This window comes from Trichoplusia ni, chromosome 12 (assembly GCF_003590095.1).
Source record: "Trichoplusia ni isolate ovarian cell line Hi5 chromosome 12, tn1, whole genome shotgun sequence".
Classification (NCBI taxonomy): Eukaryota; Metazoa; Arthropoda; class Insecta; order Lepidoptera; family Noctuidae; genus Trichoplusia; species Trichoplusia ni.
In genome coordinates this window covers 13,650,891-13,793,292 of record NC_039489.1, presented here as the reverse complement: position 1 = coordinate 13,793,292, position 142,402 = coordinate 13,650,891, and the positions used below count along the sequence as shown (strand labels likewise).

The 142,402-nt window shown below is 37.6% G+C and overlaps 5 protein-coding genes across 11 annotated transcripts; 4 read left to right on the top strand and 1 right to left on the bottom strand.

Moving 5' to 3' along the window:
* The first annotated feature begins 7,935 nt into the window (after window positions 1-7,935).
* LOC113499723 (adenosine 3'-phospho 5'-phosphosulfate transporter 1) lies at window positions 7,936-12,313 on the top strand. Of its 2 annotated transcripts, none has more exons than XM_026880306.1 (8): window positions 7,936-8,073; window positions 9,652-9,755; window positions 10,812-11,002; window positions 11,084-11,308; window positions 11,384-11,534; window positions 11,603-11,805; window positions 11,905-12,030; window positions 12,166-12,313. In XM_026880306.1, exons 1-8 carry the CDS (start codon window positions 7,964-7,966, stop codon window positions 12,310-12,312), a joined length of 1,257 nt encoding a protein of 418 aa, XP_026736107.1. In that variant the 5' UTR covers window positions 7,936-7,963; the 3' UTR covers window position 12,313. The 2 variants fall into 2 exon arrangements, with proteins under 2 accessions (XP_026736107.1, XP_026736108.1); XM_026880307.1 differs by lacking the exon at window positions 7,936-8,073 and adding an exon at window positions 8,631-8,876.
* Window positions 12,314-14,817: 2,504 nt separating this feature from the next.
* On the top strand, window positions 14,818-18,392 carry LOC113499722. Of its 3 annotated transcripts, XM_026880304.1 has the most exons (7): window positions 14,818-14,961; window positions 15,319-15,470; window positions 15,851-15,996; window positions 16,721-16,957; window positions 17,237-17,263; window positions 17,569-17,814; window positions 18,036-18,392. In XM_026880304.1, the coding sequence occupies exons 4-7, from the start codon at window positions 16,904-16,906 to the stop codon at window positions 18,180-18,182; spliced, it is 474 nt and encodes a 157-aa protein (XP_026736105.1). In that variant the 5' UTR covers window positions 14,818-14,961; window positions 15,319-15,470; window positions 15,851-15,996; window positions 16,721-16,903; the 3' UTR covers window positions 18,183-18,392. The 3 variants fall into 3 exon arrangements, with proteins under 3 accessions (XP_026736105.1, XP_026736106.1, XP_026736103.1); XM_026880305.1 differs by lacking the exons at window positions 14,818-14,961; window positions 15,319-15,470 and adding an exon at window positions 15,486-15,767 and having other exon boundaries at window positions 16,724-16,957; XM_026880302.1 differs by lacking the exons at window positions 14,818-14,961; window positions 15,319-15,470 and adding an exon at window positions 15,486-15,767.
* Window positions 18,393-19,538: 1,146 nt separating this feature from the next.
* Window positions 19,539-46,195, top strand: LOC113499719. Of its 4 annotated transcripts, none has more exons than XM_026880298.1 (3): window positions 19,539-20,629; window positions 42,669-42,744; window positions 43,251-46,195. In XM_026880298.1, exons 1-3 carry the CDS (start codon window positions 20,590-20,592, stop codon window positions 45,277-45,279), a joined length of 2,145 nt encoding a protein of 714 aa, XP_026736099.1. In that variant the 5' UTR covers window positions 19,539-20,589; the 3' UTR covers window positions 45,280-46,195. The 4 variants fall into 4 exon arrangements, with proteins under 4 accessions (XP_026736099.1, XP_026736098.1, XP_026736101.1 ...); XM_026880297.1 differs by having other exon boundaries at window positions 42,666-42,744; XM_026880300.1 differs by lacking the exon at window positions 19,539-20,629 and adding an exon at window positions 30,398-32,445.
* On the bottom strand, window positions 46,082-58,185 carry LOC113499721 (transketolase-like protein 2). Its single transcript, XM_026880301.1, has 13 exons — window positions 57,986-58,185; window positions 55,384-55,501; window positions 54,662-54,879; window positions 53,876-54,026; window positions 52,935-53,162; window positions 52,177-52,364; window positions 49,948-50,019; window positions 49,459-49,582; window positions 48,871-49,019; window positions 48,497-48,614; window positions 48,083-48,194; window positions 47,697-47,816; window positions 46,082-46,985 (listed from the first exon to the last, which is right to left on the bottom strand). The coding sequence occupies exons 1-13, from the start codon at window positions 58,081-58,083 to the stop codon at window positions 46,813-46,815; spliced, it is 1,869 nt and encodes a 622-aa protein (XP_026736102.1). The 5' UTR covers window positions 58,084-58,185; the 3' UTR covers window positions 46,082-46,812.
* A 19,746-nt stretch (window positions 58,186-77,931) lies between these two features.
* LOC113499375 (homeobox protein Nkx-6.2) lies at window positions 77,932-122,397 on the top strand. The gene is made up of 3 exons (XM_026879842.1): window positions 77,932-80,096; window positions 93,413-93,618; window positions 121,456-122,397. Exons 1-3 carry the CDS (start codon window positions 79,793-79,795, stop codon window positions 121,654-121,656), a joined length of 711 nt encoding a protein of 236 aa, XP_026735643.1. The 5' UTR covers window positions 77,932-79,792; the 3' UTR covers window positions 121,657-122,397.
* The last annotated feature ends 20,005 nt before the right edge of the window (window positions 122,398-142,402 follow it).

Here is a 142,402-nt window from a genome sequence, read left to right as displayed (position 1 = left end):
CTCCACTTTCCCATCCCCCTGTCGTAGAGCCGAAGCCTAAGGAGCGCAGCCGCGCGGGCGGGGCAGGCGGGCGGGCGGGCTGAAGCGGTGATCATCACGCGCGACGCGCTGCAGAAGGCGGTGTTCGGCGCGGGCTACCCGGCCATCCCCGCGCTCACCGTCGAGGAGTTCTACGACCAACGCGTGCGGGAGGGACTGTGCGATATTACTACTCATTGATACCATAACACTGTAGTTCGATTGCTATTGAGGGGGACCAAGTGGGAACGCTTATGTAGATGCTCTGTACTCGCATTTGATCATATTACTTTTGCAGTACAAAATGCTTAATATTTCATGACGGACATGAATAAAAATATAGTCGTCCCTCGGTAGCTAGTACTTTTTGTCTGCTTTGTTGACTGTTGTTTGCTTAGGTCAATTCGAGACTGCGTCTATAGAAACTAAATACACACTAAATTTCCTGATCGTAGTGGCCGTAGTAATCTCAAAGATAAGAAGTAAACCCCTACATGTCGACGCATCTTGGATGATAATAATTACAAATAATAATTAATATCTGGTTTACAGTTTCCCAGGCGCGTGCACGAGTATACCTCACACCACCATACAGAACACAGAGGAAGACGCCGATGAGGCTGACAGGATACGAAAGGTAACATTTAATGATACATCAACAATTTTGATGGCAATCAAATATGAACTGTATTGCTAGCATGCAAGAATACATTTTGCGATAAAAAAAATGTGATGGTAAAAAATCATAGCGCAAGAATCACCTTCAAGCGTCTTGCTGTCTTTGCCTCTGTTAAGTGGAATTTATAGACATTTAAGAAAGTCTTTATTTTTTTTTTTCGTTTTGTCATACGGCTGTCTGGCCTCAAAAAGATAATATGTATGTATGTATTACAAAGAGATTTTTACCATAATAATAATTTTATTCTAGGAACGATTGGTGGAAGACGATGACCCAGAAGAGTTGGCTCGTCAGCGCAACATGGACGAGTACAAAGATGACCACCGCCGCGGCTGGGGCAACCGGTACAACAGAAGCTAGTGTGTGACGGTAATACCTACAAGTAACACCTGCGAGTTTTAGCGATTTTAAACCTTATTATAATGCGCGTAAGACAAGAAGATAAACACCGCCGCGGCTGAAGCAGTCGGTACAATGGAAATTGATATGGTATGCCATGACCTGAAGAATAACTCTAAAGAATGAGCGAATTTGAACCTTAATATCACGGGCAGGAAAGATCAAATTAAACACCGCAACTGCTACGACAGGACATTACCCATTTTCTAATACCAGCGAGTTTAAGCGATTTTGTACCTTTAGTTGTGACCATAGGACATCAAGTTGAATACCTCAGCTGTTTCAGAAGGAGCTGGGTGTCTGACGGCATGTATACCAACAGCAGCTTCACAGAATAACTCTGAGTTTGAGCGATTTTGGTCCTTAATTTAACGTGAATAAGACATTAAGCTGAACATCACCAAGACTCGAATATCGATTTAATGTGTGTTCTAACTAACTTTTTTTCTTAAGCTTCGTTAAAGGTACGGAATATAAAAAGCTAGTCATATTCAGGAAATTTAAATATGGACGGCAATTGAAATCATGACTTTAGACAAACTGGTCCCACGTATGCAACAAATATATTATGATGTGTGCATACTTCATTTGGTGTTTTAGACGATTTGTAAGTCTGCAGTACTAGCCTTACTCCTGTTAGAACTGAGTTCTGTTTTTGTTATTTGGAAATCCGCCACTAGCGCCAATTTGTGCAGTGTCACCAGGCGGAACTACGCTCGACTGACAGCTTTCGATGCCGATAACACTAGATCGCTACTCAATCTCGGTTTATGATCGACAATTGAACCAAAATAAAAATAAACTGGACTAACTGAGTTTCAAGGGTATGGAAATTTGTCTTCAATTTTACAAACAACAACTTACCGTCAGATATAAAAATAACTTTGACGAATGTGATCTCTTGTGTGTAACTTACGCTTCCACGTAATTAAATGGTTGCTTTAATTTTATAACATGTTGCAGAGTTGTAAATGTATACGTAGCTTGGTTTACGAATGAAATGATGTTTTTATGCTCTTTTAGGAAGTGATCCTTTGTTGATACAAAATAATGATGTACTAACATAAGTCCAGGAAAGTAATGTTATTGTGTTAAACAATAAAATGAAATTTACATATTGTAGTGGTGTGTTTCACTGTATGTACCTACACTACCTACTGAATCTTTGGTGATTTTAATTCGTGTTTTTTGTATATGATCGAGATATGAAAACCCAAATTATACATTCTGAAAATGGCAATTCGAAATCGTGTGGCTTGGCAAATTGTTCCGTAAAAACAACTTTAAGACCTGCACATACAGACGAGTTTGCAAAAACGAAATATTTTCCTATATAAAAGCAGACTCGAAGAGAAATGGCCTGCCTCAACATTTCTGAACGCATTAGATCGCGAAGACCAACATTTTACGTCCATCTGTCGTTGTAATTACTCTCAGCTAGTCAACTTCCAATCTAGCGAGACAATAGAACTTGTCACTATTCAAACATTTAATATGTTACTTTCGATTTCGTTTGGTGAAAGTAACAGGTGCTGTTGACCTTTGGCAAGCCCATCTGTGGCCCATTGATGACCGATCGTTGCGACATTACGCCACACTACAGATAACCGCCGAAGGTTAGTTCAGATAAGATATAGAAAGCGAAAGGTTTGTGTGCTGTGAAAACACTTATGTTTGATGACGCGTCTTTGATTGCAAGTATACATGAGATAAAGAACCGTAATTCTTTATAAATAGGAGCCAAATATAATGTATATCGTAAGTTAAGTCGTTTATGAGATATCTAATGCTCTCGCACTCTAGCATAATAAAGTTCGCGGTACAATACTGCCGTGGTATAACTAAAATGACCTTATCCAACATCTGGTAAATTTACAACTTTTGATGCTACATCAATGAGAAAACAAAAATCTATCGATCTGTGTTTGCGAATTTTCAATAAGGAAAATTGATGTAGCATCAAAAGTTGTCGTAGATGTTGGATAACATTTTAGTTATACCACGACAGAATATAGAATTATCTGAAACAATAAGTAAATTACAAGGAACTCAAGCGTTGACATAAAAACAGTAAGTAGGCCCTCATTAAAGAGTAGAAAAGGGAAGGGGCTTGCATACCAAATATCAAAGTTTCCCTTTTTCTGCTTTGCAGCATAAGCTACCGCATATATCATGAGGTCTAAAACCGTAGAGATTTAAAAAAATGACCCTTTTGCTTCATCTTTTGTTGTGGTTCGGGCTGCAGTATTGCAACACTACATTATCGGAGCCTTATAGTGGGTCGGTGCGATTGAATAATAATTATAGGGTTGCTTTCAAACCTTCAATTTGGTTGTCGTGTAATATCATTACTCGCCCCATATTGGGAGCAGTAAATTACGTAGGCAGGTAAAGGTCCCAACGAAGTATTGTTATTATCTTTAACCTGATCGCAACTCACCTGTGGATCAACAAATTGAGGTTTAAATGTCCATCTGTCATGAACAAATGTCTTCAAAGTTCAGTAAGCTGCATTTAGGAAATAGATAATACAATAAAAAAGAAGTTGGGAATTCACAGGTTTGTCGCTCAGTATAGCGTATTCAAAACCGTTCTTAAATTAAACGAAGTAATATAATTTTAAGTAAATATTTCGATCTAAAACTAAGTAACAAGTTGCCCATTTCACAAGCAGAAACCAAACACAAAATAGCTACAACACTCCGAGCCAATTACGAAAACAAAATTAATAATTCGCTCCCCTTTACGGCTAAAACAACCGTTGGTGCAGTCAATACGAGTGAGTGTATAAGGACCGGGGTCCTTTCTACTGCCTCGGTACGTACCCGTAGGAATGGTATGGAGAGCGCGGCGCGAACCCATCCATCAGTGGAACGACTTCCGCGCCTCCTTTTTATGGGAAGTGGCGCGTGCGCCGACGCGGAAGCGACCGCGAACGTTCATGTGACTGGCTTTAGATGTGGTAGCTTTGTATGAAGTTTTAAACGGTGCTTTTTAAAAGTGGGCTTTGAGTATCAGAACTGGCCTATGTTCGAAAAGAGTTAGGTATTGTATTATGAACTTGTTATTGAATTTTTTAATGAATGATTGCATATTTTTGGTAGGCTTTACCGAAAAGTCGATATAGAAATACTACTTCATAAGGATCTTATCACCTTTTCTAGTGGTAAATTGAGGTTTTCCTACTGAAAAGTTTTTATTAACTCAATAGTCAAGACCATTACGGTTTTCCTCTGTTCCCTTTGTGAAATATTCCTAACTAAAATTCTAACATAGTATACCTATATCCATTCTTCTTAGTGCGTGGCTTACAACAAGGTCGTTGAAGCCGGTTCGACGGCAGTTCAGTGTAGGGATACTAATCGTGAAGGCATTAGCGTTGTAACATCACTGGGTAGTAGGCATTTAGTCGACACTGCGAGACGTGCTGCCTTTCCTGCTTCCTCATCGACGCAATGGCGGCAGGCGTTATCAATAGATACACGTCAACCGTCATTAAGCTAATGTACAGCAATACCGATTAAACAGATGTAAACGATTATATATGAAAGAGTTTCTATCTGGCTATATTGAAGTGGCTTATTTGGCAGCTTGAATCTTGTTTTCCCTTTGACAGTGATTAAGATTAAATTTACTTCATAGTACGCTTTTGTTATAGACAATCTATTCGAGAGCTTTAAGAGTAAGTAGCTACATTAACAAATACATCTGCACCTAGAATGCTGCAGTAGACATAATTAATTAAGAAACTTCTTCTGACTTCGGCAGGTGGCAGGTCCCCGGATCCGCGGCCCTAGTCTCGCTCGTGACAGCTGTTTGTGACACAAATGCACCGGGCATTCATAGCACGTGTCTTTTCAATATGCACGAATTGCAATTAGCGTCGATATAAGGACTCGTTAAGAAATATTGCAAATATTGTGAGTTGCAACGACCGCCGGGAGTTGTATATTATTATAGAGTCGATTATTTAATTTATTACGTAAAATACACGATTGATTGTTATTCATCTACCGTACCTATCGAATAAATACGTAAGTACGTAAAGATTAGATGCGGACGACAACGTCGTAGGTACTGTTTCTAAAATCCGAAACCTGGTGATCATCCGATAGCGATCTGCTGAAGACGTTCTTTATTAATTTCATCTCACCTTTTAACCCATCTAATGAGGCGTTCCTGTAAATTTCTGCAGTTAATTTACAGTTACCTCACAATCGTCGGGTCTATTAAACAGCTTATCTTTGAACTCGCTTACAGTCGAAGCGTCTTAGAAATAACATGAAAGGGTAATTCCTATTCCTTGAATATGGTAATCACAGCGTTTGTAAGTTAAGCGTCAATATTTCGAAACTGGTCCTTTGGTAATTGCGTGTGTGCCGTTACAGTGGTGTTGGCATGCAGGCGGCGCGCGCCTTCTCTGGGATTTGCATTTCAAGTGGCCGCGAAGTGTGTCGCGCGGCCAGCCGGGCAGCCATTGTAATTAATAGGACTTCTTTTGATATGCTGTTATGTGCAATTGGTTCGAAAGACTAGCACTTCTTAAAGTAGCATTGCGGCTGTGGAAGCGTGACAGCGCTCTACCCAGCGTATAGCCGTGTCTCTCTTTTACAACTGCTTTAATATTACTTCAGGCGGTAGTAGCAGGCCCTTAGCTTTTAATAGTGTCGCCGTTGTCGTTTGTTTACTATCAAACCAAGCACTTTAAAGGATTGAGAATATATAGTTGTGCTGCTTTACGATAACAACCGATGGTAATCTCTTTTACAGAGAGCGGATTTTACAGTTGTTTTAGCATAAACTTAGTATTAGTTGCATGTGTGCGTTGTATGTATATACTTACTAACTTTGACCGTTAATTTATAAATTAATAGTAAGAAAATAAGGAATTTATTAAATACAGTATGATGATGGACAGGAAGACAGCGGATCCTTAACAATCCCCTATTACTGACCATGTGCAAAATGCTTTGGGTAAGCAAAGCTAAAAACTGCAGATTTTTCCTACGAGTTCATTGTACCTGTTGTGTTACAAATAAATAAATATAAAAAAAACGCATTGATTTGAATCGGTGGCTTTAAATCCCTCGTTTATAAAACATTTTTAACTCCAGCTTCACTTCAATCTCCGCGAACGTCAATCAACAGCTGTCAGCATAAGAAACGCATCTGAAGCAAGATAATTTCTCACAGGTACCTAATTACAACCAGTCTGTACCGGTACCCGGTGGCTCTCACTTACCGGTTGTCCGTTTGGAAATGGTAACATAACCGATACCTGCTGCAAACGGAACTCGCCTGATAGCAGGAAGTGTCGCCGCGTTGATGTGTTCAATGGGAAAAACAATTAGTCGCAGCATTAGCAACGAGGAACTGACGCCTATCGCAATCTTCAAGTGATGTTGCGGTTGGGGAAGTGTGACAGCAATACACGGCGTAGAGTGGCGTCTCTTTTGGAATTGCAGATCTAACTGTAATAGGTTAGGAGTTGGTATTGTTCGTATGGAAGGGAACGTAACTTGAATATCAAAAGATTTCAGAGTCGGCGAGTTTGCCGCCATGTAAAACTCATAGATGTTCATAGTGACACGATTTAAGGACTTCTTGGTGAATTCTGGAACTGAAAACATTTTTTAAACATTAATATTCACAAAAGGTTAATAAGAAGACGGTGCATCCTCAATAACATTTGGTTAATAAAGCCTAACTTTCCGTTGTTGTGATTCACTGCACTTACTGATGACTAATTTTACTCTGAACTTCCTCTTAACTTTAATCTTTTCCGATCATCAATAGTAAGCAACATCCACGAAGATACAGTTAAATTACTCACAAGAGAACGTAAAAACCCAAGCTGAATGTTAAGATTACATATCTATTTATCTTATACATATTATCTCTCTTAAGTCATGACATTGAGAGGTTGCCTGTACTATGAGCTTGTGAGAAAGTTCTGTCGCTTTTATGGGAGGGGGATGCCGCTATGCGTAGTATAATGCGCCGTCTCGCTTCCATACTCGTAACTATTATGCATAATGGTTTCATAGTGGGGGAATTGAACATTTTTCAGCGTCTGATATCTTTATCTGATAGAAATTCATCTGTTCTTTCATGTTTTAGTGTGCGACTGTTTGTTTGGTGAAACAGATATTTTTTGACGAAAATACAAGAAGTGTTTTGTGAAAAATGTTGAATTGTGAACTTGATTCTTTAAAGGTAAACTGTTGATTGTTTCTGAATGCTTCATGTCTTGTGTATGGTTGTGTCTTCCTGTTTTTTTGTGGGACTCGATTGTTTTGGAGTTTTTTACGTACGTTTGTACGGCGAGATTCAGGGCGTTTTGAGAGTTAAGCGTTGTTAGCGGCCTGTCATGAAGTATATTCATTTATCTAGATAACAGTAGTTACAAGCAGTAATCACTTAGGTATATACGTTAACATGATGATTGTAAATTAAAAATACATGTAATAGACCCCTGTTCCTTAACTTCCTTATCGCCGCACGACATTTTCCACTTCAGAAATGTATTCCATGATATATTTGTCTAAGTAGGTACTAACTACTCGTACGAATTAGGCTTAGCTTAATTGTATTGCTGTAAATGGCAAGTATGAATACATTTAAGGTGACCAACACAATCTATTGATCATGACGAGCTACACGGACGTTTATTGCAGTCATTAGGATGGGCCATGTTTGGCATTGCCTTTTACTTCTTAATATAATGTCAGACTTCTAAATTATCGGTATTATATTATTGTTATTCGAGACAGCCTCACAGATGACAAAACTTACTGAACCTACTTTACAACAAAATATAATTGCTGTTAGTTGTAGTTGTTATATGTAGTTGGTTATATTTGCAGGATGGTGGTGCTGATGTGCTTTGTGGTGATGTTGCTGATCTCGCACATGTACCACTTGCTCATTGATGCCTACGAGCAGTCCGCCACACTCAGTGATATTGAATATTCATGGTGAGTGGTGTTTATTACCTTTATGTTATATTCATGCTATGTTTCAGCTTCTGATATAATATGTGTTACACTTTTATCTTTGTATTTTATGTTCAGAATATTTATTAGACAGAATGTCAGGAAATATTTTACCACATTAATATTAAATTTCAATAGATGTGTATTCAACAAGTTATATTGGTATCACAAATCAGTGATGCCTAAATAAAACACTCCAATAACGAAAGTAGTTGCATCCTGCTCCAACACACGCGGAGGAGCCCACTCTATAGAGCAGTGTTAGTCAGTTCACTGTTATGATTTATGTTATGTTATAAATAGAACACAGGAACTCATGTATTTAGTTTCCATTGCTGATTTACATAGCCGATTTGCTAGCTCATATTTTATCTTATTGGGACAACAAACAGTAGCATATTAAGGTTTACATTTCAAGTACTAATTTGCTAAAATAATAAACATACTACCCACAAAACTGGTAATATTAACGGGTATGCAAAAATATGGTTAAATTTCATTAATTTACCCACGTTTTTATAAACTCACTTTTCTTGTTTGAATACATACTTGTCAAGTTTGATTTGTTAATTATTATATTGTGAAAAGTTAAGTAAATTGCAGATAGTCTTAAATTTGAATTAAAAGTAGTTACAGGCACTTGGCATGGGTTAAATTACCGATGTAAAAATAATTTCCGTAAGCGAACGCGTCGTTGTTGTCTGTGGACATAAGCTGATTAGAGCTGTATTAATGCGAGTACTCCCATAAAGATATGTTTTAGTTTCCATGAAAACTGTAGCTAGGTATGCACACGTTACGGAAACTCCTTTATTTTTTTTTATTTTAAATAATACATGTGGGCAGTCTGCTAGTTAACCTATGAGTATGAACGTACCAAAACCCCATCGAAATATTTGTAGAAAAGGCGCCGATAATTCTGTTTACACTTAGAACGACTATTACACGTGTGTGTTGTTGTTTAACTCGTCGATTGAATTACAGTAGGCATGTATTTAGTGCGCGCATATTGAGTAACAGATTTAATCGTTGTGATAAGTATTAGTAATGATTCCTGTTATCGACGATACCGGGATCCGGAACAACAAAATTCGCAATTCACGAGTCTTGTCGATATTATGAGAACAGCTTCATATTACGCTGAAATGCCATATCTTATCTGTTGGCCAATGCGGGTCAGTTGGAGAAAAGATCTATATCGTTTACGGTATTGGGCTACTTAGCTCGTCACAGGATGGATACAATAAAGATCAATGATTAAATGTTAATTATGTTCATAATTGTGTATACTTTTTTAAACGTGCCTACAATTGAAGTAAAATTGGGCAGAAGAGATTTAAACTCAATTCATTGATTGAGGCTATTGCTTTTTAATCGTGCCAAAAATATTGAAATTTACGTTGTCAAATATTGTTAAAGTGGTCGAAATAAATTTGTACTATGTTACAGCAGGAGCTTACAATAATATTGGCTGCGTCTTTATTTCAAACCACTCAGGAATACTTTTCAAACTTGGCATAGTTTTCGCTCTGCGAGTGATATCATCACGTGTGGTTGCAGGTTCTTCCGGCTGCTGCTGAACCTGGTGGGCTACTCCACGGTGCTGCTGCCCATGTTCCTCCTCTACAAGTACCTCGAGAAAATCAACTACTTCGACAAGTTATGTGAGTTCATAATATGTATGTTCAGTAGTGTGTATGTTATCACGTTTTATACTTTTGTTAATTAGGTAATTAGTGTTGTTTATCTGGTTGTTTTTGTGTTCTACTCATTATATTGATTAATTTATTATAAAACTATTTTGACACTGCGTGCTTATAACAACTATGATTTCACTAAACTTCACATCGGTGTGATCTACAGAATTTGAAATATTTGAAAGATCAGACAGCTCCCGCTGTTATTTTATACAATATGTATAAAAAACTTTCTTCCCCAGTAATCATTGTTGTTAAAACAAACACATACATATACGAACGAAAGAAATGAGTGGGATGAAAATTTAATGTTTTCCGCTTCTTAAACCTACCCAATATGCACCCAAAATTTCGTGTCAATCGGTCAAGCAGTTTCTGCAGACGAGTTTAACTACAAACAGTACGACACGAGAATTATATCTATTACATATTTACTATTATTTACCATTATGTGGTCTGCTTTTTAATAGGAATAGGTAAATAGTAACAGAGACACAGGAAGCAGCAGTAATTCGAGACAAGCCGTGTGCCGCGCTCCAGCAAAATATCTAGTTACAAAAAAATACATCGAAATCAGTGCATGACGTCATGTTACCAACATGACACTGTGTTACTTGAAATATGTGAACACAAATAAATAAATAATATTTGAAATTATGAGAGGCTTAAAAAAAATTAAAGCGATCGATAAAATCAGTTTGTATATTACATATCACAAAATATGGATTGGAAAATTTTAGTTAAGAACAAATATTTAAGATCTGTGACTAACTGACTTTGCAACACTCCATGATACGATATTCTCTAAATTTAGTCAAATAGAAATAATCTAGAAGAAATATATATATAACCACAGAAGTAATTACTACTACTAATGTGCTATAACAGAGGGCTTGTAAACCCCAGCTAACTTTGTAAGCCCATATAAATATTATTGTTGGTCTTTCTGAATACTTTATTGTATATTTTAAGTCGTAATCGTATCGGAACGATATCCTCAAGGTGTGTTTTGTGACTATCCAGCTAACACGAGTTACACCGGTCGCGTGCTGTTCGCGTGTTTCGGCGACCCGGGCGAGCGCCTGCCGGAGGCGAGCAAGGCGCGCAAGGAGGAGGGCTCCGCGCGGGAGGGCGCAGAGCTGGCCTTCTGCTTCACCGGGCTCATGGCCGCCTACCTGGTGTGGGGGCTGCTGCAGGAGAAGATCATGACGCAGGTCTCATTCAACATCGTACTTTGTTATGACTTCTAGTCATATGTCGAAGTGTTGTGTAATGTTATTGCGTGTGTGTGGCAGAACTACGTGATGTCGGACGGCAGCACGCAGCGCTTCAGCGACTCGCAGTTCCTGGTGTTCGTGAACCGGCTGACGGCGCTGTGCGTGGCGGGCGCGCGCCTGCTGTGCTCGCGCGCTCCGCTGGCGCCGGCGCCGCTCTACAAGTTCTCCTACTGCGCGCTCACCAACGTGCTCAGCGCCTGGTGCCAGTACGAGGCGCTCAAGTACGTCAGCTTCCCCACGCAGGTACCCTACCCCAGCCTCGCACCTCCACCTCCCCTTGCCGACTCACGTGACGAGAGGTAACCCGCTGCCTTGCAGGTGCTGTCGAAGTCGTGCAAGGTGATCCCGGTGATGCTGATGGGCAAGCTCATATCGCGCAACAAGTACGAGCTGTACGAGTACGTGACCGCCGTGCTCATCTCCGTGGGCATGGTGCTGTTCATGTTCGGCAGCCACGACGACCAGGCGGGTGAGTGGCGAGCCGCGTTGTGCAGCCCCGCTAGCAGTGCGAGTGTGAGCGCCGCGTTGTGTCCGCAGTGTCGAGCGCCGTGACGCTGTCGGGCGCGGCGCTGCTGTCGCTGTACATGGTGTGCGACAGCTTCACGTCGTCGTGGCAGGGCGCGGTGTTCGCGCGCTACCAGTGCGGCGCGCTGCACATGCTGTGCGCGGTCAACGCCTTCTCGTGCGCGCTCACGGCCGCCGCGCACGCGCACCACGCGCCGCCGCTCAGCCTGCTGCACGTCAGTACCTCTTTCACCTAAATTGTGCACTATGCACATTCTGTGCAAACTGCAGTACCGGTCTCCTTGTTTGATATCGACCGCCCCCTCTGTCCTCAGCACCCGGTGTTCGCGGCAGATTGCATCGTGTTGTCGGTGAGCTCTGCTGTGGGACAGCTGCTCATCTACCGCACCATCGCGCGGTTCGGAGCGGTCGTCTTCACTATCATAATGACGCTCAGACAGGTATACTAAACTTTGTCATCGCAGCAGAGACGTCAATCTGTTCTGTTTAGATAGAAAGGTTTTATAAAACGTCGTGTCCTGAAATGAATGGCAATGGTATCAGTTGTGTACATAAAGCTACTGAGTATGTTGCAGGCGGTGTCGATCCTGCTGTCGTGCGCCGTGTACGGGCACGCGGTGTCGGCGGGCGGCGCGCTGGGCGTGCTGCTGGTGTTCGCGGCCGTGTCGCTGCGCATCTACTGCCGCCAGCGCCTGCGCCGCCGCCGCCCCGCCCCCGCCTAGCGCGCGCGCCCCGCCCCCGCCCGCCCACAGCCCGGCCCCGCCCCCGCCCAGCCGCGGCCCGTCTGACAACAGCTCGAGTCATTCTCTACTCTGCTCTATTTAACTACAGCCCTGTTTGTTCCTTTGTTTTCTCACAGTTGACACATGCGCGTCGACTGTGTGTGTTTCTAAAATGCTAAACACATCGCACTGCACATATTGTACATACACTACTCCAGACGTACACTTGCTGCCATTGGTATTTTGTCTCGATTCCTTAAAGTTTATGCGAACTCCTTCACTAAGACATTGCATCCTCTGCGTTCAGCTGGCTTGTGTACGATCCTATACCTAGTAATGGAAGACTCAACACATGATCCACTCGAGACCGTCAAATACTCTTCTCAAAGTTTCTCATTCCTTCAAATACGTGAACGTATTGCCCGATCGTCCGTTAGACGTAAGTAGTACTTAAGTAACTAGATAATGTAATACCTGAATGAACGCACAATTCAGCTAACAATCATAATCATATCATTGTATTCGCTGAGTTCTGAAAACTACTACTAGTGTTTGAGACTGTCTCGAAACCCTTTTGTTTTGTTAATCAGTTGACGTTGTATAGACACATAATTAATATGTAGTTCCTGATGAACTCAATGATATTGTAGAGGCTTGATTACATATCCCGACCGATATATACAGTTATATGTAAGATTTATTATGTATTTATGTATCTGCTCAACCTCTGAAGCGGTATATAATTTTGTGTTAGTGCTTTTCGATTCTCAGTGAAATATTATTTCTTTTATGACCTCAATAATGTAAGATTTATTTCCAGTATTGATATTTTTCCAATTTAACCTTATTTAAAAATAGTCATACAATGCTTTCAAGGAAATCTTTTGAACCCTTCATTTTACAACATAAATATGTAGCCAACTACATCAAATTAATTATTTTCTGATTTTTTGAGTCCAAAGTTTGAAGTCTGTCAAACTAAGACATAAAAGCAAGCAGGCTGATGTTAAACAGACCGGTGAGTTATCTTCGAATGCTGACGCGACATCGATAGTAATGTTAGCGATATCGGTGTGGCGCCATCTGTTGTGATCTTTGTATGGTGATCGATGCTTTTACATCAAGCACGCCGGGGAAAATATGAGAATATCGATAGTGTTGTGATAAACTGAATTTATACCATTATGTAAGCAGATAATCAACAAAAATAAATGGTCGAGATTCTTCTCCACAAAAATTTACATTGAAATCTCCAGCAAGAATTAATGGTGTGTCATACTATAATTTTTAAAATAAAAAGAAAATCCTTTTCTTTTAAACTATCTTTTGACAAAACCGCATTGTACAGAAACGTAACGCAATACTGCTGTAACGGACATTCGTTGCATTGTCGTCAAGTCCCTCCTAATCACGCTTAAAGAAGTTTTACTTCAGAAATATCTGGTATAGGAGCGCAGTTAGTCCTGGTATCAGCTTGATATTAAAGCATCTCATACAAGTGTATGACAGGCTATTGATTGTAAATAGTGATATGTAGAGTAAGTAGGTAGACAGTGAACATGTCCAGACAAGGATAATAAACCTAGACGATATAAATGATGTGAACTATTCAAACTGTATAGTTGTGATAAAGGCACCCAACCCCAGTCCCGACTGTGTAAGGCCTATGTATTATGTTCCTGTCAAATATGTGCTAATTTAAATATGTTATTATATTTGTAGCATATCACCAGGGCAAGATGGCTGCCATTGTAAGAAATGTTATATTTATTTATCATTATATATAAAATATATTAGATAGCGCACTGGAAATGACCCCAAACACATGTTGTGTGATAATGAAGTAAATAATAATAAAGTTAATGATGAGCCAACCTCTTGTTTTATTCTACTTGTGTGAGCTGAACGTCAAGAGTTATATATTTCTAGCTACGAATGCTACGAATTTAAAGTGTTGCGAACTTCAGGTTGTTACGAATATCAGGCACGTTACGAATCTCCAGAAAAGTGGAATTTGAAGTTTACTGCGATGGTCACGTCAACGATATACTTCGAATTCGGAGCCAACATCGGCCCTTTTCCCAACTATGTTGGGATAGACTAGAAGTCAACCCCGATAACGTTGACGTGGCTTTCGCATTCCACGAATTCGGAGTGTGCTGCGAATATCAAGTATCCTACAAGCGTTGCTGCCTTTCGGGACTTGCAACAAATGTCAAGAGTTATTTAATTTTCCTCTATACTAGGAAAATTGTGTTGCTATTTTCATGAGAGCTACAAGATTTTAAGTTACCAATTTAAAGATCGCTACGAATTTCATGAATGCTACGAACTATAGGTGTGCCTTTATCTCAAAATACTATTTAAATCTGTTTAATGCCTTAGCCTCCACGGACTTAAAGTTTTGTCTTTACTTCCTAACACTGGCGGCCAAAAATAAAGAGACAACCGAAAACATAAGACGATTCGGTTGTCAAACAGATAAAATTGTTGTGACCGGTGTAGCTGTGTGTGAAGTGCGAGCAACTCCGTGGAGGGCCGCATTCCCGAGCGAAGCATGTTTTGGCTGGCCAACCCCATCAGTATCAACAACTACTATGAGTTCAAGCAGTTCGAAAGCACGTTGTTCGAAAAATAAGTGTTAATAGAGTAAGTTCGGAAGGCTCATTCCTCCTCACTCGTCAACAGTCTGTTGGCATCTACCAGTTTAGTTTTGACTACACTTAGAGAAACTGCAAACACCTTTGATGATTGCTGGTTTCCTAAAGTGGTTCTATCAATAATTATTCAAACCTCCACCTTGTGCATTTGTAGGAGGTAGACCTACAAAGCATTAGAAGAAACAAAACATCCAGCCGTAAGTTTCCTGACTACTACTGCTGGTTTATTGACAAGGACTGATTTCGTATGTTACTTGCCAAGTACTCAGTGCTCAGTTTAGGGACTCTGTAACTGATGATATCAGAGGCAGTCCTGTACATGTATTGATGCGTTGTGGTGTGGCAGTGTGGGTCGGCGATGTTGATGCAGCTAGTGGTGACGGTGGTGCTGGCGGCGGGGCTGGCGCCGTGCGTGCTGCAGCGCGCCTGCCCCGCGCGCCGCCCGCGCCCGCCCTCCACCGTCTGCATGCATCGCATCCCCTCCGCAAGAAACGACAGGTAACAGACAACAACCTACTCCCACATCCAAAGCTGATCGACAAATTACCTCTGGACAGTTATCCAATCGTTGCGGCGAAAGGGGATTCAGAAAATATTTGTACCATATACATAGTAACATAATAATGGCCCAGAATTGAAACTAATGTTGCAATATGTAGATGTAGACATACCTACTGAAATGCTTGCCCCATGTGAAGATCCGTTCGGTAGCCCGTCTCGCAGAAGAAGCCGGTTTCATTGACCTCTGAAACATTGGACACTAATAGGAACTCTTGTGCAGTCATATCTAAATTAGTAAGTATTCACACAGTACTTATGACCTTAATAGAAGCTTACCAGTTTGGCTAAAAATGTATGTTGAACTTATTTATTTTTAGAAACAATCGCAGCTCAACGAGTTACGTAAAAAGAAAGAGAATTGCTATATAAATTTCTTCCACCTCCCTGAATCCTATGAACAGTTACGCAGAACAATACTGAATCAGCAGAATTTAAATACTCCTGAAGAGTCTTCTTCCTCACGGTATTTATTTATTTAAATATTGTACCTAAGTAGTTAGATTTTCCTCCTTCCAATGTTAAGCTTTAGTAAATTATTCGCGGTCTCATTTAAATCATTAAATGTTATATTTTGAAACGTAGAAGAAGGTTATCTCGTCAAAAATGTAATATCGATAAAACTTCATCAAATTTAGGTGTATTAGAATAGATAAAAATACTAGAATATAACAGAAAAAATCCAATGTGCGGCTCTCACAACAGACGTTGCGATAGTGATGGTGGTTGATTGTTATAAAATGATGATCAGATATTTGCGAAATAAATATGCGTGGAAACAATGGCTGGAATATTTGGCGAGTGATCGGCCGTGTTGTGAGACTGCGTCCGTCCTCTGTTTACCAAACAAACTGCCGTATTGTCTCATTTCATAATAATTCGACCCTGTACTGCGAGATCATACCGACCGCTGAACTATATTTCTGCAAAAAACGACGGCTTTCTATTTTTTGATCTACTCGGGTCATTATTTTCAAACTAAGATAAAAATGCCTGTGTCACACTTAGTTATAAGGTGCCTTAAATTCTAATGCAACTAAAAGATGGATCCTAAAATTTACGACTAAAATAAAAAATAATTTCTGAAAAAAAAAGTATAACAAAGCCAAGGCACATAGCTGTAAGTACCTACTTAGCTTTTACCATGTAAAAATAAATCTTAAAGCGTTTGATAATTTTCTTGTGTTAAGAAGAAATCAGGAACGACCGTGATATCTGGTAGGAGTGCGGTGGTAGCGGGCGCGTGGGATGCCGGTGCACACATATAGCGAGGGCGGGTCGAGCACGCGCGAGTACGTCTGCAAGCGCTGCATCGGCTGCCGCTGGTTGATGTGCTGCTGTATGTGCCGCTGCGCCTGCCACCGGACCATCTCATGACTTGCTGCCGCGCGCTGGCGCTGCTGGCGCTTGTGGCGCTCACACAACAGGTACGCACTTACCTCCAAGTCTAACGAATACGGTAACCTAGAACCTACTAGACACCTTGGACCTGATGTGGCTGTAATCGAAGAAAGTATTTTAGAAAAACATGAGTTTCGTATTCTCCGGCAGTGCAAACGAAGACTTTTCGTAATTTGAAGATCTTAAAGAGTGTTTAATTTTTAAATTCAGATTGATTAAAAAAAAATGTTGATTTAAATAAAATGATTTTGACAGTACTCACTTACCACATTTAGCTAACGGTTCTTTCATTTTTATTGTTTCAGGCGACGACAGGATGCAAGAACTGTATCGTAAGTTTTCTATTTATCAAGTTTTATAAAATCAAGCTGAGTTTCCTATATTTTAAAATCAGTGTTTGCAATGTGTTTTAATCAGCTAACACCAAACGTTTAGACCATTTTCTTTTATGGCGGGGGAATCCTCATGGACACTCACTCCCTCGGGTTAGGAAATGGGTAGTGTCAGACTCTTACTGACTGAACCGCCGTGCACGTCATCCGCGTTTTTGTGTCTGTGTATGGCAATGCGTTGCAATCCTTCATACAACCAAACGTCTAGACCATGCCTGCATAAATGTTTCTGCGTGGACTTGCAGATCCTGGGTAAGGAGGAGAAGGCGATGTTCCGCATGCACTCTGACGCGTGCCTGTCGGCGTCGCACGTGGACCCGCGCCTCGTTGACGCCATGCTGGCGGGCGAGCTGCTGGACGAGCCCGCGCTACGCAAGCACGTCTACTGCGTGCTGCTCAAGTGCAAGCTCGTCAGCAAGGACGGCAAGCTGCAGAAGACGGCCGTGCTCGGCAAGATGGCCGCAAGACCCGATGCCAAGAACGCTACCAAGGTTGGGTGACGTTCTTCTATCTATCATATCCTGGTCGTGGATATTGGGGCGTGTATTTTCCTTTTGTTTATAAATTTATTTTATCGCAGCAGATATTTATTATATAGGCTGTTGATGAACAAGTCCAAGCAACCGGTGTTCAGCGGGGATGATACACAGTTTCGTCCTCAATCAAACGTGGTTCAATAATAATTACTATACCAAATGCTGCGTTGCTCCAGGTCCTGGAAAGCTGCGCGGAACAGACAGGCGACACGCCGGAGGACCTGGCGTGGAACCTGTTCCGCTGCGGCTATGACAAGAAGGCTCTACTCTTCGACTACATGCCGACGAGCGCGGCCACAGAACACAATGACAACAACTCCTAATTCGTTCGTCATGTCCTCCACAGATGGCGCTGTTGACAAATTCTTTTTAGTCCCATGTGTAGTTAACAGATGTCGCTTTACTAACCATTCATTTAACATCAAATTCTAGCTTATCCTAACATGTTACCTTTTCCAGATCATAATTACTCTTATATAAATGCATTTGTAATGTTTCATATCGAATATATTTATATACTTACATAAACAATAATTTTATTGCAATGTCGACCCTCAATCGCCCTTTTAAGCGTCAATAACTAAAAACAATTATCGGTTAACTGTGTAAAACAGAAGCAAATTAACACTATATAAGAAGCATTATTATATTACGACTTATTAGTCATTACTACTCCGATACCATAGTTACGAATCACATTAGCTTTACGGATCTTAAACTAAGTTCGAGGAAATTGATGGAATTCCTCATAACGATCACATGCCGCATTGCCTTAATATTCTCGGAAGGTCAACAGGATCGCATCATTGTAGAGTTCACAAAAAATAAAAATACCTAGTAACAGAACGATTTTTTTCCATACGAACAATGAGCATACCCACCTACTTAGTTTGACAGTTCCATCAAGGAGTTGAGTTGTACATGTCAGGCCTCAGAGATCTCCTCTTAGAGATAATTTAAGGTGTTATAACTGGATATGCCTTCTGACTATCATCTATACTCTATACTAATATATTAAGCTGAAGAGTTTGTTTGTTTGTTTGAACGCGCTAATCTCAGGAACTACTGGTCCAAATTGAAAAATTATTTTTGTGTTGAATAGACCATTCATCGAGGAAGGCTTTAGGCTAAACCATCACGCTGCGACTAATAGGAGCGAAGATACAATGGAAAAAGGCAGGCATAAATCATAAGTTATATCATCTACCCACGGGGACGAAGTCGCGGGCAACAGCTAGTAACTACATATTTGTAACGAGGCTGAGAGTTATTGAACTTCGAATCATCTTATTAGGTACCTACCTAGTGATTCGTCAGTGAGTGATGGTCATTGCGCACGCGCAGGTGAAGTCATCGCAAATCGACAATACCATTGAATAGTTTACTCAAGAGCTGACATTGGTCGATAATGTTTTGACAAGGCGCGTCTTTTGCGCGTTTCTCCGAGAATATGTTTTTCAATGCCGCTAATTCTTGTTTATTTCTCATTCGTCAAAATTCTTGAGGTAAATCACCTACTTATTTATACTAACTAACATCGATATCGGCGTTTAATTAGTTTCATAAAATGTATGAAACATACATATAACTATTATTAGCGCTAATTTTGTATGGGTATAACCTAACATAACATAAACAGTTAAAACAAAAATAGTTATAATATACGTTAGTTAAGCCGAAATTGTCTTCTCGCGTATTCGCAAACCGGGTCAAAAGTCAAGATTGTTAAACATAACATTCAGTTACATACAAGCTATGAAACAAGTGAATTGTCCAATTATAATATGAGTTGTGCGCGCGGCGTAATGAGCGCCGACCGTCATGACGGAGTGCGGGCATAATGAGGTGACATCCAAGGCTGTGGCTGTCATTAAATTAGCAAATTAAACAATTCAACTAAAACAGCTAGCTATTTTACATACCTTCTGAATTTATAGATGAAATAACTAAAGTTACCAACTGTACTTCATTTTTGCAAAACGAAACCCGCAAAACTAATTTAAAAATCGATCAAAAACTTTCTTAAAAAATACATGGTCTGTGCCGCAGAGCTTGTTCCGTACGAGAATCGAACTCACATCTCATCGCTCCAGCTATTTGTTATTGTGACCACTCGACGCGTGTACTATACTTAGTTGAGAGTTTGTTAGTATCTAATTTAAGGCCATAGTATATTATTATTTCTCTTTTCTTAATTACCGAAATTAAATCTGCCTGTATTAGGTACGAGTCGGATACCAAAAATGTTCTACAAGCTAAGACGTCCATCATTATGTAAAGTTCATGCTTATATTTCTTCATTAGCCAATTGAAACCTACTTACTGAGTTAAAAGTGTTTGCGTATTGGTATAATTATGTAAATACTTCGCGAGGGAGGCAAGACGTGTTACTTGCACCGAGTTAAGTGTAAATGATATTCGAAACAGCTTTATGATCTCATTGCGGTTGTGGGCGGTGACCCACAAGCGACACAGCCTCTGCAGGCAGTATGAGTGCGTGCCTTTGCCTGCCCTGTGCTTTTCTCGTTGTCTCTGACAGTATTACATTGGCGCGCTTTATTTAAATGTGTTTTAATTTCGTGACATTTTATTTTGTTTGTTTTTAATAAAAAACATATAGTTATAAAGTTTATATGACATGTATGTTCCGTGGTGAATAGTTTGTTGAGCATTGTTTAAGTGTTAGTGTGAATATTTATTCATGGAAATTGGATTTAGTGTTGGAATCTAATGTGCGGACTAAGGAGTGTTGAGGAAAACTTCATCAAACGTGAGTAGTCGGCAATAAGATAACGAAGCTTAAATTAATTTGTAACCATTTATAGCGTAAGTATATAGGACTTTATTAAGTTTATTTGATTAAACTCAGTAATATTGACATACCTACGAATGACCGAATTGCTCGTGCTAATTTATAAACGACTGGCTGTCCCGGCTAACTTTGTACCGAATAACAGTAGATGATTACAATGCTGACAATGATACAAAAAATGCTTATCAAGCTTTATCCCAATACCAACCCCATGTAGGTACTACTCTTACCTGCTCTCCTGGATACAAATCGAAAACTTTATTCTTTCAAAATTCGGAATGCACCGAATACTAAAACTTACACTGTCACAGATTTAAATTTTCCTCGCAATTTTTCCAAATGGTCTCACCATTCAAAGCTTACCTTGACTTTACGATATTTCAAGACTATATCCCAAAACGAAAGCTCAATCGTTTCAGCCGTTTCCATTTTCCATGTATAAGATTATAATAACACCGTCCAAGTATGTCAGATGGTTGTTTTTTATATAAAGGGTAAAACGTGAGCATGAATTAATTAAGCAACAATAATTAGATAATTAAGTAATAGTTGGAGATAAAATTTATGTGACATTCGTAGCTTATTAATTATCATTAATTAACCTTTTCTGAAGTTGATAAATTAGAATGCGGGACCAACTATTGAGATATGCTTAGTTGATTATGATCATCTAGGACGCAGACACACCTACGGGCGTACGCTTAGATATATGAAATACAATAAGTATGGATGAGTTGAAATGTTAACTGAATACGTTATGGGCTGCTCAATACTTATGTACAGTTGGCAACTGGTCCCGGGTTTGATGTCTAAGCCTATGAAAATAAGAACTTGAAATAGGTTAAAAAAAGTTTGAAGTTTGAAAACTGTTTAGAATTTTTAGCTTTTAAAAAGTTGTAACTTTACAATTCCTAAGAAATGAAAGGAACACACATGGCACATTACAATTTGACACGGACAGTTCAGCGGTTGTAGTCGTATAGTCACTGCGTCAACCCTCATCCCGGGTTCATTCATCGCGTGGCATTTGAATTCGCAGGCCTTGACGCCATTATAATTTTCGGTACCTTACCACTAATTATAAGTTTGTAATTGTAAGCGATATCATTTCGCTACTTCCAGTAGCTTAGACTGAACTTATCCCAAGTATTTTAGCAAGTCGTTGCTTAATCTCGCAGAACATGAATATACGGTAAATATTAGTGTTGTTGCATATTTGATGTCCATTCGCGCCTCCCACTGCATACTTAGCTAGTTAATACCAGGCTTAGCTAGCCTACGTGCGACTCAACAAGGCAATAACACGGCTATCCTTGAGGTGCAATCATCGTAAACGCAGATGTATTTGCATAACTTGACGCAGGTTCAGTCGTGAGAGCTGGACGCCCGCCACCACCTCTCGAAGTGCTGCCGCTGTGGAAGCGAGATGCCGCTCTACATTTTATAATTTATCGTCTCTGTCACAACTGTAACAGTCTTACTTTAAACGGTGCTTTTGCTAGATATTATTACTTAGAATTTCACTCCATTTAATCATTGCAAAAAGGTGCAATATTTCCGTAATAATTTATGTTCAATATCATTGCTCTTCTTCCTTTTTTTGTATTAATTCGAAAACGAGTCTTATTTTAAGAAATCGAATTAATGTTAAATAATTACTCGGTAATTTTCACTTAATAATTACGAGTGCCTTCAAAAGTCAAAATTTTTACTTGATATTTTTCATTCAAATTTAACTTCTCAAAATTTTCGGTATAATCCTTTGATGTTAAATTTAATTTTCATTTTTTTGAGAATATTTAATTGTTAAATTAAAAAGGAGATTTGTAAGTTTCTTTGCTATCTATTTACTTAAGTACCTATTTCTCAAATTAATTGAAGTTAATCCTACAATATCGGCACGCGTTACGTACACAAAGCATCTTCATTTTCCTTTCCCGGCCATATTAGGCGGCGCTTTGTTCCGCCGTCTAATAGTATGTAAATATTGACAGGTTGTCGCTTTTCACCGGCTTTGGTATAAATGTGATAAAAACTTGCCTTTTATTATATTTTGCACGCGGCTCGTCTCGCGTGGGTCTGCCGCGGGGTATCGCAAAGCGGTCGTCTAAACGTTAATTTATATTAGTTCCTAAAAGATTGATAGCTGGGGAAATAATATTTATAGTTACATTTAAATAAGGTTTCGTTTTCAGACATTCTCAAATTTTACCCATGATTATCAATTTTAAGTGTTTTTATTATAAAGCGTAAATGAGTTTGTGTTATTATCAATTTGCTCTTCAATATGAGTATATTTATAATACTTATTTTATAAATAGTTCAATAGTCACCTAGTCAGTTTGATATTTTGGCGCCAAGACGTCTAAAATGTTTCTTAATGAATGTATAAGATTTCCAAGGTTCTATTGAAATCGTTAGGTTATTATGGAATTGACATTTAATATAAGATATAAGAGATAAATATTTAGTGATTCCAAACTAACTAAAAGAGGGATATAAACTTATATATTCCTCTTTTAGTGGAGGTTTTCGTAAAAACGGTATCACGCATCGGTTCCCGTTTGTCTTACAAAGCCGGCGTTGTGCCCGGCTAACAGGGCTGCAACAAAAATCAGGTTTCCATAAATTTATCAAAGATGGCAGCGTCGAGCTTTGCATAAAATATTCATAGGAAAACATGGTGCCATGATGAACTGGACGAGTTTCTTTACTGATTGCGAGAAGCAGGAACAACGGTTACTATGTATATAGGAATTACGATGGCTGTTGGACCTACATGGGTTTGACACAAACAAGTACACCATGGTAATAAAATAATATAAAGACGGGCCACTTGATAAATTTCGCCTAAAAGACAACAAACGTTGGTAATCTATTAGATCAAGTTTAAGTGTGTTTGTAATATTAAAAAAATAGTTTTTTACTATATCTATAAGCATAAATATGCAGTAAATACCAGCACCAAAATCTGTCTGTTTGTTCCGGCTAATCTCTGAATGGCTGGTCAGATTCGAAGTCGCGGGTACAGCTACGAATATTATGAACCATTTGCCGCTACGTTTTATATGTATTAAAATCGTTACCTTTACAATTTATTAAGGTAGAGTCTGCGTTTCAGCGACGTATACATACATTGACATATTTTTTTCATGCAGGTACCTAGAATTTAATATGTATGTATGTTCAGTAGTCAGAGTTTTGCACGGATCACACTGACACAGGATTTAGAAAATACAAAGAATGTTAAATATTATTATTGTAGTGGGCGACTTACTCACAGGTACCCCGCCATGAACATAACTGAGAATATTTTATACTAAACCATGTAATTATACATGCATAAATAAGCTAATTACTTACGGTACTAATTTCAAAGGAATTTGCGCTGGAGTTACCTTTTAATTGTATAAATTAACTTCTAATATACTCCATACAAACCTTTTTTATGTCGTTCCTAGAGTTGGCTAATTTTTAGTGTAAAAATATATTGGTAATTGTGTGTTGGTGTGTGTCGCCTACTCGCCGCCACCTCTGTCCGTGTTGCGTTATCTGTGGCTGTCAGCCGTGACAGACTGACAGTTAATACAGTGCGGACGCGAGCTCATTACGAAGAATTAACACATTTTGGTGCACAACATTATCAACTAATCAATCTGTCGGTTTTTGCTCAATATTATTTATTCGCGTCCATATCTGCGCTACATTGTGATTCATAGCGCTGTGGGTGCTTCCCACGTGCGCTCGCTATAATTATTACGATAAACACAATAAAAACACGCGTATTCGTTCATAATGTTAGTGAGACAACGCATTATGGCTGAATATAGCGCGCTATTTGATGCCCGCCTCTAACCACGGACAAATTGATTTTTTTATTTAAATGAGCTTGTAATGATAGGTTATGGTAATGATTGATGGGACGATACTTAATTTATGTTGCTTGAGATCGTCTGGAGGTACGTCGTTATTATGGCTGTTTAAGTTTAAGCAATATGCATTTGAGGTATTTTGCGGCAAGAGATGGTCACAATAACACCGATTAAGGTAGAGCGTTTAGTCAGAGTAATTTATAATCTTTCGGATCGCGATAAAGCTTTTATTTAAATAAATTCCTTAAATATCTCCTCTCGGTTAACTTATCCTACCCGATTGGACTCTGAATCTCATAAACTATCACTACAATGAAACAAATGACAAACACAACATTTCCTTCATGTTTCACCAGTTTACCTTAACCCCTTGTTTTATTAATAATATAATTTGCATGGAAATTGTTTCTCAGTTCTACCACCATACGGGTATTGCTAGCATATTCAGTAGTTCTCATAATCCTAGCATATCAATGCATAATAGCAGTCGTTATAGGTTGTGACAGGCCTGCCCACGCCGGTATCAGCCGCATTACGCGGACAACTCGCAATCTTATCGCAGTGCCGACCTGCTCGGAAAAGTAGTTGAGTATGCAAAGGGCTCGGTGTATCCGGGCCTTATAAGGTAAAACATTTGTGTCATGTGCTTAATATAAATACGTATCCTTATTCTTCGTTCATAAATAGTCCTTATTAGTGAATGTTGTATGATCGGTTTATGAACAGTTTGCGCAAACTTACTAGAAATGAAACTTAGGAGAAGGCTTACTTGTTTTTTTTTGCAATTTCGGCGGTTTACTATTGCGAGAATCTAACTTTGTTCTAATCTAAAAATTAATAGGAAGAAGAAACATAATGAGAAATCACAGATTCCCATCCGCAAATATCTTCAATATCCAGCAGGATTGCAGTTAGACATGTTTTGAAGACGGAGCGCTGTTTTCAGATAATAATAGACTGAATTGAGTCACTATATCTTGCTGTATTGCGAGAGACTGTTTCGCGTTTATTTGTAACATAACGGCGCAGAATGTGAAGCGTGGACTCTCGTTAATTGCTACATCATTTTCTTAAAGCGCCTTTGTCAGTACTAAGACACGATACAATGATGGTGAAGTTTTAAATAAACTTAAATGTATTTTATTAGTTATATTCAAGTAATGTAAATCCTGGTACGAAACCGGTAACGGAAAGGTAGACCACCCAAAAAGAGTAAGAAAGAAATAATTGAAAGCAACTTAAAGTAATGCATACTTAAATACCAAAATTATTTATACTGAACTTAGTGAACATCATAACAGACAGCTAAGACCATGTAGAGTGTACGTGAAGGTTCGGGGTGGGCTCTAATGAGGCGCGCCTCAAAATGGTTTAAACCATAACCGATGCTGCAAGGCCGGGGAAGTGCATCGACAGCTGCAGGGCTGTCTGATGGAAAACATCGACAGGCTATGAGTAAAGTATTTAGGGCAACAAGCAAGATAAAGAGAATAGCCCCGTATGGGTATCCAGCATTTGTAATGAGTGCTTACCCTATAATGTAAACACACAAATAACTATTTTAACAAGCTATCAGGATAATATCTAAATTCACAATCAAACCTCCAATTATCCTCGTCCCGAGACTTGGACAGATATTGTTGCATAAAGCAGCCATATTTGAACACAATCGCGCGCCGCTCATTCTGAAGATCGAAAGCATAAAGATACGATATTCAAAAAAGCTTGCAGCCCTATTTCGTGGAGAGTATAAGGAAATAACGACGAGGCCGCTGGGCCTTTTCGGGCAACAACTAAAATGTATTTATATTTATTGGTTCCTGGTTTTGGCCAGAGCTGCGTACGCGCAGGCCGGACCGCGCCGATATGGTGTTTTCATCGATCTCCGATGGCGATGGCGAGTTATTTAAATAAATTATAGCGTATTTAAGACAAAGTCAGAATGTCTTTATGAAATCGTTGGAAAATTGTTTAAGTTTATCTCGTTGCACTCCGACAGATAGTGATGTTATTTCATTTTTATTCTCTTCTCCGTATTTGTGCTTATTTTGAACTGTTTCCTCTGTCATTGTGACGAGGTTTCTGATAAAATGTTCTTTGTTGTCAGTTGTTTTTATTAAATGTACCAAACAGTTCGGTTGTTCATTGCAAGTAGTTTAACATGCACACTTTCATTTTTATATCAGTACTTAAAAGTTCTATCGTGTATTGTTGGGATATTCATACCTATCACACAGTGAAATGAGTTTAACGCCCCTCTAAATATAGTAACCCATATATTTCTCGCTAAACTTACAACTGGCACAAGAATAGAATATATCGAGCATTTTTTCTAGATATTTTGTGCTCTTTTTAAAATTCTTGAATAACGTCGGTCGTTGTGTGAGACTTGGTGCAGCGCCAACCAGTAGCGACAAATCGAAAGCCTTGAGTTTTAAGGAAATGCTTCAAAACCCTTGACGACTGTAAGGTTAATATTTCCTTTTAAATATTATCTTTGTTGGTCATTAAGCATATGGAAGGTATAAAATAAATTGAATATTTTATTGCGTTTGTCAACTTCTATCTATTTATGGTGTGAATTTTGTTACCTGTAAATTATAACCTGACCCCTCGTTTTTATATTTGTGGAAAATGCGCCAAGGCGCCTATCCAGGCGAGACCATTTCACAATTAGGTTTCATTTGAACGATCAACACATGTTTAATGATATTTGTAACTGCTCGCTAATACCCAAAACATACAAACAGTATACCCTAGCCGGCAGAGCCCACATATCGTTATAATAATACAGATATGGAGTTAAGTTTTTGCGGTAGCGCCTCCGAGCCGCCGCGGTCGTGGAGCTGGGCGCGTGGGCCACCGGCCCTCGCTAATGATGGACAGCCTCTGTACATCACGTAGGCTGGCGACGTAACGCTAGACCATCATCACGTAATATCATATTAACCGTTTTTGTGTAAATATAATGTTTAATGTGAGCCTATTATGTCCCTATAGGCAACTATTTGTGTTCTGTAAGTAAGGAGATTGCTTAACCGGTATATTATGTTTCACTCATTTCAACTGATTCGTATTATCGGGATTTAGTCCAATTATATTTTGTATATTTTTTCCCTTAGCTTGTGTATAATTTATTGTCAGCTTTGCCTTGCCATGTCAAGCTGTCTGGTTCAGTGAGAGGCCACCCACATTCCCCACATGCTCCACACAGCTCCTGGTTCCCGAAGCATTGCCATCGAAATACAACATCTTCGTATTATTAGTAACAATCAGTGTCACAAAATATTCAGCAAGGTCTCATCGCAAACAAACAGACGTCAGTGTTGGTCCAAGATACCGCAAATACTCTAATATAAAGATTCTTAAAATAAAGACTTGTGAGTGAAATGTAGTTATGATAAGTCCTAACTTCGTATGAGGAATGATAATTATGAATTATGACTATAAATATTATGTTATACCACTGAACGATAATTTGTTACTTGTTTACCATAATGCGTTGTCGCTGGAAGCAGAACTGAAAAAAAATGCCGTCTTAAAGTAGGTTCACTACTTTTACGTGCTTTTTTGACATTATTATTCATTTACATTATTAGGTACTATTTGATAGGTAGATAATAATACATTTCGCGTAATAAACAATCATTACCACAACACAGCTTCCCGTGGGTGGTGAAAACAATAGCGCAGTTTTCTAGCGTGGGTTATTCCCCTCTAGTTTTATTGCTTAAATATTCGCTAAATTCATAGGAATATTAAGAAATATTTAAGTGCCAAGAAAAAATACAAGAAAACAATGATAAAATTGTAAAATTGTTTTTAAAGACTTTCTTCAACAAAATTCTATTTGTGATTGGTTACAAATACATTTTATGAAATCAAGAGAGAATAGAGATTAGGTGTCCAATCTGTGTTTAGAGACTGAAGGAAAACAAAGCATCATTGTTTATAGTAACGAGATGGTGGTTCAATGTGAGCTGATTTTTATACATATGGCATAACAGCCAATTACCTGTAAGAGAGCAATCAGTGGCGGTGCGCACGCGCATCATGTTGTCCATTAAGCCCGATGGCTGTTGAGCAGCGCTGTGGATGCGACACCCGCCATTACCGCAGACCAGTGTTCATTAACCTCTTACACTTAGAGTTGCCGGTAAAGTTGAGATGCACAATTTATCGGACTGTTTTACCTTTTTTTATGATAATTTAAAGAGATCGGTTACCTTACAAGACCTTAAATACACTTAAGAATAAGGTCGTCCTTATTCTTAAGTGTATTTAAGGTCTTGTATGGCTACGAAGCCATACAAGAGTTAATAGCTAAGTGCTACAGAAACGTCAAAGTAAGAAAGAGTTCCTTAATAATAGGCTAAAGAAAAAAACCGGCATTGACAAATCAGTTTGACGGTCGGTACATACAAATATATTTTTCCTGGTGTCAGCAGCCTCAGTAATAAGAAACCATTGCTAGGGAATCACAACGCTTATAGAAATTTCAAAACATTCCTGACTTTTCACGAGATGACTCGTGACGTATGGTAAGCCGCTTTCAGAGATGAGATTCATTTCCGCGCTCGCATAATTCATGAAGTTTCTTATTAAGCAGCTATTAGTCGTCATGAACAAATTGCTATCAGACCAATTAATATAATCATCATGTATCGTGTAAGCGCGCACACACTTCATTTGTCACGTCGGGTTCGCAGACCGATGGGCTAATGTCCCCGCGGAGTGTGGACCGGCCGCGCGCTGGTGTGGGCGACTGACACCAGCCATCAATAACATATCGCTATAATTGGTCTGCACTGCAATGAACTATTGTTCGGCTGTCGTTATACACAGCACTAAGTAATGTGGGACGAAATCAATTCACGGGTTTTTTGTCAATCAGTACGTTTCACAATTAAGTATAATTTATGTTTTTTTTTCTCTAGGTGATTATATTACAAAAATATTGTAAAGACGTCGATACTAATTTCTTAATTTTGTTTATATCATTAAAAACAAATATTAAAACAAAGACTATCTTTTTTATCGTGTACTTGCTTAAATTGCCGTAGATACTCTTTCCTAACATAATATATATCAGTAAAATCTGTAAGGAACGTCGTTACATCATTAAGATTAGAATTCTTAGTAGTGACATAATTCGTTATTTATAATGTGTTGCCTCATGAAGTCATAACCATTACGGAGTCAAATGTTGGCGCATCGAATGGCGGAGAGCGTGGAGCGGGATCCTGGCAGAGACTGTGTCTTTGATTAGACATAATGATCATCACAGAAGGTATCGGTGCAAGTAAAGTGGGACTCCTAGTGAAATCACCGCCAGGGGTGTGGGTCGTGCGTCGACACGCCTTGCGCACGCGCACCTCGCAGTGAAAGGCCTGCTCTACACAGTACACACTGTTACGTATCTATTTACAATTTTTACAGCGCAATCATGACGCCGTAATCAGATTTACTTCAAATATTTTCTCGAGGAATATCTATAGTAGTTTGTGTTTTGTTTTTTTTCTGTACAGTTTATATAGTTTTTATGGCTTTATCCACGGCAGTAACGATTACCGATGTAATCAAAACGTGCGCTACATTACATTTATTTGCGTTTTCAGTGTTATAGCTCTCTTTATGTGTGCAAACATTACATTACTATAATGTGTACTCGTTTTTATTATTCTACAACTACAATTTTGTGCTCTCAGCTTCCATGGTAGTCGGCGTATTTCCTTTACACAATATTTAGATTATAGATTATTCATGGCAGCTGGCAGCTCATTAATATGTATATGTTTAATTCTTGCCTAAACGTGAGTGTTGTGAGCCACCTCCTCCTACCTGGTGACGGCGCGCGGCGGTGAATTGGGTCAGCTGAGCGCGGTGGGCGGCGACCTGCGCCCGCGCCGCCCGACTCTACTGCACTCGTCATTACAAGCTTTATGACTAAAATTACCGAATTATGAACCAACGACTGTTCAATAATCGCTAGCAACAGTACAAGAGACTGGATGTCGATCCAGAATAACTTGCGAAAGCTTTAGCAGCACTCGAGGTTTCAGCTCGCACTTTTGAAACTGCTCTGAAAAATAAAACATAGCGCACGTTTATCTACGAAAAAATAATACTGCTTATTAAATTTTTCAGTCAAAATATTTATTTTTTAATACAGAAAATCTCCATTTATCATTTCATATTCTCCGGCTCACCGTAGAATATTTACCCACATAAATATATACATTAGACAGGGAAATATACGAGTCAAAGCTCAAAACAGTCTTTTCCCACGATTAAAAGAATATTTATGTTGTATTCTATCGAAATCCGTAGATTGTACAGCGAATAGTTTGGCTTTTGAAATGTTGCCAATAACAGCACTCCATAACATCTTCTGATAAAAAAAAACAGCGTATTCCTTAACTCATGCCGTTCAATATTTACTTAATTATAAAATTCTCGTGAAAATTTCTCTATTTCGTAGCATTAAGTAATTTATGGACGTATAACCAAGCAGCGCTGCCGCTGGACGGCCGTGAAGCAATTAAATAATGTTATTCAAATAAACCGCTTAATTGATATAATTCCAGGATTTACGAGCGCGAGTCGAAATAAAACTGTGCTCCGTGCGGCGACTGGACGCAAGCTATAAGTGACAGCGACAAAATACTTCGCCGCGACAAACATTTCAGCTCTGAATTGTAGAGCTGACGCATTTTGACGTAATCATGAAAAAAGTAAGAAAATGAGACTGTTTTGTGTAGAGACAGACATAATTAACGTTTTCCTTGTGCGTGATTTCTTGAAATAGTACGTGCTGCGGCGGTCGTGCGGTATTCTGGGTGATAATTAAATGCGTTCCGGACATTTCCTCATATTGCCAAAATTCCTTTTCTTTCTGTGTTCATGTCTTTGATAGATGAAGATGAAGTTATCAACACTTAGGGCTATTTTAAATTATCCGTTATTGTGACGTTCGAATAGTTTCATCAAGTCGAGTAAACTGTCAATTCGATTGATGACTATAAATTAGAAAATAATTCGAGAGAGGTGAGCTGCACGAGGGCGCGTTGGATCTGAAAGTCGTTAATTTTAAACGTTTTTAACGTTCGTTCGTTAAAGTGAAAATATTTGACGTGTGCTAATTACCTCATTTAACTTTTAAAATTTAGCCTAAGAATTCAAGATTACTTTTCCTTAAACAGAATCTAGAATACATTAAACGTGGGTATTTGTAAATATTTTTTCAGGCTAGAATTGATACTTTTTAGCAACGGTTTCGGTGATTCCTGTATGAGAATACCATATAAGGCAGGCTAGTGACGACAGGCGGCAGGTAATGCATCCCCGATTAGTGAGCGATTATAACGCAACGGAAGCGGCTGAAATTAGCTGCGCGCGCATCGGGCGGACGGGGCCGGTGCCAGGCGGGCCGCGCCGAAACTAAATACCCAAAAGCGTTTGTGATCGCGCGAGCGGCTGCCAAATATGGCACGAATCTCGGGTTTCGCGAAGCGCGCGCGCCGCGGCGCTGGCACAACACCAGCCACTGCAAAAACGTTCTCTGTTCCCGTCTAAAAACACGTAAAAAACGTTTTTATTTCTGTAGCGAGCGGCCTCTAAATTTAGGCCGTATGGAAACCGAAAGTAATACGAGCGATTTTGGTTGGGGCCGCGTTGTCTGTATTTAGATTAGAGCGGCGCGGGCGCAGTGGCGGCGCAGTGCGCGCCTCGCGAGTCGGGAGTAGCGCCGCGCGACCTCCGCACCGCGCCACCACGCGCACCACGCGCCCCACGCGCACCACATGCAGCGCCGCGCGATAACAGTTTATCAATGAAAAGTTTCGTGATATAAGTGTTACTATACCAGGATTTGGATGTCACAAATGTTGCCCGAGGGCGGAGGTGAATACCTTATATTTTGTTGATTCTGTTGTACACGAGAGGATTGTGCCGGTGATTGTCAAAACTTTAATTAACATCTACTAATTACTGTGAACAATATGTGTTTTTAATGAAATGCGGGATATTTAATCATTTAAACAAATACATAATAAAGGATTGTGTAAACACGGATCGTTTGAGATAGTTGAGACATTGATAAGAGCGGCACAAACCCTCACTGTTATCTTATGTAGTTACAACCGGCGCGACCCGCTGCGGTAGTGCCGCGCTCCGAGCCCTGCTCCTGCTATCAAACGCTGATATCAGGCTTTGGTCGCCGCCCTATTGATTCGTCACTACTATCCTTATCAACCGCTACTGCCTGTAAATAGTTCTGTTGCATGTTTAAAAGCTAATAAACTAGTTACATCACTTCGTATATTGAACTCTCCTGTCCTCCAGTTTGCTGTGATTATAATTTGTTTACTTTAATAATTACATAAATGCAAAATGGTACCGCAATGTGCTAAGATACGACAACCTAGTGAGTAGCGTAGAATTTTGAGACACTTAACTCGCGGTAGCGCCTTCTATGATAAATTGTAAACATAAAGCCGAAGCACCTTCAACAACCTTTTGTATGTTCGAAGGAATGAAGGTTCGATTAAAGGATCGCAAAATACAATCCTTAAATTAAGAGTTACGATAGAGACACGTGGTATTGTTTGAATGAGTGAAAGAGAAATGCATCGTGACGTGACTGCAGCCGCTGTATGTAACTCTATGCGGTGCGCAAGTCAAGCCCGCACACGCACCGAATATATTGTAGAGTTCGCTCTACATTTCGTGAATATTCTGGACCACTTGTCATTGATGAGTCCTTCGACTTTTCCCTTCAAACAAAGGACTGTCGCATCAATCTGTCGTCACCCTCGTAACTGTGTCATGTGTGCACATCCAATCAGAATGTTTGTGTTTGTTGTTAACGCAGAAAGCTTCCCGCGGCCAATCCGCCTTATACGGCGAGTGTCAAATACTCTCGGCTACCAGTTACCAGTTACTGAGTACTGTGTTGTGGCGAAAACACAGCGGCGTGTCATTTAGTTAGGCCACCGTTACTTAAACAATAGATTGAGGTACTTTCTGTTATCACTTGCCCCTTACAGCAACGTCGAGGTGACTCGCTGTTTCACACTGTTGCAATTATTGCACCGCTTATATGGTCATTGGTTACGGGGATTTTAACATATCCAAATTGATGACTAATTTAAGTGGTTCTTTTTACCTACAAGTCAATTTACGAAAACAAATAGAGATCAAGAGAGATACAGAGAGTAAACAGTCGGCTACCAGATAGTTTTCGAGTAACATCATTAAACTATCACGTAACAAACAGTAGTGACCTACCTTAAACTAGAACATGTATACATACATTTATTTGAAATAGGAGTCAACAGATTTATTACGTCTCTAATAAATTACTAATAATTTGGGCACTTTGGGCATAAAGGCTTAATCTCCTAATACAGAGAGTTTAGCAAAATGTAACGCTCTCCATATCAGCGAGGGACGCATAGTTATGTAAAACAATAAGACCATAGCCGTCGTTTGTTTTGGTCAGCGTTCGGTTACCAAAACGGTAATAAATAAGTTCGCGTTGGTCTCCTACGCTCTTCGATATGATTCATGCCTCGCCGCGCGCCCCGCTGCTCCCAACATGGTAGCTATTAGCATTCCCTTTATGCCGATCTCAAATTAATAGCTAGTTGTTAACTTCGGTTCCACTCGAATTTTGGAAAGTAAAATCATAAAAACTCCACATTGGTGTAATTTTATTCAGCACTGTTCAAAGTGAAGTGAGTCGTTGTTATCAATGATGATGTAATTGACGATTCTTTGTAAAGACTGCGGTTACTGTGTTCATACAAGATCAAAGGGCTTTTAGAGTTGTCAGAATTTTATGATTCAATCCGCATCGAATTGGAACACGGTTGTAAAGTTCTACAAGGTTTATAATTATGGCCCTGTATAAATAAGCCCACATCTACAGGCACTCAAGGTCTGCTGACATCCGTTCTGTAATGTTCCAGTAAACTATCTAATACCATTTTAAACAACTCAGTTTTGTAATCTTCAGTTATTTCATGAACTAGGTCAAATAAAGCACCGATACAGATACTCATATAAAATAAAAAGCAACTGCTACCATATCAAACCACATCACCAAATATTTCAAGGAACAGTCTCGCGTGTCGTGCTTGTGAGTACGCGTTAATTAAATAATGTTAATAGCCGCTAATCATTGTACAACGAACTCTTAACACACAAAAATGTGATCCTTCCACATGGTGTGGGGGTGACAGGCGTGACGTGTGCGCATGCGCTGGCCCGCTGCCAGCCGCCGCAGCCCGCGTAACTGACGTAACAACGCTGCGCCGGAGTCGGTAAACACTGCGAGCGCGACTAGAGGGATGCAATCGGAACAGGATGAATCAGGACTGGGATTGAGAAACTGGGAATATAAGTTACTCGTAAACATGCAGCTGCTTATCTTCAGAGGTGGTGGGTTTTTGAATAGGAAAGTGTTTAACAAAAATAGAGTCTGCGCAATCGAAAAGCGAATCGATTTGGGAAGTACGTAATTCAAATTAATCCTGGGGTTTACCGTTCCAGATTCTGTTTGTTTTCCTGTCACCTTTTCAATGAAGTTCATAGTTTGTTTGTAGATCCTTGATTTCCTTATTTAAAATAACTTTGGGTTTTATTCCCGATGGGAGTCGCATTGTGGTTTCGACAATAGTCATAGCAATACGCTTTAACAGGTACCTAATATTATATTATACGAAGAAGAAGTTGGTCCATAAGTTGTCTCGCTACGGATACGACGCGGACGTGACTAGATACCATGCTTTTGGGTACGTAGTGCACGTTTTTTTTTATTTACGTCGATCTAAATAAAATAGTCATTAATTATAATGTTAGTAAACAGTGTCTGTAATGGAAGCACATTCAGGTGTAGATATCCATGTGACATGTGTTGTTTACAAAGCAAATGAGACGTGTCTGCCAAATTAAATTTATTATAATCTGCTATCGAGTAAGTAACAGTGAGCAGTGATAAAAATATAGACTTGTAGCGGACATGGGAGTACAGTAGTACCAAAATTAATTAATGAACATAATTGAAGGTAGAGTCACTTTGGAAAATAAATAGGTCGACTTGCCCAGAGCATCCTATGTCCAATATCAAAGAACCTATTAAGTGCCTGGTAACTTTAATGGCAATATAAACTAGTTTTAATGTTTGGCATGAGTAGAAATATAAACTTTAATTTTTTTCTCAACAGAAAAATAAAAGTGAAAAGTGAACTCTAATCACTGAATGGATATAGACTGAAGTCTAGTCTAGTCTCTAGAATAATAACGTAAATTGGATAATTAGTCTCTCAGAATAATCGATTCACACAAAAAAAAAACTGTCTGATTTGAGAAATAGGGGGAGACCCCTATCTGACGTCAGCGAATAAGAATGTGCTTACTTAAATAACCCATCAAAAATTTGTGATTGCCGGATGGGATTTTGGTACCGCACCTTTAGACCATCAATGGAGTCATGAAGTATTGGTTATTGCCATATTATGCGGAAATACTGAATGACATAAGTCTAAGTGGTTAAGTACGCGGCTAGCTAAAGACGCCTTTCAAAGTATGAGGAAATATCCTTCTGAAAACAGAATGACTAAGTGTTGTTGTCACTCGTCTGTGGAGTCTGCCCAAGCCGCAGCTGTATTTGTGCCTATGATCTATAAGCCCCGCCTTGTTACCGGCCTGTTTAGGACAAACTAATGATGACATTCTTGACCTCACGTTACTGAAACTATGGTTTTATACAAAATACCGCTCTATAAATTATTTGTGTATGATTTGGGTAGCAAACGAACATTATCTTTAAATAAAACACCGTGTACCTATTTGCCATAGACTGTTATAAATCTGTATACCGGCATTAAATAATGAGACCGAAAAACAGTCAAAGAATGCGTTCTGGCAGATTGTTCATTTCAATTCAAATAACAAAAATAAATTCTAACTACTCTATCGAAGTCCGACCAAGAGCTTTTTGTTCTACTATGATATTTGTATTAAAACTCCAAATATTATCCGCTAAGTAGCATTTTTTTTTCTACTTTGACATAAAGGTGTAACTCATCAACCGGTCAGTTAGGCACTTACTTGAATACTATGTGTCTTGAGATCTTTATCCAAAACAATTACGTGTACAAATTAAGCAGCAATATGTAAGACGTTTCACGAGAGGTAAACCTAAAGAAGAAACAATTATTCACGTTAGACGTCTACATTAACATGTAGGACTATGACGGCTCGCGACCAAACACAAACACATTAGTCTTAAGACGAATACGTTTTGTGTTCGTTGACTTGAAACCGTCACATAACAATAATATATTGTCATAATCTTAATAATCTAGCTAAATATAGCGATCGATACCTTAAACGTTAAGGGTTCCTCTGTTTTCGGCGACTTTATCGACTCCGTTTTGTTCTGCTGTGACTCATTTAACATTGTTTTGATCTTGTTCCTTGTAAATATTCGATATTTCAAGACTATACAAGTATTTATGTTACAACAGTTCATTTACACGATTCCTTCCTTATGATGTGCCTGGCGGTGTGCCACCGTGAGATCGTGATTCACTGTCGTAAGGTGCTCATACCGATCTGTTTGACAGATAACTATAGTCATTACAGTTACAACTACATTTTACATGTTGATACATATAATTGACAGGTTAATACATAGATTCTCTACTGTTCGGCTGATAGATTGGCGCGCTTATTGACTCTACAGCGAAGCCTAAGTTGTCATCATCTTCATCTTAATTAATAATGATAATTTAATTGGCTGTATACGATCTTTAAATATTTCGCTGGCAATCTCTCATGCGATCATTAGTACATTCAGCGTGTGTCGTAGTGTTGGCTATCGCTGCCGTCTGAATAGCGAAAGTGTTGAGTAAACACGTATGACGTCACGACCGCGAGCTGTCACCAACTATAAATGATTGTGAGAACCGCCGTCGACGCAGATGCAGACGCGGTCATATCAGTGGGACTGTGGGACCACACCATATGAATGTAAGGTTAATTCATTCTCAATTAATTTGGGTATAAATCAAATTTTAATTATGGTTTCCTAATTCTTAAAAAAATGACTCGCGATTGAACTGAATCGTTGTGACAGTTCCTAGACATTTAAGTCTCACGCCCAATTCGTGAGCTTGTCCTAAGTAGGAATCGAACACGGGAATCGATTACAATGGTGCTGAGCACTACAACTCGGTTATCCGTTTATGTCTCAACAATCAATCACGTCGTCTCATATCATAAATCTTATTAATTATAAAATTGTTTGCAAGACTATGTCTAGTATTGTTAGAGAAAGTCTCTTCCACTCTCTTTTCTCCGATGAAATCTATCCAACGAATAGTTTGATTCGATTAGGCTCCGCTTAACGGCCAATAATGTTCTAATACAGTTCGAATTGAAACAGTATTGCACTTTTTGGTTGAACCGTATCGTATTGGTTTCATATTACACAGAAACAGAGGATTGGAACGAATGCATCAATTTGCTAATTCGTAGAACTGTTTCTAAATCTGCTACAAGTGATGTGTTTGTGTTGTGGTCGCGTCGTAGCCGAATATGCTCAGCTGATTAATTAACACTGTTTACCGTTTTCCGAGAAACACTATTATCTCACTAGTTCCTCGCCCACGACTATAATAGGTTAAAAGTAGTCATTTGAAATGTTCACACATAACAGCCCATTAGCATACTTCCCCAATTTGTTCGATTCTTGTTAAATTTGTTATTATTTGTGTGAATCCGATGTAGTCTGAATCCTTTATAAAGTTTCCTTAATACGTATATCGGGCGTGCTAATGTCATCATGTGTCGGTTTGGTGAGCACATCCCATTACGCATTGTGATTCATGCCGCGGAAGCTGCTCTTATTAATATTTCAAATGGTTAGGTACCTACAGCTACGTACATTAGTATGTATTTATAGGTATTTTAGTACATAAGTTGTTTATATTATATACCTATAGTAATGTTTTTATAACTGACTTCATATTTTTATTTCATAAACAAATTCCTTCGATCTTCAATAGTAGGCAGAAGTAACAACTGCAATAGATATAAAAAAAAAATTAGGTATCGTATTATTTCTTTGAAAGTATTAAATGGATATTCAGGAGCGGTGTTCGTAATAATTTCAAATGGTTTGTAAGCATTACCGGTGCGGCGTCAGTAAGGAGTTGCGAAACGGCCGCGGTGTTATAGCTGCGCGCGCGCAGGCCATTCGCGGCGCGAGTATTTCGGGCGGCACTCGACGCGCCTCGGGTTTCACGCCGCCCGCAGATCCCACTGACACACAAACACTGTATTTTCGGCTCTGATAACGCTCCCGATGGTTTAGATGCCCTAATTCCATTGCCCCACTGTACACACGGTGCTGGCGAAATTGCTTTAATGCGATAATGTTTTATCTGACAGATGTTTGTTAACCATCGTTAGAATGAACTGGTTTACTTTCGTAAGTAATAACATGACTTAATCGCAGCGTAATAATGTAGCACGCTAGCCATGACTCTTTTCATTTCATTATAGGTGTCCTGTTGATTAGTAGGGTAAACTTTCCTAAATCGTACTTTTTCCTAAAACGTACCCCATCGAGTTCTCGTTTCGTGAAACTGCAGTGGCGACGCAAGTGCTAGAAAATGAAACTACTAGTTGGCATTGTTCCGTGATCCGAGCAACGACTCCATGCTGCCGCTCCTTTTAAAATTATTCAAAAAGTAAGTAATTCTGCTGTTTTCAAGTAATATTTTTGGTTCATTCATAAGGTTTTCAATTTTCTTCACGCTGGGTTATGTAACTTCGAAGCATCTTTTTTGATTCTATACATAATTGCGTTTTAAATTACTGTACATTTATGTTTAAGCCTGACAGCCATTTTGTTACGCGCCAAATTTGAAATCCTTAGTTAACTTGTGCCTAATTCGTACTCATCACTTTGTTCTATTTCGTACCGGTACAAATTAGGAATAATTGTTTCTTTTTTTTGTTTAAGATCGACATGGCTAAGCGACGATACAAAACTTGGTCAAGTGACGATATGGAAAAAGCCCTCAGTGCTTATAAAGATGGAAGTTTAAAATTTAATGAAACTTGTCGTGTATTTAATATTCCAAAACCGACATTTCGGCGTCATTTAAAAGGATTGAATATGCACGAAGGAATTGGACGTCCGAAATATTTAACAAAAGCAATGGAAGACGAACTAGTTAACCATATATTGGAATTAGAATCCAGATTTTTTGGCGTTACCATACGTGATTTACGCCACTTAGCATACCAATTAGCGGAAAAATATGGTTTGCCTCACAAATTTAATCCGGAAACTAAACTAGCTGGGAGGAAATGGTACTATAAATTTTTAAAAACCCATCCTCAAATATCTTTAAGGACTCCAGAACCGACATGCATGGCTCGCTGCAAAGGCTTTAACAAAAAAACCGTTATGGAGTTTTTTGATAAATACGAAGCTCTTCTTGATGAAGGAAAATTTACGGCCCAGCAAATTTACAACGTGGACGAGACTGGCTTGAGTACAGTGCATAAGCCTCAAAAAGTTCTAGCTCTTAAGGGTAAACATCAAGTTGGTGCCGTTACTAGTGGTGATCGGGGCTTGAACACAACATGTATCTGCTGTATGAACGCTGCCGGAGAATTCATTCCACCTATGCTAATATTCAAACGTAAAAGAATGACGGACGATCTTAAAAGAGGAGGACCACCAAATACAGTATACACTTGTTCTGAGAGTGGCTGGATAACTTCTGAGTTATTCGTCGATTGGTTAAAGCATTTCATAAAGTCTGTAAAGCTGCAGATATCCAAAGAAAAACAGGTTCTTCTCATTTTAGATGGGCATTCCACGCATACTAAAAACTTGGATGCCATTAACCTTGCACGAGACTATGGTATTGTAATGCTGTCCTTGCCACCGCACACCACACATAAACTTCAACCATTAGACCGGTCATTTTTTAAGCCACTGAAGCAAAATTTCAATGCTGCTTGTTCATCATGGATGAGAAATCACCCAGACTCCGTAATTAAGCAGGCAAACATTTTAAAAAATTTAGGGATTTCTTATCCTCGAGCTGTCTGTATGGAGACAGCCATACACGGATTTGAATCTTGTGGGTTATGGCCTTGCAATCGATTGAAGATCAGAGATGACGAATATGTTATACTGGAAGATAATTATGAAGAGCTACTAGATGTAGGGCCATCAGTTAGCTCCCATTCGACTGTGGCAGCGGAATCTGTAATTGAAGTACAGAATCAGCCAGCGGCATTGCCATCTGATATTACACCAACGAAGACCCCTGCAGCATTTACCTCAGATAGAGAGGAGATTTCAAAGTTAGGTTCTCCGTCAGCGTCATCTATTAGAAGTTTAACTAATACTCTGCAAAATCACGAACTTGAAGAAAATATTATCGTAGACATGCAACCCAACAACAGCGAGAGTCCGAAATCAAACGCAATTCGAGCAACCATACAAAGCCTTTCTCCATTGATTAGTCTACATAAGCCAAAAAGGGTAGTAAAAAATAAAACAACATCTCAAGTACTTACAGAAAGTCCTTATAAAAAAGAATTAGAAAATAAGTTAATAGATTCAAAAAATAAAAAACCTAACGAGTCAAAAAAGAAGGCTGTATGTAAAAATTTAAGAGGACAAGAAGTCGTCAAGAGGAAGAAATCCGAAGAAAGAAAGGTTACGAAGAAAGCAAAAAAAGAAAAGGAGAACGAAGAACAAAGCTGGTATTGTTTCTTCTGTAAAGAGAATAAAAAAGAAGACATGATACAGTGCACAGAGTGTGAAACCTGGATTCACGAACTTTGTGCCGGAGTTGACAAAAATGCACGTAATTTTATTTGTGATGATTGCAAAGAATTAGAAACAACAATAAGATATGCTATGCATACTTAAAATGTTAAATTTATATTAGAAATTATACCACAGATCTCGACAAACTAATCAGATTAGTTAAGCAATATAGTTACTATTACTTATGTATGTCAATTACTGTGATTATGAGACTGATATTAATCATAGGATCTTAAGTTTGTTATAGAGATATACGGGTACGATTAAGGAATATACAAGTACGTTTTAGGAAGATTTAAGCCTAAATCGTACCTTTTCCACTTTTTTTTTATTTAATTTTTTCTAAGAAGTTATCTAAGTTTGAGTTCCATTTGTTATTTTTGTTGATTACTTAATAAATAAAGATTCTTGAAACACCAATTGAATGTTCATTTCTTATTTATATTTCCAAATAAGTAGCATATTCTCTTAGGGGGTACGAATAAGGCAAGTTTCCCACTAATTTTATATAAAAAGATCATCATCGGTGAAGCTTTTCGAGACCGACGATAGGGAGTAATGATTGTTGTCCTTATCATAATTTAATTAAGTTTTAGCCTAATAACTATTTTGATTAAAATCGATCAACGTAAGTTGGAAGTTAGTTATCAATAAGTATGCAGTTCGGTAGGGAGTTCAATAAACTATTTATCATATGACGTCACTGTTTGGTATCGTGTATCGTGATGTGGATGACGCGCCGCACCGTGCAGTCAGTCCGCCTCTAGTAAACACACATGATTTACGACACCGCTGACGCGCGTTTCACCTGACGTTCGATTTACAATCAAAACACACTTGTTTATACTATTTGATAATTTCATTAGGTCTATATTATATATAAATAACAATGCCTGAACGTTGACCTATTCGCAATCAGTCGACTTTCCTCATTTCTTTTTCTTTAGTTTTTGAGTTAGTAATATCCAATTACATATTTTAATATCATTCTCAACAAACCTTATACTCTCGATTTCTAGTGAAAGTAACTGCAAACCATAATCAAGTTAGTTTAGCACCGCCTGCTTAACAAATAACGTATTGATACCGTGCGTTATTATCAGTCAGTGCAACAGTAACGTGTTTGTCGTACTCACGCGGCCGCTGTCGGCCGACGTGGGCAGTAGCATTCATACAATCTTCCACTTAGGAGAACATATTGCAGGTTTGTTTGCTGGTGTATGTATAGTAACGCGAGTGTGTATTGTTCCAGAAGTGATGCGGCGCGTGGCGTGCGGCGACGTGTGTCCCGCGCCGCCCGCGCAGCCTCCCGCGCCGCTCGCGGTGCAAAGGTAACACAACACACTACTAGCCCTAGAGGTCAACCCCCACTGACAGAGCAGCGGCCGGTAGCGTCTGAGCTTTACGAATCATTTCCGATCTTATTTTCGTCATTTAAAAAAATATCGGCAACTGCTATGAATGATTGTTTCAATTCAATTCAAAAGATATAAAGGCACTGCCGGCTCCTGCTCTTTCCAACAATGTTTCATCAATAATTCAAAACAGTAGTTACTATTACCTAATAACAGAACATTCGCCAGTACGCCACTAGTCCCAATAAGATATCATGTCTAATTTCTGCAATAATTGTTGCAACATGAGTATTGCTGTTGTCCGAACTCTTGCCAAAATTCATAAATGTTTGAATTATGAACATCCTTGCATTCCTGCTCTAGTCTGAATCGGTCTGTTATAAATTGGAACGAACTACTGAATTTAGGTATAGCAATATGAGACCTACTTTAATCACACATTATGTTGAAATAAAATGTTTGAAGATCCCGTATATTTCCAGGATATCAGAAAACAAAGAGTTGCTGCGTCAGCAGTTATTGTCTGCGAGTAAGGAGCGCCTTGAAAAACAAGAATCGCCAAAACCAAAGCACGCTCGAAACCGGCAGAAGAACAGATGGAAGCTCAAGTTCCACCACCAGGCGCTGCCGCAGGAATACCTCGACCACTACGAGCAGAGCCTGCAGAAGGCCAACGCCGCTAAGCAAGCGCAGCAAAAACAGAAGCCCCCGGAGAAACCCAAACAAGAACCAAATTTTGACATCAATAACTTCACAAACGAAACTTTCAAAATCTGGGCGCAAAGACTCGCGGGCATTCAGAATGAGACGGGAACGTTGACTGTTCCTCAAGTCTCCTCCATGCTCAATATGGCAGCTAAGCCTGCCAATAAGGAAGAAAAGAAGAAGAAGAACCCCGCTATAGCTCCCAGCAAGATTGTTACGTATGATGACTTGCCTTATATGGGGGAAATGACCCTAAATAACTCAAAGCCCAGAAGAGGACGCAAGCCGAAAAAGGCCGACATCTGCCACCTCATATACGAGAACTACGGTACGGTGGTGCCCGGGCAGCCGCCGCCCTCACAGGACAGATTGAATCAGCTCAACATGGGCTCAAATTTCCGGGGTGGCGACCACCCTCCGATGAGTAGTCCTAAAACAGATTTGCAAAATAAAATTATATCAAGCTTATTAGAACGGAAATTGTCGCAAGAGAATAAAAAACGACTGGAATCTCTAACCCCTCCAAAGTTTTCGAGTCCGGACGAACCGATGCCCGAGGCGCCGGTCACCATCGCTGGGCCCCTGCACAGCGACGATGAACCTCTTAACCTCTGCATCAGAGACCTCCACGACTTGAAGATACAGATACAGAAGAAATTTGGAAACATTTATTCTTCCTTACCCGAAGTAAAGACTGAAGTAGAAACTGATACCTCAGAGCAGGAAGCGGCCAAAGCCGAGCAGCCTCCCAACGCCATCTCAGTGATCCAGCGGAACACGAACCTGTCCCCGGCCACCGCCAGCAGCTCGCCCGAGCCGGCCCGCGCGCGGCCGCCCTCCCCCGCGCTGTCGGAGCCCGCTACCCCTGCTGCCGACAAGCTGCCCGGCTACGTGTACTGGCCCAACGCCGGCATCTACATGCACCCGCTCGCCCTGCAGACGCAGCTGCTCTACTACCAGAGGCTGGCCGCCGCGGGGCAGCTGCCCTTCTCGCCGGACGGAGAGAACCGGGGACCCTCAACACCAAATAGTGTCAGTGAAGTGTCAGAAAACTCTTCCACTGTAGACGATAATAAAAATAAATTAGTGCTTAAGCAAATTTCAGAACTATTAGACCCTAAAGTAATTAAACAAGTAGAAGAAGCGAAGCGGAGCCCGGATCAAACTAAAATGAAGCGCGCGTCTCCCAACCCCGTGCAGGGTCCGGTCAAAAGGAAACGCTCGGCCATATTTATCCCGCCGATGCCTACCAAGACTAACTCCACTACACCCACTACTGAAGTCAGCATTTGTAAATTTAAGTTCACGGGTGGTTCCAAACCGTCACTACAAGAGAAGAAGATGCTTTCAGTTGATTCAGGAGGCAACTTTAGGTACTACAGCGGTACGGGAAATAAAGGTAATAAAGGATACGAATACTTGCAGAGGGACTCAAATCAAGGTAGAAACATAGAAGCAGCAGGAGAATCGTCAGCGGCTCAGCCAAAACTAGAAAGCCAAAGCCCGGCGCAAAGCAAAGAGGATTTGAGTAAAAAGAAAAGGAAATCTCGGAAAAGTCTCCAGCGGGAGAAGCTAGAACAAACTTTTAAAGAAAAGGGGTTTCTAATTCAAACGCAGCAGCTACAGTCCGCAGAGGGCGCCACTTACTGCAAGTTTAGGCAGCTCCGGAAGTTTACTAGGTATCTGTTCAGGAGCTGGAAAGATTACCTTCCTGGGGAGCTGGAGGAGAACCAGAACGCGGAAGCGAGTGAGAAGCAACCCTCACCCGCGAGCACCGACACCGCGGCGGCGGGGGAGTGGGGCTGACCGCTACGGAACACATTTGGCCAAAGATATAATTCGTAAGTTGCCCTCCGGCCCGTGTCGACAGCCGCGGATGGTGTTCAACACGTAATAAGGCTGACGTTCAGTCACAAAGATCACGTGGAATCCTGGGATTGTAAATAGTGTAATGGAGTGATACGAAGTGTTGGAGATAATTAACAAACATGGCCGCGCCGCGGTCTATAATGCATTTAATAATTGTGTTTAGTGAGATTTTAAAAACTATTAATTTGTGTTGTTTTGTTCTCAATCGCCACTCCGTCCATATTAAAAGGTTATTGTATTAACTGTACTCTTGCTTCCACCTAAATTATTGTTGTTAACTTTTTTGGAAATGTTTATTCAACGAAATTCTAATTCTTTATGGAAAGGTTTTTCTGGCTTTAAATGTCACGATGTATGGTATTGTTATATTGTGCTAGTGTGAGTGTAAAAACTGTGCTGTTTAATGAAGCTATGCTTTTGTAATAAAGCCCTCAAAGTGAATTAATTATACAACATTTCAGTCAGATTTTAGAAATCGCCGTTGTGACAGGTTGTGTTGCGATAAATGTTGTTATTTAAATCTATAATTATACGATTACTAACATAACTAGTCACGTGACACCTCTAACGTAGTTATAATTTTTAAGGACAAATCGGCAATCTGTAAATATATGCGATCAAGAGGCATTCTAGTCATTAATGTTAAGTTTTATACATCGTTGTTATTAACTGCTGCTGTAAACAAGTTTAATATAATTTTATTTAAAATGTTTTTGTAATTTTATAAAAAAAATACAAATTATGTATACAATAAACTTTATTGCAAAGAAAAACACTTGATTCCATGACAAAAATATAAAAGGAAATGGAAACAGGAATGTAATACACCAATTAAAACATTTAACAAAATCTATATCGTGTATGATTTCAACAACCAGGAAGCCCCGCATATGTGTAAAGTCACAACTGCAGCTGCGCGGAGAGGACAGCGGCACAAGTAGGCTGTTTGTGCGACATTTCTCCAAATCAACTGTGCTTGTTGGAGCACAAACTTAACAATTTTACTTACAGTAAAATAAACACAATTTGATTTATTTGATTCAGTTTGACCGATTTGGTGACAATCAACAAAGTAATATTTGATAACTTTCAACGTGCTCATAAAAAAATAACTATATAATATCCTTACATCTCTAAACCTTCAAAAACTCCATCTAAAACGCATCACCCGTCTCTCTTTGTGCGAGAGCACTTTACAAAAGGCACTAGTAGACAATACAACATTTTAAACTTGTATCATATAAAAAGTATAGAAAAGATCTCTAAAATAAATTGTAATTCCGTTGTTACGTGTTTCTTTTGACGTAAGACAGAGCTGTGCTTAGGAACTAGTTAAACAATGACGGGAGCTGTATGAATATTGGACCATGTAGACCATAGAATTTGGCCGGAATGTTTGGCTGTTATAGGAATGTTAATTTAGATGATGTAGGGCCGTCGTTCTGTGTGGGCACCGCTGTGGTGCGGCGGCTAGGCCTCGAGCAGCGCGTGCGCGGCGCGCGTCACGTGCGCGGCGGAGATGCCGAACGTGTCGAGCAGCGCCTGCGGCGGCCCCGAGCGCGGCAGCGCGCGCACGCACACGTGCCGCACCAGCGAGGCGCGCTGCAGGGCCAGGGCGGACAGCACCGCCTCGCCCAGGCCGCCTGCGGGAGGGAGGACACACATTCAAGGCATATGCACAGCCTATGGATGATGATGATTAACAGATCATATCGCTTTTAGCAATAAGACCACCATTATACCCTAACAATATATGTATTAAGAATCACTACTGCAATCCCATGGTGTACAATAAAGAATATTCTAATCTAATCTAAAAACCCCGTCATAAAAGTTACAACTAAATAATGGAGAGACGAGCATAAAGGGGACACGGAGCACAATGGGCCCACAGACACTTACAAGAAACTATATGCACTAAAATTGTTTTGTTTTCACTAATAAATGGCTATTTTATATCTCTCTTTAATCTAACAGTGACCAAAGACTAAATCGCGCCGCATATGATATTTAAAACAAATTACGATTTTTTACTTAATTTTAAGTGACCACAATCACCGATTTTATAAGGTAAGTATTTATGTGGCAAACATCATGTACAAGTATTTCTTTTATTTCTGCTAAAAATTGATGAAATAGAAAAAATCCAAATCTGCTTATACTTTGACGCAAAATAAAAACGTACTTCTACCCTGAGGCACGATGAAGTTTTCATTATAGTTCAAAAAATTACTATAACGTCATATTATTATTTACATCACCAAATTCTATGTAAAGATAACACTGAAATTCCCAAACACAAATAAACCGATTGTTTTTGAATACAAATATCAGAATATAAGTTATATACTGACCGGCCTGGTAGTGGTCCTCGACGACGACGACCCTGCCGCCGACGGCCTTCGCGTGCTGCTGCACGGCCGCCTCGTCCAGAGGCTTGATCGTGAATGGGTCCATCACGCGGGCCTCAATACCTAAATGACAAACATTATTATTGTTTTGTCGACACTGGGAATACACGACATGTTCAATATCTTAAGACTTAATTAAAATTCAGTTTAAATGTAGTTCAAAAAGAGAGTTTTCTCAAAGTAGATACATTATGCAGTATTTAAAGATCAATTTTAAGTAGAATACTAAAAATTACTGAATAGATACTAGAGTTAGCCTTTTATGATAACACTCAGGTCATTAGATATTAATTAGTAGACAAATATAATTGTATAGTATGTGTGTGTACCTTCAGCCTTGAGCTTGTCGGCGGCCAGCAGCGCCTCGTGTAGCGTGACGCCGGCGCCTATCAGCAGCACCTTGTCCTTGGGAGACTGTCTCACGATCTTGGCAGAGCCCACCTGCGAACACCATAGTTGATAACTATATTGTTGATGAAGGATGGTTTGGGTCAAGATGATAGTCATTTTATATTATTTCAGCAAACTAAGTAAATAAGTAAAAGCTCAAGGTACAGTTCACTTAGTTTTAATTTTTGTTTCTGCAGAAGCCAATAAAATGTAATTACCAACTTAGCCTGAGTAGCTAGTTTATTTTAGTAGATTATCGCAATTTCTGTTAAGTAAGATACGATCAAATTATAATTCATGACATGTATTGATTCAGTGTATAGTGTAGTGTCGGTGCCTGTGTGTGGACTGACCTTGAAGACCTCGTCGTTGGCGTAGAGGATGTTGGTGTTGGGCCGCGACGTGCGGATGTAGCAGATGCCGCGCGTGTTGGCGGCCAGCTCCACCGCGCGCTCTGTCGACACAGCGTCACTGGCGGGACATAACGTACGTTATATTATTTTACAATAACAATAATGATACATTTATGTCAAGTATATCGAGTCTTCATCTGAACATAGGCATTAGAATGTAAGTCTCATTTTTTAATGTGGAGAGGCTATATGCAAGGCTTAGGGGCGCGGACAGCGATTCGCCATAGCTTGTCGATTTTTGACAACACTATTATCTACGATAAAATGAAAGGCTCTCGATTTGCAATTGTTAAAAGGTATCCACCAATACTAACGAGGGGTAGAAGACAGTGGCGGAGGGCACGGCGCGGAACAGCGCGAGGTCCTCGAGCCCCATCTGCGAGGGCCCGTCCTCACCGATACTCACGCCGCAGTGAGAGCCCACCAGGTTGATGTTGGACTGGCTGATGGCGCCCATGCGGATCTATACACATATACACGTTTCATTAGGACAATTATCATCATCATAGAAAGGAAAGTGGAAATGCCTAATTAGGATTAAATTAGATTAGAAGAGTTAACGAGTCAGATCAATTTAAATTTTTAGGGTAGTCGTGGATAAAATTTCTACAATATTGTATGAATGCTACTGCCCACATCGGCCGACAGCGGCCGCGTGAGTACGACAAACAAGTTACTGTTGCACTACATCCAAACAAATGCTTACAAAAAACATTATTTTTATAATTCAGTTAGTGCGTAAATAAAACGTTACAGCTATATAAAATAACAAAGTATTTAAGTTACAGCAAACACAGACCTACGTCGTTAATGGTCAGTTTTAAAATGCATGCTTGACAAGTAGATGTTACATACAATATTTAATCACTTTATATATTCATTGAATGTAAGTAATTAAGTACCTGGTCGAAGGTCCTGGTGAAGAAGGCGGCGAAGGTGGAGGCGAACACGATAGCGCGGTCACGACAAGCGGCGCCCGTGGCCACACCCACCAGGTTCTGTTCGGCAATGAAGCACTCGATGTATCTGAAACAGAATACTTGTTATTACCTACTGGAACTTACCCACTGAAATCATAGCAGCTGGTAGACACGCCTTTAATAATTGGTGTGACACGCAGAATAATGATTACTATTGTACTATCGTCACCTTATAGTAGTCCACAGATGTACATAGGCTTCTCGAAGGTACAGCAGATTAAGCATAAGTCTACAGCTTCTCTAGAACCAGATTGCTATAAGTCCCATGCCTCAAATAAATCTAAGGAGGAAAAGAAGCTAATAATTTACAACATTTCTTTCCATGGCCCAAGCCCATCTAAAACCCATCTAAGTATCCAGAAAAAAATAGAATTAATTAATTAAGTTTGGTTTATTTATATTATATCTTACCTTTCAGGATAGGCATTGCGAAGCTTGTCACTGAACGTCGAGTTCTTGGTGTCGCCATCCAAAGCGATAACTCTGTGAATAACATAATATTTCATACTAACATATTGTACAGGATGAAGGCATTTCTTACACAAATATCTTTAAGAAGAGAAAGTCATGTTTGAGTGCTACTGGCCACCTCGGCCGACATCAGTCGGGTGAGTACGACACGCAGTTGCTGTTAGCACCGCTTAAAAAAGTGACGCATCATCGAAATGCGCACTTTGTGAATGGCTAGTGCTAAGTTTAAATACTCAGTTCAACATATCTAAAGATATAGTACTGCATTGTATAAAAACATAGTTTAGTACATATTCTGTTGTCTGACTATTAAAGGAATAAATGGCTTCAATTTTGAAATGGCTTCAAATGGATAGTATCAAATGTCTTGAAGGTTCAGATACATTACATAGATGTAGATAAGAGTTAACATAAAATCTCAAGGCTTTCTTGTTTGAGCATAATGTATAAATAATAACAGCTTAAAACCCCAGTAGGTCAGGTTAAGTTTCTCCTATTATTATTACTAATAGTAATTTGTTTGTGATTTACCGGCGCTACTCGCGATTGTTGTTTTAACCTTGTTCTATTTAACGGTTACACTAGATGCAATTTATCAAACTTACTTAACCATGAAATTTAAAGGCTATTTACTATATAGATATACTAGATGTTGCCCGCGACTTTGTCCGCGTGGTTATGATATAACATAGTTATAAAGTAGATTTTCTTTAATCAATTATTTGGAATCGTTTCTTCGCAACAATAATAATTATTTTGATGCGAAGTTCCTCCTAAGATATTCCCTGTTATTTAATTATGTAAAAAGCAACTTTGTTCGGAATCAAATATGTATGTATGCTACTTGTAACGCTTAAAAGTTTAAAAATATTTTTTTTACGTAACATTTCATTACAGCTATGCTCCTATCAATAATAGCGTGATATTATATATCCAATAGCCTTCCTCATTAAATTTTCTATTTATCACTGAAAGAATTGTTCAAATCGGACTCATAGTTCCTGATATTATCGCGCTTAAACAAACACACCAACAAAATCTTCAGCTTTTTGAACCAATTTAGAATTTACGAAACAGGACCAATCCACATGAACGACCATACAACCGACAATACAATTTTACCACGACGGTACCGAAGCGCTCGGCCGATACCCAACCAAATGCGTGTAACGAAACCATAGCGCGATCTATTTCGATCCCAACGCCATCTATCGACCATAGTGACAACTCGGATTATTTATCTATACTCCGTTCGGGCATTTTCTTTGTACTAAAAGTAGTATTATATTTTTTATATGTTATTTTATTATTTTTTTCATACCTTTTTACTATTTATTTACTTTTTTCCGATGAATTAAAACAACATGAACCGAACTCGTGTAACGATCGACACCATTGCGCGTAGTACTAATAGAATTATCTATACTCCGTTAGAGCATTTTCTTTGTAGTAAAACTTTTATTATATTAATATTATTTTTTTTACACCTTTTTACTGTTTATTTACATTTTTCTGATGGATTTTCCGATGAATTAAAACAATAACATGAACCGAACACGTGTAATGACACCATTGCGCGATTAACGCCATCTATCTACGGAGCATAGGAACATTTGACCAATAGATGGCACTATTATATAGTATGTCCGTAATAAATTTTATTTTTTATTTTTATTTTTTGTAATAAAAACTATCCTATGTCCTTTCTCAAGTTTCAAACTATGTCTGTACCAAATTTCACACAAATCGGTTCAGTAGTTTAGGCGTGAAGAAAAGACAGACAGACAGACAGAAAGACAGACAGACAGACAGAGTTACTTTCGCATTTATAATATTAGTTTGGATTTATATAATGAAGATCTGATAATAATAGTTTCAAACTGTTACTATATTAAATTAAAATTGATAATAATAGCGTTGTTGATATTATTAAATTATGTTTAATAATTGAAATTGATAAGAATGAAAAAAAAAAATGGTAATTATATAAAATCAATTGAATTAGAAGATTTCTTTAATTAAATATTTGAAATGAGTCATCATCATCATCAGTGGCTTCTAACATCTATGATAGATGATTGTAACTGAAACTTGTGCTGAATTGAAAAGAGTGGAATGTGAGTATGTGTCAGTATCATGATGTAGGCAAGGCAGGTGTGTATCGCTCACCGCATGTTGGTGTCAGCGATCTTCTTGAGCGCGGTCCCGTAGGCGAGGCGCGTGGCCACCTGGTCCCCGCGCGAGTAGGCGGGCGGCGCCGACAGCGTCACGTCGCCCAGGTGCACGCGCGGCGCCTCCGCCAGCGGCGCCGCCGGCTTCAGCGAGATCGTGCTGCTCTTGATCTGCGACTGCAGGTGCTGCGGGGACACATCACAGGCGTTGTGTAGAACGACAGGCAGGCGAGGACCCCGCGACGGGTGCGGCCCCAGTATGAGGCGAGGAGCCGTCGCTCTTTACACGTCGGAATCCACAAACAAACATTGCTGAGGGCTGTGCCGGTACCAAACGCGGCTGACGTCACCCGGCGGTTAGGTTTAGTCAGTAAGAGTCTGACACTACCCGTCCTCTCTCCCAAAGGGGCGGGTGTCCATCAGGACAACTGGTTGTACGTTGCTTTCAGCACAGATTTTCTTATAATTGAAATATAAAGTTGTATGAATGCTACTGCCCACATCGACCGACAGCGGTCACGTGAGTACGACAAACACATTTAGTGTTGCACTAAACAAGTAAATAATACTATACGAGTAAGCATTACTTTTGAATTGTCCTAGTGCTTAAATACTGTAATATGAACTTTTATATACAAGAAATGACTGAAAACTTAATAGTAGTATTTATAACTTAATAATTTTATTAACTAAGGTTGGTAGCTTCAACTTCATCATGGCAAAGTAGCAGTCTACACTAGTATAAACTGATCATACCTTGATGATCTTGTCTCCCTCAGCGCCCAGCGCCTTTCCGTGCCAGTTGTCCTGGTCCTCGATGCCGGGGAAGCCCCTGCCCTTGAAGGTCTTGGCCACGATGGCGGTGGGCTTGCCCTGCACGGACGCGGCCTCGTCGAACGCCTTCACCAACTCCGACACGTCGTGACCGTCCACCACCAGCGAGTGGAGACCGAACGCTTTCATGCGGGCGTCGTATACGTCCAACTAGGTAGGAAAAAAAAAGAATTCAAATCAAATTATTTATATTCCTAAGAAAGGCATGACAGATCAACTTGCAAATGAACTCCAACATAAGACACCTAATATGAGATAAAATCATATTATGAACAGTTCACAAACTCTTCAACTCACCCTTCCATCTTATAAGCTTCCATAAATCTCTCACATACATAGTTAAGACTTTCACTATAGACATGAAAAACAGCAGTGTTATATATAATGTGCGCCAGCAGAGCTTAGCGCGTTCGCACAGCAACGCTCGGCGCTATCTTATCGAGGCGTGTGTTCCAGCACAACTTGTCTACGCGCGGCACATGAGAACGGCGTCGCTTTATCATCGTGCTTATCACCATCTATCTTATATAACATGATAACAGTGATAACCAGGCTTACTGAATGTTATTATTAATGTTTTGGTTGGAAGCGAAGACTAAGTAAAGCAAATATTTTCTCGGCATACTAACAAGAAAATGCAAAAGAATAAGGAATGTCTACATATTACGTAATTGCATTAATTCATTAACTTTTATTATGAATAATGCACGTTATGTAGAAGTATTTTCAACCGAATTTATATATTCATCAGAAACATTCATGAGATCATTCAGTAGCCCTTTGGTTATATACATATAAATTGTCTGTAGTAATTTCAACCCTTAACATGTTAGTCATATTGACTTTCTTCATGAGTTGCATACCTTGTGTTGCAGCGATGTAGGCTCGGACTGTCCGAGACGGTTCACGTCAAAGATGACGACGAGGTTGTCTAGTTTGTAGTGGCTCGCGAAGTGTAGCGATTCCCACACGCTGCCCTCGGCCGCCTCGCCGTCACCGATCAGGCAGAACACTCTGCGAAGAAATATACGTGATTAGAGAAACTTTCTGCTTTATGAAGACACAGACAGACAAATGACCAGTGCAGAACGAGTTCAAGCCATCGGAAGCATATGCTGTGCCAGTAGTCGTGACCAGGTGAATACGATATAAATCAACTGGCCATGTTACAAGAATTATCAATCAAACATCATGTTAACCTAGTATTTGGATCTAACAAATTGCACAATATTATTCAAGAGACATGTAAATCAAATTTATTTCTAAGCTTTAGCAAGTCATTTAGAATTTCAGAGCGAAGTCATTTTTGGCAAAACTACTACAAGCTACTAGTAACATGACAAACAACTTACAATAATTTGAGTCATGTTATAAGATGGAAAAGTTTGCTAGTATGTTTTTGTTCAATAAATAAAAAAAATATGTAATACTGCCTCAAGTGACCCCCTTTTATAACTTCTTTTTTTCAACTCACTTGAGACTAAGCAATTCATGTCGGACATTCTGAAATGTGTATTAGACTCTAAATTCAAATTGATTATGACAAATAAGACAGTCAACGCTGAAATATTCCTGTTTGTTTAGCAGTTGTTTTTTAATTGTCTAATCACCTTTTAATTTATATTAATAAAATATAACGTGTCTATTACCTGTAGGGCGCCTGGTCGAAGTATTTGCCGACGTAGGCCATACCAGCGGCTACGGCGAGCCCCTGTCCGAGCGAGCCGGTGCCCACATCTACGAAGTTCAGGCGGGGGGTGGGGTGGCCCTCCAGGTCGGAGTCCAGCTTGCGGAGGTTCTTCAGCTCCTCAACAGGGAAGAGTCCGGCCTCAGCCCACGCTGCGTACAGGATGGGGGCTGCGTGACCCTGACACACGAGATATAAGTTTTGAAAAGCATGTTATGTAGGGAACTATAAGAACTATAAGTTGACTGGCCTTTTGGTCTAGTGGTTAGTGACCCTGACTGCTATATCGGAGGTCGTGGGTTCGATACCCACCCAGGGCAAATGTTTGTGTGATGAGCACGATCATTTGTTCTGTGTCTGGATGTAATTTATCTATATTATGTATGTATTTAGAAATATATAAGTATGTTTATCAGTTGTGTAGACACTCATAATACAAGCTATGCTTAGTTTGAGGCTAGATGGCGTTGTGTGTAAGTTGTGAAGTATGATTATAATATTTTTTTAATGTTAAACGACTGTCGCCACCCAGTGGGAAACATAAATTCTTGGCCTATGCGGAAATCACACTAGCAAGAAAGCGCGCATAGTGGTAATTGGCAAATAAGACCATAAAACCCAGTGGGTATTCTTTACATTATACTTAAAAACGTAGTATAGAGCAGTGTATGAGTGGATACGCACCTTGGAGAGAATGAACCGGTCGGCGGAGGGGTCCTTCGGCGCCGAGATCTTGTAGCGCATGGTGTGGAAGAACAGCACCGACATGATCTCCGCCATGGACGCGCATGATGTCGGGTGTCTGTTGATATACCATCATACTGTCACTACTATGAAATATAAAAACTTAAAGGCAAGCTTGTGCGATCAACAATAAGTCTCTAAACAGGTTAGGATTTACAAGGTTCCTGAATTAATGACTATATAGTAGCAACTGTACAGTCCTTACATAAACAGCACCCTAAAATAACATAATGTTCCAATATTAAAATTTGTTTAGGCATAATGTGCAATATCATTTGCCAAGTGTTCCATAAATATTTTACTTATAATTTAATGCTAAATACTAGACATACAGCACTTTTTGTGCAAATTGCCTTGACCATGGAAATGTGATTTGAAGCACGACTAGATGTAGAAACAGGATAGCAACAGAGTTCAACAACCTTTGTTACGAAATATTAAGATAACAAGCTAGGAAGTTTCGGATTAGTAGTCTTAAATTCTTGTTGACAATAGTTATAAGGTGTTGCTGTCATGTATAATTAGTAATTTAAAATTCAGGAACATACAAGGTGCTGCACTTGTAAATTGTAGATATTTCATTTTGTAAGGTCATAACTTACTTCATAAAGCTATTACTTGTCTAGATATTTTATCAAAGTTACTACATTTAATTCACACTTTCTTATCTAAAATAATCGATAAAATCAGCATATTACAAAGCAATCAGGTCCCACAATGCAATCAATTTGATAACATCTACTGTTAACTATTGATTTACATATTCATTAGAGACAAGTATTAAGATTGTGCAAAAGAATGATATTTTCCAATAATTTATTGTCCGTCATCATGATATATGACAGATTGTTTTTCATAAATGACATCATTATTTTTGTAAAGTATGTGATTGTTTGTTATCAGTACAATATCAAATCCATTTGATTAAAGATCTGACCAAAATAACGGGATTCAGATTAGGCATAGAGCCTATAGCAGCTGTAGATACATTTTTTTTACTCATGGATAAAAAAACACACTTCCTGACTATTAAAATATGAAAAACTCTTTAAACTATTAATATTTCACAATCTGATGTTATCTAGCAGTATTTACCTAATACCTAAATAACAGGGCTTTTGATACTGCTGCACCACTTTTTTGAGGTTTCTATTTAGGACCAAGAAAGTAAAATTACAGCTTAAATTTAGGTCAGGATGTAAATTGAATTCGGAACTGTGAAACATAGATATCTAGTATATTTTTTAATTAAATCTGTTGTCTGTCATTAACCTTAACTTGACTTTACAGATACCTTGACCAAGTATTATCAGTTGACCCACAGATTACTTGAAACCCTCCATTTATGTAACATTATATAACTTTAACTGATATAAATAACACACATAACATTGCTTAGTTACAGTCTTGTTACTTAGAGACCTAGCACTGTTAGGGACATTTTGAAATAGAATGTATTATTCTAATACATCTAAATTATTCTAAGACACTACTGAAAGAACGGTGAAGGAAATCTGGATTATAAATATTGAAATATGAAATTGCTAACTCGCAGTGAACTAACTTGGTGGGCAATGCTCAAACCTTGCCTATGTAGGAAGAGGCTCATGCTCAGCATGGGGACCTAAATAGGCTAGTGTAGTATTGTTGCTTCATGACATTAAAACTGTGTGAATTAATAAAATATAAATTATTTAATGAATATTTGCTTTTGTGGGTTGGCAAGGAATAGGAAACTTAAGTGGTCTAGGACTCCAGAACAAGATTAAGACTAGGAATATTGTGAGTCAACACTACTTGATCCAAACTGGTTTATTATCTGTATATAAACAGGATTTTTTTCAAAAGCTAAGCACTTAAAATCCTAGCAAAATTTCATATTTTCATTCATTTACTTAGTTGAAAGTTTTTTTTAAACTTTTTGACAGTATAATCAAGTAAGACTGAAATGCGGCTAATTGGAAATCAACGACATAGTAAGAGTAGATAGAAAAAGGAAAATAGCATGACGAACTCCATGATAATACATTACTCGAATTAAAAACATACATTAACGTCAACCTTTAGAAAATTATGCAATCTAATTAGCATTAATTAACATTGTTGATGTGCGTAACATAATCTTGAATACAATCGCTTCCAATAGTTCGATGCGGCCAATGACCTTGGACCCATGGCGTGTTAGCAAATATGGCAACCAGCGAGTCACATGGCGCGGCCATAACCTATAAAGCTTAAATAACTAAGAATGCAAGTGAAAGGGACACTACGATACAACTGTTATGTATACGACCTGTGAACCGAAAGGAATATGTTACCGGCCGGCGATGTACGATAAGACAAAAACCAAGGTTACAAAACTATAACAATATAGATCGATTTCAAACTGACAGTAAAAATTGGGAATTCATGTAGTTTTTTATTGAAGCCGGTAGATCTATGTAGGTATTGTATTATCTGTAAGATTTCAATAAGCAAGTTACCGGCGGTATAACCTTCATTAGACCTTCAATAAAGCATGAATACTTGGTTATCAACTCACCCCGATTTGGACGCATTTGTGGCGACGATACTGTCGATCCTTAGCTTATTGGCGATGTCTTTCAGTGCTTGAATGTCCACATTTTTGTCGCCTTTCATTTTGAATGGTAATCCCCGTTATTTATTAATTAATAAAACTTAACAACGATGTTTACGACCGGTCTCTAGCCCGCCGCCGGATTCAATGACAAGTTGACTTGTTTGTAAATCAGTCAAACAAATAATCTAAGAACGACCTGAAGTTATGAACAAAACTTTCGCACTCCAGTCAATAAATATTGCTTTTACTTAGGAAGATAAAACATTTACATATTTGGAATAATCGCTAAATAAAAACTAACGTTTTTTTAATTATAAAGCAAACATTGGCAAACATTTTTGTTTTTTTACTTTAATTTTACAGCCTAGATGGCACGCTTGTCGATAGACAAGCGTGCCATCTAGGCTGTAAAATTGTAATTATTGCTGTTCGTGAAGTTCCTTCTATAAAATATAGATGTCGCTGTCTACTCTTCAAACGTGAGTATAATGAGTTATATGTACGGAATAAAGCGTTCGGTTGTGGACAATTTGAAAATTTGAATTCAGAACCTTGCCGTTAGTTTTTCCTTTTTTATCAATGGACGTATTCTTTCTCGATCTAGTCACAGGGTTTTCCACAAACGTAGGACATTCGAATCTTCACACAACATTGGTCATTGGCCTGTTAATCATCAAATTTCTTTACTTGCTCAAAATGTGGTACAAGAGATGAAACAATAGGTAGAATAGTCACTCACACTTTGCTGTTAAATAACGGCATGCAAATTTGTTGCAATTTCTTGAAACAAACCAGCATAAAATTTAATACTATGACTAAAAAGTGTAAAAAGAAAATGACTTACTTCTTATGGTAATAATAACACTACACGACAGTTTAAATTAAATGGTAAAATAAATATTCAATATGTGTGTAAAATAGGTAATTAACACAAACCTACTTTGACACTTTTTGTAAACCTACCTACAAAAAAATTACATTGACACCATGCTTTGATACGGATATTAAACGGAACATGAAAATAACAATGTGTAATTTCATAGCAAGGAAAACATTAGATAGATAATAATTACAAGACATTTCTAAAGTGGTGAGAGTGTGTTTAGTAGGTATGTCTTTAGGAATTCGTTGACTGTGTAAAAACATTATTGCACTAGTTCTAACCTTTGACCGTGAACCTTGAACCGAGCAATCAATGACATTTAATAAAATATGTATATGTACCTAGTGTTAATAAAATACAGTATCATTTATAGAACTGTATAACCTAATGAGGCTCTGCTGTCTGCCCGGTCTTCTGACACCAGGCTGAAACTCTTGCACCGTGATAATAGCTAATAAAAAAATGAATAAAAAAATCAAGGTTCGGCATTGGTTGGAACGGTCATATGAATCTCATCTCAACCTTGTGCCAAAGGGACACCGACAGCCCAATTCCTTTTTTCATAGATTCTTTTAGTTAAGTTCTTTTGTATTTTTAGTTCTCGCACTCTGCACACGCTGGCATGGACAATAGGGTCCGTCTGTTTCTTTTCCTTTTTATATCGAACTCTAAAAAGTCTTTAGTTTGCCATACTTAATGCTTCTGTCTTCTAAAGTCCACCCAAACAAAGAATTAAAACACTTCAAAAAGACGTCACAGCCTGTTGAGCCTGTCTTACTCTTACCAATATGTTAGCCAAGCACTCACCAATCACCATACAAGTGATACAAGTTTGAGCGCAAGTCGGCCGGCGCGGCGTAAAGATGATAATTATGTGCCTATGGAGCCGTTACCGAGTCCCAGTTTGTCCTTCCTTCTCTGTATTAAAGAACCTATAGATAGGCACAACACTAATCTTAATTGTACGTCGACATGTTGTTGAATCGTAAGTGTGTCGATCGAACATTCTGTAAATAAGTTTTTATCTGTCATTCTTGAAGTACCAATCTACTTATTCATAAATAACCAATTACATTCGCGAGAATATTTCTGCTGTGTTTCTAATATTTTTATAATTTTGACAACTGTTTATTACATATTGTTTTACCATAATACACAGGTACATACCGTTACCGGCTTGTTATTAATTTCGAACAAGCTCAGAATCACCTATCAGTAAGAATGTGACGGCAAAACCCTCAAGTTCTTTCAGAAAACACAATTCCATAGAAAAATATCGAAGAAAATTCCGATAGCATTTGTATTAAAAGCACTTGAACATTGTTTGAGTAATATCCAAGTAACGACGCGATCAAACGCGTGTCATATTGATTTGATTCCAACAACCGGACGCGGGGACATCACTATCACAACTTTACATATTCGCTCGCATTCGTCCTTAAGACAGCGCGTTAAAGTTCAAAATTGACCAACAAGACTTACAGTAACATCATATAGATGTCAAATTTACATTTGCAGTGTATTTAGGTCTTTTGTGTAGGCAATAAGGTTGGGTTTTGAATGTTGTGGTGTGTTGCAGATCGTGGTGGAGTTTACGATAAAATGGGGGTGGCTATTCTAAATCGCGCTGACGTATCATACTGGACCTTTGTTCACCTGACTCCGTTGGCGTAGCGAGGATGTGACGACGATAATAATATTACAATACTTAGTAATGTAATCATTTAAACATTAATAGAAATCAGCAATATAATAATAATAGCGAAGGTCGGCATCGTGAGAAGGTAAAAATTGAAACTGAAATAATCGGGATATTTCTCATTTTCACTTGAGTAATTTGAACTTGTGAGTTTTTGACATGTTTTTAAAAATTACAATGCTATTAGCATATCCTTTTTTTAAAAGGATTATGAAGTCCAATGGCAGAACTAAAAAGTAGTAACTAAATTATTATGCTGCAGTTTATAAAATTTCATGGATTCTTTTGAAAATTATTAATACCTAATCCTTCACGTTTTTGGTACCTGCACTATACCTACACATCTTTTACGTAGTTTAATAAGATACAAGAGCACACTTACAATTTTCATTGAAATTATTCCTAATCAGAATCTTTAATTACACTTATTTATTTTCCCCCATCCAAAAATATGCACTAATGTCTAAATATCTAATTACAGTCTCTAATGAACAAACCAAGTCAGAATAATGTTGTTTCCTTCACTTAACTGTCATGTCTTGTATAAATGAGCGTCCATCTGAGCTACACTTTGCCCTTTGCTACGTCGTAGCACTCGTAGCGCAGTACGCGACTACGACGGCACGCGGTACGCAGCGCGGGGGTAACGCCAAACGCCGCCTGATAAATAAATATAAAAACAATAAAACTGTTGTCTATCGGCAGGGAAATGGCCGCGCTGGGCACACGGCAGCAACTGTGACCATGCTACCAAATAGGAGTAGACAAATAAGTTTTTCTAGTATATAAAGTCTAAGTTCTGAAGCCAACCACTTGTATCACACTGTCTGTAAATTATTTACCCTAAAACTCGAAAATAACCTAAAAATAAAACTTATCATCTTATTATCTTATTAACTTTTCATCACATAATTAAGAGTATTAATATACGCAATAAAATTAAGAAATACGCAGGAGCGCGCTTTACATCTGAAGCATCCTAAATGAGAGTATTTGGTGAATGACTACAGTTCGAATTTTCTACAAACGAATACAAGGTGTCACAATTTTTTTCATATTCAAGTAAGTATCATTGAGTTATCTGTCCCAATAAAGTCCTGCAGTGTGGTGCATCGACTGCGGACACTCGCGGCGGGGGCGGGGGTGGCTCGCGAGGGGCAGGGGGCAGAGGGGGCGCGCTCGATGTTCTGTTTTCAAATTCAATTGGCCGGTGTCCCGGGGCGATCTTTCTCCGCGCGATTCCGAATTGAATATCAATAGAACGATATGACTAACATTTGTATGGACATGACCGGGGCTTTTTGTTTCATATTTTATTGTACGACCCGATGATCCGAGTTTTATTGTATGTTCTTATACTATCTTACCGACGTTAAGATAATAGATGAGTGAGTCAACAGGAGTCAAGAAATACATTTTTTTACATGAGTTAGACTTTTGTGCAGAATAATTCATAAGTTAATAAATGGATACCGAAATGCGACTCTCACGGTAGCTCTCAGATACGATACAACATTTATAAAGTTTAACAAAAGATGTAATTTAAACATAATCAAATAAATAAGTTTAATGTTTCAGTGTACCAGGTTGCTGCAAACAAATCCAAATGCATGGACTGTCAACTGTAACCAAACAATGTCTTTTTATGAAGAACTTTATTCAATTACAATAAGAAGCGTCACATCCATATTCAGAACGCATAAAAGTAACGGTCAGCGCGAATATACGTTCGGATTCGCAAAATTGTAAACGGGCGAAGTTCTCCAAGTGTCGCGGGTCCGTTAGGGTCGTGTATCCGAACGCAGACACCAGCGCTCCTGGCGGCGCCCGGGGACATTATACTTCAATCGCATACTTTGATTCTTTTGCTAATGTTTTATGAAAATGTAAACATTTGGGTTTCTTTGATGTGGCTTTGTCTTTTCGGAGGGCACAATAATAATACAGCACTGATAAATTAATTTTTTCTATTAAAGGTCAATATAGTGACGAACTTGTATAGGCAGTTAACTGATATTCCTAGATGTTTAACCCGAAAACTCTCATATTATAGGACTTCTCGAGATTCGTTAGCCACCTCAACAAACTTTCAAACGAATTCAAGAAGTAATTTGATCCACGGTAAAATTTATAGCAAGAGACTCCTTTGAGTCAGCGAAATTCTTGAAAATCTCAAATCATTACTACTTACTGAATTTATTCTTAGTTTATTTCTAGCAGCGATTACATAAAGCTCGTATGTTATATGTTTTCATTCTTCCAATTTATGGCAAGTAAACATCAATATAATTACGGTAATATAGTTATTTAGTTACATTTTACATGTGGGGTGGTGGTTGGGTCGTTGGCGCGCACGCCATCGCCGCCATTACGAGGTTAATATTCTGTAATTCCTTTATCAAGTGACTTAGTTGAGTCGATAACATTTAATGAATTTGTTAACACGTAAACATCAATCATGCGTGTAATCCGCTAACAGTGATGTCGTTATGAGGTGCAGCGCGCGTGGCGCGGGCGCGTGCCGGGCGCGTGGCGTGCGCGGCGTGCGTGGTGTGCGGCGGCGGCCGGCCGCGCTCAAGGGTTAATATGTTTTGTAAACTGCGTGTAATACTTGCAATACCCATGTAAAAGGGTATTTGATGAAGGATAATAGGTATCTATTGAGGGCGGCGTTAGATAAACAAGGATTATATTACAAAAGCAGTTCATTAAGTTTTTACGGTTATCGCTATCCCTATTTAATGAAATGGATTTTCGTTTCTGCAGTGATGTTATGCTACCAAATCTTGTAACAGGTCAGATATGGTATAAATAAATCTATACTTCTATATCTATACTAATATATAAAGCTGAAGAGTATGTTTGTTTGTTTGAACGCGTTAATCTCAGGAACTACTGGTTCAAATCGAAAAAATCTTTTAGTGTTCAATAGATAAAGGGACATCGAGGAAGGTTTTAGGCTATAAACTATCACGCTGCGATTAATGGCAGCGAAGATACAATGGAAAATGTGGAAAGAACAGGGCAGGTATAAATCATAACTTATATCTTCTAACCACGCAGACGAAGTCGCGGGCAACAGCTAGTAATATATAATTCTTAACGTACTGGCGCCCAACGTGGGATATTTTTCTGTAACTATATTTTTATGTAACTTACCGATGTTCCGTAAACTCAGATAGACCACCTAAAAGTATTTAGCTACAAACCTTATAACGTCAAAAACATCTAAATTCATGAATTATACAAAGTATTAAGTTATATTATAGTGAGAACGAAACAAAGTCCTCGTAACACACGTTTCGCGAACATTGTAAGTTTACATCCCACCACACTTGAGTAAGTCTTCCGATACGAGTAACTTTCATAGCGGAGTCTTACGGTCTCAGGGAAAGTATTCATTAAGTAGCAGGCTTAGGAGCTTCTGCCGTCGACGTGACAGTTCGAACTAACTCTATAGTAAGTACACACTTATATTTACACTAATAACTCCTTCGCTCACATCGAATTTAACATTAATATACAGTACCTGCTCGTAAGAGTAGAATATTATATACTTATATTATAAAGAACAGGCTCTAAAACTACTGGTTTATTTTTTCAGACATATAAAGTAACATTCTTTGAGGAAGACATAAGCTATGTAGTACCTGTCGTCATGATATCGTCAATAGCAGCAGAGCAATGATGAAAATATAGTTAAACATGTTACTAGCAAACTATTTCTAGTTTTCAAATGTATTACTTCCAACTAAGTCGCATGGTGTGGGTACGTTAAAGTTCCCATGTTAAAATTGACTTTATACGACAGAATCATATTTCTTTAAATAATATAAACAACATAAACAAAGTTTAATCTAATATTTTAGACCGATTGCTAAAGTAATCAGGTAAAATAATAAGCAAAGTCGCGGGCATAACTAAACAACGTAAATAAGAACTTCGGCGGGCGTCTTGTCAACCCTTCAAAAACTTACAAGTTCTCGAGAAACGCATTAACTGGTATCAAGACACAGTTAATTTATTACTCACATACTGTTCCACTGTTTGTATGATATTAAAGTTACTAAACCTGTCTTCAGAGGTTTTCTAATTGCATAAACGTTGAATACGAGAAAAAGGTTAGGCTAACTTTTTCCAAGCTCTGTTAGGATCGGCTTCAGAATATTTTATTTTGAAAAGAGTAACTTATGGAGTTTCTTGCCGGTTCTTCTCAATAAGAATGACACTTTGGAACCGTGCAACTAGAGTCAGTAATGTAACGTTTTAAAAAGGCCTCAGAAACAGCCTATTTGAAAAAAAAAAATGATTTTGAGATATTGGTTTCAGTTCGGTAAATATTAGGATTTCAGTGGTGTTACGGTAATATTGTATGCTATGGTAAGGATTATCTAAATTATGTAGTGAATACATTATTTTAACAACCAAAATACACTACCTGCATGAAAATACCTCCTAAAGCTTGACATTAACCCTCATATCAACTAGTTACTCACACTGACACTAGAATACTTTTTGAAGTCCGTTTTAAAAACTTTCTTATTAGTAGGTGTGTTTCATAAATAAACATTTTCATCCTTACTGTTAACTTTCGAAAGCAGTAGAAAAATAATAATAAAGCTCTACCAATATAATCGCAAGATAAATACGGAAACAAATTATTATGAGTTTATGACATTAAGATGTTTGAATAAATTATTTTGAATAGCTTTAATTAATAGATTGGATGCCGTTAGACCTCATTTAGTTAGCCAATTTCTCTTTATACAACAGTGATAACAATTAAGTAGTATTCAAACAATACGCTGCAATAGACTGTCATTAGATAAATAAGTTTAGTGAAGGAAGTGACGAATTAATATCATTAAAACTGTTAGTTATCTATTATATATTTTAATTACTTAATGAAAACCTGCAGGAGTGCCATTGTTTATTTAAGATGATCTATTTTAAATATCAGTTGAATAGAAGTCGAGTGCAGCGAGCTCAAATCAAAGGCACGTTAAACAGATAATAAATATATTATAAGTACCACTTGAAGAAACAAAAATCTTTTCATGAAGACATTAGATAATAAATGATATACTGATAACTACTGGCTAGCGTAGCCAAAGATAGCCATGAAAGTTATTTATTTTCCATTTATGAGTATTTTCCATATCCGTTGAAATTCCACATGAAACACTATGTTATTTATAAGTCAAAAGTTTTCTTTTGTGAACATCGTCACAAATACGACATAGTTTAGCTACTAAGCATAAAATTGTTAATGTCCTAGTTCTGACTAGACAGCTTCCTATCAAAACTCTTTTACTTAAGAAGTGTTCCATCTCCTAAGACATACATAGGTGAGTATAAAGCCAGCCTATACATAGATGTAGATGATTAAGGCTGGGAATGAGTACAGGTGTGGAATTAACCTCGGTCCGGTTGTTTCGCCGGTTACGACCTAAACCATAACCCTCGCGTTATGGCTTGTATTATTATAACTTTTACATAGAGTTAACTTACTGGATGTGGCCGGTATTGTGTGGTACTTAAACCAGAACTTGTGTTGTTACAGTTAAACTTATTATTTAAGAAAATTGGATCTCATTCATTGAATTCCTTGAAAGAGAAATAGTTGTTAAGGCGGATGCCAACGAAATAGAGAACCTAGACACTGTTAGTGTAGCTATTGATCGGATGCTCCTTCATCAGGAAGCTGTCAGTATAAGTGACTTAAGAAACATTCTCAAATTGTAAATGATTTCCATGATGATTCCATGATACCACACACAGGTAAATATTCTTAAGATGTCACAAATTATAAGCACTGCGCTACAAACTCTGTCTAACGTTATCAGCAGTGCACTAAAGAGAGTTACAAAAAGAAATGCATTCACAGTTCAAATGTACAGTAGATAGCTAAAGATCTTACTAACGGACAAAGGTGAGTCCCACTTCCAAACCTCATCATCATAATTGTAGTCTCTTAAGTGTGACACCCTAGCCGGATCATATTGAAGCTGTCCTTCTTCTTTCGTCAAGTGGGAGACAATTTTTTCCATAGCAACTCCGGGGTTACATTATTCAAAATAAATATAAAATACTTCGTTTCGAGTGTTGTTTCCAGTGAGCATCAGATCGCTGGCCACAAGGTTATAAGTTACAGAGGTCTGATATTTATTCGTACGGTTCGATTGTAGTTTTATGTGCGCCCGTAAATGCTGTTATTGGTGCACATTTGAATAATACGACCAACTCCAAATGTTACTTGTAACGCGCAAAAATATTTACTTCTTACTCAACGTGATTGCTGGTGTTGGTACTGGCGATGGTGACGGATATCTTTGACAAACATTGGTGCGCTCATTATTACTATGTGTAAAGTACGATTCATTTACTTATCGCGCAATATATTAACCGCTATTTTAAATCATCATTGGCCTAGCCTTTTCCCAACTATGTTGGGGTCGGCTACCAGTCCAACCGGTTTCAGCTAAGTACCAGTGTTTTACAAGGAGCGACTGCCTATCTGACCTCCTCAACCCAGTTACCTGGGCAACACGATACCCCTTGGTTAAACTGGCTGTCAGACTTTTTCAAGCTTCTGACTACCTGTAACGACTGTCAAAGATGTAGGAATAACAGCCGGGACCCACAATTTAACGTGCCTTCCGAAACACGCCATTTTAAATACAAAGAAAATTTATGATTTTATACCCAACAACAGGATATAATATACTCATTATTTTATTGCTATTCGCTATTGAATTGCGACATGACTGTATTTTGCAAAATTAAGAAAGTTGCTTATTAGACAAAAAATATGTAGGTATGGTTAATATTGTGTAAAAGCGGACACTAAAGCCAATCCAACATAAGCCTTAAATATTTGAAAAACAAGAAGAAAACGTTCCCGAATTCATGGGGTACAGATCATATTAATAAGATTATTATGGCCTTGGACATTTAAATTAATGACTGCAAATGCTATGCAGCAACTCTATTAGAACCTTATTCAATACCTTTCTCTAAAATTTTAGACTATTAACACTTGGTTTTGTGTTAACTGAAGCCGAATGGGCCCGCTTAACATTTGAGAAAATTTGTTTAAGAAGCCATGATTTTTCGGGTAAAATGAACAGTCACACCGCCTCTTAAGTGGCTCTGACTCTAGCATGTTTTTGACTAAACAACTTATGTTTCGACACTGGTAATTTATTAAAACAATAGTCAGCCAATTAATTATTGGTTGTGATCATAGAAATCTAAATATTTGGGTAATTAGATATCCATGGTTGTGATTCATAAGTTCAGTTCAGAAATATGTATAAAATAATTATAACCTACAGATGTTAAAACGATTTCAAGATAATAAAAAAATGAGACTCAACTATGTATATATTAAAAATTGTACATCAAATTGATAAGTTTGCGTGTGATGGTTTAATTGATGTTGTACAAACCTTGATAACCATGTTGCAGAGAACTATTTACTACCGCATATGGTAAATATGATTGAAAAAATATGAACTTTTCTACGATCTGCCGTTCTTTACCAATTGATGCACGTATCCCTTTCTCACGTATGATTTGGTGTACATTACAGCGACCATAAAACTCAATAACATGTGCGGTCCCCATCTTAGAATATAGTTTCATATTAAAACATAAGAGCATCGCGCCAGGTGAGCCGAACTCCTATATAAATATATTTTTATACCTCTTTATGTTATTTTGTTTCTTTTATAGCGCGCGCGAGTGTTGCCATATTTAAATTTTATTCGCCTTAATGTTGCCACACACACGACTCCTTGCAATCTCATACCTATAACATGACAATTCTTATTTTACTATCCGTTATTCAAATGTAAACTCTTTGTGTATGTATTAAGGTTGGGTATGGTGTTTTAAGACGGTAAATATAGTATTGTTTCAGATACAGATGCTGGGGAAATAGAAGCGATTTGGGAGCAATGTTTTTATTTAGAACGAGGCCGTTTGAATGTGGAAGGTAGAGTGACCAGGTATGCGCAGGTCTCCAATAAATAATCTAATGTTTTAAAAATATTAAATTTTTAGAATTCGATTTCTACTATACAATTCCGCGGACACTCGAAAGTTTGAATTGGCGGGCACTTCTTTACTTTTGAATGAGTTTTTTATTCGCTGATGTGATCACTATTTTAGAACACCAATCTAAAAATATTTGGCTTTGACAACATTACTCAGATCTTAATCTAATAGAAGTTGTTTTTTAAACAAACCTATTTTAATCCTCGCGTAGCTGTCAGTGAAGTAACGAAGTGCTCATTATAATAAACGCTAGTAGCAACACTAAGAAGACTTCCACTTGCACCTTTATCTTACGTCATCATGGTGAACCTACGGTTAGGGGAGGTTTGATATATTCCTACCTGTATGTTGTGATTTGCTCGCGAGTGGACAGCATCAAACAGCCGACCACTACATGTTATCATTTGCTCAGCGACAAGCCTGTGGCTGTTTTCTATAACGATTTTGTTACAATGACAACAGAATCAGGGTTGCCATTGTTTTGATAGTATTCACTACTGAATAATGAGGTATTTACAAACAAACGTCGTATAATTTTTATTTGATAAGTATTTCTATTATTTATTGAGTTTCGTTTATTTTACAGATTGTTGTTGAAGACTTAATGAAACATTAATAAGACTCACAATCTAATAAAGATTTTTAATAAATTTTAACAGATTTAAAAGTTTAATATCATTACACAAAATTTCAATAACCTGCATTCATTCCAACGCCTATCGACATAAAAATTTATTACTCTGGCAACAAAAATATAATTTTCGAATTATTCCAACCGCCCTAAAAGTAAGTCATAAATTCCGCGATCCAATACTTAATACACAGAAAATCATTCGCAGTCGCGACCTTAGCTTTTATATTAAAAAGCATTACTTTTCCGATAGCAAATCTTATACAGGAACATACGGGATGATTGCTTCGGATTCATTGCACTGGACTTTCAGCTTTATGACATTAAATACAAAGTAGCTTTTGTTTTGTGCTTTAAAGTGGGAGGTTGGAATCTTAAAGAGGTTCGATTCGTAGAGAATTCTTTTAATAAGTCGGGATGATTTACGCGACGCCAGGCGCACTCGGCGCGGGACTCCCCCTTAATTAAAGGAAAAAATTCACGAACACCTTTGTACGACGTGATTGTCACACGGTAATTAGTGCTAAGTGTACCGCGCCAGCCGCGCTGCTGGCCAGAGCCGAGTGCTGGGTGCCGGAGGGAGAACAGGACTGGATTCTGTTTCTGTGTTTTTACGCAATTATGAAGAAGGTAAAGCTTTGGAATTCATGAATTTTACCAGTTCTGAATTGATATGATTACAATAATCACAAATCAGAGGAAGATTGCTAGTGCAAGAAGTCTCAAACAAATAAATGAATTTGCTATTATTCGTTTATCAAGTATGTACCTACTATGGTAAGATTCAACATTTGCCCTTCCATATGGATAGCATAGGTACCTATTTCAGCAAGAAGTACCTATTAATACTTAGCTAATCGCAAGAAATCAGTAGAAGCGGATGTTGTTATCAAATTAGTATCAATGTAAGAAAACAATAAAATTCAATATTTAATGGCATCATTCTGAGTGGCCTGTATAAAACGCTCCCTTTTTCATTTGAGCATATTTTCATAAATGCAAACATTCAGAAAGAATTTCCTTCGAAAGCTCATAAATATTTCCCACTTTTACTGCCTCCGTTCCAATCACAGTTTCTCAAAAGCTATCTTATTCTTTAGTCGATAGAGTAGCGATTCGTCTGTTAAATAAACTCATAAGCGCGTTTTAAAACGGATCACAAGAGGGCAGATTAAAGATTAATCCGAATATCCAATAAATATCAGAATGGATTCATTCTGGGATTGGAATCGAAGAATTGGAACTTATTCCAATTCCATTTTGGAGATGAGGTGTTTTTCTGTGGATGAGTTATGTTCGGCGCGGAGATTTAACGTCCACTTACTGGACACACTTTTTTAGATGTTTTCCTGCTAATGAAAAAGGATTAGGTGTTTTTCGTTTTTATTAATTTCGGTAATGACACTCCTGACTATTGGGGGTTGAAGTTTATGTGATCAAGGAAGGGTAACTTTGGTAGGCACAATAGTAAATTATTGAGCAAGTTAGCTTGTTCTTCTAGGTATAATTTTTTAATTTAATTTAAAAGCTTAATTAAGTTAAATCTCCTACGATTGTTTGTAAAAAAATGCTGCAAACATAGGATACGTTACGACCTATAAACTTTGAAGGGAGCGTTATCTCCTAAGTAGGTAAGCGTGTATGTCTTCCTTTGAAAAAGTAATTAAGACAATAATAAAGAGGCAATTAATACTCGTCTCTGACAAAAAACGGTGGTAGTCCAGTGGAACATAAACTGAGTGCTAAGTGGCGAAGTTTAGGGCGGCTAATGACCGGCCGCTAACTCGCTAACGGCCTGTTTTGTGCTCAGTCCGCGCACCGCGCACCGCTCACTGGTGCTCGCCCTGTGTAGCGCCACGACCAAGATGGATAGTGATGGGATTGTGGCATCCGGGATGTCTTTTTGTTTCCGTAAATTGAAGACAGTTTTGTAAAGGACATACATGCAGTAAGACGTATCAAAGACATGTTTTAGTTAGAGTCAAAATATTTTTCATGAGATGTTCACAGGCTAATACTTCACTAAAGAAATGAATAAAATATTGAAACCTGCGACTCATTGTTGTAGTTTCGCACTCATAATAAATACAAATACAAAAAAATAGGTCAGTTAAAAAAAAAATATGGGATTTCCTGAACAAAGTTCCCTATCTTAATTCCGATACAGATTCTTAACGGCGGACTGACCTTTCTTGTAAGCCAAGCTAAGTTAGTCGTCAAGCCTTGGAAAAAATGGCAGTCTTCTCGATGAAGACACAGTCTCATCACTAGCGACCATGATAAAGCAGGTCTGACCGCGGTCAGCTCGGCGCTTTATGCCGGCCATCCGAGACACCCCCCCCCCCCCTCCCCCTTATAATCTACAAAGCATTGTCCCAAACTCCTCAACTCAATGCGATCACACTACTTGTAGCTGTTCATTCCGCGCTGGTTTATTTGCACTTGATCGTACTTTGATTAAGACTTGCTTGTAATTAGTCGGTTGTGAATGATGGTTAATGCAGAGAAAATGGCTGTTGAATTATTGTTTAATGGGAGAATTCTTGGGTCGGCTATTATAGTTGATGATTAGGCCAGCAAGTAAAGCTTAAATAGTATATGTTCGAGAGATCTTCATTTTAACTTAGGTATACCAGACATGAAATAGGAAAGTTGTATTGTAATATGAAAAACATTCTAGTATTTTGTCCAATATTTGATTCTGAGATACAGATCTGTTTCAATTACTTTGAAAAATGCGTTTTCTCAGAAGTTCTGTTTCATGAGAGCTCACCGATCGGTTTTTTTGCCTATCAACTACAGTAATAAGGTATTTCCATATGTAAACTTATATCCCCACAAAGAAAATGACTTGAATCCTTTTAAGCAAGCAAAGTGACGTCACGCGTGATTCGGCCGTAACTCTTGGCCCACTTACGCGTCACTACATTAGAGTCAAGTGCGGGCCGACCGCGGTACTAAATCTGCCACATTAAGCGACACTTAGCCGGGGGTCCCAAATAAATTTAATTTGTAACCCCCGCGCGCCGCCCGCCGGGACTGCGCGATGTTTGTTCGGTCTAATTAACCTAACTGTTATGGTTCCTTGAGGACTGTGTACTTGTGTTAATGTTAAGAGGTTTTCTTACTTTCTCTGTATTTTATTATTCGCATTCAAAATGATTACAAAAATTGGGGTTTAATCGTATGCCTCATCTTTCGTATTGCAATCACTAAGGTAAAGGTGCACTCATGTCTCTTATTACTTACCACTCGATTCGAAGTTTCATCAAAATTTTTCAATGAGAATAGATAATAATTGATGTTGGTTTTGTCAGTAGGTACTCATGTTAACCACCCTCATATACCTAAGTAGCTGCTACATAATACTCGTTACGAAGCATACATATAACAATATAACTTGGAAATAAAGAAGAATAAATAATAATAATCCAATTGAAATCCCATTACCGTATGTTCGGCGCTCGCGTGCCAAAAATACACTTATGTGTTATATTACTCCACTCTAAGGGGGTTGGGGAGGAGGGGGAGAGGGGAGGGAAATTAGCAAATATTGTAACACTCGGAGACAACAGTAGAGCGCTGTGTTAAAAGCCAATCGTACAGAGCTACAGATATTGTAGAGCATCCTTGTTTTAACGTTACACTGGCATCGTTAAAATAGCATCGCGCTCTTTATGCAAGTTTTTTTTCATCGACCGTAGTTTTCTTATTTCAGAGAGAGCAACATATTTTATAAATAAGCAAGTCAATTGAATAGGACATACTTTGTACGGGCGCATATAGTTTCTATTGAATGGAAGTGATGAAAAACGATATACGTCTCTTACAAACAACTTGACACCTGTCAAGGATATGATGACTTCAGAACTCTAACAATTGAATGATATTCACTACATTCGGTAGTACCTTTTAAACAGATCTGTCTGGACATTCTTGATTCTAGGTAAAGGCAAAAGCGTCGATCTCACGGTGGCGACAAATTGCGATTTACGGCGCGCGCGTCGTGCCGCGCGTCCGTGCGGCGCCGGCCCGCGGTCGCAGGCGCGGTTTATTTATACCGCCTGTCTTTGGACCGCTTCCACGCTAAGTGTGGGCCCGTCTCTATAAGTTAACTACTAATTGCCTGATTGATTTAGATTTTACAGTTAGTGGTATCCGCAATAACGAACACAGGGTGGTCTGCAATTGAAAACTCTTAATTAAGTATTTACATGAGACTTATTCGAAAAAGGTATAGGGCTATCACACAACTGTTTACCTTTAATAAAAAAACTCAACACCCTGTATTGGGAAGCAGTCATTCAAACTGAAATATCGAAGCATTATTTACAAATACCCTTATTTATAGCCAGCAAAACAAAATTAGTCGTAATAATTTAGAAATCAATAAATATAAACATTTTTTGAAACTTTTTTAATAGAAAACTTGGGGTCTTAAGTTTCATTTGCACGGGGTCGTGTGTGGGGGCTGGGGGCGGGGGCTGGTTGCTGTTGTCGACAATTTATTGTTTTTAATTCAGGTGGCGGCGATACGGAGGCGCGCAATCACTCGATACGCCATCAAATAAATGTTTAGCTATTGCACTGTTACTAGGGATGGGCATGGAATGCTCTATCGATATACCTATTAAGCAGTACACTAATAATAGTATTATTAAAAATTTAAAGTCAATCAGTAGGAATCTCTAACTGGGTAGTGGAACTATGAAAACAAACCATCAACAACCAACAGTCCGACAAGTCTACGGAGAAACACTATGTCGTAATGGTTGAAATATCTGAGTTTATTTCAGGCGAAGACTGGTTTCTAACTTGAATTATCTATTTTAATGCTGAACTGGTTAATCTTGGTACGTTGTTACACGTTAAAGAAATACAAAAATACCCTACAAATTCCAAAGAAAAAGCTCGTTATTTATTTGAGTTACGTTAAATATCGATACACTTAGATGTATCGTGTCCCATCGATGCCGCCGAGCGCTCGACCGAGCACCGTTCGTTAACTGGGCAAGTTTTCCAATAGATGGCGGCACCTGCGCCATGTTTATTGTGTGCCGGATTACGATTAATTAACAGCGACTAATTCTACCACCGACAGGTAAGCAGAGCACCGAGGCAGAGCTAGTCTTAAACCTCACGGTGTTCGTCATTATTATTTTATTTTATTTTGTTCTAGATTATTTCTCTTTGGGTTGTGGTTGATGATCGGTCTAACTTGTCAATATGGTTTTGATAATAATTATTGTATTTTTGGGTCTGATATTTGAATAGGATCGAGAACAACTCACTTCACAGAACCATCATTACACTTCATGATACCTAAACGCTTTAAAGACTTGATCAGTATAAGCAACAGCTTTAACTCTTCTGTTAAGTTATAATGATAAATGTGGAATTCCATAAGGGATGCCAAGCACTTTAGCGACAACGAGTAAGTTTAATAAATAATCATACAAACTCACGTCGTCCCACTTTCATTAAAACTTAAGTAATATTCATTACATTGATATCAAATTGTATCTGTGTAAGTGCACAAAATGACTTCAAATAATTAAATTATCCATTTCATTAATCTGTTTACAAAACTGTGAGTAAATGTACCGTTATAATTACATTGAACGACAATAGCTGCGATCCTCAACTTTTAACATGAGGGGAACCCTAAATAATGGGATTACGGAACCCGAGGGTGTCGCCTGATTTAATTTTAGTTTGTTTAGTGTTGCTGTGCGATTGATTCTATTTTTGTTATTAAATATTTATTAAGTTTGAGAGTTAGTTGGTTAGAAATAATTTTAAATTGAATGAGTATAAGTAAAGTTGTATGTAGTTTATTTTGTAAAGTCCTGCTGAGTTTTGTGTTATGATTAATAAATAGCGAGAGCCATATGTAAGTATATCAAAAGCCTTAAAATTTAAATTAAATCAATTTTATATTTTACTTTACAAAAAAATCTAAATAGTTATTCAGTAGGTCTGTGATTATAAAATGGTGGTTTTATAGAAATTCCTAGGAAGTTAACTATTTATCTAAAATAACTATCTCTTTATTATAGCTTTATTTTCCAAATTAAAAAAGGTCAGACATCCCACAATAAATTAAATTGCTTGATAGTTATTTTAATAAATACAAATTACAAAATAATATATCGTGCTTGAGAAAGTTATGAGTTTCGTCATTGATATTAGCGAGACAGTTGACGGTGTTTTACCAAAACGCTGATCTAAATAAGGGCACTTATCCCTAAGGGCAGCAGACAAGGGCGACCGGCTCGCCGAGCAGAGCCGGGAGGCGGACGAGTGCAGCCGTGCATACATATCACTTGCCAATAACTCAACATCATGTTATAATGGAGGGTGATATCATGTGATGAGACAGGGATTGTTGAGAAAAATGTTACGTTTTTGGAAAATTGATTTCATTCCTTTTCGGTTTATAATCGTGACATCGAAAGAGCTGACTGTGAAAATGTCGTTGAATTGAAATAATATTATACTTTCGCAGTAAATGTGACTGGAGCTTGCTTCAAAAAATTACAAATGGAAAATAGAGGAAAACTATTGATGATTACGGCTACATTAATGAGTATTTATGATTCTTTTTTATTAAAAAATGACAAAAAAAAAATCTAGACTAATTAAAAAAAAGCGTATTCAGGGATTATGTACCAGTTTTGTATTACAAAGTTGGTAAGTCAGTTATGAATAACGTGTCTAGTAAACAGTACACGATCAGGTACACCTGCGCATATAAAATACTTGATATGGACGTAAACTCCAGAAAGTTTTGTAGAGCATCGTCACGTCCGCTCTCGATCGCGGCTCGGCATCGTCTGAACGCAACAAAAACACGTGGGGAACTCCACTCAAAGGGGCGGGGCCAAACTTCACAAACAACCAATGACGTCGCGGCGTTTATCATCTGTTTCACGTTATCTCGTGTCGTCTCTTTCCCATTCGTAGATTACCCGTAGTCGATCCTTCATAGTGAAGTATGATTTTTTTATGATCATTTTAAAGTTGGCGAATATGGTGGAGCCCGCAGTTGCGTTTAAATGTTGCCAAATTATATGTAAGTGTGTTTGTGTTACGGTTTAGAGGCTCTTATGAGATTCTTTTATTAAATGCTGCTATTTGATTGTGTGGGATTTTTGTATGACTTTCGTGAAATGTGTTTTTCATGAAGTCTGCATTAAAAATATTTTATGGTAGCGACTATTTATATTAAAGTTTTGAATGTAGTATTGTTTTCCTCAAAATTATGGGATTTAAGTAGAAATTATAGATTTATTACACGAAGAGGCGCTTAATGGGAGAATAATTTTTGAAGTTCTTGATAAAAGAACATATTTTGTCATTCGATACTTATTTTTGAAATTCAAAACCAAAATTGTATTAGTGAATTCGAGGAATAATATCCCAGTAGCAAAGGGTCCTGTTGGAGGATCTTGAGATCCCAAGTACATTGCATTACCTATAGTACTTATTGCGGGATATTAAAAACTAATTTATTGTATTAGTAGGTACTACATTGACAATCTCATTAATAGAAATATTTAATCCTTAACGCACAACATTTAAATTAATACATTTTCGTTCACAGTCAAGATTAATTACAGAAATATTAATCAATTGATTACAAAGCCATAAACCTTAATCTAAATTGAACATTAGTAACGGTGTTATTAATATTTTACATAATAAATATCAGACCAATTTATATCTCTGGTCAATAAATACCTTTACAACAAGAATGATGTTGAATTCCATACTTTATTTAAATAAGGGTAGAGTTTACTTTTGCTCAGTGTTGTGTGTCATGAGATGTGCGTAATAGGCAGGCGATAAAAGGCCGACAAAGCAAAGGTGTCGGCTAATTGACGCGGTGAGACGGCACCCGGGACCGGAGCGCGGGCTGAGGTGCCAGCGACAGCGGTACAGGGGTATTACTTTAAGTACTATTATAATTAATCATGAAATAAAGAGACATGTATTAATAAAAAAAAATGCATCTTTATTTTTAACTGTGATTGCGTTTGATTTTAGACGTACATGAAGAAGAATGTCTACGACAGTCATATCAAAGGAAAATGCTTTAGTTATGGTTCTATTTGAGACGGGATGTCGTGATAGTTTTGCTGAGTTTTCACCATGTAATCATCTGAATTCCGGAAACAAGCAACGTCAAAATAGTCGCTAATATGTTACAAATCTACCAACAACCAATAAAAAAATCTAAAAATAAATCTCAATCGCTCATGCCACCGCTCCCCGCTTGCACTATCACCTGTGGTCACATCCGGCGGACTCGCTCCCCGGGACACCATTGTCCTCAAGGCTCAGATATTTATCTAATGTTGTGACGGTTACACCCAATTCTTACTCACATAAGGCTTTCATAAAGGAGGGCTTGTAACTACTCTGAAATATGACCTCTTTCCGAGTTTATTGATGTGTGGATGTTTCTTATAATCTGTGAGAATCATTCTGTAACCCCTGTTGGGTAGCTTTAATTGAAATTTTTAATTGAAAAATTGGCAGTGAAACATTGTGTGTGTTTATTTTCTTTTAAGAGTATCCTTGATTATTAAATAGTAAATTCAACTGGGTTAAGCTTGGGCCTAGGTTGTGTAGTTAAAATATTTGAACAAAAAAAAAAGCAGAACATAGTAGCAGCAACGCACTAAGAACAAAGTCAGTCATTTCTTTATAAAATAGCTTTATCTAATCTATCTTCAAGCGCTGCGAATTAAAGGGTAAGAAGACAAAATAAATAATAAATAATGATCAACATGTAGAGCGAAAGTCAGTCAAGTAAATACAGCCATACATTTTTTGGAAACGTGTCCAAGCACCTTGTTCTGTTCTTAACAAATCAATAGTATTTTTTAAACCTTTATAAAAACCATTTACAACATTAATAGATGGTTACCTAAATACTAATTAATTACACGAATAACCACTACAAAAAATCAACAATAGCACCTAATACATCCTGGCATCCTGCGCCCGCGCATACCCCGACCTAACACACAGGATGCGTTCCATTTATAAAATAATAGTTTTAAAAACCGTTTATAATTCCGCCATCTTTATTGGGGTCGTTCATTGGGATTTAAAAATGGAATGAAAAGGGAAGTGTGGCTTTATGATGAGGTTTTGATATGAGTCGTTATTGTTGTGGAGATGAGACGGGTGATACCAATACTAATTATATGTAATTGTAGTTTTTTTTGCAGATTATTTTCTGGTTTGAATTTGTACAGAATTTAATTTTTGATTTGTGTACTTACGATAATAATATCGAGATGGGACGTTTAGATAAGGGTATTAAAAAATTGATATGTATTTAGGTTATATTTAGGTCGGTTTTTTTAACAACCTTAGGTATTTTAAACATTCAACAATTCTAGAGAAACTGAGGGGAGACAAGGCTGAAGATTCAAAGATTCTTTTTGAGTGTTTTGAAATAAAATTACCTAGATACACATACTTAAATGATAAATGACTAGTTTCCTAGAATCTAGACTCACACTATTAAAAATATAATATTTGTGTAAGGTGTCCATTTAAAATGATCTAGTTTCGTCATTAGTCCAAAGATTAACTCCGACAAATATGACTTCCCAGTTCTTACTTTAAAGTTAAAGCTTAATAAATACTTATAATTGTTTTGTTAATTCCCATGTGGTCTTAGCCGGCACTAATAATATGTAATAAATCTAAACAGGCAGCCTCTTCGTGTTATAACATAATAAATTTATTTTTTGTAATTTCAACTCTTGAGTTGGCGCTTCATTAAACAAGTCGAAAAATCAGACATAGATTTATAGAGCTCCTCTCTACATTCGCAACACCATTAGCTATACCTGAGGTGTGTGATGTCTGAGACTACACGCCATCCATCACGCGTGTTGTCTGTCCCTCGGCCGCAGCAGATGGCTCTAATTCTATGGGTGTTTTATTTCTTAACAAATCGAGTGCTTGTGTGTCAATTAATATAATATTTGTCACATAAATAACCGGAGATCCTTCCGCTATTATCCGAACGCATAAACTCCACCATTCCAGCTTATTATTCGCAGTACAATAGTTTTTAGCGGGCGCGGGGCGAGGGAGGGGGGCCGGCCCGCAAAAACTGCACCCGACTTAATTATAAAGAGACAAGAAGCGCCATTAAATAGCGATTCGTTAAATCTACGCTCTCGTGTTAACACCACACGTGCTCCGTCCCGCTCGCTCTCCTCCCCGACAGAGCGGGACGGCTATAGTTCTGGGGCGACGGCTCGGTTTAGGGGCGGCGTCCGCGATATAAGGTTTAGATTGACTGGGCGGCGTTCTCTATTCAGGTTTTTTTCTGTTTGCGAGCTTGAGCGTCGGCGAGAGCTTTTCATTTGGTGTCGGGTCGCGCTCGCGGGCGCACGCACTGTCTGCAGGGTGCGATGACCGAGTGACTCGCTACGACTCGTGTGTGTATGCAGTGAGCTGATCATGTCGGAGTTGCGAGGCTCGCCGCCGATGGCGCGGGGGCTGGAGAGCGGGTTCGCCCCGCTGGCGGCGCTGAGCTCGCTGGCGGAGGCGCCGCCGCCGGCCGCCAACCCGCACGGCATCGACCACATCCTGGCGCGGCCGGCGGCGGGCGCGGGCGCGGCGGCCGGCCTGCTGGCGCCGCGCCTTTCCCTCGCGGCGGCGGCGGCCGGCATGGCGCACTACCTGCAGCACAAGCCGCTCTACTGGCCCGGCTTCCAGGGGCTCGTCTCCAACCCCATGGCCTGGCGCGAGCGCCTGCAGTCCAGTAAGTACACTTGCTTTCCCTACTATAGTCTAAGACCAGCACTGGGTCATTCCTTACATCTGTCAAATGTCATTGTTTTTGTGATTTCCTTCGTTGGACGTTTGTCAATACATAGATATAGGTGTGGTCTTCCGAAGGAACTCTTGTGTATAGAATAACCTTTTGGTGATGATTAAGGTGTTGAGAATTTCGACCATTCTTGTCATTTTCCGTTATAAAAAAGTTACATTTGACATGACTTATGAGAATCTTCTGAAAACTTAACTCTTACCACATAATTGAACAATTTACTCCGAAGAGTAACTACGGTGGGCGCCGGAGGTGTGTCAGTGATATTACAGTTGAGAGATTGTTTCACTTAACATTTGTATAACAACCATCATATTACAAGCAATTAGGTTCATTGTTTTTAATAAGTTGAACAAAAGTCTTCTGCGGAGAGTTCGTTTGGAAAATATAGGATACAAGTAGTACAAGGTACTAGCTACTGCTAGAATTACATGTATGAAACTGAATCATAAAATACCTTTAATAGTATTTAAAGACATATGAGTTGGTTCCGTAGCATTTATAAGGTGTGATATTGAATTGGCTTATTAATGTTTTTATTGATTGCGGATACAAATAACGAGTTAAATTGGTAGTCGTATAAAAGACATCAACGCGTCGCGCCTAAATCTTATTACCAAACAAATTACCATAAATTGGATTTGACCGGTAATTATTATTGAATTAATGCGTTTTTACATAAAAATAATGCAATGTTGAATTTTATAATTATGACTTTAATGTTAATACTCTTTATTGATGTTAAAACATAAGTTTAATCTTCTTGATAATTGCTTCAGTAACACCATTTTATGATTTTGTCCCTTATGGTAATTTTTATTTTAATATCGATTGCCTTAAGGAAAATTTATTATTAATAGCCGAAGTCAATTTCATTTTTTTACTTATTTAAATAAATCCGAATACGAATATTAAACCGAGGTAGTACTTAACTAAATGATTATACTTCCTTATATTCATTAATTCAACATATTCGCAAAAGGTTTAATACGATAACAAACATTTGAACTAGCAATTAAACCTAGTAATTACAATGTTAACTCACTCGAACACAATCTTCCACCCACAACGTAACCGACGTAACAACGTAACGACGTGAATACAGCCTTTACGTGAACTTCCGTCGGGCTTGTTCCGTCGGACCCTTTGCGCCTGTTTATAGCCCTAGGGCAGTTTGCGGGCCGTAGCCGACATTAAGGCTTTGTTACACGTACGTTTCCGCCGTAAACTTAAACGTTGGCCTTTGATTTACTTGGCTTTGTGGGTATTGAGGAAGGGGTAGGCTTTCACTGCAACTGTTGGGATTGGTTTCATGTTGTTTTCGATGAATGAATCTGAAATAAAGAACTTTTAATTGGTAGAATGCTTTAAATTTAAGGATTAATACAGAATTTACGAAATCCTGACTATGTGTGTCATGCTTTTCTTCTGAGAAAAGAAAGTTTTAATTTACGCGAAACAGAACACGAATTAATTATTAATTGTTCTAATAATTAAAGGTATCTATTTCTAACTAAAATAGGACTAAAAAAGAAACAAAATATAAACAAGAATATTCTTATTGATTGAACATTCTTTGATCATCTATAATAATTTATACTCGTAAAATTGTTCTCAGAATTAATTAATTAGTTCAAGAACGATTGATTCTCTCTCGCAAGCATTTTTATGAATTGTAAATTGATATTTCCCATAATCTGTCGACGTGTCGATATGTCAACTTATTAATCATTTAATTATGTAAAGTTGTTCCTAAATTTAGCGTGTTTTATTTTAATGGAACGATATGTTTCATATGAGTTTTTTTTTGCAATGACAATCAAAATGAAATAAGTTTTCCGAATAATATATCAATGTTTTAAGATGCGTAAAGCTACCGGAAGATAAATCTTCAGGTATTGACGCGTATCCTATTGAATAATCTATTACGCAGAAAATTATCGTAAAACCTGGATTAAATATTCCGCCTAGTCTTCTCATAGATGTTCACGGAACGCACATTGACGCTAGGCTAGTGTTGGTCATACCAGATTGAAGGAAATTCCGCATTTACATGAACACGCCAAATATATTCACAGCCGATATACTCTTTAATGCTTTAGCAGAATCGTATATAAATTATAATTATTTAATCCTTTAACTCACATTTACGACAAAAAAGCCATGTTATCGATTCGATTGGATAAGTTTTAATTTATATAGATATTTAAATATATAGTCGGCACCTTTGTGAATATGAAATATTTACCTGATACTATTCTAATATGGAAGGATTTGATTGACGACTATTTTCTAGGGAACTAGTCTTGACGACATGTTGTGAGAATATTAAATAAATTATTAATTGATATGGTTAAGAATAGCTTAATAATACTATGAAGTCGGAATCAGTGTGCAATATGAAGAGGAATTATTATATTTCATTTAACAATAGTTATTTCAGTAGACTTCAATGTGCAGATTATCACTTTTCTTAAAAACGGGCTATGTGTTAATAATTTGTATTTAGACTTTGAAGATCTTGCAAGTTTTGGAGAGTAATTAAAATCTTCCAGAACATTTTTATAAGACTCATAATTACAGTACGAAAGTTGTAAATAGAATAAACCACGCTCAAGTTGTAAAGCAGGTTTGATTGCTTTTTAATCCAGGACTAGACAAACAAATTCTCTACAATCCCATGATATGTTTGAAACATTCAATTTAATCTCGGAAAATATAAATTATTGATTTAACCCAACCAAGTCAAAAGACATCACAAACAGTGTTATAAGGTACTAAATACAAGACAATAAAACTCAAAAGGCTCGTTAAATCGTCTCGATTGTTTCTTACAAGGGTAAGGCAGTGCGGCGGGTAGGGCGGGCGGGGCGGCAGGGCGGGGTTACAAGTGTCGCGTCTCGGGAACACAGCCTTCAATTAATGAGAACAGCAATAAGCGGTTAATTAGAGGCGCGACAATCGATACCGCCGACGACGATATGCAGGGCTTACAGAGAGGTTCATAATGTTTGAAGAGGTTGTCATGTCATGGTTAGTCGCAAATATTTTCAATACTTATGAATGAGGGTTCTTTATTATAAATCAGCTGCACTCGGCATTTCAATATTGAGGCTTTTTATTGTGTGTTACTAAGGCCAAAATACGGTCTCGTGTATGGATATCAAGTTAACTAAGTATCTAATCGACAAAAATGAATCAAATATGGTTAAGGGTTTAGGTAATCAAAGGGAGCATTGTTTTGAACTTGATAGGTTGTTTGGAAAAGAGGTTATTTGCCAATTTTTTCCCCTTAATATTCCAAAAGCTTTAAACGACGTAAATACCTAATCATCAATCAATCTTAATTTAATTCAGAGATTATATTTTAATTAGAAAAATAAAAATTAGTTTATAACCGCTCACATTTTATTGAGAGTTTAAACTTTCTATTCGATAAGATAAACTGTTAATAAAAGCGATAACAAGAGTACATAATACTGCACTCGGTACAGTACACAGGTACAGTCGCGTTACAAAATGATGGCGCAATACAACACGCTGATTAAAACAATGTAATAAGTCAGCCGCTATTGCTATCAATTATGATTAATACACTTACATCGTATCAGTTTTATTAAAAACACACAAAATATAATAACATTTGATGTCACTGCGTCACGGATCGCGACAGATTTTAATAAAAAGCCAACACACGGCGATAGTCACGCCGACCTGGTTATTATACCGCATGATAACATAATATTGCTATCAGTCGATAAGTGATCAGCTAATAATGTGTTGCGTCGAGTGCTTGACGTTTGACACGACGCAATTACTTCGATCCCGGCCGTCGTATCGCGCAATCATAAATATACAATATAATTAAATTGTTCGCCAATATGGTTATCTATATTAATGTTAAATGTTTACAAATTCTTTGTTAATAAAGTACGTTGAGTTTTTTATGTGATTGTACTTTTTATGTAATGGGAACTGAGACGGGCCTTACTTTTAGGTTCTTGGTATCTTAAATAAGTAGGCAGTAAAAACTTTATCTGACATAAGGTGTTTAGTTGTTCCGTTAATAGTTTAAATATTATACAAAAGTTACGAAAAAAATATCATTTCAACTGTGCCTTCAAACAAATTTTTTACACCATCATCATCACGTCAATAAGAGCGACACCTGTTGTGTAGTAAAATAAATGACAATTATTCATGAGCAATGTAAAAAAGAACAATCTAAAAAACGTTCAAAAGTTAAGCACTGAACACAACTTGTAGAATTACGTACACAAGTACAAAACAAAACATTAAGAGATTGTTATTAAAATCCCCAAAAATCTTTACATTCGGAAATTATTAATTAGTTAGGGCGGGGGCAGCACGCATTAGGCTGCGGTCGCACTGGGCGCGCACGAATGAAGTGCCACACATTTTTTTAATTACAGTGTCCCCACACTGCCCCCGCGTGGGGCTGGGGGTGGGAGCGGGCCGGAGCAGCATATGTCGCACGGAATTAAAATTCACGTTTCGTGATGCAACATTCAATTGTGTCCAGTTATTCGATAGTGGGAAAGTTAAACGAAGTATTTTTTTGTCAAAAAATATGTGTTTTTGTTAGTAGTTGGACGGTGAGGTATGGTAATTGAAACGGATGGCCGGGCCGGTGCCGGGTGACGCCGGACTCGCGCCGCACGCCCGCCGCAAATTGGTTCGCTTTTGTTTTAGAGTTGCACCCGTTTTGTGTCTGCTCCTTGTTACGTAATGACGTACAGGGAGATAGGAGCGCAACTTTGTGCAACCCAGGAACACTTGGGACAACATCAGTTGTACTGTTAATTAATTAAATGTATGTTGATTTAAGCTTGACGAATAATATGACAACCTTATATCTTGTGATAAGACTATATTCATGTTTCGTAATAATTCTATGAATTAAGGAGTTATCAAAGCAAATACTACTGAAATATAAAATGGCGAAATACACATAATAAAATATTACAAAATTTTTAGTAAAAGAATACATGATAAACTGCATACACCACAAACAAACGTATATTTTATTACCACTTCAAATTAAAAGTATGTTACAATAAGCACAAACAACCTAACGCCTCTCTGCTTTCTAATATTAGTGTAATACAAACATACATAGTGTAAGTGAGCGTGAACATCGCCGCGTGGCACATAAAGGCACAATCTCTGCCGGCCCCGGCTGAGCCTAATGAAATTAAATTAAGAAATAACATAATCCGCGCCGAGCGGCGACCGCGCCGCGGCCCGCTCACCGCACATTTTCACGTACATATACCCTGCCGTAGGGCTGACACAAATATCAACTGCTCAACTTATTGCCTGATCTTATTAAAACAGAAGGATTTGTCTAAATAGTTGTCAAATAAATAAATTAGTTATGGTTTTTATTGCGCTAATAATAACGGCCATTGCCTCCATCTAATTTGAACTTTTGTTGGGCTATTTTCTTTGTTTCTTATAATTGCATACGTCCAAGTTTTTTAAACCAAGTATGACTCGTCAAAAGAGTTAAAATATTACTAATAAAATAACAACATACGTTACTTGATCAGCCATAGTAGATTTAATAATAATTTCTCATTCATCATTTTTCCATATCTGGTGGCAGCCCTGTCCGTAAGGCGGGGTGCGGGGGGTGGCAGACCCCCCCCCCCCGGTGGTCTCCATCTTTGTTTTTCGCGATGAGGTGACGGTTGTTACGGCGCTGTGCCGACGTATTATGTTGTTTTCAGAGCTATATCATAATATCATACAATGCGAACACTTCCAAACAAATCACTTGGATCGGGAGCAGACGTTTTAGTCCTTGTATTTATTTACTCATTACGTGTATGTAAAGGTTAATGTGCCGCAATCCTAGCGATGTAGTCAGTCTTTCGGAGCTTAAAATTGATTGTTGTTTGCAGCTTAGATTCATTTATACACATACGTGCAATGCTATAAGGCTGGTCTAAAATATATAAAGTATTGACATCATCATGACATTGTTCACACAATGTGAAAAGACTATTTTTAGCTGCTTCAATTGCTGAAAACCCGGTTTATCTGAAGACTCAAGTGCCCTTAATAAATAACAATCAATATTTAAATTATCGACTAACTAATTTAAAACACAAATCTTCACATAACAGTTTATTTATTCAAGCGAGGGTCAACACTCACGGCTTCATAGAAAACAACACAAAGACAAGTAAAACAAAACTAAAATCACAAGCAACACTCAAGTACTATAACAATTGTCAATAGAACAGCAATACAGAATAAACTAGAGCCTTATAGAAGTACAAGTGGTCTTAATACAGCCTTATTATATGCGATGGCCGCAAGTTGTTGGCAAAAACCGGACAGTTATCAAACTGATATCAGAGTGACGTAGTCGGGGGTGGGGAGGGGGAGGGGGGAGGGAGTGGACAAAAACGAGGCTTATGGCGGAATAACGAGCGTGGTAAACAGGATAGTTTGGGCTTCTGTTAAAAACTATGATTAGTGGGGTGATTCAGAAGACATAAAAGAGTTTTTTTTCTGAACGTACACTCGTATCACACTAAATAACAGGTGAAACACAAGTATAAAGTCATATCAATAAATTGCATTTTAATCTCAAAGTTATTTGATGCAATATGGCGCAATTGCGTGTTATCATAGCAAACGTAAACAAAATCTGTAGCATTTTAATAATGTGCTACGAAGCTTTGATGCGCCGCTACGAGATACGCTACAAACAAATGTCACTGCTACGACGTTGGCGTAGTCGATAAGGGCGGCTACACGCTTGCGACAGTTTATTATTTTTGTGTGTTAATATTTTGCTTCAAAATGATGCAAATTTTACCTTGTAAGGACTGTGGTGGACTGTGGTCCTTATGTGTAAAACATAAACAATATTAATTATTTTAAGAAGTAGACACACAGTTTGAATACGTTTTAATACCATTCATTTTTGTACGTGGGCTGGTTAAAAATTCTAGACATCTAGTTCTGGAATAAATCAATCAAGTTTGTTAGCCACAAAAAACAGACCACCAAAATGGATCAACAAGGCCGACTTTGGATGTGGGAGACGTTTTTTTTTAATAACTTTAACGTAATAAAATATTTCATTTCATGTATTACAATTAATAAACATTAAAATGACTCTGCAACTACTTCACGGTATCATTTACCAACTCCATATCACCCACCCAGTCGCTCGCGTGCAACCGGCCTACGGTTATCTATCGCGCAGGTGTGTCGCGTGTCGCTCCGGTATCGCTATATTACTGCGATCGCTTGTACGACACGCGCATCGTCTGTCGCCGTATTATTGCCCTCCTTATGAGAGCGTGCCATGAATATGAGGCGTGACGTCACCACGTGCGGCCATTGTTTTATGTTAGTCAGATGTGATGGGATATGTCTGCGTTGAGTTGAGTTAATGCAGACGTTCTTTGTCATTTTACAAATTCGTAAGAAAATGAATAGGTTAAAATAATTCAGTTTAATTATTGGGTAAGCGTACATCATTTAAGATTCAAGGATGAAGAGAGGTATTCGATCTCTTAATTATGAGAATAATACCTTTGTAGGCATACGAGACGCTTTATAAAAAACGTCATCAAAAAATCAACCAACAATAATACTCAAGTTTCTTAGACACAATATCACAATCACTGAAAAAGCAAGTCCTCATCTCAAGTTTAACGATGCCTCTCCAACGGAGCAAGCCTAAACCACAAACGAAACTTGTTTCAAGTGCGTCGTCTCAAAAGTGTTGTAAAACTGAGTTCCTGAAGGCGGTGGCAATCAGCCTGTGGTTAAGTTACAAACAGGGACAACTCAACGAATAACTGTGACAGACATTAACCTAACTGTAAACTACCCTCAAGAAAGTCCCGCAACAATTAAAAGCTGAGGGTTTCTTCCCCCCCCCCCCTTCCGACGTTCCTCTGTAAGGAACGCCGCCGTAGACACGGGAGTGGGGGGGGGGGGGTAGATGATAGAGCACAGATTTGGTGTCTGTCTGTCGTTGTTGTATGATTTGTGTTGAACATATTTGTCTATTTGGTGTCTGTATTGGTAATAGATGATAAGTTTTACTTGGTTCTTACTTAGTTGGCGTCTTTGTAATCAGAGAGGTGACTTTTATGAATACTTAGTTATTTTTTTTACAATTATCAAAGCTATTTATATCTATAGAAACAAGGTTAAACATAGACAGCTTTAAGTTAAACACAATCATCTAAATTCAATTTACTATACTACCAACAAACATACACACATATATACGTAGATACTTATAGGCTGTAGCGAAAGCATGGGGCACCACAAAAGGTTGGTCCCAAAGAAGGCTGGTGATGCGCGCACGTTAACAGGGCTGCCCCGCCGAGCCCTCGCAAATTGAGACGGGGGCGTAGGGCTGTGCACAAGCTGTTTATATACGAGTACATTAGACCTGTTTAATGGTCATAGATGAAAGAAGGTCTAAACGTAGGTATAAAGTCGATTTTATTTCTTATTAAAATAAAATTTGGTTACTGTTGATGAATTAACATGGGTTATGCAATTTCGATATTCCTTATTTTCTTCATAATGGGGAGGAAAATGATGTTACTTTCTGGCACGTGTTCCAATACGGTTCGGTTTAGTATTGTTTTCATTTATTAATGTAATAGCTTATTAATTGCTATATCATTTTCTAAGTTGTAAATTTTGCAATACTGTAAAGTTTCCTTCATTCTTTTCGGAACATACATCAAAAGTACTTCTACACTTGTGCGTATGCCAGCCCTAGTGGGTGGTCTCGAGGCGAAGGGGTTGCGGTCGCGCCCCTCCCGCACCCCGCACCGCCCCCCCCCCGGCCTCACCCTGCACGGATTTGTACGTAATTGTGTATTTTCATATAATTGTTTCACATAGCTTCACGGCTCGTTGTGAATGGAAGATGTTCGTGATTCTTCGGCGTTTGTACGGCAATATGGTTTTATGTATTCATGGAGCGATTTGCTTCGTAATACTTGATTTTGATGGGGTTGGGTGAGGATTTCATATGTATGAAATGTAAAGCTATGAGAGTGATATGTAAGAAGCATTGGAGTCGTAACAAAGTCCTACTACAGCGTGCTTTTTAATTTGAACATAAAAATATATATTTTTTGTGCTTGGGCCAATTTATAAAGATACTAGCTGCTGCTCTCTTTCATCCGCCTATATAACAGTTATAGCTAAAATAATGTCCTCCTTTGAGTCCGAAGTCTGATAAAAAAAGCCTGTGTTAGTGCAAGGTCCAGCTACTTCCGTAAAAACTTTTGGGTGTGAACGGTTAATAAACACACTCTCATTTTCCGCATTTAAGTTAAGTAAAAATCTTTTAAAGATAATGTCTAACTCCCTAAGGATATAGACTAATGATTTATCTCAACCACATATTCATGATTCACCGAAACATCCAAAGCATGGTTCCAAAACTAAGAACTCTCCTACAGCTTTTAGTTTCATATTAGATTCTGAGCCAATACAATGGCGTGAAAAATAGCCAGAACTTGGTCAAGCAATATCCAGAATAAAATATTCCATATATGATATTTGAAAATCCCTCAAAAATAAATTTAATTCAAATCCGATGCAAGTTATTCAGAAAGTCCGCTGCGCGACACAATATTAACAAAGTCCGGCTGCATAATGCATGGCGGCCAACATGGCGGCTGCAAAAACTAACCTCACTTAAATTGGCGGGAGTTTGCTGCACGCCTCATGGAAGTTTGAAGGATGCCTCTACGTGGTAGAGCTTTACAATATCATATCCTTTCTTTCGTTATAAATTGAGAAATGGAGATTGAAAAAAAGTTTTGTTATTAAAATGCACTTCAGTAAAATACGTCGCATGTTTGTTTTCGATGTGTGTCAAATGTTAACATTTAATTTGCAACAATGCCACAAAAATGGAAAATTTTACAAAATTAATATTACAGTATCATATCTAAATCTATTATGGTCTACGTCATGCATGTGTTACAATGGCAGTTGCAAAGACACGTAATCCATACATAATGAGATCACAGCCCATCCAAATCGCGGCCTCGCCAGTGAACACAGCGCGCTACACGTAACACTACATAAGTGAATCAATTAACTACAAATACAGCCATTGTACAACAAACACCGGAATTAAATGAATGCCGCACAGCCTCACGTCCTCCATAACTTACACCCGAATTTATACCGTAATTACTTGTAATAAAGTTTATATTGGACTGCTGAAAGCTAGTGCATCGAGGGAAGTTAATAGAGACTTTATTGTGTGGGCAGTAGGATTGGTTTTCGGTTGCGCTGGGTGTGTTTTGATAAGGTTCCGGTCAGCGTATTGAGTTTGTGTAATGTGTTATTTGTCGGCTCTGTCCATTGTGGATGTGGCTGCGAGGGTTATTGTGCTGCTAATGTTTGGACGCAGGCTTTTAATGGCTCTGTCTACCTGTTTGTTTCTACCTTTGTTCTTTACAAATCGATACACTGGCAAATTCTATTTTGACTTTATTATTAAAGTAGGTACATCAAATTCGTTTCATTCTGAAAATGTAGATCAAGACTATTTCTTGAAGTTATCAAACCCGACCTTTGACATATAAACCTTTTTTACACTGCGCAGATATTGATGCAGTTCATACAATAAATTAATTAAATACAGTACATTGAACGCAAGTCATTATGTACCAATAACAGTGGATCTACAAAACTACCGTTTTCCCGGTGAATTAAACCTAACAAATACCATGAAAAGATATGAATTACAGTCGATAATATGTTGTTACACTGCTATTACTTTACTTTAATTTTTAAGGACTATCGTTTTCATATCGCTATTTAAATGGATCCAAAGATTAAAACCAAAATGGAGAGAGTGTTTCTGTTCTTCATACTGTTATACAAGAATAACAATAAAATATACAAAAAAAAACTCATGAGTAACAAAGAGTTGACGCAAATAAGGTTATATATCTAAAAAGAGACAATACTATAAATAATTCAAGACATGCACATAACAAAACATTATAGCTCATACTCGAACTGCCATAAATATACCTCGCAACATATAAATTAATATTTATAACTTATTTCAATAGCGCGGACAAAACCACATTTACTTTATATAGTGAGTACCCAGGCAGGTTGCGGAGAGGTACACTTTTAACATAATATATTATGGACAAAGCTCTTATGTTTATTAGTGAACCATTGAATAAAAATATTTCTTTTGTACAATGTTTTCGCCTAATATTTATGAGATGATATACATAGTTTGTCTTGATTCCATTAATACATGTTTTTGTTAAGGCAAAATTAAAATGAAAGGTATCATTCAAGATACACTATATTATATATTTTGAAAAGAAATATTCAATTAAGAACCGATTTTTGAATCCCAGATAACTTTTATGTGACAAATATGTTTGACAGTTTGACAGCTTTTGTATAGAAAATATGTCAAACGGCCATGTTTATTCCTCAGATAGAAGTTAACTGATGATTGAAAAATCGGCCTTAAATCAATAAAATATTAAATTATTCAGTTGACTTTTGTAAAATGAAAATAATATTAAAAATAATCTTCGATTGAATTCAAAAACTACAAATGTTTCCAACAGCCTCGATTCTATCGGCAATACTATTAAAAACTAACCTGTACCTACATAAGAGTACATCGAAATAAAAGGCATATAAACCAAAACCTCGAGCGCCACATTGCTGTGGTGTGTCACATAAAATATTTATAAAGAAGGTTCACTCAACACTACTTATAGAAAAATGCATTAAGAAAATATCATGTGTCATCATTATTCGATTATTCGAAAACAGAAAAGCTTAGGACTGTTTGCACCTGGTCGTGCAATTACAGGGTCAAACCCCAGAGGAAAAGGATGACCTATAAACTTGCTGCATCATTATTTGAGGGGTTTTGAAATAAGAGCCTTTTACTATAATTTACGGTAAGCTGGTTAACAGAAAGAGAAAAAACTCATTTTTCAGTTTATGATCATCATCAGCCTAGCCTTTTCTCAACTACGCTGGGGTCTTCTTCCAGTCTAATTAATCAACCTTGTTGCCGTAAAAATAATGATGGATCTACTATGAAATAATATTAACGATACTATCATGTACACAGAAGTCATTTTCTCAAAAAGGCTTAAATACGGAACTGTTTATTTGCCAATCGGTATGATAATATGTAGAGTCACCCACTATGGGCGCAATTTATATTTGACGATCCTTCTGCAATTTATTTTATGATGTAAATATCATCGCGAATAAAATTGTTTTGATGAAGCGACGCCTGTCGCGTCACCGCCCCTCCGGGACCCGCGGCAGGGGGAGGGGCTGAGGCACAGGGAGGGGGGGTGGAAAAAATGAAATGAAAATAATGATAAAAACGTCGACACGATGTCAGGGGACCGGCATCCCTTCGACGTAGGTACATGTACGTAGATTGATTTTGTTCGCGATGCCTTTTTGTTTTTGCGATTTCGCGTTTTGGTTTTGTTGTGCCGGAGACTATGGTCATAAAATAAACTGTATTGGGAAATTGTTAACAAAATGTTAATGTTGTTTGATAAAATATTATTGATTCTCTATAAATGTCAGTTCACCGGTCTGAAAGTGCAGTTACGCTTAAAATTATGAAATAGAATCAGGATAGCATAAATTATAGAGCTTCATCGATATCGGCCGTTAATGACGATGCCACAATGATTACAATAATAGCCTCGTGTTCATGCTAGCCTGGTACCGGCGATGTGTTGCCAGTCTGATTAATGAGCCTGCCTAATGCAACATTAATTAAAACTGTTATTGGGGAAAATACTCGAATTCAATAAAATTATCATTATGTTAAATTGAAATACATTTACTTTCTAACTTTTTATGACAGTAAAATGTACTATGTATAGAGAGAATTATTGTGTAGTCATGGTATTTTTTCGATACACATGAATTGTATTACAAATACTAGTTCATCGTCGGATGTTTCTGCCAAGTATAAATACTGTATGAATGGTATATGTGGCTTATTATTTTTAATTTGCGATAAACGGATTTAAGGTAGAACCATACAGATACTTGTACTGATTCGCACGTTTGATTTACCAATATGTTATTTCATTGCAGACATAGTGTATGATCGAAGGTCATTTCTAAGACCCTTTTTTGTTAATTTGTTTGTATCATAATTTTACCCAATTGTTTTTTCTCACCTTCAGATTTTGTTGCAGTGAGCAACGGCGCGCTGAGCGCGTGCTCGCAGGTCGGCATGGACAAGGACGGCAAGAAGAAGCACACGCGGCCCACGTTCAGCGGACAGCAGATCTTCGCGCTGGAGAAGACTTTCGAGCAGACCAAGTACCTGGCCGGGCCCGAGCGCGCCAAGCTGGCGTACGCGCTCGGCATGACCGAGTCCCAAGTCAAGGTTAGTTAACTTAAACTTAGCAAAGTCAACATTAATCTATTCAAGATTGGTGAATTATAGTAGAACTTTTTGAACGTCACAAAATATATCTATAACTAGCAATTAGGTCGGGCGGCTTTCACCGTTTCCTAAGTGCTCTTGCTGTGTAAGAGAAAAGGCGCAACACTGTACAACATGACAGAATACGCTGTATCTCTTTTGAATATAGCAATAGTAAAATTAGATAATCAAGGGACCCCGCACTAATAAGCAAGTGCAAAGGATGGTGCTGTAACTATGACTGAAAACTTTTTCTCTTCATTATAATTATCAATGGCATGAGTTTGTTGTTGCGTTGATCTCCACAGCTGGAGTACTTCTGATGTAGTTAAGGGTACTTGCTACTTTTTTGACGTCCCCAAAGTGCTATTTCACAGCCGAATCCCGATCCGAATCCATTTATACAAGATAAATGGATTTTGTTTGTTTTTGTTCTCGTTTTTCTGAGCCTCAAGAATATGGCGACAACTTATGTGCTCCAGGGTCAAAATTGACTGAACCATAGTATATTAATCCGGGAAAAATCTTGAAGTAAATACATATACTTTGTTTGCAAATAGCAAGGTTTTTGAACGTTAGATTTTATTATAATCTGACTGACTACATACTTAGTTGTTGTCGTTAATATTCAAGAAAAATAATTTTAGCAGCAGACGCGACATTTCACTAATGGCTGCATCATCGTGTTGACAAGAGAAACGAAGCGAGTTTTATAAACGAATTACTTATGAACCGGTAATAATATTTGTGTAGAACATGAGTAGTACGAATTCTGGTCCAATAGAGGAACACAATAAATGAATATTGAATAACACAATTACGTAGAGCTAGGAATCTGCCTACTGTAGCAGGGCCTGGGCCGCGACGGCCGAGTGGGGCATAACACGCGGCTCTCCGTCGTAATCCGATTACACAGATTGAAAAGTCAATCACTTAGGAGTCGGTCGCGGGGCGGCGCGCGGCGCAATCAAACGATACGCTCTATTAGTGAGGATTAAACAACGCGACATGTGGACGTACACACTCTGTTTTGTTTTATTGTTACACATCAAACTCATTTAATGCCGTGATTCACAGTTTTACAACATCGCCACCATTCTGATGATACCATTTTATGAACGTTTCCTTTTCTAATGTCCAATGTTTATTGAGAAACACTTTTATTACAAGTTTATGGTCGAGTCGAAAGTGTTTTATGCCTTACAAAATATTAATATTTATTCATACCAAAGTCTTCCAATACTAATTTAATGTACTCGGATTACGGCATGTACATTAAAATCTCTAGGTATAGCAATAAAAATTATCTATCGACGTCGTAAACGGTCTAACAACTGGCGATCATAGCCGAACAAATTTTACGAGAGATAAATTAGCATCTTAAATGAAGCGTCCCCGCGGGCTGCACCCTGCACAGTGAACTAAACACATCATGCAAAAGGATCTTTCAATTACACATAAAATAGGCGTAAAAAGGCGCAGTTATATGGGACTAATAGGGGTGCGACGTGTAGGGGCCGCGCCGGAGGGCCGCGTGCGGTCACGCGAGTGCAGGCTTCAAGTGAAACTTTATTCAATTGCGATGCTAACTGTTCGTGGTTCTACATTAGTTAAGTACCCTTCAAAGTGACAGAAGTACCTGATCCTAGACATGTAAGAATAATTAACTTCTATACAACTCTATACACACTCTTAAACTACAATATCGAAATATACCGACATCTTATAAGAGCATACTCAATAAAAATATATCGATTCAAATTCTAAATACGAAAGCAGTTACAAAACGCAGCCAAATCTAATATAACTCTTAAAGTTTAAACAAGTCGATATAAAGTTTGATATGAATGCAAATACGGTGCTTGGTTTTAAGAGCAGATCAATATCGTGAGTCTGTGATCCGAGATGCGTCGGAGCGCAGCTTCCCTTGTCTGAGGGGCTACAATCATATTATACTAAGTGATATGCGCTATTAAGGGGTAGGCCGGTTGCACACATCCAAACTATGTGCTCTGATTTAAGTTGGTTATGACGTGAATTCTGTTTGTGTTTTATTTTTATATTTTAAATATTAAAAATAAAGCAGTTCAAATTTACTGTCGGAATCTAGTATTTTTCTAAACATTAGACGTGTGTAAAATAGTCATCAAAATTAACAGAGATAGCGCAAATATACAGCCTCAGCCTAATGACTTTTCTACATATTATACAAAATCTCCAATCAATTCTGTTAAAATTACAACAACGCAAAATCACTAAAATTAAAAAGCGGCCGAGTGTGTAACCCGCTTAACAGCTGTATGACTGTATGACGCTGTAGCGAGTGAAATGAAGCGCACACAATGAGATTAATGGGCAACACTCATTGCGCGGAAACTGTTGCGCACTTACCATGCGGCGATGTGCGCGGGTATGCGAGAGCGCGGCACTATGACACTACATTATAAACGATGACAGAGCAAAATGTTGAGATCGAGTTCATTAAACTTATTTTGATTTTATTTGCAATGTCGATATTTTTCGTGTCATTCTTCAATTTATATATTTGCTACTTGGCTTGCAATAATTCTATTTGCAACAGTAATTCCGGAAAGTATAAAAAATCATTTAGCTGAGATAGATTTACTATGTTTTGGGTAAAAAATATGTTATACGGCTAGATTTAAAATGTCTGTTCGTCGAGATAGTGACATTTGCAAGCGATTCGACTAAGCATAGTTCGTGCATACCGCAGTTAAAGTGACTTACTGAATGCATATCACTAGCATCATGAGTTCGTGACACAAAGACTAGTTTCAAGTGAAGCACCCTAACCGAAGCCCTTAAGCCCGGAGCGACCTAATGGTATCAATACACAAAGGCCAACAATCCTTTACAATACTAAATACGTATCACACAATGCGTTTTCACAAATTGGACTCAAAAGCTAACGTGCGAAGGGATACCCAACCACTTTCTTAAAAGCCGACCTCACGCGAAAATGAACTCTACAACTTTGTATTAAGAGTTTGATTGAGTGTAAATGTAAGTTTGTGGAGTCATTCAATTCCCCTACATGGGTGTCATAGCTCATTTGGCATTCGATAAAATTAATCCGTAGGGAAGATTAACAGAGGGACCGGTGTTTACACATGTGCAGTGAGCGGGCGAGCCCAGCCGACGGGAATGCATAATGCAATTAATTCCTGACTGACGACTGTTTATTTAATAACTATATATCATAGTTTCAATGTCGCTTAATTGTTGCGTTTATTAAGTAATGGATTTATCTGTTTATTTTATTGTTTTGGTAGATGGCATCAGCAATCTCTTTCGCCGATTGTTAAATAAAATCTCAGTTGAAAACGAAATACACCTTATTCAATATCCAACCTCTAGTTGAGATAGTGAGTACTATTATAAAAACATAATGACTCATCTAATCCGAGCCGTGTGAGTCACATGTCTAAGAACTCTACGATACGCAATAAATCCCATCGATTCCCATAAGTCAAAACGAAAACAACTTGAAATCAGACCTCGTTTTTATAACCCCTGAAACTATACGGTGGCTGTAAAAGATAATCCTCTAATCCGCGGCGCGGCTCACCTCGGTCTCGTTCACTTTACAACTATGATATACAACCATCGTAATAAGTCGCCCTTTACGCCATAACTCCGCGTTCAAAATGCAAATCACTGCGTGTCGTTATCATTCCTTTTATTGTAGCTGTAAAACACCAATGAATTAGTTGTGACCCAGCGATGGATGCTTCCCACAGCGATAGATGTGTTTAGATAAATTTATTGTTGTTATCTGCCTTTTTTATTTTTTCGTTTTGTGGCTCTTGTTATGATTCTGTTTTGCGAATTTTGTTGCAGAGATCATTAATTTTTTAAATGTTTATTATTAACCCAAATAAAGCACAGTAGGTTTATTTCGGTGCGGTTCCTTTTTAATTAAAATAAGGTGTCAGAATAAATTCTTCATTTAAAGACAGCAAAATATTAGACTTTAGAAACAACAAAATCAATTTCCCGGCTTACCTTAAAACAGTCTAGGATTCGTGTACAATAATTTGAAATGTCCAAAATAAATGACACAGAACCAAAAACACGCATATCATATCATAACAATTATAACGGGCTGAATTAATAACGAACAGGCAAACGCTTAAACAAAGCGAGCCCGCACATAATAAACGCAATTCAGTTTACGAGACTAATGACGTCACAGATAACATAAACTGCAGTTTAAACTGATCCAGATCAAGCGCCGCGCGCCGGCGAGGGGAGCTCCTGCTGCATATTAAATTATTTTGATAGATCACACTATAATTTTATTTTAATGTGTTTTGATTAAACGGTCTCCATTCGCTTAATGGAGGACCCTTTTAGTGAATTTTAATCACTTTTTTCCGCGACTGTAAAGTGATGGAGTGATTTAAAAATGTGATAAAAGTGAACGATCGTAGCTTTAATTTGTAGTGATGGATATGCATGGATTGTAATGATGCTTCGGGTAATGTGATGCGTGAACGGGTTTGTATTTACGCGGCATTAAGAGAGAAGATTTAATTTTTTGTACTCTTATTAAACAAGGGATAACTCTCTTGTTGGTATCTTTAGTAACTGGGTTAGTGTGACAAAAGATAGTTGTACTTTAAAAAAAAATATCTTCATTTAAACATTAATTAGATGTCGAATTTAATATCCAAAAGAACAAATTTTATTTTTAGTTGATAGGTATTAACAATTTTAACAACTTAGTATTCTAAAACGTGGTGAAGTTAACAGCAAAATAATGGGTGCACTTACTTTTAGTATGATTTTTTATTTTTGAGCTGAAATTGCATTACATAAAGCTTCTACATAAGGGCAGAGCGGTTGCAGAAGCGTTGGAAGTAAGACCTAAACAGGCGAGGATAGAAAATCGTGGATAGATTTTGGGGAGTCATTTGCCTAGCAGAGAGACATAGTGGGTTAGATAAAAAAAGAAAAATTAATACTTATTACTTATTAATTCAAAATCTCATACTATACTTTGACATCCAAGTATACAGCCTCTTAGGACGCATCAACAAATAGTCTTAATGGGGTTCCTTTTTTGATCAGAAACCTTCACACATACAAAGATCTTCAGTATCTACAATGCTAACATTAATAATGAACAGATACAGCCTCCCTACATATTATCTGAGTACAGCAGGTACAAGACAGCCACACACGTGATCGAACAACGCAATTATGTACGACATACTGTTATGAGGCGACACGATCAGTTTACGACGGCATTAGCATATCACACACGCTAGGGAGACGCCTGGGTTTACCTGCTCGCGGTGTAGGCTAATGTAGGTGTTCTTGGATAATTTGATGAGTTAAGCTTTGGAATGTAGGTTTATATGGAAGTAGATCACTGTTCATTGCTAGTTGCGCTAGTTATCTTTTCTTTCTTTATACTGACAGTCAGTTTGTGGGTTGTCCAAATGTCGACTGGTAAATTAATATTTAAGGTATGTATTGACTGGGCTAACACTAATCTAATGCAACACCCGTAAAGAAACAAAATGCTGCGTCCATGCATTTCGTACATTTTAGTCAGTGTTAACTTTTCTCAAACGACTTCTTTTATATTTGCTTACCGTTACTTGAATTCTTCGAACTGGACGAATGGATTTTGTGAATTATGTTGTTCTAATAGCTGTAATTTTTACATTTTGAATTTACGGATTGTCGGTTTTTCAATAAATCTTGTATTCAATTAATGTATATTCTTGTATCAAAAGAATTGAACTGCACACGTCACAACACTGGTGTAAGATTACAGCATTGTCTGGATAACAATTAGCATGCGATCATCAGCGTACACCTCATAATTAAATTTACATATTCACGTGTCATATGTAATGTTCTATATACAGATTTATTGTATACATCTGTACAGCACTGTATAATCAGTTGACTATTGGTTGACGTCGCTAGCTGTCAGAGATAGGCGTTCGATAACTTAAATGTTTGAATATGTTAGGTCCCAATTTCTGAAATTATAATTCAGATCAAAATCAAATGTAATTAGAATCTACTGATTGAAGTGTAAAGCATGTATTTGTAATTGTAATTGCTACTTGCTTTCGTACGGACAGATACAGGTTGATTCTATTCTTTTTAAATATTTGCTTTTCAAATCCCGCTACATCACACGCGGCCGGTGCTCGACACCACATCAAATATAATACCAATCACGTATAAAACAACGCCGCTCCCAATCCTACTGTTATTTGTCAAAACAACTGTCATCCCAGTTTTGTTTCACAATCGATTTGTTTAAACTCGACAGCGATGACGTATATCTGCCTAAATTCCCGGCTAAATCTATCCGACAGACGACCATGATTCCATTCAGCCTGTATACACAACAAACAACACAAATCAAATTTCAACTTAATTCAGTGGGGTTTAGAGCTCAGATTTGTTTGGTCGGAGCGCGGTTAGTGAAGTGATCAATCGATCGGTTCGATGACAGGCGGGAGCTGACGATAATCGCCGCTCATTAGTCGAACGCGAGTCGCAGTGAATCGATTCGGCGTGACATCTGCGTTCTCGAATATAATCCGCGAATGGGATATTTTTAGTGTAGTGCACTGATTGCCTTTCTATTTAGTTCTTGATGTATGTAAATTCACAGATATTAGTTTTGAGAATAATAAAGTATAATCTTTTCAAGCACACGTTCTGAGTGTTTTTATTTGGGCTGTCGGACTGGCTGAAAGATGAATGCTGGATTTCATGAGCTTTAGTTTAAATTTTTGAAGGTATGTTTATCTTGCGGATAGGTACCAAATCTAATCTTATGACACACAATAAAAATAAATACGAGTACATAGCAGAGTTATGTAGTTGTCAATGAGGTCGTTACGGGCGCGGGCCCGCGCGGGTGCTACGGACCCCTAATTGATTGGTGCGCTAACGACGCGTTTTTAGGGTTCTGCACCCGCGACGTTGTGAGCAACCTCCTTATTTATTGTCTATAAATTATTTTGATGGTTGTTAGAGATGCTTGCTCGGTTTACTGTTGCTATTCCCTTCTGCAATTGTTTGACGAAACTTCTGTTGACTATGAAGGCAGTTTGTGTACAGTATTGTACACATTCAATCACATTAGGAGACTTTGTGATTCTCCGGTGTCTAAAATTAATCTAATTAGCCTAACAGAGCATGCCTCTAATAGACTTTTTTCATATTCAGAATACAAACAAAATATCCAGACCACAATCCCATTCTCAGCTTAAACTAATTTGTATTTCATCTCGCCACTTATATATTACAACCTAGAATCAAAATCATTACTAATATTATAAATCTATATACTAATCATTACAAACTTATTCTGGCGTTACATTCTCTTCAATGATATGCATGAGTAGTCCCAAAGTACCTTCCACCTGACTTCTTTAATCCATATTTGAAGTCAGCCGAGCATCACACAACAAAAACGTGATGAAACACGTCGCGAGTCACCCGCGTGACGGCGTGACGGCGTGACGTCGGCGACAGTGTTAATACCCGCGACTCTGTCCGCTGACCGATATCACACCTGTGATCAACGCTGTTAAGAGGTATCACAGGATTTGTTTAAATAATTGACTTTGCTCAAACTCATACAAGGGAGAGTAACGTTTAGAGCGTATTTAATTTTTTCAGAGTTATATTAAATGAAAGATTTTTCTTAATACAATTAATGCACGGCTTAAAAACAATGAGAAGTTTCAATCAAATTAAATAATTAATTGTTGTTAAAACGTTGTAATTGAAAAAATGATTATTACGATGATATACCGTCTCCTTCCAAAGGTTGGCAATCCTTTGGGTTATTTGCAATCTGAACACAGCAGCGCAGAAGAGCGTTCTAGTACTTTTCTAATCTGTAAAGCATAAAATTATTATTTTGTTGTCCGGTAAAGCAAAGACAGCAGCCAGGCTGTTTACGTAGACCAGATAAAAAATACAATTCCTTGGAGTGCATCAATACACAGACGGACAAAAAGCCAGGCCACCGCGTGGTGTGCGGTGGAATCAATTAGGGCACGGCCGCGCACAGCTGAGACCAATGATTAGGGGCTGACGAGGTGTGGTGCCGGGAGGATAATACTCTTTTGTATAAATCATATCTTTTTTAATTTCAAGTGACTCTACATTCCACTTGAGATGAATAGTAGTGCAGGACTCCCGTCGCGAGTTCAAAATAGTGTCAAATTGAATACTGCCGTTGTAAACTTGTCTCGCGAGACGAAAAAGAAAGGAAGGAGCTGTAAAAGAAGTTTCTCTTACAACCTGGCCTTAGAGCAAACACTTAAACACTTCAAAGTATAATTAGCTAAACTGAAGCTCTGATGAAATCTCTACATGGTTACACCATTGAGACGCAACACAAAGAAAGTTAAAAACATAACAGAATAAAAAAAAATCAATTTAAATGCAGACGCAAAAGAACTATGGTTTTTCATACTCATTTCAGTCTCTTTCCTTTCACATTCCAAATGTTTGCAATTCGGTATTAAATTTGGCAATCACTAACACAAAAAGGGGTCCTCAATATTTTTATTTATTTCGTAACTCAAAAAAATAAGGCTCAAACCGCACTAACAGTGGCTGCGCATGTCGTAGGCGTGTCGCGAGTCGCAGTTGTGCCTCAAACGATTACACCGACAACAACTGTTGTCCGCAACATTAACATAACAAAGCGACTGCGACTGCGACTTATTTGTCGCATGATGAATGGGCTTCTGATGCGATCGGTCGCGGTGTGAGTCGCCAAATATTGTAGCCGTATTTGATTTTAATTGTATTGCAATAAATAGGGGTTTGTTTAAGTTGCGGCCGCTGTGCGTAATCGACAGATTTCTGTGATTTATAATTGAACAACAAATAAAAGAGAGAATCAATTTTTATGGTTTACTATGTTATTTCGATGTGTCATTTTACCGTGAACTTCAATAATTATTGGGTAATGATATTTATTCAGGCATCGGATGCTCATTTTGGTCAAAGTGGTACAAATCATCAGAGTATGGGAATGGTATCGTATCAACATTTAGTCAAGTTTCTTAAATTAAAAATACTTTAAAACATTTTAACTTTCGTTATCGAGTTGCTAGGTGTTGATTACTTAATTATGTCATAAAATCTTACACTTAAGACTTTCCAGATTACTCTTTACTTTGTGTTAAATAAGTCTGCCACGTTACTTCTACATATTCGATTAGTCTACATACCCTTTGCGGTAAAAGAAAGTTTCCTTCCAAATTATTTCAAAACAAACTACCCACATAAGATTCAATAATTGTGTAAACGTGCACTACATAAGGCAGACTACAGAATGATTATCACATACAAGACTGGGTGTGGGCGGGCGGCGGCGTAGGGCGGCGCCCATAAAAATGCAAATGGCGTGTCGACGCGATCCGTCGTATCAATCACTGCGCTCCTTATTATTGCGGGGCGCGGGAACAGAGGTTGTTGTTTAATGTGAGGTTGTAGAGACTGCAACTTGGTTGTAGAGATTACGATTTTAGAAAAAAATACGATTTTAAAGTAGGCTATTTTATTTGAGTGCCCTATATTTTAATACCTTTATTAAATTCCGGTGTTAAGTCTTGTTTGGAATAAAAATAAAGTAGTTTATTGATGCAAAAAAAAAACCTTTTTTATAAGAGGACTTACAATTAGGTTACAGATTTAACGTAATATATTTGGTAGCAAAAGATGGCTTAAATAAAAAGTGTACATATTTTAAAATACACTCTATTTTCAACAGCTCCCTTTTGGGACAGAAATTCCATACAAATGTAACAGTAGAAATCCGCACAGGATTTCAAACGCCACTTTAATCAAAATACCAGTAATTATTTTAAAACCCACACACAATCACCACTCAATACTCATAACCAATTACCTGCATCCCACGCCCCATTTGCTCTCAATACGAGCACACCGTGTAAATATTTGCTCACCACCTTATAAAGATACACATACGTCGATAAAGAATCCAATTATATATATCCAATAGTACCGATATAAGCGTCAATAATTATAATTTTTAATTAACATTTGTCAGCAGTCACGGACGGATCGTTTCCGGCTAATCGGTTATTGTGGTTATAGTCGGTCGACTACGCATGATATCGACTTAGCATTCGATTAATTTTACTACACGTTGATTGGATTATCTGTATCGGAATAGGAATGCCCATGGAGATGTCAACTGCATGTAAATTGAGGATAAAAGTTTAATTTTGAGCTAAGCTTTTCAGTTGTATAAAAGAAATCAATGGATTTAATGGTGTAATCGTATTTATGTGGTCCTAGACGAAGTAGGAAACTTTCTATTGCGGGAAAAAAATGTTTTCTCTTCATCCAAGAGGTAGTCGGATCAACTCAAAACAAAAGAATGTGAGTCGTCACGTTAATCACGCTTAGCGAGTTATAAATGTTCCGTTCTTACGATTCTCTAGTCAAACACTTAGGGCGCACAAACACACAATCAGTCAGTTTTGACAACGTGTTTACGAGCAGATCCGTCGCAGTCGCGGGCGCCTCGTTATCCCAGATTACCTTAAACGTCGCCAAATAAAACGATCCCCGGCTTCGTACAAACGGCACTACAGTTTTACGCGAACAAACAATTATTTATTGCTCCGAACACCCTATACATACACTAAACGCAAACTAAAGTGAACTCTAACGCGACCGAATAGAACGCGGTATTGAATGACGAGCCACCGATCCACAGTCGAGCAAGATTAATAGGGCATAAAACGTAAGATAATACAATATACAAGAAGACACGTTGTTAACCGTTCCGTTTTGAGACGGTGTTGAGTGGCTCCATCCGTCTCCCTCGCGCGTGTGTGGACTGGTACGTCTGTCTCGTTCACACAGTTTCAATTATCTGCCTAATCCTTCAATTACGTCGACAGATGTCGCCCGCGTCTTCGAGCTTATGTGCCAGTTTAAAGTACCGTCCGCAGAGCAATTACTGTTGATCGGACAGATTTTGTTGGCTTTTATTGGTAGAATATAATTAAATTTTCATTGATTTCGTAATGTAATTTATTTGTTATTGGTTACTTAAGTCTGAGCCGGGCCCCGGCGACGTTCTATTTCTCAGCTCAAACGAGGAAAGGTGGAATATTCTTAAGTAAAACAATGATATTTTTGAGAGTAATTTATTCTATTTATTTTATTCTATTATGTAGATATAACGCAGTGAAATTCATAGGTATAAAAACCATAAATGGTTTTTACTGGTAAAGCTTAGCTTCAAGAACTTTAATCAAAACAAAACTATTTGGTAACTAACATTAACGGAATAATAATGAATGTTTACTGTATTTCGGACTACACATAAAAAATCCACGCAATTAATTGTATTGGAATAATTAATTAAATAAATACAGATAAATTGGGAAGTTTGTGCTATCGTTACATTGCGGCGGTCCCTTAAGGGTACACGAGTTAGCTAATAATTAATATTATAATTAATGTTGCAATAACTGAAACCGCGGCACGCCATTAATCCGACCCCCCCTGCCCCGCTCTCCCCCCCCCCTCTGATACCCTGGCCTGTTCATTAGGATGTTTTTACAATGTCGCACTTAATTTAATTGGGTTATTCAAATCGACCGTGTTTGTCAAAGGGTGATATTGTCTTAATACCGGAGAGATTTGATTGGAGTCATAAAATGTAGGCGAAGTGTTGCTACTGCTTCGTCTATGGGAGGAAACTTCTTCGATAGAACATTATTACTGGGTATTATTGTAGTATTTACTTTCAAATGTATTACAAGGAAACCAGTGTCCAGAGCAAAAGTTGCAATAAAAGCGCTTTTTTTTTGGCATTGCGGCCCTTTTTTGCCTCTTGTTGATAGTGATATCTCACTAAACTTGTTTTCTAGATAACCTTGAAACTAAAGAATGGAATTGATTGGCGTGAGAAGGCGATTGTTATTACAATTATTAAGTAGCAACACTAGCAACATTGAACTTAAGCTCCGTTTCGGTAAAGGGGGTTAGAAACATTACTCCAAGTAAGAAATAACTTCATCGAACAAGACAAATAAGTCTTGGTCTATGGTCACTCAGGCCATACTAAGTCTTATTCGTAATAGATCAAAAGTATTAGCATTCCAGTACCACATTCCGCCGGTCACAGACACTATCGCGCCGGAGACCTGATTATCACATAAAAAACGTAACAAACAAAAATCAATTAACTTTATCTTAACACCGATGTCTAAACGAAGGAAATTAACTATCCGCCAATAATGGTAGCGGTCTTATCTGTCCATCGGTTTAATATATCACTGGCTAAACATGGACAATCTGTCCGTCCGTCCGTCACAGCGACAGCCCTGACAAATGAAAGCGACCGACCGCCTCATCGGAATAACGCCGATAATTATCTCCGACAACATTAGCAACCCAAATTAAACCTTAAACTCTTGTGAGAACAGATCAAAATTAATTGCCGCCGAAATTTAAAACGTCTTACATGATTCAGAAAACTCTCTAAGCCTCACAATCTAATTTAAACTTTAATTACAAATGTTAAGGTGAGATTTGGTTTTTCCCGTTAGCGTGCAGTTAGGCTAGGTGTACACGACCGTGTTCATGTTCGATTGTCGTGTCAAAATGGTAATGATGGCGGGTGACAGGGCGGAATATCGTTCGGTAGCGGCCGACGATTTCATTAATGACATTAGACACAGTAATGAGTATTTAAGTCGGCTCCAGTGGCAGCAAGCGATGGAGATAAGACGCCGCAGCTTAATGCGTGTACTACATGCCTTAGCGGCTTCTTTAGACAAGCCTGCCAGGGGCGCACTTGAAGCGGCTTTGATTTTGTGGATTTAAAGTTAATGTACTATTGTACTGCTACCTACCTATTGTACTATTGTATTTTGATTGCACATGATAGGCGTCCTAAGGAATGAGTAACAGAAATTGTTAGAGTATGGAATGAAACTATGTTGTTTCAATCCATGGGCTTCAAACCAACTTCGTAAAACATTACATCAAAATTTTATTACTTGGACTCAATTTGAAACATAACGGATAAATACGCAGACGGCTATTTTCGCATTTATATCATTAGTGTTGATATAGAGACCTCACAATCAGTCCGTCGACTAACCGACAAAAAATAACTCTTGGCACTAGTTTTTATCTCAATCTGTATCTATTCATTAAACGGTAACGGCGTAACATTAAACACATTACATCTTTAATCATCAACATTAATATTTCTAATTGACTCGTATGGGCTGCGCGCGCGCACCTCTCCGTGAATCATTATGATCAGCCTTACCTATGACAGCGTGTGAGTCGCTACACGCTACACAGTTACACACGGCCGCACTTGTCCGCGACGGATCTCATCGATTAATCTGACAGCTTGGGAACTGACCTTATGTATGCCCGAATGATTGCTACCTACATATATTAAATTGGTTACAAGAAGAATTGGTTTGCGACGCTTGTCAATTATTTTATCCTTGAATTAAAAATGAGTAAAAATTGGTACTATTAAAACTATGCAATTGCCCTTTGGATATCAAATGGTAGCCTAAAAAGCTGAGATTTCTGCCATTTTATAAGTTTACGTTTCTATTGTTTCTATCTTCGTCTATGAAATATAGAGATCTAACAACATTAATATGCTTGTATCAAGAGCAGTTGCAGCCAGTATGGGTAGTGCAGGAGCGCCAGGGTAGTGCTGAGGTGGTGTCGGGTAGTGCCGGGTGCGGTCCATACAATCGATAGAACATTATTCATAGCAGGCGCCGCGCCGCGCTGCCATCGCAAACGAAAACTATGGAGGCGAAGACTCTTCATTTTTATATAACCTATACATATTGTAATAAAGCCTGCCCATTCTGCCTGCCCATCACGTAACAGGAAAAGATTTGAACCTATTACTGGCCACTTGAAGATTTAAGAGTCAACTCGATAAGATTCTACGGTATAGGTCATTTAAAAAAAGTAAAATCGATCTATTACTTTTCAAATTGATCTATTTTTGCCGCTTACTCCAAAAATGTTTGCTAGCCTAGCATTCCTATTATGTGCCAAAAATTATCCACTTTCGACTCCATGGTTTTCCTGTCTTGCATTGAGTGAGAAGAGCAGCTTCGCGTCGCGAGCAAGATATTGTACCGTCTACAAATGTTACTGCGTCACTCGTCTGTACCAGCGTCGAGATAAAACTATCACTAGATATTGAATCAATGGTACCTGCTGCCGTTTGAGATATCAAAGGTTTAAATAAAACGTTTATGATGGACCTAAGTTTTGACTTCATAATTTTTCACATTATCTTTATTATACAAAGTTTACTTAAATTTTCATTAAACCTAACTCTGTGTAGACTAGAACCACATGTTTTTTCTCCAAACGTTTTTACAAAACCATACCCAAACAAACCTCGATAATTTCAATGAAAGACCTCAAATATAAACACAGTTAATATAAGCTAGTGTATGATACAAGGCTCTCCTCGTGTAACATTAGCGCGGCAACACGAGCGGCACACGCGGCGCCCATCTTAAACACATTAGCCATCGATTCGGCCAGTACATGTGTAGCCCTCCTTACACAGGATAGACAACGCAAAGTCAATATGCGGGAATAATAATAAAAGAGGATGGTTGCCGCATACGTATCGTTTTATTATCGTTATATTATCGGCAATGTATCGGGCCGACTTTACTTAGTACGTACTAGCTGTTCTAGTATGTTCTGTGATGTCGCGGATTTGTTTTGATGTATTCGGTGATATAAAAGTTTATTCACATACTATACTTTCGGTTTTTATATCAGAATTATTGCTTTTTCCTTTTGACGTAAATGGAAATGTTTAAGATTTTGTTGTCTTACATAAAACGGAATTATATTAGCAGGGATATTTTAACTGATTAGTGGTTTGTTATCAAAATAGTTTTTCATTGTTGACTATCTCCAAAGCCTTCACCATGTCTAATACTGTCAGCGATTTATTGAGATTCTGAATTTCTTTAAAGAATTCTTATCTTATGCTATAACATATTTTATTAGGTACATCCCTAAGTTCTATAGGCCTTTTAGTTCTGAACATCTTCTTAAAAATCTAGGACTCTAGACTAAACTCCTTTGTCTTTTACACGTCATCAAAAGTCTAGCTCACCCAACCCTCTCCCTTATCTAAAACACAGCTAAACAGAAGTAATCAGTGAGAAGTATTCATTATAGCAGCGAGCGGCTCTCGGCAGTATCGATATGTATTCATGAATCGATTGCCGAGCGAATGGAATCGAGTCGGCGGTAATATCGATATGATGGCTCATCGGGTTTTCATGCTCTTACTCATGTACACGCCGGGTTTTCCTCAAGTTTTCCTAGATTGGTATTAGATTGCCTTGTTTGGGGACTCTACAGATATTATTTAGTACATTTTGTATTATAGTAGTACTTTCAGATTTATGTAGATAGTGGTGCTATTATTTAAAAAGCATGAAAAGATACAGACATTCTTTAATCGAAATAGTTACCTATTTGCTGCCTTACCTCGTTATATTTATGCATCATTCGATATATGAAAATATTTCCAACATGGACAGCCTATAGGTATTAGTACCTACTTCAGAAAATTTTGAAAAGAATGCATATTTTATATATAGTTAACCTGATCAGATATTGAATAGGACATTAGCACGACTTGAAAGAAGGACAGTGTTTCAAAGATTACGAATAGTTTTATATTGTAGGTGTGGCACTCGCTTCACTAAAGTGCCGTCACTATAACTTGGTAAACGGCGCTCGTGTCCAGTCCTCGTATACTGCGGGCCAAGAAAGTTGTACGACTTACATTTTCTTACATCTATCGATAATATCTAGTAAATTAAACCTTAAAAAATATCTGTTTACGTAGGTATTACGTATTTTATTAAATCTTATAAAAAATTGAGGAGGTACAATGATAAAAAACTCGTGTGACGTCACTTGCCAGTACGCTTTTTAGTAGCAAGTCATGTTTTTAGCCCCCAGTGAGAAACTAAGTGCTTTTTTAATGATGTGATACAAAGAAAAATATGTATTCCATATTTCTTGAAAATCTATCTGACTGACTATACAGATTTATATTATTATATTTAGGCATGTATCCTATTTTAACATTAAGTAAATAAAAATATAAAAGGCTCAGTATTACTGGCTTGAAGTGTAATGCGCGTGTTAGTGATGTTATTGGAAAACTTGGAGCTGAGCGCGATACGATGTAGCTGGCAGCTCGGACCGCTTCAAATGCTCCGGATAATGCGCTCGTTCTAACCGCGGTCACTTGTTTTAGCGGTGATTGTATGGTAATGGGTAGTGATCTGTGTTACAGTTTTGATGTCGAGTTCAAATTAAGCAGATATTTTGGGATTTCAAGTTTTGATAATCTAGGATTAATGTCTAATCTCTAAGGCTATGTCGTAAGACTAATCTGTTTCGTCTATTTCCATCAATAATCTCAAGCGTAGATATAAATGTTGTTTTCCATGAATCAAACAGACAAGCACATATTCTACTACTAAGGACTTTGGTTGGTCATACGTACATAGATCTTATTTACACCGTCCATCCGCCATCATAACATATAATAAAGTAGGACAGATAGCTCACAGTAAGCAAGTTGGGACGTCGCGTAAATCCCTCGTAAAATAGCGCTGAGTCGACGTCACGCGGTCGTTGGCGACGCGAGTTGATCTACTGCGGCGTGCCTGCCCAGTGATCGTCAACTGTTTATGATGCGTTACACAACCTGTCTAGATTTTATATAGGGCATGTACTTACCTGTAAATCAATAGACGAGAGAGGGGATTGTCAACATTTTTTAGGGTAAGAGTCTTTTTTTTTTGCGTCTACATGATTCGTAAAAAAGTATGTTTATTTTTATGCTAGCAATTGGATACTTAATATATTAATTATTTAAATTGGTTGCGGGAAATTTCGATCGCTCTGAAAATTAAGTAGTTTTGTGGTGGGCAAAGAGAGCAACATTTTGGCTAAGATATAAAGGTACATTCAAATTGAAAATAGCCTTTTTTTACAATTTATACACAACTCAAAACAGTACAGGTAGAAAAACATAAATCGCATATATCAGGGGGCTCAACAGTGTAACAATCGCGTATTTTAGCAAAATATCGGAAGGCTCGTACGTATCGGACTGTCACGTTTAACAAATTTGTTAGGCAAAAAATACTGGGGTCAGAACCCATTTATTATCCATTTTGTCGTGTGTATCGCGGGTCCATTAATAACCGGGACTTATCTCTCTCTAATCTGCCTCTCATTGCTTTCCGCGAACGATTCTTTTTCGCGCCAAAAAACGCCGCCATATTGGCATCCGTGTAAATTTATTGCGCGGATTAAATGTTTCATAAATAATAACTGTGAGGTGCGTTGATTACTTCTGTGTTTGTTTAGTTCTAGTACGTTTTTATTTATTTATTTTTCTATGAAAAAGAATGAAGATACAAAACCAATTACAAGTAAATACTTTCTAATAAAATGACGCGTTTATGTCTTTACAGTTACAATCAATTTACTCAAGTTTAAGTTACGATGAAACCACTTGGCAAGCTTAAGCTCATACATTTGATTTGCAACTACGACTTTACCTCACCAATAACAATCTTAGATTTCGAGTCTATATTTTTCCATCTTAAACCACATAAGTAAGTCCTCACACGTACATAATTGTAAACAGCACACAAGCCATTGTTCTCGCAGCGAGCAGGCGGAGCTGCCTGACAAACAAGCCGATACTTTACATACATATGTAGGAGATTTTCAATTTGTACCGGCTTGATCCCGTTTTATCGGGCCCTCGCCAGGGGATTGAGGGATCGCCGGAGAATGTTTTTGTGGGATTCAGGACGTTATTGGATGCCAAATGAGTGATTGAAGTGTTTGTTCCCTTGTTAAGATAGGCCGGAATGTTTTCGCAAAAACTATTTATGTTGGCTATAGGTTTTATGATGTTTTTGTCGGCTGTGGTTGGTAGTGGTGGTGTGGTGGCATGATATATGTTGATGTTGTTGGTAACTGTTTGGTGGGGATACATTTGATTATAAGAAGTTAAAGGTGTTTAGGTTTGTTCAAGAGCAAATATAAATCTTAATTGGACCATACATACAAGCTTTAATAATATGAGCTGATATTAAATTCAAAATTAAATATATCAACGAAAGCGTTTTTCTGTTTCTCTTATATAGGATATAAGACCGTCTTACAAAATAAAGAATGTTTAAAATGTAAAACAGACATTTAAATGCCACACCCCCAAAAGCCTGACACAGCTCCAACACAACACCCTTCATAAATAAAGCAATCAAAACAAACTAACCCTAGTATTAACTAAAGCAGACATTTAACTGAACTCTCTGAATCGTATTACCAATTCGTGGGCAAACAAAGCGTTTAAACCATTATAAGGCTGGTTACACATCATTTAAAATTCCCCCGCAATCGGTGACGGCCGATAAGACGAGTGAACGCGTTCGCAATCCGGCGACGGCTCATAACGTCGCTGTAATACCTTAATTTAAATTTAAATGACATCTAAGCTCCGGCGATTGTATCGGCGGCGTCATTACACGCGCTGGGGGCAGGGGAAGGGGGAGTGGGGGGGGCAGCCGGCGAAACGGTTTTACAATGCTCTTGTATGTTCAAAGTAGGTTTTTAAAGTAATTATTTGGTAAAAAGTAATTGAAAACTGTACTTTAATTTAAATTGTAACAGTTGTAGGTAAAATAGGTAATATCAAAAGCAGTAAAAAGGCATCAAAAGAGTTTAATAAAAAAAGATGTTTGCAATAATCACACTGAACCAAGAATTTCTCAGTGATAACCGCAGAGTAACCACAAACGCCATTTATATTTGTAATTCAATATATCAGCACAAAATTTAACAAGATAACATACAGTGAAGCAATTTAAAAAATATATCTAAATTTTATTCCACACTATAACACGCGTAAAACACTGCAACACAAAATCACTTTATATTTCCCCGGATTTTATTCGGTTATGCTGAATTTATTCCCCCAAATGTGGCGAGTTACAAACGGCTAACACGCTGATGATCGGCTTACATGGTGATAACAGGGATTACGGCGCGTGTGCACACACCCTTACTTTAAAATTCTAAATTTGTTGATAGATAAGGATATTGAGACCGTGACGTATGTGCTTTACAGATAGAGATAGGTTTTTCGTTGAATTTTACTGAGAATGAGACGAATAGACGAATAATTCAAGTTATAATACTTTTAAGTAAGATAAACTTGGTGTAATGAATAGATGAACTTGTTTCTTAGCAATGTTCAAGACCTGAATATTAAATATACTTCAGGGTCTTGTGTAAATTCCTTAAACAATGAAAACATTTAAGATTTCCCCAGATTACTGCGGTCGTCCTGACCCCGTTAACGAAGCACCTCTTTAGATAAACAAATGAAGGTACAACTAAAAACACAACTCACTCCAATCCCCAAAATAAAATCTCATTCCAATTTTAAACTTACAAACACAAGATCCAACTTTTTTAATTACACAAAAAAATCTCGAAAGGAACTCACAAATTAATAATAAAGGTAGGCTGAATCCATTACTTGCCTTCGTCTCCTATCAAAAATCTCTGCCATTTCATTAACTAAAAAAAAAAACGAACTGTCACCGAAAAAGCATAGATTAAATTTTAAAGGCACTTTTTCTAAATTAATTAATAAGGGTGAGGTGACTGAGGGAAAAAATTAAATGTCAAAATTACAACAAGATTCGCCTTAATTATGTCGGCGGGGGCCGCTCCCGCACTAATTACATTTTCTTAATTTGCAAACTTTCTTGACTTGGCTCTTTGTGTTTTGAACTATTAGTTTTTTTGTGTCGTGCGCTGAATTCGGAAAATTCTCTTGTGATTTAACTTTGGATTTACAATTACATTATTATGATGTTTTAATAGTTTCTTTTATAATATTGTACGAAAAATTGTTGGTATATTTTACTGTTTAAATATTTGACGCTTTTGTTTCTAGCTTGTCAATTTTAATCTTACATTTACCTTGTCCTCGACTTTCAGCACTCAATTTAATAAACAATATAAGTTTCAGGCATTTAGCCCTGCTAGATCTTAAAGCCATCAGTATGTAGGGTGTATCTTTACATGTCACCCAGAGTGAGCGCCCTCAGCCGCGTGTTGAGAGGGTACAACATGTCTAACGATCTCCTCAGCGTGTCGAGTCTCTGCTCCTCACCAACACGCAGCGCCTTGGAGCACATAATCTGTATAGAGCGGACGACACCCCCGCGACTTTACTGCCGGCCCCCGCTAAACGCGCCACATTAAAAATTTTATTTTCACTTCAAGTTTGTACAAAAAGGGGTGTATTTTTTCTCATAGCCCACCGGGGACGAGCCAAATTGAAGATAATTCAGTTTATCGCTTTAATATCTCTTTGTCTTTCAAAATTTGCAAATGAGTTTTTTTAATAACGCCAAATTTGTAGCGGCCTTCGCTTCCTCTAATCCTTTTATGATTTATGGCCGTCATGCGGATAGATACTTGGATAATGAAGTTTCCGTTTTATTTTGTTTATGAGATCCCTTTACTTTTTAATCTGATTGTTACATCTAAGGGTTGATTAAAATGTTGTTCACTTAATTTTCAATTCGTTTACATATTTCAAGCCAAATGTTTATAAAGTCAATATTTTCAGTAACATTGTTAGCAAATTGCACAAAAGTCCTCCCACAGAATAAAAAATAAAAGTGCATGACAGAGCCAATAACAATTCAAAAAACAATGTTTGCATATCAATAGAATGCATCGGCTGCGTTTGCCTTCCCTCGTCCATTAGTGGCGAGCCATCGATCAAACACACAATTCCAATTTACCCGATGCCACAAATTCTTCAAAACGACTGTCCGATCTCGCGCAAATAAAGATAAAAAATAAATTGGCCTGTGGTGGTGTTTCAGCTCTATGTTGTATTTGTGTGTAGATAGGAACTGCAATGTATGGGCGGCCGAATGGATTTTATTGATAGGTCTTTTTGATATCGCGAACTCTTTATGTAAGCGAACTATAATAACAGTTTTATACAATTTGAAATGTATCAAATCGGTTCACGATGACATCAACGCAGAAATAAATAACATTAAATATTTTTGCTTCAGTAAATTTATTCAACAAATAAACTTCACATTTCACTCCAATTTTAAATTAAACGATTTGTATTTACTGTGTTATACAGTTAGGTACCATAATTGAGTGATTAACTGCAATTAACCTGTACGGTTCAATTTAAGTAACTATTAAGATTAAACGGGCAATTAACAAGCATCGTTAGTTGTACATATGTACATGTGTTTTAATGTTCGGTCTTCAATTACTTTGGCTTTTCGTACGCGAGACAAAATATGTTTCCAAAATACTGTAATATTGGTATATTCAAGATAAAATTGTTGGAGAGTCTCCAATGGAGACTTATCTATACTCTATATATATACTCTATACTAATATATAAAGCTGAAGAGTTTGTTTGTTTGTTTGTTTGAACGCGCTAATCTCAGGAACTACTGGTCCAAATTGAAAAAATATTTTTGTGTTGAATAGACCATTAATCGAGGAAGGCTTTAGGGTATAAACCACCACGCTGCGACTAATAGGAGCGAAGATACAATGGAAAATGTAAAAAAAACAGGACGGGTATAAATCATAACTTATATCTTCTTCTACCCACGGGAACGAAGTCGCGGGCAACAGCTAGTAGTAGCATAAAAATAATACCGAATACCTTGTAAACCACGCTAGCTCACTGTTCGCTGGTGAATTCAGATTCTAAATTTGGAGTTCAGGTTTCCTAACATTGGTGTCTATAATTTATTAACAAAATATTTATAAATTTGAAAAAAATCACATTGGTACCTTGCTTACTTTTTGATAGAACCTGCACCTCGTGCATACAAATCTGATGCACAGAACCTCAAGGTTGTCACTGCACTCAATAATAAATCGTTTTATTTAAAAAATCTAAGATTGAAAACTTTTGTACGATGCTACTTTATCAAATAATTAACAATTTGTACATCAATAAAAAAAGAAACTAAAATTCGCAATGAGATAACTAATACGATGGACATTAGTGTGTGAGTGTGCAGTTAGTTGCGCAAGCGCATAGCTAAGCTGTGTTCAGATCGGTAGGTATGATTAAATGTTAACTTGTAATTACAGTTACAGTACTAAGTTACCACCGGTAGCGTTTTTGGCGTGTATTTAAATTGATACAGGACGGAGATGTACAAGTTTCTTCGAGTCAACAGTTTGCTAACTCCAAACATCGGTTTTATTGTCAATACTGTTATCAACGGATCCATTTTTTTTTCTTCAAATTATTCCATTGCGTTATTAAAGAAAGTTTTTTTTTTCTCCTCATCGTACGGACAAATAAACAAGATATAGCTAAATATGACTGTTGAAGGAATCTATTACAAGACACCTTATATTTGAAACCTTTTGCCACTGACTATCGTTTACGGCGTCAAAACTATTCAATTCTCTTTCTTGGTATTCACGGAGGCGCAAATATTTTGTAATTAATCTAAAAATCGCAGCGTCTTAACTCAGTCACATTTTTTATTCACAAGTATCTTCACGGATACCTGAAATGGTATTAGTCAATATGCTAGCTGCAAAAACAGCTACTAGGTAATGTGACCTGGGCTTGATCGCCTTCCACATCTAATAGAAAAACTGTATAAAGGCAGCTGAATAAAGGTGACGGCGTACTACATTAAGCGTATTTTCTTTCTAGTGTAGAGCGTTGTCTCTTTCATACTGCAAGAATTTCACTTTAAAACATAGTGGTGAGCAATTCAGGTTAATTTTTTTTTAGAGCACGGGAAATATTTCCTTTGTGAACCGCTACATCTCATTGCTCACGGCGCACACTTTCAAACTGCCAGCCACCAGTTAATGACCGCAAGTGAAGCGTAAGCCTTATTAATAATTATTATTTCTCTATTACTCGCCAGACTGACCCCAATCTCTTATTGATTACACACCGTGTGTGAACGTATTAATATCACTCATACAATAGTAAGATCTAGAAAACCAAGCAGGTTACAACTACCTTTAGTACTTACATCAAATACAAATATAGTAAGTTAATAATATAATAGGTTTTATAGAAATTCTTTAACTGTAAGTCTTAATAGATTACAGTCAAACCGTGCCTTTATGAAATATTCTTTACAATTTCTGATTGGAAATCCCTCTTAAACAACTCATCAAGAATTTTTCACCGAAACCCTCCCCATCATCACACCAATTAGTGCTAAATACAGTAAAAAAACGTGTGATGAACGTTCCGCACACATTAGGCGACGGCGACGCGACAAATCGCAGCGACTATTAACTGGAGCAAAGGGTGCGATAAGTCGGCCGTGACAAATGACTGCGACAGACGCCTAATGATGTCAGGGATTTACTTGAATGTGCTCGCATTCGATTACATCTGTTTTACGTGGATACCGGAGTATTGTTAAAGCGGGGAATGACGGCCACTGGCGGGATCTTAGACTACGTGTTTTTGCTAGATGCATTTGACTTAGTAGTAATCGGAGGTGCTGTTCAAAATGTGCCTATGTTACCAGACCTACGTAGTTTATAAAATAAAACAATTCAGTCTTATTTGCAGTCTATTAAGATAGTCAAAGCCTGCCCTGAAGCATATTTCAGTTAAAAAGCCTTTCTCCAAAAAGTAATACATATTAACTATTCCCATTATATTTAGTATTTTAATTCTGTTTATATGTAGGTGTATTGATAGTAACTGTCGTGAGAATGATTCATTATTAAATGATGTAACGGTTTACTCACGCGTATTTATCGGGGTAGCCCGACTAGTGGTGGACCCCACCGGAGTCCTTAATCATGAGCAGACGCGGCGCGATCGCGAGTCGAACTTTAATGACTCCGGTTGGGTTCGAAACTAGTCGGGCTACCCCGATAAATACGCGTGAGTAAACCGTTACATCATTTAATAATGTAGGTGTATTTCTATGAAACATCTTTTGAACTTCAATTCACTCTATAAATGACTCTCATCTAGTGGGCGAGGTGTACTCAAGAGTCATGATGTATAAAAATATGTACCGCAATGAATAGATTTTTATTAGTTAAAAAAACACATTATGTTTCAATCAACCTTTTGGTAACAAAGAAACAATAGATGCTCAAATTGTGCAACAAATGAGCAGCGAATTAACTTGTATTCAAGTTATAATAGTAATTTACTGTTGAACTATCCAGCATGCAGTATAAATCAATATCATTAAGTTTAACATTAAGAAATAGTATAACTAACCACTAACATAATAGTAATCTGTTACATAAAGTCGTTAATCTCCACATGAACTGGTCTCACAACAACATACGTAATTACTCCACACAAAAACATCGATTCATTCAAATTAATTACCTGTATACAACATGGCGGCTGTTTATTCGACATGGCTACTGAAACACCATTATCCCTATCAAGCCATTACCCAGCTCTCTTGTGAAAAATAATAGTTATTCACATAATTACCCGGCCCTACCCCGAGCGAACAAGACCAAACTACTTTCACCATACGTTGAAAAGAGACGAGTGTATTCTCGGTAGTCTGTCTGCAAACACTTAAGTAATTGAATGGTACGGAGGGTAAGACGGGTATAAAAGTATGAACGAAAAATGGAAAATAATATTAGAAGTGAGGGTATTATGTGAAGGGGTCGCGAGTCGTCGGACGATCGTAAATGCTTGATGAGCTTATGTCGGACGACGTGTAAACTCTTGTAGGCTGCCGAGCCCGCGTACCTACTGTACACTCTCGTAGATCATACCCTGCCATTATACAAGCTCAATCTTTTAGTTTCGTCTTCGTGATATGATTTTTTTATATATAGACGACGATTATTTACGATGGTTCATACAAGTTTATTTTACTTAAGCGATGTAAAAATGAATCAGGCTCAAGGAATTTTGAGTCAAAAGGTAAAGTGCAATATTTTATAGGTAAAGTGATATTTACAAAGCCTGTTTTCGCCCGATCTTTCCCTTGTTCCGAAGCTCTCTGATTGGATTTTTAATAGCTCTACATTTTGTTATTGTCTCGACTCTTCCTTTTATCTCCGAATGAAACAGGAAAAAGGTTATGATGGCTGCATTTTGTTTTGAATTTTCCTTTGTTCCACGTCTATTGAATATAAATTTAATATTTTGTAACATCGTGGCTTTAAACACGAATTGAAATTATGTTCTGTTTGTTAAAATGAAACATAATTATTTTAAAGCTGTACCTATATTCAATTTTATAAGCTTTTTATCGCTTTTATTTTGCTATGGTTTAATGTATCCTTACTTAATATTATAAATGTGAAAGTAACTCTGTCTATCTGTCTGTCTGTTACGCTTTCACGTCTAAACCACTAAACTGATTTTAATCAAATTTGGTACAGAGATAAAGTTACCTTGAGAAAGAACGTAGGATAGTTTTTATCCCGGACTTTTGAAGAGTTCTCTTGGAAACGCGATATAACCGACCTCGACGCGGGCGAAGTCGCGGGTGAAAATCTAGTTTTCTATAATCCAAAGATTAATTTCGAAAATAATAGAAAAGCCTCACCTAATCGTAAATCAGGCATTACTATGAAACTTTAGCAATCAATCCACCAGCTAGTGTAAGTCAGACAAGATGAGAGTTCAGTGTGAGCGGCTGTGCGAGTGAAGCCATGCGTCAAGACAAACGGAGTCGCGTCATAAAATAAGTCTGCCATCAAGTGAGCCGATATAAAACCAAATGGTCCAATGATAATACGTACATATTACTATAGTGTTGTTTTGCCGTCGCATATTTTTTATTACAGCTGTATCGAGTCGGCCGATTTATTTTTATAACTTAATGTAATGTCGCACTGTCGTAAATGTGGATCTGGACTTATTTATAGTGTAAATAGTTGTTTGTAGCCTTTGAGTAAGAAGTTTCCATATTGTTTTGTTCCCTCCCTTGTTTGTGTTTTGTAAATTTTGTGGATTATTTAGGGATATTACTGTGTATTAAGGTAGAAGGATTGAGTACAAAATTCTGCCTAAAAAATGGGACTCTAGAAATGTGCTCAAAGTCTAGGACATCTGTTCCCAGTTTTAGTATTTTAAGACTAAAATGATGTAGGGACTCTTATAAAAGTAGGTATACCTACAATACATCATACACGTATTTTATTGGGTAGGCTGACAAAGTTCCATTTATGCATCTAAATTCTAAACTATACGCGCTTCGTTCTTTGATATTGAAACAAAAAAATAAACTTACCGATCCCTTTCATACAAAATTAAAATAGTCTTATTACAAACTAAGAAACAAAATATGCTCTACCATACACCGTCAACATGCTAAGACTCCAATAAATCAAAGTGTTATAAAGTTGTTCAGAGGTATTTACGACTAGTACATTGCTGCGGCGTCGCCTGCCAATCACTGATAGACATCATTGTATTGTTGTAGAACATAAATCGCCTGTGTTTCAAACAGTTTTACAAGACATTTTACAGCAAAAGTATTGTAGGATCTGTAATTGTGTTCTAATAGATATTTATGACCAAATAACTAAAAAGTCAAACGGAAATTAAAATACCTCAAAATGTTAAAGCTAACCGTTTCGTAACTAAATCGTCGTGAACTCTCAGCACCAAATAACATCGATGTACCAAAATCAACTAAAATTTGTTCCAATTAAGTGCCGTTGTTAACATAACGAGCGAGACCTAATTTGTACATCCATGATACCCTTATAATGACATCGACATCTGCTCCGAATAACCGAACCTTCAGTAAAATCGACAACCATCCTACAGCCTAATCATGAAAACGTATTTATGACCTAATTAAACTCGTGTCGGGCGCCCGTACGCCCGCGCGACAGGGACGGCACATATTAACCTAAACGAGGGAGAAAGAGACACCCCACTCCCCAGACCAGTGATTAATGATCGTTATATGGCTGGTTAAGTACCGTGTAATTTGCAAAACGACCCTTAATTACCGTAGAACACGGCTACTATCGCCGTCTTTGTCGTCCTCCAAGTCTTGGCGGGCGTGCGAGCGGGATGGCCGCTAGTTCGTGATGCGACTTTAAAGGCGGTATTTAATGAGGCATTATGATGTCGACCGCGCAGATTAGGTCCACATGGAGACGAAAACTGTTTGCTGTTCTCTTTATATTTGGCTTGCCTGGCGAGCAAACATGCGAATGTACTGTGTACAGACTTGCAGCCAGACCGACTGTGTTTGACTTTCTGTCTACTGAATAAAGAGGGTTTAAAATGTGCTTTTACTTGGAATACTCTCAAAATGCGAGGATATCATTCTACTTTATGTAGATACCACATGATCAACATTTTTAAAAGCTCTGTGAACTTCTTTACCCTGTGACTTGTACCAATATTCAAATGAGTCAGTCCAATGGACATGGCATCTATGAAGTAATCAACATGTCCTATGTTCTTCAACTAAATAAAGCACAAAACAACTACAACCTTTATTTTCATAGTTACTATTGGTTCGACTCGCGACCTCGCCCCATCAGCTCATGATTAAGGACTCTGGTTGGATTCAGAACTAGTCGGGCACACCCGCTAAATACGCCTGAGTAAACCTTTACATCATTTACAACGTTTATTTTCTTCCCCAGGTCTGGTTCCAAAACAGAAGAACGAAGTGGAGGAAAAAGCACGCCGCCGAGATGGCGACCGCGAAGCGCAAGCAGGAGGAGCTGGGCGAGGAGTGCGACGAGCAGGAGCCGCACGAGAACGAGTGCAGCGACGAGGAGGAGGCCAAGAGGCCGCGCCTCGAGCTGCACCACATGCACCACCAGCTGCCGCACCGCCAGTGATCGCTCCCGCCGGGCGAGCTCCCCGCCCGCGCCTGCCACCCCCCCGCCCCCGAGGACGCGCCCTGCGACCTCTCCGCCTGGCCCGCGCGCCGCCACCACCACGACCACCAGCCCCACCAGCCCCACCAGCCGCGTGGTGACAGTGACCAAGTGAACAGTGACAGCGTCAGTGTCGACGACGACCAGCCGATCAATTTCGCGTATTACCACTTCTAAGTGACGCGGAATTAGGGAGAGTCGGCTCAAACGAACTTATAAACTATGATATGAATCGTCGTAACTTATTGTAAATGGTTTTAAATCGGTGTTGCAGTTTGTAACCAGGTTATTATGAACTTTCGTCATTCAAATCTTTTTACAGTCGTAATGTTTGTTAAAACTTAAGACATGTCAATGGATACTGTAAGCGCTATGTAAAAATAATTAGCTTTACATCTGTAAATATTTATTGTATAAGTAGTCATGTGATACATTATAAGTAATTTATTGATAATTTTAGATTTTACATGTATTTTGTGAGCATAAACTTGTAAATTGAATGAATCTTGATACCGGTGCCAATTTCCTGTGAGTAGTTTATATTTCGAGTAAAACCTAGTATTATTTTAAACGTAACTCGATATATTATTATTATTATTTTGTGCCAGAGTAAGTGTTGTGAAGGTTAGTGTCATACTAGCCCCGATCTCCTCAGCTGTGTTGAACCTTGTTGTCACAATAACTCACTACTCCTTTAGAAGTAAATATACTTAAATGTTTTATTTATTGACATAAGTACTTAAATAAAATAATACTTAAATAACGTAAAATGGTAAGTATTATTAATTTAAAAACATTTCAGAAATATTATTAAAAGGTATTGTTTTCAATGAGACTATTAAAATGTCCTTGTGAACGAGTAATTATTTCCTACCTCTTACGAAACACGAAAACGATTTTAATGAATGTTTTCGTAATTTAGTTCCAGGCTCTCTGAACTCGAAGTATTTTATTTTTAAGTCGTTAGTGTTGTAGCTGCTCCGAAATTATTTTGCAAGATAATTATTTAGTCTGTAACATCATAAGACGTACTAATTAAAATTAACCGCTATTTAGATATTCAGAATAACCTCTATGTATATAAACCTGAAGTAGTTACAAACATAATTCGTACTCGTGTAATAATTTACTATATTCCTTTGTACTTACGATATACTATTTAAATAATATTTTTCGTATTTGAAGGTCACACCTGTAGATCATCGATTGTACAGTTTCTTCACGATATCGATGTAAATATTTGTAACAACACTATTATGTCGCCGAGGCATCGCAATATGTATATTGTACATTTTAATTATAAAGATGTAAATAGATATTTAAACGAATTTAATTATTGTAACTATGACTACGAGTAGAGATGACCACGCCGCAGTATTACAGCCGATAGCCAAGTGTGCAGCATTTGTTACCTAGCAGAACCTAACACGTCACCATGTTTAGAGTACTTTAACTATGAGTTTGATAGAAAAAAATAGGTTAATACGTAGAGATGAAACATACCGTAAAATATTTGTCATGTCACGAAATGAAACTGAGTCTTATTAACAAATTTTCTCTACCAGTGTTTAGATCACTCCTTACGGATCCATCTAAATATCATACTGTACTTAAGTATAGTAATTCAACTTATTATAACATAAGTTGGAAGCAGGTCATATTAAAATGTTCTCTGAATCCTTCACAATCAAATCCTGCACATTTGGCCAAACATTAAAACTATAAGTTTAAATAGAAAATGAGCTTCATACAAAGATAACGCTTCTACTGCACGAATATTGTAAGTGTGTAGAGCTTGTAACCAACGTAACTTGACCCGTCGCCGTCTCTAACACAGTGCACTAATCATGTCTAGATTACAGCGTGGAGATCTACCTAATGTGGTTGAAATAAACAGTTAGTAAAAATATTCCCTTTGATTTTATTTTTTGAATAGTTTACCCGATTATGTTGTATATGAAAACAAGTGCGGAAGGAGCCTGGAAGTTATGAAATATCAGTGGCCTTAAATCCTATGATTCTCGATCAAATTATAGGTACTTCAAATACATATTTATTTGCATGTAGTAAGACACTGCATATAACATTATACACACATATACTACATAGACTACTATTGTCACTTCATCTTTAAATACTCAAAGAAATTCGCTTCCTTAGAAAAAAAGTCTTTTGTATTGCTGTAATGAACAAGATAATGCGGAGTTATCAGAGATTGTAAGATACATTTTCAGTGCTAATACGAGTACGTAACTTAAGTTATGTGAAGTTTTAAAAGTGAAAATGGTGGTATTTTAAATTACTTTTCTGTTTTTTAACAAAGTCTTTTCGTGATACGAAACGATTTTGTTCTTTTCCCAATCACTGTAACATATTTTTCTCCTATAAAACCAAGCAACGCAACGGAATAAAATAACATATCTTACATGTGTTCATTTTGTGGCTAAAAATCCAAGCGGCTTGCAATTTCAATAAACCCATTTACATGAATATAGAGTGGGCGTAATGTTGCCGTGAGGCGCGCATATTGAATCCGTTACGTTCGGGGAACAAGATAACAATACCACACGTACACCGAGCAGATTCATGCGCTAACAATGTACTTAAATATACCAAGCGACCTACGAAATTATTCACACAATTTATTCAAACAAAGGAAATATAATAACTTCAAATCTTCGTACAAATAATCAGGCATCCCATAACATCGCTTACAATGTGTAGAATCATCTAACTCAGAAATTCTCAAGAAAAACCATTTCTTACACAATTCTCTCAAGAAAATCCAAATCTCCGTCCAAACAAAGAGAATTCTCGCAAACCTCGATTTTGAACCGTTTCAAATCTGTCAATAAAACATTGTACGCATCGGTAGCGACTCGTTTATCGAACCAATACGTGTGTACCATCCTTACATCGGGAAAACCTTTAGGTAATCGAAGGAGGCGCAAGCGGGCAAAAATCGCGACGCCGCCCGTTGCCATGACGACCGACCAAGACGTTCAACTTCGACTGACAGAAAAACAAACTTTATCTGAAGAATTATAGAGTTGGTTTTTGAGCGTAAGGTAGAAGAAGTCGTACTACTTGTACAGTCGTGAACGTGGCTTGTAGTTATAAATGTAAAACAGCGTTTACTGGCTGCTAGAGCGAGAGATCGGAGGGTGAGGGCTGGAGGAGGGGGCTTGAGAGGATCGCGAGGGTGTGTGTGGGGGGGGGGGTGTATTCTTTCATCTGTTGTGGCCGAGCGGGAGCCGCGGCCGCGATAAGGTGCCGCGTCTACCTTTTATTTATGACTCCATTTTAAAGCGGGGGCGAGTGTGTTACGCAATTCGGCGTGTGATTTGACGCCGGGGTAGCTAATGTTACTGATGCTGCTGATAGCACTACTTTCCGAACTCCGGGAGGGAGGGATTTGTTGTGCGACCTGCTCTATGTATTTACTGATCTACTATTTTATTGAATACAACGACACACATGTGGACAGTAAGTATGTAGGTATGAAGGAGTTTATTATTATCAATGCTAAAGAATGTACCAATATAATTAATAAAATATATAAAGGAAATACATCGAAGAGCTATACAAAAATTTAGGTACCATTTAGTGTGAGATACAACACGAATCAAATAAAACTTAAATTGGGCAAATTACTAATAAATGTAGGACCATAATTAACTCATATAAGTAATAAAATAAATAACCTTAAATAATGACAGCTATCAAATCAAACAATATCAATCACACCATATAAGTGAACTGATAATTTATTGTCCAATCACAATCTATAAAAGATGTTCGGATAAAACTATTTGATAATATCCTTTTAAGACTCTGCTATCTGATTTCACACCTACAGTCGTATTAAGTTAAGAAACAAAAGAATAAACGTCAAAAATGATTTTCCATTATTGAGATATTGCTTAATACTATTCGAAAGTTTTTTCTATTTTGAATTAAATATTAAGGCATAAACTTCTTAACAGTGTAGTATTGTTTTACGTTATTGATAGTGGAGGCAGCAATAAAGGACTATGAAGTATATTCTAAAAAGGTTGAAACATTAAACAATGACTAAGTTGAACAGTTAGTAGACCTCAAAAAACAACCCGGCTCCAGTAAGCTCATAAAAGTGATCGAATTAATCTTCCAATGCATAAAAAACGATTTAATTATCAATATTACTTTTCTTCTTGCAACATATCATAGGACAACCATAATTGAATTCCTATTATATTTCCCATGGAGCCATCTCCCAAGACATGTTGGGGTTTCTATTCTGAACGGAGTCATCGAAACACATGATTTCAAGAGCTGTGTCTTATATCTAGCAGCTGTGGTATGAAAAACATAATGCGAAAGTATCTCTATCTGTGTGTCTGTCACGCTTTCACGAATAAAGCTAGGTACCTACTAGAACGAATTTGTACGCAGATAGTCTAGAGCCTGAAAAAGGCAATTTTTGAAGTAAAACAAGGGTTCTGTCATAATGAGGTGTCAAAGTTCATATGAAACTTTTTTTTTGATTGAATGTCGCTTTGATATTTAGCTTAAATATTCTTTATTAAAATAATGAAATATGTGCAGATTTTAGGGCTTTTGGTTTTAAGAGTCGGGCGGAAACCTGAAACTGAAGTCCACGCGGACGAAGTCGTGGGCAACAGCTAGTTAGTTTATGCAGTTAATGTCCAAAATAAGAAATAATATTTGACAGTAACTAAACTAATATAAAGCTATTAATCTCAAAAAAGGTTGTCTCCCATAAAGCACGGAACATTTGATGTTTGCCGTTTTAATTGCCGCTAGCTATCTGCCTCCCACACTGCTGTAACAGCCAAATAAAGGTTAATATCTAAACAAAGAGATATGGACGAGATATCACTTATATAGACGTCTTTTGGATATATAATAATGTTATGTGTAGTTAACGTGGCCACACATGAGACAAGGTAGAGAAACCAAGATTTGTTGTGAAGGTGTAATCTCATGTCATCATGATCATCTTAACCTTTTCCCAACTATGTTGGAGTTGGCTTCCAGTTTAACCGTATGCAGCTAAGTAGCAGTGTTTTATAAAGAGCGACTCCACTCAAGGATATTATTATGACCTCCTTAACCCAGTTAAGACCACGACACCTCTTTCTCAGACTGGTTGTCAGACTTTCTACCGTCTAACTACCCGTAAAAACGCAGTTTTGAATTTGATGTGATTTGAAAAGTGAAATAAAAATAAATATCGCCAAGGAGCTTTTGTACCCAAAAATTACGAAATAAGACTTGAATAAAAGCATTACCTCTAATTATTAAATAGCACTAAAATCTCCTAAGTTAACTGTAGAAAACTGATCTACATATGTAATTGACCACCAGCACCGCGGCATTGTGAAACCAAAGGCTCGGCTCGCGGAGTGATTCACAGACATATAACGCGCGTCAACTATTGATTTATATGACGTCCCACACACCAATTACAGCGTACAGAATAACCCCACGGATTTATAGTACGACAATAATCGTGAAAGCGTTTTATTTGCGGTCTTCTGGCGCGCGGTAGACCGGCCGCCGCGCGCCGTGCTGGAGGTCTCTCGAGAACAACATTGCTTAGATTTAGATTTAGTTTGCTATGCAGGAGTTGTTTCAACGTCATGATTTATAATTGTTAAGGTTTCAATAATTGAACTTCTTCAGCCGTCAATGGTGCATTAAATGTACAAGAAAAATAAGGAGTACCTAGTAGGTGTTTATTACGACAGAATTTTCATAGTTTTGATAAAAACATACAACCGAAATAAGGACCTACATGTTTTATTTAATTTAAATCTGATTTGCGGTTAAAAATAAACAAACGCATTTTAATGTTATTAAGAATAACTGCTAGTAATAATTCATCCTAATGTGTTCGATAATAAGCTAAAAATGTATCTTTGTAAAAATGTATATTTTGTTTGAAAATATTTATAATATCTTATTTTTCCTGTAATCGAGTGCACTTATATTGCATATTGCACATTTCAAACGTCCATACTGTACATATTGACTGGTAGATATAAAAGTACTGCTCATTAATTTAATTTAATACCATTTTCATTATCGTCATAATTTATGCGTCATGAAGAAAGCAGAATAACGTCGAGATCGTAACCGCACTCAATCAAAGCATTATCTTGGAACTCCTAAAACCTTATCATTCTCAAAACAAATTAAATCTAAATCAATGAATGTTAATCATGGGTCACACTCGGGGCTGGGCCCTCGTAAATAACTCGCGCACATAAATAAAGACATCAAATAAACTCGGCTTGAGTGGCAGACGTCACCCGCGACTCTCGTAAACGCAAATCAACTGACAAACGTATCAAATGTCTTTGATTGCTGGAGCTGAGGTAATAGTGGCTTGCTTGGCCTCTCTCTACTTTTTCATTAGTGGACAAAACCCTCACAGGTCCATTTTTAAGGACCAAACGACCTTGGATCAATCCATCCTGCTAGATCTTTCTTTTTTTACCTGGGGAAATCCTCTTAGACTTTCTCCGTCTTAAGCAAAGTGGAGAGGTAGGGTCATACCTCTCCACTTTGCTTAAGACGGCTAGAAACACAGGAGTGCTTCACCATTTTCTTATATCTGACACCACGGGAGCGCGATGCCAACTAGCGTGGAACCTATGTAGGCGCAGCATTAAAATTGATTCGTTTTGTCGATTGAGATGCAAAGCCCGGTAGTGAGAAGAAAGAATGAGAAACGATCAGCTGAATGACGAAATGAGTTCAACGGCCATGCTGCTGAATCATTCAACTATTAACATAATATATGTACTGTCGTATCAAGTACAGTCCTTCGGCATCCAGAGTTGTTCGTCTTATTTCATCTGTCTGTCTGAAAAGCTATCTCATCTGTATATTGAGTGTAATTATATAAGAGTCCAATAAGAAACTCAATCTTTGACTTATAATAATTAAATAAATTAGTCACCTCAGGCCGACTGTTATGACTTACAATAAATGCAGTCTTAATTATCATCAATTTCATTTCACAGAGGTGCCATTAAGGTTAATTAAGCTACGAGTATCTACCACTAACGTAGGTTATAGAAAATGAATAGTTAAATAGAAATCAACATTTATTGTTGTAAATGAAAGAGCCTTTACAATTATTTAAACTACACAAAATGCTTTTCTTGAGACTAAAACGCCTCTTAGCTCTTCTTCAGATAATAAGAAGAAAAACTTATTTCTTTTTGACATTTTTCTTTTCTCTTCCACAATTGGGCATAGGCCTCCCCTTTCTCGTGCCAAATTCTACAGCCCTGTGCTAGCCTCATCCAGACGAGACCCGAGACCTTTACTATGTCATCGACTCATCTTGCTCCCGGACGATCGACGCTTCTTTTGAATTGCCTAGAAAATCTAATTCTAATCAGTCATAGAAATATTAATTGAGATGTATTAAAAAAGAACAGGAATATGGACGAGCTCTTTAACCGGATTAACCCTTTAAAACCACGTGACTTACCTATCTCTGACCTCATGAAGATCCAAAAAGTTTGTATAGTTGTTGTATAGTTTGACCTGGTCTCTTACCATCTCTTCGTCCTGATCGTGATTCCTCAGGGTGATAATCCCGGTCATCAATCGACACTCGGGGCACTAAAGTGTTTGACACTAAACGTTTTATGGACACTATAAACCGATGGCCGCTGCAGTTCATTCACTCGGACAGACATTAAGGAATTTGTTTAATTAGCTTTGATTCCAACAGACTAGGTGGGCATCTGGATTTGTTTGGTGATCAAACTTACAGATGATTCAAATTATAGGACGTATTTCGCGTTGATTGAATTATATTTGTAAGAAAAGTTCTATAAGAGAAAATTCATTAAAGAAAAGTTACGATTCATAACCTTAAGTAAGGGCATTAGAAAAAACACAAAGTACCGTTGCAAAACATGATTGAGACAATTGATCAAGGTAAATGCATATAGAAACAGCCAATAAACAAGAGATTGAATTGATTTTATTTTGAGCTGTATTTAACTCATTGAATTTCTAGACGTTGGTTGTTAACAATTTCAAACGTTTACGACTCAAAGGACCAAAAAAGCACAATGGTTTCCATCCAATTACTGGCAGATCATTATAAAGTGGAGGTGGTCAATCAATCAACAGATCGCCACAATCCCCGCAGTCGGTGATCGCGGCGATCTGAGATATGACTCCGAAGCGATTGGCGATTTTATTAAAATTAATAACTCGGGACGTGGGCCATAAACGACGATAGGTTTCTTTGAATTGCATCTGCAAGCGACTGGAGAACTGTCTGTCCGTCAGGTGTGAATGTAATGGTTTTTATTTCATTACGTAAAAGTTCCAAATTAAAATTAAAGTTATTTAGTTTAGAGTTTATAGTTTTGGTAATCCATAAAAAAACAGCTATAAAAAATCAAATCTCGTCATTTAATCAATAACGTCACTGTTTTCAACATCTTGAAAAAGCATGTCAAAAAATGAAAGACAATCGCGATTAAAGCCGTGATTGTTTTAAAATCAAACAAAAATAATGTTGTTATGTCATTTCTAAATTAAATAAAAGAAAATGTTATTCTTTACATTCAATTTTTATACGTTGAAGGGTATCTTTGGAGGCGAGCCCTGAATTCATCATTAGTGCAAGTTATACGACGCGAGCATTCTCGAGGCGTCGGGATTTAATAGCGGCAATACGATCGCATATCGTAATTAACAATTTGCAGGCACTCACCAACACTTGTATGGAGTCCTAACAAGCGCGTGTATGATCATTATGCTGTATTACCTTATTACTTTAATTAAAATAATTCGAAATAATCGCGTTTTATTGATGCAAAGTGTTGGCTTTTGATGAGGTGACATGTACACTGTTATTATACCAGTAATTCACATTTACCTGTAATTCTCTTATAAATAAGTCCAAGGGAGGATGAATATTTAAGTTGATCTAATTTATTGTTAAGCACAATCAATATTTTATCAACTGAATCATTCAGAACTGCATACTGTCTCTGAGTTAATTTGCCTTCACCAATATAAAGCCACCGTTTAATCGGTGTTTAATCGGTGCCTATAACTAAACTGTGATTCAATAAATTGAATACATCGATACTCACATGATAGTTGTTATCACCAGTTCAGTGTATCGACGCACCACGTACACTGCAGGACAACGTGAGGCAAACCTGTGATCCATGTTCCAAGAAATAGTTAGAAATAGTTATCTTAAGTATATAGAAAGTTATATACTTAGGATAACTGGAAACATAGTTTTAGGTCCAAGGCAATAAATTACTTATTTATTTATTTATTAGGTATACCAACAGCATAACATACATATTTAACAAATTAGAAATTAAGTAACATTGAATACAATATCACACAATAGATAAAAAATAAGAGCGTTTACAGAAGGAAATTATTATTCATTTACTTTAATGTTTCTGACTAACATTTATATATTTCGACTTTGTAGATTCTTCGAATTAGTTTTAGACATATGAATGCTCTACATTACATGTAAACCAACCTACTGATACTGAACATATTTATATTCAACAAATAAACCAACACATCCAAGCCACCAATACAAAACCAGCCTCACCAACATCATCAGTAACCTCATATCAGCGAGCTATAAATCTTCATCATATTTGTCTAATCCTGCCTACATCATTAGTAGAACGACGGCCATTTCCTAAGGCTTCCCGTTCTCGTGTCCTGCAGTGCATGACATCGATCAAGATCCATGATCTCGTACCTCCGATAAACCTTGACGGGGACATTAAAACATTTTAAAATGCAATAAATAAGACCCTTAACGACGTTCGTACGGAGGGCTATTAATCAAGTGCTCACTTCAAGCTACTTTTTATTACATGTAAATGAGTGGCTCGTAATGCTGAGGTTTATGCTTTACGATTCGAGGGGGGGGGGAGCGCGGCCAGTACCTCTACCATGAGTTTTGAGCGACCGGGCTCGCTAGCGTCTGCGTAAAAAATATGTATGACAAAATGTACAGCGCCCCTAGCGGTCACTTGACAAACTAAAATCGGTAGTATGAGTTGACAAATAAAACCTATCGAAACATTCAAAACGTCTTCGACAGCGAGTAGCGAGCGCGTAACGTTTTGCGGTGGTTTCTCTAAGAAAACGGTACCATGAGTCACAAATTTGACAGATGGTATCGTCAAATACCATTACGATTGTAGTTAAGTAACTCACTTGCTAAACAAGGTGTGAAACGGTATTCGGTTTATAGTAATTGTTTAGTTTTGAGTATTTCTTGTGAGAATCATGTCGGCAAGAGAGTATTTAAAATCAAGTAGCACTAGTTAAAAGTCAATTTACATTGAATACACGCTGTCACTTTTATACAATGAAACATACACACATAAATTATTAAGGAAACGCTGGAAATAAGTCAGCGTTCACAGAGGGCTCCACCCCAACCAATAGTTCATTAAGTAATATTACATTATATTAAAATATACTGAATATTTTATGCTCTATGAAGTTTAAAATTATTCTAGCTCTCAGAATGCTATTGGCGTTTTCTGTGACCTCTCAAAGGCGTTCGATTGCGTCCGGCATGACACACTGTTATGCAAACTCAAACATTACGGTGTCAAAAATAAATCACTGGATTTAATTAATTCCTATTTGAGTGATAGGGTCCAATGTGTAGATGTCAATGGTAGCAAGTCCACCGGACTACCTGTGAAACTAGGGGTACCCCAGGGTTCAATACTCGGCCCATTTTTGTTTCTAGTTTATATTAATGACTTACCATTCTTTTTAAAAGGCATGTGTGACGTTGTGCTGTTTGCAGACGACACTTCTTTAATATTTAAAGTCAACAGAAATAGAAATGATTTTAATGAAATAAATAATACACTCACTCGCGTCACACATTGGTTTTCAATTAACAATTTAGTATTAAATGCCAAGAAAACCAAATGTATTAAATTCGCGACGCCTAATGTTAAGAATCTTGGGCCGAATATTGTTATAAATAATGAAGTGCTAGAGACTGTAGAATCAACGGTTTTTCTCGGTGTTACGGTTGATGCAAAACTAAAGTGGTCGGCGCATATTGCATACCTAGCGAATAAACTCAGCTCTGCCGCTTACGCAGTTAGAAAAGTTAGGCAGATTACTGACGTGGTCACAGCTCGTCTTGTTTATTTCAGCTACTTCCACAGCGTTATGTCCTATAGCATACTTCTGTGGGGTAAGGCGGCTGATATCGAAGCGATATTCGTCTTACAAAAGCGAGCTGTCAGATCCATTTATCAGCTAGGCTCTAGAGTTTCTCTTAGGGAGCGGTTTAAAGAGATAGGCATTTTAACTGTAGCATCCCAATTTATTTTAGATAATATACTATGGATACGACAAAATCTTCACTTATACCATAAAAAGAGTGATATACATAGTATAAATACACGGAACAAACATAAGCTAATTGGTACATCGCACCGTTTACATAGGGTACACAACTCATTTGTAGGGCTTAGTGTTCGCCTCTACAATAAACTACCTCCTAGTTTATTGGAATTGCCATTCAACTCGTTTAAATCAACGGTTAAAGATAAACTATGCAAGAAGGCTTACTATACAATAAATGATTACTTGAATGATAAAAATAGTTGGTCGCCGTGATTAACACAGGACGGTTTTAGTGTGGATTAATGTATGACGTGTTATTACGATTATTATGTTATTTGATAGGCATACTTTATGTATGTAACATTGTGTTACCTATTTTGTTTTATTTTTAGTATGATTATACGCATAAACGTATATGTTCTTTATTAGAAATTTTGACATGTATAATTTTATTAATTATAAGATTGAATGACGTAGCAATTTATGCCGCCTCCATGTTCGGGGCTGTGCCAGGTAAATCAACGTTTGGGGTATTTCTTTCTTTGAGTTTTATTTTATTAGCCGGCAGCAGATACGTCATGCTCCCTTAGTCGTCACTGCCTGCGGTGGCGTCTTGGGTCGGGTCACCTCCTTCCCTCAAATATGGCGAGGGAGGTGATGGCTGACCCTTGCGTCATACTCGTGAACGGGTGCTGCTTGCGGTGGCTGGTCGGTCTGCTGACCTTGGCCGAGTAGTTGACAGTTTAAGTTCATAGTGGCTTAGGTACCATGACCTCAAATTTTTGTTTATTTGGCACGGCACCTACACACTTATTTTGATATATTTTTTAATAATTATATTGTAAATGGAAAGACAGCGTGCTGCTGGGGAGTTTGTTGCGCCGTTTCTTCTCTCACAGCAAAAGCACTTAGGAAGCGGTGACGGGTGGGCAAAACTGGGTGCTGTCAATGTAATTTGACCTTCAAAAAGTGCTACTTAGTAGCCTAATTTGAATAAATGACTTTTGATTTTGATTTTTGATTTTGATTGATTAGGATTATTCAAACACTAGCTGTGGCCCAAGGCTCCGTCCACGTGGACTTCAGTTAATAGCGTTCGGTCCCCGTTTCCATTAGGCTATCTCTCAAATTCAATACAATCGGTTCCGTAGGATTGGCGTGAAAGCGAGACAGACAGACAGAGAAATTTTCGCATTCATAATATTAGTTTCAATAGATGCACAGTTTATCGGTATATGAAACAATTCAACAAAACTATCGCGATCAATCGCAAGACATAGGTACTCCCCAAAGTTGCGCCACATAACCATTCCTAGGTACCCACGACACCGCTTTCAATTTAATAATGAAAAATTACTAAAACCCAAAAGAGCAAGAAGAAAAGTGTCCATCTATTTGTGATATCAAAAGAGTTCGTATATCTACATCAACAGCATAATTTAAAAAAAAAACACTTTGCGAAACTTCAACGGTAAAGATGGCGACTTGAGCGGTTTGTTTTTTGCCATCGGAATTTAACGAAATTCTCCATAATCCGAAATCTGCGGATATATGTTGTCGACTCAAAATCAATATTTTTTTATGTTTTGTTATTCATATAAGGTTTCGATCGAGTTTACCGTAGTCCTGCATGAAATTATTAATGTAGATTTGAAGCTTTTTCGGGAATATATATCTTACTCTGTCTTTTAAGCAACGTTAGAAAGAAACAACTACATTAGGCGTGAAGTTAGGCACGTTTGACAACATGACAAGTATGACAACACGAATACTACAATAACAATCGAGCTCTCGATAGCGAGCGCGTCAAGGTTTTTTAAACTCATGGTATGAGTCCGATTGTAAACTATTCGAACCGCGTTTATACGCTATCGACTGTAGTAACGTCATTGACGTTTTCGATGGCAACTCATGGTAGAGGTACTGGACTCTTAACGAGGCTTAGTGTTACTCTGTAAGGTATTTATTAAGATTTCACTTGGTTACGAAGTTCGAGAAATAAGACCAGAAGGCAAAAGGACCTGAACCCTTCCAGTACATGTTACAAATCTAGGTACGCTAAAGGACCGCGTATCTCCAATGCAACGTGACGCAGTGAAATCTCCAGAAAACAACTCATAAAAACATGACTAAGAAAATGACACCGTCATGACTAATTGATCGAAACCATTAAGTGAATTCGTTGCTCTACATTCAAAGAACTTTATCACCTTCAATGTGTACACGTCCTTACACATCCTGACGTAAGGCAGTGTGCACACCGGCGCAGGTTTATTACAAATATCAGTAACAATCCGTCGGGCTCCGTCATTAAACCCCCATCGTCTCACAATGGTATAAATAACGACGGATTTATTTCTATATTTATTTATTTATATGTGTTATTTATTTATTGCCCGTCCGGTCTCAACGTGGCTTTATAGATTTTTTTATACTCATGTCCACTTGATCGAGATGTATTTAATTGTTTATTATCTAATCTTTTTGAGGTATTAAACAAAGTTTTAATTTGGATAAACAATCCTATTTGATTGATATAAAGATAAGATTTTTAGTCTCCTTCTTTTTGTGTTAATGTGGGAGAAAAACAAATGAATGCAGATCTCCATTAACCGTTTACAACGCTCATCAGAACCTTGCACATATTATCAAAACACCTAATGAGTTTGTCTTCTTTAGTTTTTGCGCCGATCCCCACACATGTTTACTTTAAAAACAATCTTTGTCATTTAGTCAAAGGAAGCAAAACCGTAGACCTGTCGTTCGTGTATTTTTACAAGTATTTTCTGTAGAATATTAAGTTATCATCGATTCTATAAGCAATAGCTAAGAAAATATTTTGTTTTTACACTTCCTAAAGAATTAAAACTAAGTGATGACGATTTTAATAAAAAACTGTTTCGTATTAACGGATTGTGAGAGTATTTCTCTTCATAGTTTTTGTTCTAATTATCGAGGCTGAAAGTTTAATGATTAATGATTATGACAGGTAAACTTTCTAATGATTTTATTAGGGTGTATTGTTACGTAAACAACTAGGAGACAATTGTAATAACATTATGTTATGCCAAAATTGCAAAGTCATCTTTTGTTTTAGCGATTAAATGACAACTAGAAAAAATGTTCTACCCCCTGTCCTTAGTTTGGTCCTTTAATATTTAAGATCAGAACTTAGATCGGTGAATTTCTAACACATTACATAATAATTGTATTAGACTAGACGACGTAAGTATATAGCTTTGTTGATGGAAATAGTCATTGATACATATATTTTTTATCTATTATCACCTAGAATCAATAAGTATATGGCTCACTATTACAGTTAGTCAAGAAATGATAAAATTTATATTAAAAATGTCGTTTAAGTGATAATAGTGAAACACCGTTATCTTATCAAATTCAATTTATTTGCGAACCAAGTATTTACGTACTTACGTAAATAACAGTTAGGAGGACCTTGTCGGCGCCATTCATCATGAATGTATGTGTAAATGGCAAAACCAATATAAGTACATTAAGTAGCACATTCATCACCAAACATAATTAGTGTAAAAACACTTTCGATTGAATTCTTGTTATTTTTCACGGCGATTTAAGAAAAACCTGTAGCTTCAATTGAGGGGAACGAATTACTATAAAAATTTCGCGAACGATGACGCGTCAGGTGTATGAGTTACGTTAGTAGTGAGAAGGTAGTTTGCGTGACTTAGCACATTGTGTATGCGGTGTATGGAAATTAATTTGTATGAGTAAATGGACATTTTATTGTTTTTATTGCTTTTGAATAGAAACTTATTGGTGAATAAAATGCTTAGGGATATATGGAAAGCTGTGTCTGCATTGCATGCATTATTGGTTCATTAACGAAACGTTGTCATTATTTGAAGGAATCTTTTTTTTTTTTGCAACACTAGATTAGGTACGTATTTCTTCGTAGATCGTTAAATTCCAATAAATAGGCAACCAATAAGAAAGTCATCTTTTATCGGAACGGGAGTCAGGACCCTGAAACTAAGTTCGAAGTATAAATAAGCCAGGAATAAGTCCAGAACAAAGCTGCATCAGAAAACAAAGATTTTAAAAAACAAATCAATATCAATTAAACAAACGAGTGTAGTACAGGCCAGTATTAGCCGGTCACCTCGGTCTGGCAACACTGGTAGCAACACTATGTATGAACCAGTGCCGGCCCGCCGCTCATTAAGTCCGCCGCCAACATCCGGTCGCACAATACCCAAACTCATAATAATTCAACCGACATCAAAGAACCAATAAATCTAACATTAATATCTCTATTCGTTTGTTGTGCTACTTCACTTACACATTCATTATAAGTCCTATTTTGAAGACATTAAGGTTGGTTTTTGATTGGGGTCTTAGGGCATTTTAATCCCTAGCAATAAAAAGGTGCGGTATAAAACGGTAGCCAACAGGATTACCTATAGGTTTTGTATCAAAGTAGCGCTGACGGGTTGCGCTTAGGGATGTGCTGAGCTGGTCGATATCAATGTACGAGTAGAAAGCATACACGCATATTATACAGTCATAATAAAAATATCATGTATTAATTATAAGAAATGTATCTAGAATTCTGCTGCGGAGTGTAAGGAAGTATATCCATCGCTAAAACTAAAACAAAATTTGAAAGTGCTTGAGTAATTAGAAATATGAATGTAAAAGTTACGATCTTCAACTGCTAATAACATTTTTTTTGCAAGAATAACATAAATTAACAATGAACAATGGCATAAATAAAGGCCGTCTACGCCAAGCAATGGGCTGTGGTACTAAAGGCTGAGGGCGTAAAAGGAAACGTAAATAATCAGCAAATCTTGATTTTTCACTCACGTTGTGAAACTTACCATCATAAAAACATCAACCATACATCGAAACATTCCCAACACTAGCCACTAATATTAATTATAAATGATTCAGGCGTCATTAGCGGAGGCAAAGATCTTGGGCGATACAAAGAGTTTTGCTGTCTCGCTCGCACCCGCACGTCATCCGAGACCCTGTTTATTGTAACGTGAGAAACTAACGCCCAATACTTGTGTAATTTTGGGACTCGAAAATACAGGCTGGATACTGGATAGACACAAATATATCTAGTGAAAGAAGAAAGGACCAGTCTTTATCCGGATCAAAAGACCATATTTGTGCTTTCTTTATTTGTCTAAACCCTACATTCACAAAGACAGTCGCGAAATAATTACTAATACATAGAAGAGTTGCGATCGAATGAAAAAAAGCAATGTTATCCAGGGCTCCAATTCTGCTATTTACATCGGCCGATGAATGAATGAAATTTGACTTAACATGTCAATTTTCTTATTCTCTTAAGCATTTTTCTGCACAATAATTGGAAATACTGTATTCCAATTATTGTATTGCTAAAATGCTTAAAAGAATAGGAATAATTTCAAATTTAATTCAATTGCCATTCATTCAATGGCCATTGTAAAATAGCAGAATCGGGGCCCTGGTTTTAATCAATTATAAAATTCGATATAATTTTTTACTTTCTTTTCACTTTAACGGTTGACAAAATCTCAACTCAAACATTTATAGGTAAATAATTGTTTTACAATAATTATTGATCCCTTATTTAAAGTAATAATACTGATCTTATTATATCGCTAGGCAATCCAAAAGAAGCAATCTTAAAAGGTAAGTTTTAGTTGAATTTCCACTACAATATAGAGGATGTTAGTGTTTTATTAGATTTATTAGTTTACAATACTGAGCGTGAAATATAAATCACAACACGTTACGTTGGAACCCAATTATTAAAACCGTAATCGTATCTCAAAAACTCCCTTCAAGACTTAAACTACGATACCCTCGTAGTATTTTTTCTACTAATAACATAAACTTATTAACTGCAATAGTAATAAAACTATAAAAAAACCATGAATGGGTGTTATTCAGCCGGCTGGATCCCACAAAGTCCACCCCCTATAGAACGCTGCGCGCGCGCACCCATTCACGTTGTTTTTTCTGCACGTTTACCTGCAACTTCCTTCCTACAACGATCCATTACCATGAATGACATTCCTTGGCTCTGACAGTTAAATGGATACCGTGACACTTGGGCGGTGATACTTTACACTCACCATTCAAAAATCGACAGTACATGCCGTGAAACAAAGTTCAAAATTGTCTGCACTAATATTTTTCAATTGATTACGTTACAAATTAAATTTTTAATTCCTCAAATGTACAACAAACTCTTAACGAGAGGAGAATAAGGTTGAAATTAGAACGTATAGTTAAAAAACATCAGTAAAACAGGTTTAATATTTTTTCTAGCGCGCGTAAACGATACTTACGTTCGGCGTAAACTCCTGCGCATTGTTGATCGGTGCCAGGCTGTCTGCCGAAACGGGTTTTTGTTCAAATTTCGAACGTGTTTTTTTATTTAAGTCAAAGCTAATGATACTTGACGGGGTGTCAAGTTATGACGAAAATAAATAGTTTAAACTAATATTGTGTTAAGTTAATGGTCGCGATGAAATACTAGGCTAGTTAATTATACGTTTATATTCTAAACTTTATTTGTTTAGTCGATGAATTTAAGAGGCTAATGGTGTTTCATATTAATTATCAACATTTAAATTGAATAAAGACATGGTGGATGATTTAAAAAAATATTTATTATTTACTCCTAAAAGGTGGCCATATATGCTTTTTTTTAATATTTCAAATACATTTAAGTTTAATAAAACGCTTGTCACTTATACTTAGTTAAAAAAAAAACAAATTACATTTAAGTAGTAAATCTTAAAATCGACCCTAACATTAAATTTAATTTGTCTTCAAGCAATGATATCGATTTCTTTACAATAACGAAAATAAATCGATTATCAACAATAGATATCGTTACATCCAATCTTCCCCAACAATTAGTTGTCAAATTACATGTGACATGAAATAAATTAATCCGGTGAAATCCAATAATTCCCAAGTATTTGTAACTTACTGTCCAATAAAGTCAACAATACAATGTCTGTTGCAGAAATACAGTTTCCTATTATGTTGCAGATGTTGTTGGAGAGTCGGGCTTTTGTTGAAATTACTAAGCACTATAATACTTGGATTTTATACATCGAGAAAGTGATTTAGTTTTCGAAAAAGATGACATAATGCTAATGTAATGTGTTTTATATTCTTTTTTATTACTTGTGTTGGTTCAGTTTCCGTTAAAAAGTTGATAATTAAAAAACCTCAGCCTCTTTTATATCTTTAATACAGATAGCTGTTTGGCTTTAATGTCGTGTAAGTCTCATTGCAGATCGACAGGTCAAGTGATCTTATCGACACAAGTAGCAAAAGCTGTAGGTTCCTCCGTTATTGCCTTCTTGCTTATGATAGAACTGTTTATTTCACCAAATTCCAAATTCGCATCTTACTGCAACATCGGCACCGGTAACAAGAACGACACTTCCACACAAAGCAACCGGAGCGGAAATACGTCACACAAAGGTGTTATTAAAGAGTCAGTTTTTTTCTCGTCTGCCACCCCACACTGCCCGCAGTCAATAGCGCTGAGAGTCCATTCTTACTACTTAAATGTCGCGTAAAATTATTGTTCCGCTTTTTTTTGTCAAAACTAGGAGTTTGGATAATTTTGTGAAAGTGCATTATGATTGCAACACATAAAGGAGTTTTTTTTGTGTTTGTAAGATTATTTTAGTTGAATAGTTGTGATGATTTTTGTAAGACTAAGTTTGCGTATACTGGATAGGTTTAATAGCTCTTTCTCATGAAAAAACAAACCAAAAGTTATAATACTTTAAAAATAATTCTGCTTTTACTTGATCTTAAAAATAAAACTGTATACTTATTTAAGAAACATTAGCAGGTCCATTAGCGGAAGCTTGAGGTGGTGTCGACTGGTGTCTGTGAGGTGTGACAGTGTCGTAGTGACAGCTCGCTGACACCAGCATCCTAAGATAACACGGATGTAGAGTCGAGATGTTTTGATAAAGGTAATGTGAAACAAGTGGCGAAGATAACACATTCAAGTTTATAGCTGAAGTGGTGTGATAATGTAAGTAAGGTTTATGATTGATTGATTTCAATGGTAAAAATTTCAATATGAATGGAAATGAATGAGCTGATATTCCTATTGCATATGATCGAAAGTTTCAGATACATCCTTTATTTGCCCAAATGAGATAAGTTATTTGGGTAATTCTAAATATAGAATTGTTTTTCGAGACGATTCCATTATAATACTAGTCTTCGATTTTAAAATAAGAACATTTTCTCACCACTTAGTAGTCAAAGACATCTTTCATGCAAGAGATAATAAGAAAAGTTATAAAAAATCGTTCAGAACAGACAACCCTTCAGTCTTGTTTACCTGGTAACCGTTACTACTTAGTTCGTCAGAACCCAGACTCCCATCGGTCACCGGCGCATTCAATTCTGATCCGTTATCGAACAGAGCATGTGCCATTAAAACCCCATCGGCACATAAGATCACGTCTCATCTTTGACCAGACCTTTACCATGAGATCATAAACCAACACCGTTGCGACTTTCGAAAAGAGATGATGCTCTATATTGGATGTACTGTTGTCTCTCTTCCACAAAACCGTCAGTGATGGTTTAAGGGCTCATGGTGACCATGGTATTGGTTCAGGTCTGTACAAGAGTGTCAATAAACTTGCTCCGACGTTAATACACCGCCGGACAAAAGCCGTGGCACTCTTTTATTTTTCATACGCTTAGGGGCCAGTCGACGTCTTTACGGACGATTAGACACATTTTATATTTATAAGTTAGGGTTGGATTTTAAACTTGCGTGTATAGGTACCCGTTGGTGATGTTATTTTGTTATTTAATCTGGTACCTACATTTGTTGAAAATGGTTAAGAAAATATTTAGAGCTTTTTTTCTAATGCTGTGTCCAGTATCTGCCAAAGTAATGGTTTGTTACGCAATTTATTTACTAAGCGATGTAAGAAGATATGACTCATACTATAAACTGTATACTATAAAATAAGTACTCAAATGATCAGTGTAGTCGGCATACTATGATCACACAAAACACTGGAAGGCATTGTGACAAAAACAAAAATCAGGACAGACCATTTTAAAGTTTGCACACCTAAATAACTTATCATAAGAAGCAATAAACGACTATTACTAATACCCGAATATTCGTATCAAAGGACCAAATTTAGTTTACAGCTTAATAAGAATAAAACTATTAGCTACTGAACCACCTGACCAGGTTCCCGGGGCCGCCGTCAATACCAGTAGCCGACAATAGCTGATCATTTAT

Coding starts and splice junctions, on each gene's coding strand:
- LOC113499723 (XM_026880306.1), top strand. CDS start 7,964: ATGGTGGTGCTGATGTGCTTTGTGGTGATGTTGCTGATCTCGCACATG. Junction 11,003..11,083: donor AGGAGAAGATCATGACGCAG/GTCTCATTCAAC, acceptor TGTGTGTGGCAG/AACTACGTGATGTCGGACGG. Junction 12,031..12,165: donor TCATAATGACGCTCAGACAG/GTATACTAAACT, acceptor AGTATGTTGCAG/GCGGTGTCGATCCTGCTGTC.
- LOC113499722 (XM_026880304.1), top strand. CDS start 16,904: ATGACTTGCTGCCGCGCGCTGGCGCTGCTGGCGCTTGTGGCGCTCACA. Junction 16,958..17,236: donor TTGTGGCGCTCACACAACAG/GTACGCACTTAC, acceptor TTATTGTTTCAG/GCGACGACAGGATGCAAGAA. Junction 17,815..18,035: donor ATGCCAAGAACGCTACCAAG/GTTGGGTGACGT, acceptor GCGTTGCTCCAG/GTCCTGGAAAGCTGCGCGGA.
- LOC113499719 (XM_026880297.1), top strand. CDS start 20,590: ATGTGCGGACTAAGGAGTGTTGAGGAAAACTTCATCAAAC. Junction 20,630..42,665: donor TGAGGAAAACTTCATCAAAC/GTGAGTAGTCGG, acceptor GTATTGTTCCAG/AAGTGATGCGGCGCGTGGCG. Junction 42,745..43,250: donor GCGCCGCTCGCGGTGCAAAG/GTAACACAACAC, acceptor GTATATTTCCAG/GATATCAGAAAACAAAGAGT.
- LOC113499721 (XM_026880301.1), bottom strand. CDS start 58,083: ATGAAAGGCGACAAAAATGTGGACATTCAAGCACTGAAAGACATCGCC. Junction 50,020..52,176: donor ATCGCTGACACCAACATGCG/GTGAGCGATACA, acceptor TGTTATTCACAG/AGTTATCGCTTTGGATGGCG. Junction 48,195..48,496: donor CCAACGACGAGGTCTTCAAG/GTCAGTCCACAC, acceptor TGGTGTTCGCAG/GTGGGCTCTGCCAAGATCGT.
- LOC113499375 (XM_026879842.1), top strand. CDS start 79,793: ATGTCGGAGTTGCGAGGCTCGCCGCCGATGGCGCGGGGGCTGGAGAGC. Junction 80,097..93,412: donor GCGCGAGCGCCTGCAGTCCA/GTAAGTACACTT, acceptor TCTCACCTTCAG/ATTTTGTTGCAGTGAGCAAC. Junction 93,619..121,455: donor TGACCGAGTCCCAAGTCAAG/GTTAGTTAACTT, acceptor TTTCTTCCCCAG/GTCTGGTTCCAAAACAGAAG.